This window comes from Lycium ferocissimum, unplaced genomic scaffold (assembly GCF_029784015.1).
Source record: "Lycium ferocissimum isolate CSIRO_LF1 unplaced genomic scaffold, AGI_CSIRO_Lferr_CH_V1 ctg789, whole genome shotgun sequence".
Taxonomy (NCBI): Eukaryota; Viridiplantae; Streptophyta; class Magnoliopsida; order Solanales; family Solanaceae; genus Lycium; species Lycium ferocissimum.
In genome coordinates this window covers 35,110-179,288 of record NW_026726994.1, presented here as the reverse complement: position 1 = coordinate 179,288, position 144,179 = coordinate 35,110, and the positions used below count along the sequence as shown (strand labels likewise).

At 35.8% G+C, this 144,179-nt stretch overlaps 9 protein-coding genes across 11 annotated transcripts; 3 read left to right on the top strand and 6 right to left on the bottom strand.

Annotated features, from left to right (window-relative positions):
- Positions 1-12,982: 12,982 nt before the first annotated feature.
- Positions 12,983-14,127, bottom strand: LOC132045779 (uncharacterized). The gene is made up of 2 exons (XM_059436360.1): positions 14,002-14,127; positions 12,983-13,869 (listed from the first exon to the last, which is right to left on the bottom strand). The coding sequence occupies exon 2, from the start codon at positions 13,541-13,543 to the stop codon at positions 13,106-13,108; it is 438 nt and encodes a 145-aa protein (XP_059292343.1). The 5' UTR covers positions 13,544-13,869; positions 14,002-14,127; the 3' UTR covers positions 12,983-13,105.
- A 35,462-nt stretch (positions 14,128-49,589) lies between these two features.
- Positions 49,590-52,182, top strand: LOC132045772 (uncharacterized). The gene is made up of 6 exons (XM_059436355.1): positions 49,590-50,072; positions 50,185-50,351; positions 50,445-50,525; positions 50,627-50,702; positions 50,778-50,870; positions 51,619-52,182. Exons 1-6 carry the CDS (start codon positions 49,646-49,648, stop codon positions 51,837-51,839), a joined length of 1,065 nt encoding a protein of 354 aa, XP_059292338.1. The 5' UTR covers positions 49,590-49,645; the 3' UTR covers positions 51,840-52,182.
- A 13,624-nt stretch (positions 52,183-65,806) lies between these two features.
- Positions 65,807-66,571, bottom strand: LOC132045775 (NAC domain-containing protein JA2-like). The gene has a single exon (XM_059436357.1). It carries the CDS (start codon positions 66,569-66,571, stop codon positions 65,807-65,809), a length of 765 nt encoding a protein of 254 aa, XP_059292340.1.
- Positions 66,572-74,136: 7,565 nt separating this feature from the next.
- On the top strand, positions 74,137-78,013 carry LOC132045778 (uncharacterized). The gene is made up of 7 exons (XM_059436359.1): positions 74,137-74,430; positions 75,948-76,007; positions 76,093-76,175; positions 76,920-76,984; positions 77,064-77,097; positions 77,254-77,324; positions 77,440-78,013. Exons 1-7 carry the CDS (start codon positions 74,154-74,156, stop codon positions 77,528-77,530), a joined length of 681 nt encoding a protein of 226 aa, XP_059292342.1. The 5' UTR covers positions 74,137-74,153; the 3' UTR covers positions 77,531-78,013.
- A 657-nt stretch (positions 78,014-78,670) lies between these two features.
- Positions 78,671-79,771, bottom strand: LOC132045771 (uncharacterized). The gene is made up of 2 exons (XM_059436354.1): positions 79,512-79,771; positions 78,671-79,411 (listed from the first exon to the last, which is right to left on the bottom strand). The coding sequence occupies exons 1-2, from the start codon at positions 79,569-79,571 to the stop codon at positions 78,821-78,823; spliced, it is 651 nt and encodes a 216-aa protein (XP_059292337.1). The 5' UTR covers positions 79,572-79,771; the 3' UTR covers positions 78,671-78,820.
- A 10,747-nt stretch (positions 79,772-90,518) lies between these two features.
- Positions 90,519-95,408, top strand: LOC132045781 (putative transferase At4g12130, mitochondrial). Its single transcript, XM_059436363.1, has 5 exons — positions 90,519-91,115; positions 93,640-93,887; positions 94,206-94,304; positions 94,639-94,797; positions 94,875-95,408. Exons 1-5 carry the CDS (start codon positions 90,667-90,669, stop codon positions 95,111-95,113), a joined length of 1,194 nt encoding a protein of 397 aa, XP_059292346.1. The 5' UTR covers positions 90,519-90,666; the 3' UTR covers positions 95,114-95,408.
- Positions 95,409-95,759: 351 nt separating this feature from the next.
- LOC132045780 (LRR receptor kinase BAK1) lies at positions 95,760-99,942 on the bottom strand. Its single transcript, XM_059436362.1, has 4 exons — positions 99,252-99,942; positions 98,261-98,521; positions 97,271-98,149; positions 95,760-96,574 (listed from the first exon to the last, which is right to left on the bottom strand). The coding sequence occupies exons 1-4, from the start codon at positions 99,682-99,684 to the stop codon at positions 96,096-96,098; spliced, it is 2,052 nt and encodes a 683-aa protein (XP_059292345.1). The 5' UTR covers positions 99,685-99,942; the 3' UTR covers positions 95,760-96,095.
- Positions 99,943-110,394: 10,452 nt separating this feature from the next.
- LOC132045777 (uncharacterized) lies at positions 110,395-124,057 on the bottom strand. The gene is made up of 8 exons (XM_059436358.1): positions 123,806-124,057; positions 122,694-122,819; positions 117,399-117,497; positions 116,955-117,097; positions 116,565-116,673; positions 112,230-112,337; positions 111,160-111,300; positions 110,395-110,988 (listed from the first exon to the last, which is right to left on the bottom strand). Exons 1-8 carry the CDS (start codon positions 123,878-123,880, stop codon positions 110,569-110,571), a joined length of 1,221 nt encoding a protein of 406 aa, XP_059292341.1. The 5' UTR covers positions 123,881-124,057; the 3' UTR covers positions 110,395-110,568.
- A 6,722-nt stretch (positions 124,058-130,779) lies between these two features.
- On the bottom strand, positions 130,780-133,618 carry LOC132045782 (UDP-glucuronate 4-epimerase 5-like). Of its 3 annotated transcripts, none has more exons than XM_059436364.1 (2): positions 132,048-133,618; positions 130,780-131,094 (listed from the first exon to the last, which is right to left on the bottom strand). In XM_059436364.1, exons 1-2 carry the CDS (start codon positions 133,379-133,381, stop codon positions 131,007-131,009), a joined length of 1,422 nt encoding a protein of 473 aa, XP_059292347.1. In that variant the 5' UTR covers positions 133,382-133,618; the 3' UTR covers positions 130,780-131,006. The 3 variants fall into 3 exon arrangements, with proteins under 3 accessions (XP_059292347.1, XP_059292349.1, XP_059292348.1); XM_059436366.1 differs by lacking the exon at positions 130,780-131,094 and adding an exon at positions 131,125-131,200; XM_059436365.1 differs by lacking the exon at positions 130,780-131,094 and adding an exon at positions 131,472-131,752.
- Positions 133,619-144,179: the final 10,561 nt, after the last annotated feature.

The window sequence follows — 144,179 nt, the reverse complement described above, 5'->3', positions numbered from 1 at the left end:
ATGTCGTATGTATGTATATATCATGTTTTGAGGTGCCTTGAGCCACGTGTCGATTTTGGTATTTCATTTACAATTTTTGAATTCTCGTTTTAAAAAAAAAAATTTGAGTCGACGTTTAAGGGTTCGCTCGACTCGAGTCGGGTGCCGTCACGCCTGCAGCCGAAGAGTTGGGGTGTGACAATGTATCTTAGAGAAGGCAAAAGTTCTGGTTTATATAGAAGTATAATTAGTCTGTTGCGTCAATCCTCTAATTGGAATAAGCATTTGCGGGCATTTGATTTAAATTGGATGAAGGTAGAGGAGGTTTTCATTTTTTTAAACCAAAAACAGTTACTGCATTATCATCAGCAAAACAAAAAGTGCTTATGCCGGAGGAGGCAAAAGTTCAATTTACAAAAGAGTATAGTATGCCGTTACCGGCAAAGTTCTGAACCAATTTCATAACAAGTATGCCTAAGAGAAGGCAAAAGTTCTGGTTTATATAGAAGTATAAATTAGTCCAGTGGGGATCCGGCATAAGTACTTTTTGTTTTGCTTATCATAATGCAGTAACTGTTTTTGGTTAAAAAAAAAATGAAAACCTCCTCTACCTTCATCCAATTTAAATCAAATGTACGCAAAAGTTATTCCATTAGAGGATTGACGCAAAAATCGGACGAATTTATACTTTTATATAAACCAGAACTTTTGCCTTCTCCGGCATACTTGTTATGAAATTGGTTGAACTTTGCCGGTAACGGCATACTATATGTCGGAGAAGGCAATACTTCTGAACAAGTATGCCGGAGAAGGCAATACTTCTGTTTAGAAGCCATTAAAGTAAAATTCTACAATCCTAAAGAAACTTAGACTTCATTAACATACATTTAAATATATATGTCCACAAAACATAAAATCCTAACTTCATAAGTACCAAACTACCATCATCAGTTCTAATTTCATGTCTACCAATTCCAAATTGCCCCGTCGTCAATTTGACCAGTGTGCTGGAATAACCTCTGCCTTACAAATCGTAATTCTCTTCATAGATCATCATTTTCTCTATTTAGAGCAAAGTAAAGAGCCCTCAGAAAATCTATGTCTCTTTTGATATCAGCAATTTCTTGAGTAATTTGCAAATTTGCAATATTAGGATGGATTTGGTTATGAAGATGGGCATGTTCATGTGCTTGCCCGTGGCCACCATTAACATGTACAATATGTTGATTTTGGTTCATTTTGTATCTGATTATATACGGTTTTCAAAGTAAAGTGTTTTTTTTTTTCCTTCTTCCAAAAGTTGTGTTGGTTTATATAGAAGTATAAATTAGTCCATTTTAAATTGGAATAACTGTTGCATGGATTTGATTTAAATTGGATAAAGACAGAGGAGGTTTTTTCTGTTTCATGAAAATAACTGTTGCAATTTCATTGGATTAACTATTGCAGAAACAGTTACTCCGTTTTTGAAGAATCTTTGGTAGGGGCGAACTTCTTTTACAAAATGGTAGAGTATGCAGTTTGCATACTTCATGACTTTACATACAAAGTCTGCGGGAAGGGCAGAACTTAAATTTTCAAAAATAAAAACTTAAATACATTTCATTTTGGTTTTTTCTCAAGTGAATCTCTCTTTATGCAGGAAGTTTAACAAAAAATGACACCAAGATGCATCTACATAGCCTTCAACGGCAAATGGGACGCCGCCTACAATTATGTTAATCATGAAACCAAACTAATACTTGTCAACGATGGTGTAAATTTTCAACAATTCACTCAACAGATATTTGCGGGGCATACACAAGATACTCAGCAAAAAGAGGCCAACATATGGTTTGACACCAGTGAGAAAACATCCAAAGGGATGCGTGTAACAAACGACATTGATCTTCACACTTGCTTGTACCTGCTCAACAACAATGACAACTTCAGAAATTCCCGTTTCGTATTAGAGTTCAATTCAACTGATGCGGAGAACAACCCATTGCAAGAACATCATAATGACTCTATCCTAATGACAGAAAGACAAACCATAGAGGAAATTGACAGACAACTTTGCATTGGTTATGAAGAAGACATGTCTGAAGTTGGATTGGATGACGAACAACACTTGACCAATATTGGATATAACCTTGGGATTCCACATGAAGAGCGAGCGAGATAGTAACTCCTAACCCGACACACGAGCCGGCTACAATGGCAACCGTCAAACATTGAGCAAGTTGTAAACAATGACCTTTCTCAGCATCCAACTTCAATGAATGTTGTATCACTTACTCCGAGCATGACAGTTAAAGAGACACAAACACAGCCATGCAACAAAAGAAAGACACTAAAGAGGAAGAGGATACAAAATGATATACAAATTTTGACACCTAGTGCATCGATTGATCAAATAGAAGTTGGCATTTTATTCAAAGACAAAGATACCGTGAAAAAGTGCATGAATAACATTGCAATTACTCTTCATCAACAGTACAAGGTAGAAAAGTCATGCACGCAATGATATTACATCAGATGTGTTGACCCAACCTGCATTTGGCGTTTCCACGGCTCAAGGTTCGTAGGATCGAACTTTTCAAAGTAGTTAACTTTGAAAAGAGACATAGTTGTTCAATAAATTTCATCACCTACGAGGAATGCAACTTCAAAAGTCATAGCGGAATACATTACGGACGTAGTACGCCATACACTACAAGAGATAACACCCAAATTTGTCAGTGAAGAAATGAGAAGTAGATATGGCTTGCACATTGGTGCGCTCCCTCCAACACGCTTATAATGTCATAAGAGGAAGCCCAGAAAATAACTACACACTTCTACCGCAATATCTTCACATGATAAAATTAAGAAATCCTGGAAGAGTTGCTAACATCAAATGGACCGCTAACAATAAGTTTAAGTATGCTTTTTTTGCTTATGGAGCATCGATTGAGGGTTGGAAACACTGCAGACCAGTAATGATGGTGGATGCAACCTTCTTGAAATCAAAATACCCCGGTGTGCTCATGATAGCAGTAGAAAAGGATGGAAACAACAACATATTTCCTCTCGCATTTGGTATTGCAGACTCTGAGAATAGTGAATCCTACGGTGGTTCTTCGGACACGTGAAAAGGTGTTTGGCACGCGCAAAACCTATTAATTCTTTTCGATCGCCACGCATCAATTGCAACTCAATCAAAGAGCGTATCCGGATACCCGGCATGGAATATGCATCTACCACGGGAGAAGAACTTGCGAGAATATTTCCCATCCGAAGCGATCCTATCAGCACTGTTTCTACAATAGCGACTACCTACAAACGGGCGAGTTTCGTACCTATATGTCACAGATACAAAAAATCAACCCAAAAACTGCAGAATATATAGAAGAAGAACCACCAAAAAGATGGGCACGTTCATTCCACACCAACAGGCGTTACAACATGCTCACAACAAACAATGTCGAGACAATGAATTCCGTATTGAGGAAGCAAGGGAGTTTCCAATAATGGCATGTATTGATTACATCCCGAACAAAAATTTGCAAAATTAGTTTTACCGAGAGAAAATTGGATGCAACAGGACCGTCCCATGACACGACATGTTGGGAAAAGATTACGCTTTCGAAAAGATAAGTAGAGGCTTCACAACTGAAAAGTAAGTACATTTTACCAACACACACTTCAATATTAGTTTGGTGAGCAATGATAGTTTAATTTTAACCAAACATAAAAGTTATGCTGGATAAAGGAAGAACTATGACCCTATTTTTATACTTCGTTCTGCCGGAAGGGGCAGACATGGAATTATGCCGGTAAGGGCATAACTATGACATTGTTTTTATGCTCACAATAAAAGTAAGTAGATTTTACCAACACACACTTCAATCTTAGTTTTATGAGCAATGTATAGTTTAAATTTAACCAAACACAAAAGTTATGCTGGACAAAGGAATAACTATGACCTTATTTTATACTTAGTTCTGCCGGAAGGGGCAGACTCTTATTTTCACTATACGAGAGAGAGTATGCCGGAAAGGGCATAACTCTCACATAATCGAAAATTGCCACAAAAATATCACTCATTTATATTGTCAATTTTCACGGTAGAAAACATAACTCCTTCAAATTTGTTGTGAAAGATGAAGGATATCGATACAATGTAGACACGAAGAATATGACTTGTGACTGCTTGGAATTCCAAACTGATGAGTTACCATGCACACATGCCATGGCAGTTATAGACAAGAGAAGTTTACCAAAATCTACATACTTGTGCGGACTAGTTCAAGAAACAAGCACAAAGAGACATACAAAGGTGAAATACTATCAGTTGGGAATCAAGACTCATGGATTATTCCACAAAACATTATGGATATTAAAATAACGCCAGCTGATGTTAAAATAAGACCTGGAAGAAAACAAACAAAAAGATATCGCCCAAGAAGAGAATTGACAAAGTACACATACAGATGTGGTAGATGCAAGTTCTTTGGACACACTAGGGCAACCTGTGACCACAATCCAACTCTCAATCCATATTCAAGAAGATACAGGAAGAGAAAATTGTCATCCTAACATCACACTCTTATACATGGTTTATATGAATTTATCTTATGATTCTTGACGCATAATGCACACTCTACCTGAAAGAAATGGCAAAACTTTGGTATTACTAAGACTGAGACTACAAGTATCTTATCACACATTTATTCTTCTGTCCATTCTTTCTTTTATTATTTTCTTTTACTAAGTTGTTATCTTCTTGTTGCTGATAATAAAAGACCATTTAATAGGAAGAGATATATGTCCCTACATGAAATCTACAATTCTCTACCATAAAACATTGAGGAAAAAGAAAAAAAATCATCAACTTTAATTATCCAGTTTTATAATTTATGCCTCCTGTGGCAGGTATAATAGTTTTTGTCGGGAAAATAAAATTGGTATCTCAAAGACTACATCCTGGTAAGTTTAATATATGTATGCCTTGGGACATAACAATAGTGTTTCTCTATGTTGTTTTCATGTTTTACATTTATGCTTAACCGGCAGTCTTAAAACTTACAAAATAAATAAGTATGCCGTTAGGGGCATACTTATGTGCTTTGTTGTTTATAAAATATTTTAAAATGCTGAAAAATTGGATAAAACATTCAGCACAATACAATTAACACTAAGTAAAATATTTCATTCATTCATAGCAAAATTTCATTCATACAAATATTGGAGAGGAAAAAAAAATAACAACATAGACTAAAAATAAAAATTCATTCATACTAAAATAACAATTATGGCGTCTCAACTAATCCCAATAAAATGCGTTCTGACTGGTCAAAAAAGTTAAAAGGTTTTTTCTTTGTTGTTGGTTGTGGCAAGTTCTCTGAACTTAATTTCTGCCGGAAAAGGTGGAACTTCTGTTCATAAAATGACAAACTATGCCGACCCCGACAAACTCCTATTACATAACCACCATAAAGTTGTGATGCAAAAGGGCATAACTTTGGTTTTCAACAAAATAACAGCTTTCCGTCACAAATAATCCCCAATAAATGCATTTTGGCTGGTCAATAACTTCAAAGGTTTGTCTTTGTTGCTTTGGTTGTGGCAAGTTTTCGAACTTAAATTCTACCGGAATGGGAACTTCTATTTACATAATGAGAAACTATGCCGACCCCACAAACTTCTATTACATAACAACCCCGTGAAGTTGTGATGGAAAGGGCATAACTTGGATTTTCAACAAAATAACAAAGTTTATGAACAAGAGAAGTTGAGATTAAAAATGAACACCATCAAATTACAAAGGGGCTTAAAGTTGAAATTTATAACACAAACAAACTATACAGTCTTATAACACTTACAAAAAACACAAGGGCACACGAAAAAAAAATTACATAGTGCAAAAATAACTAAAATAAACTATTTTTTTGTTTTCTTCACAGATCTTGTTGTCTTTTTCATCTCATACTCACACTCCATATCGTTATGCTCATGATAATCACTTCCAGCTGTATCTGGTGGCATGTCATAACCCTTTTTCAGCTTATCTTTCCCATGACAAACCAAATTGATTGACCACTCTTTCATGTAGTTCATCAAACTAGAACCATCCCAATCAGCAGGATTTTGACCACTAATCAGCATATCAGCAAACTTGATCAAAAAACGACCACAATTATAATATCTGAAAGTCATAAAAGAGAGATGTTTTAGAACAACAGAAAAGCAAAAGCAATAAAAAAAAAATCAACAAAAAACAAAGAAAAAAGCTAAAAAAAATATAAGAATGAAACGTACGATCCTTGCTTTGGACGGGCGAAAATATGTCGGATTGCGAAGTTATTGTATGATGGCCTGAATAATTGAAAATCATTGATCATCAACAATTTAGGGATCATACCACAGTAGGCCTCGACAATGCGAACCAAATGATCATCATTATGATTGAGTGAGTTATAAACTACCAATTTACGCTCATCGATGATGAAAACAGCAAGTACATAGTGAGAAATTGCTTTAGGATCATCATATCCTGGGCGAATAGGAATTAATACCATGTCGACATTCTCCCATGATATACCACATTTTCCTCTTCTCCCATACACAATATTACTAAGTAAAAATGCATCATCACTGCCGCCACCAAACCAAAGGGTAATTAACTCTTTATAGTATCTATTGATGTCAAATTGCACAAGGTGATCAAACATCATATCTACGGTTGTGTATTAACAACATTACAAATGGAGGATGATACATCATTTTCTTCCTCAAATAATATAGCATCACATCAATATTCTGTGTTAAGGAAAAAAAATAGTGATTCAGCGATAAAGAAAAAAAAAAGCAATAACTAATAGAAAAATAAGAAAAAAAAAGTAAAAGACAATCACAAACCTCATCATTAAGCGCATAGACATCATAGTACGGCTCTCTTTTTCATCCTATATTTTGCCTCAAAATCACCCAACTTATAAACTTCATGAGTTGGTTCAACTTTCCAGATACATTACCTCATCTTAACCCTGATTAAAGAAAAGGGAACAAAAATTACAAAAATACAGGCAGAAGTTTGGTTCACAGAAAGGGAAATTTATGAACAAGTTTTGAACAATATGCCGGAAGGGGCAAACCTTATGCTTGAAAAATGGAAAAGTATGCCGGAAGGGGCAAGATTTAAGTTTCAAAAAGTAAAAGTATGCGGAGTGAGCGAAAAATAACTTTCAAAAGAGATGAGTATGCTTGGAGGAGGCGAACATGAGTTTGCAATAAAATGTGAAAGTATGCCGGAAGGGGCAAGAGCTAAGTTTCAAAAGTAAAAGTATATCGGTTTAGGCGAAATATAACTTTGCGAAAAAAGTTAGTATGCCGAGTAGATGAGAACATGAGTTTGCAATAAAAGGGGGGATTATGCCGGGGGGGGCAAAATATAGAGATTGTACTTAAAAAATCTGAAAAAGAAAAAAACATAAACCCAAATAAGGAAGAAAATGCAAGAAAGCACACACATAACTAAAAACTTACCCATGGTCGAAAGTTACTTGGTGGAAGATTTCGAGGATTGATAAATTTTTCCAAAGTTCACGCTTTGCTTTTGATGTAATGGAATGGGCACATCCTTGTACTATTCATTCCGGTTTCGTCACCTAAAACGAAGATCATTATGTCGAATATAGCATCCATCCCCATCACCCAGCTTTCCTTTTCCTCTGGCGCCTTGTCTTCAAGAAAGATAGCACTTCCGCTACTTCAACAACAGGTTATTCTTCAACAAGAGGATGGGTTTGAATAACAGTACTCTCTTTGACAGCGGAAGAAGCGATATTTACAGTATCTTCAAAGGACACCTATCGAAAATTGTCCTCCATTCCTTGAGAGTTATCACCCTTTCCATCAACAACAATTAACGGACTCCCTTGGAGTGGTGACTTGAACCGGGTCTCACGTTTGGCAAATAATTCGGTCCTCAATAGCTCAACCGTTTTAATAGGCTCGGGCATAACACTAATATGAGGAACAACAGCGCGTTCATCACCCTCTTTAGAAACTTGAGCTTCAGGTGTTTCACGTCTTATAGGCTCAAGATTTTCAACTGTTGTTTGCTCAAGATTTTCAGGCATATCTCCTTTTGGTGGAGATACGTTGGATTCTTCGTGATTGGCGTCACGAAGCTGTTCACCGCCCAATTGTTCCTCCACAACAACCTACATAAAGTAACAAATTAAGAAACACAACATCCATCATCGAAGTTAAAAAAAGTGGTAAAAGATTGAAAATTATGTCAAAACAGGTAGAAGTTAGGTTCACAAAAAGGAAAATTTATCAACAAATTCTGAAAAATATGCCGGAAGGGGCAAACCTTATGCTTGAAAAAGGGAAAAGTATGCCGAAAGGAGCAAGATTTAAGTTTCAAAAAGTAAAAGTATGTCGGAGTGGGCAGAAAATAACTTTCCAAAAGAGATGAGTATGCGATGCGGAGGAGGAAACATGAGTTTGCAAAATAAAATGTGAAAGTATGCCGGAAGGGGCAAGAGCTAAGTCGCAAAAAGTAAAAGTATACCGGTGTAGGCGTAAATATAACTTTGCGAAAAAGATAGTATGCGGAGTAGGCGAGAACATGAGTTTGCAATAAAAGAGGGATTATGCCAGGAGGGGCAAAACTATCATTTGCATAAGCAAAAAAAAAAAGAGCACACAAAGTGTCAACTACAAGAAAAGTGTGCCAGGCAACTTAGGTTTAGAAAACAACAAAGTATAAATGTAAATTTATCGAAGGCAATTCAGCCTCAACGTTTTCAGTTGGATTTCCTTCAGCTTGAGATACAATGGATTCATCATGATGAGGCAACACCAACGTATCACCCTCTTCTGTCCTATCATCTCTGGCAGGAGATAAATCTCGTTCGAGATGATCAGAAATCACCGCAGAGTCATCTTGAGTTTGCTCAATATTTTCAAGCGTATGTCCTTTGGGTGGAGATACGTTGGATTCTTCGTGATTGGTGTCACGAAACTATTCACCGCCCAATTGTTCCTCCAAAACAACCTACATAAAGTAACAAATTAAGAAACACAACATCCATCATCGAAGCAAAAATATTAAAATAAAAAATTAACAAATTACGCAAGTGGTAAAAGATTGAAAATTATGTCAAAACAGAAGAAGTTAGGTTCACAAAAAGGAAAATTTATCAACAAGTTTTGAAAACTATGCCGGAAGGGCAAACCTTATGCTTGAAAAAGGGAAAAGTATGCGGAAGGGGCAAGATTTAAGTTTCAAAAAGTAAAAGTATGCGGAGTGGGCGTAAAATAACTTTCCAAAAGAGATGAGTATGCTTTGGAGGAGGCGAAAACATGAGTTTGCAAAATAAAATGTGAAAGTATGCCGGAAGGGGCAAAAGCTAAGTTTCAAAAAGTAAAAGTATGCCGGTGTAGGCGAAAAATATAACTTTGCAAAAAAGGTAGTATGCCTTGGAGTAGGCGTAACATGAGTTTGCAATAAAAGGGGGATTATGCCAGGAGGGGCAAAACTATCATTTGCATAAGCAAAACAAAAAAGAGCACACAAAGTGTTAACTACAAGAAAAGTGTGCCAGGCAACTTAGGTTTAGAAAACAACAAAGTATAAATGTAAATTTACCGAAGGCAATTCAGCCTCAACGTTTTCAGTTGCATTTAGAGATTGAACTTGTTCAACATCTGTCTCCATAGACGTGTCACATTTGCTTGGCCTTCTCCAAAAACATGTTCAAATGCATTGTCCCTATCAGCTGCCACATTTGTAGATTGAGGACCATCCGGAAGCCATGGATTAGGAGAAGCATCTGCATCTTGTAATGTCTTGCGTAATTTTCTTCTCTTGTAAAATCGGATTTTACCTCCCAACTCTGTCTCATCAACGGTTCTTTCACTAGAAACGGCTTGCACATCTTCCATCTGAATTTCTTGATTACTTTCGGCCTCAACATTAGACAAATCAACACCAAACGAGTTGCCCCTCGTCTCCGGTGGCGGCATTTCGGATCCCAAAATGCCCGTTCAATATCAACAATATCTTCACCAACATGAGATCGCACCGATTCTTCGTTGGCCAACGGAAGATTGCTCAACATTTTTACGAGACCTGGCTTGTTTAGTTTTCCTTTTAGCAACAACACTTTTACGAATAGATCTTGTACTGTTGCGTCTACCCTTTTCAACATGACAAGGAGAATCAACATGTCGACGAACATTTTCGGCATCGGGAGCGCGATTTGGGATTCAAAATTTAATCCTCGCTTTTTGCGCGAGCGAAAATCGGTGATCCATCCGGACCTTCTCCTTGTTGATTATTCAAAATCCTATCCAATTTAACATCACAAACATTTTCCAGGAACTGTGAAAATAAACAAATACAGCAAAGTGTTAAACTCAAGAAAAAAAAAGAACAAAACTTTTAGAGGAAAAACAGACAGGAACGATGAGAAATACCTCAATGCGACGCTCTAGAGAAGAGCTTTCAGTGGTTTTGCCAAAGAATATTGGCATCTTCGATTCACTTCCATCACCACTTGAATTGTCCGAGATTCATCAACCACCCCTTTACCTCGCTATTGAAATAAAATCCATACAACAATAAATAATAATTACATCAAAACAGAAAAAGAAAACCACATTAAAAGTTGACACGAAAAGTAAAGGGCAATAAACACCATTACCTTTCTCGTGTACTCTTCGGATACAAGCAATTTCTTGACATCATTGAAATGTGGAGATTTATTACTGACATACGACAACATCAGAGGTTCACGACAATCGCCAACAATTTCAACATATTGTCTGCGATAGTCATTGAACCTAGACCAAACCCAAACGATAAAGCCATAAACAAAACCAACAACACCATAATCAATGGTATGTCTGTTTATCCCTTGCTTATATATTGATTTGAAACACCTCAGGAGTTCAGCAAAACACAAAGACCCCCAATTAAACTGCTCAAACAATTCACTGTCCTCTATGTATACAATATGCTGCCACAATACCTTCTTATCAATCCTACCGCCCAATAAGACACGACCAAGAATGTATACCTCTGCTAGCATCACCGCATCAAGGTCATCTTCAAAATCTACATTTTCAGCACTCATCACATTCTTCAAATCCCTCATTTCCAAATTCCTTTTACCATCTTCAACACCAAAATATCTTCTCAAAAGACGACTGCCATTGGTTTTGTTATATTTAGCATAGAAAGATCTAGGAGGTTCAGTAATTGATAACCCAGTGACTCTCTTAAATGATTGGTCTGTAAATGTCACAAGTTTATCTTGTATATTAAAATGCATTTCATTGGTTTCAGAACACTGAACTTCCGACAACAACATAAAATTCACCAAGATACCCGACATTTTTATATTATGTAATTCCATAAATTTCCCAAAAGGACGATTCTTCAAAATTACCAACTGTTCTTTTGTAAGAAATTTCTCAACAAATTTAACAAACTTTTCATCCCCTCGCCATACAGCACTGATGCGTGTGTCTGTCCACTCTTCCGGAGGAATATAATAGTCAGCAACTTGTCCAAATTGACGTCTCATGATTTAGCACACTGACATGAACAAAACATAAAATTCAATCAGGAAAAAAAAAGGAAAAAAAAACACATAAAAAACATTACCAACAAAAATACATTAACACAATGCATTACGAAAAAGATAAAAGAAGAAAAAAAACAAAAAACCCTATTCAAATAAAATACAGACACAAACAATTGAAGGAAATAACTTATCAACAAGTAATAAAATAGTAACTAATAACTTACAGATGAAATTGAAACCCCACTAAGAGAAATCAATCAAAAAACTGATAAAGATGATATAGGAAACGTGACAAAGCAATTGCCTTCTTCAGCTTTAAAATGAACAAATGAAAATAAAAAGTAAATTACAGGAAGAGCGGGCAAATATATATTGAACAAAAAAAAATTTTAAAACTGCACACGTGCTAACCACGTGACAAAACTTATGCCGAAAGAGGCATAATGTAAGTGTGCTAAGAATAAAAGTTTGTCGTTGTGGGCATAACTGTGTGGCTTTATATAGAAGTTCAAATTAGTCGATTTTAAATTGGAATAACTGTTGAAACGATTGGATTTCAATTGAATGAGGATACAGGGAGTTTTGCAGTTTTTTCTAAAAAAAAAAAAAACCAAAACAGTTAGTGAAATTTGAATTGAAGTAACTGTTGCAATTATTGACAAAAATACAAAGAGTGTTTTTTTTTTTTTTTTTTTTTTAAAAAAAAAAATTAATACATTTTCAATTGGAAGTAAATGTAGCAATACCTATTAGAGATATTGGGAATAAGAGTCACTTTTTCATTATCTTTTTTTATTTCTAGCGAAAAAAAAAAAACTATTACTACGAATTTAGAAGTATGCGGAAGGGCGAAAACTTCCCCAACAACGGGCAAACTTATGCCGGGCGGCAAGCTTATTTGGCTTGACTTTTGCATATTAAGCTCTTTGGATTTCAATTGGATGAGGATACAACAAGTTTTGCGAAAAAACCAAAAACGATTCAAATTTAAATTGGAGTAAGGTCGCAACTATTGACAAAAATTCAAAGAATTTTTCAGCTTTTTTTATTTTTTTAAAAAACAAAACAATTTACATTTTTGGATTTCAATTGGATGAGGATACAAAGTTTTGCGCTTTTTTTTTTTTTTTTTGCAAAAAAAAAATCAATTACTCAAATTTAAATTGGAGTAAGTAAACTATTGACAAAAATACAAAGAATTTTTCAGTTTTTCTTTCCATTTTTATTTTTTTAAAACAAAACAATTAATACATTAATTGGAAGTAACTGTAGCACTTATTCGAGATGTTTTGGAACAAGAGTCACTTTTTAATTATCTTTTTTATTTTTAGGAAAAACAGTTACTTCCATCTTAGAAGTATGCCGGAAGGGGCAGAACATCTGTTCACAAAAATGGCAAAAGTATGCCGGTTAAGGCAGACTACAATAGAGCACAGTTTGAAAAAGTGAAACTTCATTATATGTACAGAAATGAAAAACCAATTTACATATACATCATTCGAAAAAGGGGGAAACATAATAACATAACACTTGCCGTAAATAACAACAAAAAAATCAATTCACTTTCCTAACTCTTCTGCAGTACAGTATATATCTTCAACAACAGAACTCAACCGTTTCTCAACTGGAGTACTGCTTGGTGTAAGCAAATACCAATTAGGATAACCATCATCTTCTTTGTTTCCATCTTCGCATCTCGGACGTTTTCTACTATCTTCAACAGCAGCTGCTACTTCATTTACATTTTGTGATGCTTCATTAGAAGAAAACACATAATCTCCGCATTGAAAAGCATCATTAATTGCAACAATTTCTTTAAGTGATTCCTTTTTTGCGCGGTCTTCATTTTCTTTCACAAATTCCTTTTCAAACTGAGAAAGAGTTTGAGTTTTATCAGACAGTTGAATTGATAAAGAAACAACAACATCACAGAGCATATCGAGCATGGGAGAGGTCTCATTTTTTGTAGACCTTGCTTTACAAAGCATATTCTCCATACATTCCTGCAAATCTTTTCCAAGATGTGCATCTAACTTCACCTCATCATTCACTGAATAACCCAAATCGGTTGTCTTTTACCAGATGCACAAGCTTTACAAGATTTGTTTTCACTATGCAGTCGAACTAAACTTTCAACACAATGCATCACATAATCAAATTTACTTTCCAAACTGTCAAGTCTACTTTCTAAACAAGTTCTTTTAGCACTTTCAGAAGCTGCTACACATGACTTTGTTTCATCATGTACACGAACTAAGCTATCCACAGCATTAATCGCACCAACAAAATTTTTATCCAATTCTTCGAAACGGCTATCCAAAGACTACAAAACAACGAAAAAAAAAAATAAACAAAGAAGAAAAGAAAATGAGAATAAACAAAAACAACGAATGCAACATGCAAAGTATACATATCATATTAACAAACTCAAAAATAAAAAAATAAAAAGCCATACCTTTACTTGATTGACAATTGTAGATCGTTCATCATCAAGTTGCTTCTTCACACTAGACAAAACACCCCGTATAACGGATCAATAAAACAACACATTACTTTTGATGCCATTAAATTAATGTTGAACAAGTATCTTTGGACCCGGAATCGAAGTCCGAAAATGAAAACGATTTGCCGGGGGGAATTCAAATATGAAAGGAGAAATGTATGCCGGAAGGGGCAGATTTTAAGTTTGCAAAACCAAAAAATATGCCTCAAGGGGCATAAACTTTCATTTCCAAAACCAAAACAGAGAAGACTGCAAAATGTGTTACCTACTAAAATAAGTCTCAAAATGAGAACAGTATGCCGGTAGGGGCAGAACTGAAATATGAAAGGAGAAATGTATGCCGGAAGGGGCAGATTCTACGTTTGCAAAACCAAAAAGTATGCCTCAAGGGGCATAAACTTTCATTTCCATAACCAAAACAGAAAAGACTACAAAAATGTCTCCTACTAAAATACTCTACCACAAGGCCTCTAACTCAGAATTCAGTTAAACAACCAAAAACACAAAAGGCAAAGTACAACTTACATCAACTATCTGAGAAGTAACTTGAGATGGCAAAACCGCACGGAAGAACAAGGGCCTGAATCATCAGGAAATTTAAGTGCAACTGGATAATCCAGCATCTCTTGTTCCGTACCAACAACAACAACATGGACAATAAATTTCTTGAATCTCTATAACACAATATAAACACATCAATTAGACAAAAACACAAAAAATAACAAGAGGGAAAAAGAACCAAGAAAAAGAAGCATCAACAAAAAGGAAACACATACTTTTTCAGCATGGAAGAAATTATCAGTAATAACTTTATAATCAACTTGCTTTGAAGGACCCCAAGACAACATACGAGGAGACTTCAGACCATGAAAACTTGAAAACCCTCGAAAGATAGGAAAACCTCCAACAACCACACATTTAAAGCGTAAGGAAACCACTAATCATATAACGTGTAGATGGCATGCTCTTGAAAGTCTTCACACAACCACGAATCGACCGTACCAACCAATTAAAACTAAGAGAACCCCAAGGATAAGACACTCGAAGACTGTCATCATCAATTATCTTCATTAGATGACCTTTAACAACACATTTCTCATTACGACCCAACAAAACCCTCTCCATTATATAGACCTCAGCAAGTCTAACAGGATCACTAGATCTTTCCCAAAAACCACCAGTACGATTACTTGACTTGATCTGTAAGAAACTCTTGAGATCACACAACCTTATTCTATCCTGATTTGGAAAATAAAGTCTCAACAATCTATTTGGTCTGCTAGACACAACACTAAAATCGCCAACACAAGAATCCAAACCAGTAATAAGACGGAAAGACTCGGAATCAAATACACACACGCGATCAAATATCTTAAACTTTAACGCACTATCATTACTAGATGAAAGTTGCGATAAGATCAAGCAATGGAAAATACTATCACTCAGGTGGACATCAACCAAATCCATAAACTATCCAAAAACACCCTTTTTCAACAAGTCCAATTGAGAGACACTCAAAAAGGACAAAATCAAACTCCGAAAATAAAAATCACCACTCCACATGCCACCTCCTTCAACCCAAAGGTTCAAACTTAACCAAGGGATGTTCCTCCTATAAAAGAAAAATTAATGTCAACAGAAACCAAGAATTTACATAAGAATAAACCAAAAATGAGAATGAAAATAATTAACATATACCATAATAAAAAATCAGCCCCTAGACTGGTACACAAATACCTGCATAATAGAAGAAAGAACCAAAACACATAAGATTGCATAAAAAGCCAACATTATTAACAAAACAACACCAAAAACACATAAGATTGCATAAAAACCAAAATTATTAACAAGACAACACCAAAAAACCAAGACACACATAAATTAACTTAATTCATGAAGTTATGCCGGAACAAAAACATAACTTTATGCTTAACATAACTTCAGCTTTCAAAAACCAAGAACTCTCTGGACCGGCATATGTTGCCTCGTACAAACACGATCTTCATGAAAACACAGTTACTAAACAAAAGACAACACCAAAAATCTTAAACTAATGTTCACGAAAAAATAAACATATTCAACACATTGAAAACCAAAAAACATACAAAATAACTTCATTCATACAAAATATTACCACCAAACTTCAAAAAATGCCAATTTTTTTTTCCTATAATCAGGAAAACATATAAACTTTCATAAAAACCAACATTATTAACAAAAAAAAAAAAACACCAAAAAATCAAAACACATACAAACTAACTTAAATCACGAAATTATGCTTTAATAGGCATAAATTCAGTTTCAAAAAACAAAAATTCTGCTGGAACAGGCATATGCCGCCTCACACAAACACATTCTTCACAAAAACCAGATTATTAAACAAAAACAACACCAACAACATAAAACAGTTGTTCACAGGCAAAACTTCAAAGATTCAACAAAGAGAAAACCAAAACGCATATCAAAATCAACTAAAACATATTACGACATTCAAAAAACCAAAATATAACATGGGGAACGAAACTAAAGTTCAAAAAATCATACAGACACTTTAACAAAACACTATAATTTTAAATAAAAAAGGATCAATTAAATATAAAAAACGACGAAGACAAAGATATCAATTCAACAAACAACAATTTAACATAAAAACAAATATTGAAACAAGCAAAAGATCCAAATTCGTACCTAAATTTTGGAACAGATAAGACAACACAAAAACGAGAGGAGGAACGAAGAAGCAAAAAAAGAAAAGAAAAGGGCAAATAACGAAATAGAAAGGGTTTTAATGGGGTAAGGGTAATTTCGTCAAAAAACTTTCATTAAACAGGCGGCAGGGACAAAAATTAAAGAAGGCATAAATGAGGGGCAAAATATAAAGACCAGCCCAAAAGAAGGGCACTCCGCGCAAAATTACCTTTGATTGAACTTCAACATCAATTCTCCTTTGATTGTTGAAGTTTTGAAGAACCACCGTTAAATATTAATTTGAAGATTCAATTCGAAATCTGAATTTTTTTCATAGTAGTTGTTTTTAGTAAGTGTGGTTGGAATTCGTTGTGAAAACCTGCACGGAGTGAGTAAGAGCTAATGTGATTTGGACTGATTTGGAGTCACAATTCAGAGACAAAATCGAGCTACAAAATTAACACTGCTGCATTGTATATCACGTGTATATTACATACAAATATAAAGATTTACACAGATATACATGAGAATATACATAAAAAAAAAAAAAAATCTCTTGGACTATCTTAAAAGGTCTAAATATACCCTTCATCCACTTATTTTGCTAAAAATAAATTTGTGCTTACCTTTTCCAATCACTTTGGCCTTAAACTCTCATACCCCTTATTTCTTTATTTTAAATTATTTTTGGATTATTTTAAAATTTATTTTTTGTTTTCCCCCCTCTTTTTCTGTTTAAGGTGACAATTGAGGCTCAAATCTATCTTATGCTCAAGTATAAAAAAAATTATTTATTACGTGTCAATTTCTATTAGACGAAATTAAAACTCAACATACCCAACTTTGTCATAAAACATTCCAATTGTTTTGATTGTTCATAACATAAAATTTTATTGCTTCACCACAAAAACAACAAAAAATAAAGTTATTATTTCGTTTGTTCACCCAACTTTATCATAAAACATACAAATTATTTTATTGGGAAAACGACAGTTTTCGTCCCTGTGTTATTACCTAATAGCGGTTTTGGTCCCTCTGATAATTGATTGTGCATATATAACCTTTAATTTACAAAACTAGGCTATTTTAATCTAATTACTTACGGATCCTAACATGTAAACAAATGGTTTCTAACCGTGAAGGGAAATTCCCGCATTACAATATTACTTTTAGCTTAGCGTGTTTAATTTCCCGATTTTGTTGTAAATTACACTTTATTTATTGTACAAAATAACTGTTGTTCATTAATTATCATAGATTCACGTGCTAGCAACCTAAAGGTGTCAGAATTTATTAGAGATTCACATGGCAAACTTTACTTTTCTACTCTAATTAAGTGTGCTCCCTTCTCTCTCCTTCTTTTTATCCCTTTCTCTCTCTTAGAATCAAATGTAGAGCTTAGATAAAATTGATGAAATTCTAAGAGAAAATTCATGATGGAGCTCATATTGCAGTAGTTTTTGCTTCGATTGTATCAAAATTTGAGTTGTCTTCTCAATTCTCCTCCAGTTCGACGTAGAAGTCAAGGTTTTTCGATCTTTCTTTACCGCTTCAGTCATGCTAACTTGATTCTTGAACTCTATATTTTCACTGGCTTTTTCGATTAAGATTGAGGTAATATACTTGCATAGTTGAAGCTTTTTATTTCTTTCTAAGTACAAATGGTGTGTGCATGACAGCTCTAGCTAGTTTAATGGGTGTGATGGGTCTGGCTGTAATGAATGTGTTTAGGGAGCCACTCTTTGTTTTGCCTAAGTATATATATGTATCCCGTTCAAAATTGCAGTGACTTTCCCTCCGATGCTCTTTCCACGTCTTTCTAGACATGTAGAAGCTAATAGGCTACAACATTCTGGATTAGTACAGTTTCAGAGAGTAGAGGAAATTTTGATCTTTGGAATTTCAAGTTGTAGTTCAATTTTCTGTCATTTCTAAACTAGGTAAATCTCATTCATCCGTAGATCAAACCATTGCATTCAAATGGAAGAAGAGAGAAGACTGTGATAAGGTTGCGAAGGCAAGAATGTGATGGATATACTTCTAAATTTTTGTATAATTAGTTTTTTTTAAGTATTTTTGTTGTAATACCAGAACTGCCATTCGCTGTATTCCAATGACAGTTTTCGTCCCTATGTTATTACCTAATAGCGGTTTTGGTCCCTGTGATATTTGATTATGCAAATATAACCTTTAATTTATAAGAGTGGGCCATTTTAATTACTAACGGATGCTAACATGTAAACAGTCTGTCTCTAACCGTGAAGGGCAATTCAGGCATTACAATGTTACTTTTAGTTTAGCGTGTTTGGCTCTGGGGACAGAAACGGATGAGGAGTCTCACTTTTGGATTTCCCAAAAGCTTTTGGATTGGTGGTAGCCAACTTGAGCTTCCCGAAGAAGGAAGAGCACTTGGTAACCTTTCGTAACTCGGTGGCTGCGACGCAGATAGACGTTTTTCTCCTTAGAAAAGATGATAAAGGTATTTGTAAAGACTGCAAGATCATTCTGAGTGAGAACCTTACGACGCATTATAAGCTCTTGGTGATGGATTTGGAGAGAAAAAGAAGAGGGTCGTGGTTGAACGATTGAGGATTAGGTCGGGGAGTTTGACTTTGTCTAGTGCCTAGGAGATGGGGAAGAAGTTGATGGCTATGGGGGCTTGGGAGAGTAAGGGGGATGCGAGTAGTAAGTGGGATAGGACGGCTAGTTGCATTAGGGAAGAAACTAGAGAGGTACGGGGGTTTTCGAGAGGTCGCTGTGGTGGGCACCGAGGGGACTGGTGGTGGAATAGAGAAGTCCAAAGGAAGGTAGAAGCAAAGAAGGTGGTGTATGTGAAGTTGGTAGATAGAAAGGACCATGAGGAGAAGCGGACGAATAGGGAAAGGTATAAGATGATGAGAAAAGAGGTGAAGTTGGCGGTTTCGGCGGCAAAAGCGACAGCTTTTGAACACCTATATGTAGAACTAGAGGACAAAGGCGGGGACAAGAAGTTGTTCAGGCTGGCCAAGGAGAGGGAGGGAGGGCACGTGATCTAGATCAAATGAAATGTATTGTCACGCCCCAAAACCCACCCTGGATGTAACAGGCATAGGATGCTATGAACAACACCGGAAGCACCTTATAAATTAATAACAAGAAGTCCCCCTTTTTTATAATCTTTCATTAACCAATTAAAAGATGTTATAAAGTGACTAGACAAGAACATGTTCATAATTTAAGAAATAAAATCAGCGGAAGTCTGTAATAACTAAATTGTCAAAGCATAGATATACCCATGCGAGTCGAACAACGTCTTAACCAATACCCACAAAACAACATCTATCTATGGAGCCTCTAAGATAATGAATAAACGTCTAACTCATCAGGACGTGGCCCGAAAACGAAAAGCAATAAGGAAAATTGAGGGTGTCCCACAAATGAAGGTGTGGGCTTACCAAAAGTCTGGAAAGCAGCAAGTACTCCTAATCCATAAGATCTGTCTGTACCTGCTCTTCTTCATTACCTAACATACCATCAAAAACAATAATGGTATGCCTGAGTACTGGGTACTCAGTGAGTGTCTCGGGGACAATAAGTAATATAATAAAATAATGATTAGTAAAAATAGTTCCAATAGTATAATTTGAAATTAAAGACAAGATCAATCGTACAACTCAAAATCATCAATAGAAAACTATCAAGACAAGTATATATCTTTTCCGATTACAGTATACCATTTATTACCATTTGAGTCTTTTCCATGCGAGACCAATATCATTAACAAGCCACTCATAGGAAAACAAGTTCATTATCATCAATAAGCCACTCACAAGCAACAAAGATACGAAATAAGCCCCTCATATGCAACTAAGATACGAATCAAGCCACATGCAGATCAAACAATCGATACTCTAGGCTAGGAAACCACGGAAGCTAATCATCCTCTGGACTAGCACAACAATAGGTGCACTGAGCTATACTCCTCAGAATCTGACACAGCAATAGATGCACGGGACTATACGCCTCAGAGGTCAATCATCCTCTGGACTGACACAACAATACTCGTATCAATACGTTAGGATCCATAACGGCTAATCATCCTTTGGACTAGCACAACTTGCCCATACAGGCCCAAACACAAACAAGATACCAATCATAACATATTAGCTGAATCACCCATCATGGCATAGAAGCCGAATCCCAAATCATGGCATGGAAGCCGAATCACAAGTCATATCATAATAGTCAAATTACTCATTATGGATTATGTTCATCATCCCATTATAGGGGTACATCGAATCATTTCAGCTAGAAAATCGGGTTCATTTCTTTAAACAAGTTTCATGTGCAAGACAATCCATTATAGAGCATTCGCATGAGATAGTCAAGCTCTTAAATTATCAAGTTTAAACATCCCTTATGGGGTAATTCAAGTTCGAATGCCATAGCTTTATATCTCAAACTTTCAATCATCCTTTAGAGAGGGAAACAATCATGAATACGCATATATAATATAGTACAAACAAGGTTTAATGTGGACTTGTGCCTCACGCACACAAACCACAACCAAAGTCACACAAATCATTTCAAAAGAGTATGTTCAAAAAGAGATATACAAATCACCTTCATAGTCAAAAAGGATTTTTAAAAGAGACATACATCAAAGAAGGTTTTCAAAAGAGACATACCTCAAATCCCGCTAAAAGCTAGAAAAACAGAATTCCCAAGGTTCAACAATCAATCGACAATAGATTTAGATGAGAAATATTAAAGCTTTATTTCTATGAACTTTCTTTACATTTCAAAAACTAGGGCGTTTCGAAAACTAGGGCTTTCTAAGCCTACAAACGTGTTCTTGAACCTCATGTGAATCATTAGTGGATTCCAATTGCGTAGTACAATCTATACTAGCCTAAAATTCATTAATTAAATCAGAAAAATTGAAGTTCATACCTTTTAGACGAAGTTCTACACGCCCATTCTTCTCCTCTCTTGAGTTTTCAAGAATCTAGGGTTTGGAGAGATGAACTAAGGTTAATTTGATATTAGATTGATGAAGTAATGATGGGAATTGATTAATAACTTACCTTATATATTTTGGAAAAACCCTAGGATTGTTTTCTCTCCAAAAGTTGGCCAAAACAAAGTGGAAAAAAGTTTTACGAAGTTAGGCTTTTATAAAATTCGAAAAAAATCACTTCAGGCATAAAATGGCCTGGTGCGTCGCCCAGGGTGACATGTACGGTATATCTATTTTGAAGGTGTTAAAATTTTGATTTTCTTGGAAACTTAGCCTAGGGGGCCACCCAAGGAAACGCCAGGGCGCCACGCACGCCTAATTTTTTACACTGCACTAATAATGTTCAGTAAAATGGGAATAACTCCTAGCACAGAGCTCCGTTGGAGCTGGACGACATATCGTTGGAAAGGTATTTCAATGGCCTACAACTTTTATGGAGGAAGTTTTCCCAAATCCCAACAAATTTTTATGAAACTTTCTTAGAAGTCAAACCAACCGCAATTTAGACGAGTTTGAGAACTCTTACGAAGTTCACTATTTGGTATGACTTCAAAACGACTGCTTATCACCCAAATTCATCCTGAATGGATTCATATAGCTAAAATATCATCTTAATACTAGTTTTAAAAATTCACCGCTAACCCAGATTTACGGGGTGTTACATGTATCAAGGATGAGGATGGCAAAGTATTGGTGGAGGAAGCTCTCATTAGACGGAGATGGCAGTCATACTTTTGTAAACTCTTGAACGAATAAGGGGACAGAGACATTGTGTGAGGATATTTGGAGTACTTTGAGACGCGTCACGATTTTGGGTATTGTAAGAGTATAATGGTTAAGGAGGTTAAGGGTGTTATTCGTAGGATGCGCAGGGGATGAGCTAACGGGCCAGATGAGATTCCGGGGAAATTTTGGAAGAGTACAGGCAAAGAACGTTTGGAGTGGCTGACTGAGTTGTTTAATGTTATTTTTAAGATAGCAGAGATGCCCCAAGAATGCAGGTTGACTACAAAGATTCCTTTGTACAAGAACAACGGTGACACTCAAAGTTCCAACAACTATAGAGGTATTAAGCTGCTAAGCCACACTATGAAAGTGTGGAAAAGGGTGGTGGAGATGAGGGTGAGGAGAAGGATGTCTATTTCAGAGAATCAGGTTGGATTCGGGCCGGGGCTGTCCACTACAAAAGCCATGCATCTTGTAAGGAGACCGGTGGAGCAAAGATAGGAAAAGGTAGAGGGATTTTCATATAGTTTTCATCGATCTAGAAAAGACCTACGACAAAGTGCCAAGGGAGGTTCTATGGAGATGTTTGGAGGCTAGAAAGGTACTTGTGGCGTACATTAGGGTGATCAAGGACATGCATGATGGAACCAAGACATGAGTAAGAATAGTTGGAGGAGATTCGGAGCAATTCCCATTTATGATGGGGTTGAGAACAGTTGGAGGAGATTCAGAGCAATTCCCATTTATGATGGGGTTGCACCAGGGATCAACTCTTAGCCTATTTTTATTCGCCTTGGTAATAGATAGATTGACGCAGCATATTCAAGGTAAGGTGGAATGGTGTATGTTATTCGCGGATAACATAGTCTTGATTGATGAGACTCGCAGCAGATTTAAAGTTAAGCTAGAGGGTTGGAGACAAACTCTATAATCTAAAAGGTTCAAATTGACTCGGACCAAGTCTGAGTACTTAGAGTGCAAGTTCAGTGACGTACCGCATGAGGCTGATGCAGAAGTGAGGCTTGGTACCCAGGCCATCCAAAAGAAAGGAAGTTTCAAGTATCTTGGGTCTATTATACAAGGAAATGGGGATATTGATGATGATGTCATACATTGTATTGGTGTAGGGTGGATGAAATGGAGGCTCGCTTCTGGAGTGCTGTATGCTAAGAAGGTGCCACCAAAACTTAAAGGCAAGTTCTATAAAGTGGTGGTTAGATTGACTTTGTTGTATGGGGTGGAGTGTTGGCTAGTCAAGAACCCTCACATTCAGAAGATGAAAGTTGCAAAAATGAGAATGCTACGGTGGATGTGCGGGCACACTAGGAGAGATAGGATTAGGAATGACAATATCTGAGATAAGGTGGGAGTGGCCTCGGTGGAGGACAAGATGCGGGAGGTGAGGCTGAGATGGTTTGGACATGTGAAGAGGAGAGACACCGATGCTCCAGTGCGGAGTTATGAGAGGTTGGCTATGGACGGTTTAGAGAGAGATAGTGGTAGGTCGAAGAAATATTGGGGAGAGGTGATTAGACAAGACATGACGAAGTTCCAGCTTACCGAGGACATAACCTTAGTTATGGAGGACTCATATTAGGGTAGAAGGTTAGTAGGTATTACTGCTTACCCTTTTGTACTAGTAGTCGCAGTTTTGCTCTTCGCATTTCTTGTCCTCTGATTTGTGCTGCTATTTGTTATTTCCTGTAATTCATTTATCTTATTTATATGTGGTAGCTATTGCTCCTTGTTTTGGACAGCTTTATCATGGCCTTTTCGCTTTCGTTATTTTTATTTTCATACTTCTTTGAATTGCTTGTGCTTGTCCTTATCTGACCTTTTTTTACCATGTTTTTTCTTAAGCCAAGTGTCTTTCAGAAATAGTCTCCCTACCTTCTAAGGTAGGGGTAAGGCTTGCGTACACTTTACCCTCCCTAGACCCCATATTGTGAGATTTCACTAGGTATGTTGTTGTTGTGTCTAATTTCCCCGATTTGGTTATAAATTATACTTTTTTATTGTACAAAATAACTCTTGGTCATTAATTATCATAGTTTCACGTGCTAGCAACCTAAAGGTGTCAGAATTTATTAGAGATTCACGCTGTAAACTTTACTTTTCTACTCTGATTAAGTGTGCTCCCTTCTCTCTCCCTCTCTTTATCCCTTTCTCTCTGTTAGAATCAAATGTAGAGCTTAGATAAAATTGATGAAATTCTAAGAGAAAGTTCACGGTGGAACTCATATGCAGTGGTTTTTTCTTCGATTGTATAAAATTTTGAGTTATCTTCTCAATTCTCCTCCAGCTCAACATAGAAGTCAAGGTTTTTTTTTATCTTTTTTTACAGCTTCAGTCAAGCTGATTTGATTCTTGAACTCTATATTTTCACTGGCTTTTTCGATTAAGATTGAGGTAATATACTTGCATATCTGAAGCTTATTATTTCTTTCTAAGTACAAATGGTGTGTTCATGACGACTCTAGCTAGTTTAGTGGGTGTGATGGGTGTGGTTGTGATGAATGTGTTTGGGGAGCCACTCTTTGTTTTGCCTAAGTATATATATGTATCTCGTTCAAAATTGCAATGACTCTCTCTCCGATGCTCTTTCCATGTCTTTCTGGACATGTAGAAGTTAATAGGCTACAACATTCTGGATAAGTACAGTTTCAGAGAGTATAGGAAATTTTGATCTTTGAAATTTCAAGTTGTAGTTCAATTTTTTGCCATTTCTGAACTAGATAAATCTTATTCATCCGTAGATCAAACCATTAATTTGCAATCAAATGGAAGAAGAGAGAAGATTGTCATAGGGTTGCAAAGGCAAGGATGTGATGAATATACTTCTAAATTTTGTATAATTAGTTTTTTTTTTTTTTTAAGTATTTCTGTTGTAATGCCAAAACTGCCCTTCGCAGTGAGAGACTATCTGTTTACATGTTAGCATACGTCAGTAATTAGATTAAAAGAGCCCACTCTTGTAAATTAAAGGTTACATACGCACAGTCAAATATCACAGGGACCAAAACAACTATTAGGTAATAACACAGCGACGAAAACTGCCATTTTCCCTATTTTATTTGTTCGCCACAAAAACAACAAAAATTAAAATTTATTTGTTATGAACAACAACAACAACAAAAAATAAAATAAATGATTCTGGTTGGCTCATGAAATTAATGTTTTGAAACAAAAACGTCAAAACATATGAACAAATAAAATAATATTTTTTGATTGTTTTTTGGTGAACAAATAAAATATTTTGTATGTTTTATGACAAAGTTGAGTATGTTGTGTATGGTGAGTTTAATTAATGGGAATATGTTTTAATTTTTCCAATAGGAATATGATACGTAATAAACAATAATTAAAAAAATTATACCTGAGCTTTAAACAATTGTCATTTAAAAAAAAAAAATACGAGGTCTGTTAGTTTTAAGGGCAAAAGTGACCCAAAAAGGTGAGCATAGGGGTATTTTTAGCAAAATAGTTGAATGAAGAGTATATTTAGACTATTTGAGATAATCTACGAGCACTTTTGGCTTTACACGTATTAACGCTATTTCTAACTTTTATGAAAATTCACTTTTTGTTTCCCATCCTCATTCTGGAAATAGAAAAATCACTTCCTTCTATATTTTCTAAGTCATGGAGATTCATTGAACACTTTCTTCGACCAGCCACGCCGAGAAAATTGTAACAACCCGTTTGGTCGTTATAGTCATTCTAGCATTTTTTCCTTTCCCGAGTATTGATTAGCTCACTTTTTACCCGAGAGAACCGTTGATACACTCCCTAAGGTGTCTGGATCGGATTCGGGCAACTTTGTGTGAAATATAGGCTTAAAGTGAAAAATAGTTGACCCAAAGTTGACTTTTGGGTAAATGGGCCTTTTTTGGAAATCCGTCAATTTCGAGAGGTCCGGATGGTTGTTTATGACTTGTGGGTATATCTGGTTCAGTTCCCTATGCACTCAGATGCATTTTGGGACTTGGGTTGGGAAATGGAAATGAGGTATCGGGGGTTAACTCGGTCAACGAGACCTCCGTTGGGAATTCTGAGGCCATGAGCTCGTTTGTAGCGTATTTTTGTATGGGTCTGTGTATGTGCTTTGTGAGAAGATGGCCTCCGGGATGTTTCGGGATTTCGTTTGGGACTTAGAAAAATCTAGTCATTTCTAGTATCTGGAGCCCGCATTGGCGGCACCAGTTTCGTCCCAGCGGCGCCGCTATGGCGGCATGTTGGCCACTAGGGCGGCCATGTGTATCTTGGCCCAGACCGCTGGGACAGCCTAAGGGGCGCTGTTGCAGCGCCGTTGTTGCTGTCCCGTTACCGTTGTGGTGGTAACAGGCCTGTTATTTCATTAAGTGTGTTTTAAATAAGCCCTTAGTCTATCATTTATTGCCATTTCGAAATTAGAGCTTTGGAGACTGTTCTTGGAGAAATTTTGAGAAAATTCTTGGAGGTAAATCTTGCTAATCCCTTTACTATTCCATTAATCCTAATCATCATAGATACCCCCTTTCCTTTAATAATCCCTTGGTAATGGAAGATGGAAGTGGGTTTTGATGAACTTTTTATCTAGGCTTATTAATGATGAAATTGATGGGGTTTAGGCTAGATTTTGATGAATCTAAGTTTGTTAATCATATATCTTCCATTATTAGAGTTGAATTCTTGAATCAAAGAGTTAGGGTTTATACCCAATTTTGGGGGGTTTTGCTTGACATCAGAAATTAGGCCTATCCTTGAGTTAAATAAGCGATTAGTGGTTGGGTTATGATCGCCTAGTGCTTAATTTGATATTTTACTTCTCAATTTCCCGTGTTGCCCTTGTGAGCCCCGTTTTCCCAATTTCTAGGGTTATAATTGACCTAAATTGAATAGTAGCAATATTAGTATCATTCTTCATGATTTCTAATCTAGATTTCAAATATGCCTAGACTACTTTGGTTCTGAGGCTCAGCAGAAAGGCAAGGCAAAGCAGTGAGTTGGTGGTGTTTACGGTTCGATCATCCAGGTAGGTTATGGCTTACCCTTGGTGAGACTTCGTATAGCGAAGCACATATTTAGATTATATTGTCTGAGACAGCATGTAAACCTTCGAGTATGAAGTTGGGTTAGATGTTGCCTTAGGTTGGGCCCTGTTGTGTGTTTGGGACTAGACACCCCGTTATGTTGTGATTTGATTGTCCTATTGTGTTGGCTTGATTCCATGAGTTGCTGAAAGATATTGAATTCTATTTTATCATCTTGATTACAATGTTGTTGGGGTACCCACTGTTGGTACTTGTGATTCGGATATATTGTTGGCGTATCTACTGTTGGTACTTGTAATTCAAATATATTGTTGGCGTACCCATTGTTGGTACTTGTGATATTAAACATGATTATTGATGATAATACATGTATTGCACGTACTCTCATTTTTCATAATACACTATTGAGATACTGATGATATTTGATGAAACACTTTGATGAGCTGGGCTGGGTTTTACTTGAGTGACATGAGAGGACGATATCCGATATTAGTTCTGAAATCGTTGATTGAGTAAGTGCATGGACTCTGTGGTCCCCCAGAGTGGTGCCAGTGAGAACCCCCCATGTGCAAAGATCCGGGTCCCGTCTATCTGTTGGGCAAAGATTCGGGATGGGTGGCACTTAGACTTCACGAGTCATACTGAGTTGTGCTACTGAGATGTCGATATTTCCGTCCGGAGTACATGTGTACACAACATTTGCATGGCATTGCATTGCACCATGGCTTATTTTGAGATGTTTTGGTATTGTACTTGTGATGTTGGATTCAGACTTAATATATTCAGACTTGGCACATTTGGGATTAGATGCTCTACTTAGGCGATGACGTGTACTTGGATTTGATTACATTTGATTTATACTTGTTGGTTTGTCTACCTATCTGCTTTATTATCTGAATTGTGTTAGCTATGCTTAGTCGGCCGATGATGCCTACCAGTACTGTTGCTTTGTACTGACCTGCACTTGCTGCATTCCTTTATGAATGCAGAGTATTAGGTTGGATCTGCTTCCGTTACACGTGGCTGATAGGCGCGTCAGCATTATCTTCGAGTTTCCAGGGTGAGCATGGTCGTTCGCTGCCTTGATGACTTCTCTATAATTATGTCTTATTCCTATTCAGAAATATAGATTCTTTTATGTATTATTATCCCAGACATGTATTTATTCCCTTACATGCTCTTGTATTGCTCAGACTAGACCGTGGGGGTATTATTATTATTCCGCACTTTTCTACTATATATATATATATATTATCGTGAGACTTACGTATTTATTCTATTCCGTTGGTCGATTTAATTATTTATGTATTTATTTATCATTGGGTTAAGAGTTCGCTTATCGAGGTGGGAATGGTAAGTGCCCGCACGGCTTATGTCAAAATGGGTCGTGACAAGTTGGTATCAGAGCCTTAAGTTACCCGGTCTATAATACAAGAGCATGTCTAGCAGAGCCTCGTGGACTGGTACGATGAACTCTATACTTATCTGCGAGAGGCTATAGGACATTTAGGAAATCTCACCTTCTTTCATTCTTTCATGCTACTTTATTCCAATTGTCATCTGACTTTTATATCTTCTCTCATAGATGGTGCCAGAGCCCGCAGCTACAGCTAGCACCCGAGGGCGAGCGACAGCCACAGGGCGCGGCAGAGCGAGAGGCCGCGGGGCTACCCCAGCCAGGGATAGGGCAGCGGCAAGAGAGGTCTTCGTCTCCTGAGCCCGAGTATCAGCCAGATCGAGGATAGGCCGTGGAGGATGGTGTGGCCCCAACACGGACACAGCCTGAGGTCAATTCTGATCAGGCCATTCATGACACTATGGCTAGAGTATTACTTCATCTTGGCACCAGCACGGACGCGGCACAGCGGAAGGCGGTGTTACTACTCCGCGAGGGGTTCACCACTACCGAGTGGGGGCACGGGACGCGAGCGGGGACCTACGCGAGTAGCACATCCCGCCGCAGCTATGGCTCCTGGCATTGATGCGATACCCGCTTCTGGTGATGATATTGGGCCCATGGAGGGTGCTGTTATGACTACGTCTAATCAGGATCTTGTTGGGAGATTCAGAAAGTTAGAGCCGCCGAGGTTTTCTGGTACTTCGTCTGAGGATGCTTATGAGTTTATTCTTGATATGCACGAGTCGTTGCACCGGATGGGGATCGTTGAGACCCATGAGGTTGATTATGTGTCCTACCAGTTTCGCGGCGACGCGAAGACGTGGTGGAGGTATTTCGTGGCTTGCAGACTAGAGAGTTCCCCTTCTTTGACTTGGACTCAGTTTTACCGGGCCTTTCTCGAGAAGTATGTGCCCCGGTCTATCACGACCCAATCTACGGATCGTGCAGGCACCTATCTTATTAGCACTAGTAAGCGAACCCTTACCCGTTAACCTATTAATCACTAGCCAATTTTAACTTCTTTAATCATTTATACTTAAGCAATCAATCATCATGTGAATGAATAAATAAATAAAACAAGTCATAATTAACAGATAATATAAGTGCGGAAGTCTTAACTATTACACCCCCAAGATCTGAAAGTCATCGTACAAGGACTCTAACTAACAATATCTAAAGCATGAAGTATATCTCGAATATAATAACAAATAATGTCTGGAATGAAAGTAGACCTCTGGAAAGAGAGATCTTCAGGTGGCATGGCATGGATAGAAGCTCACCCTCGGATCCGATCAAGCTAACTAGCTTCAAGCTAGAGGTGTAGTCTGGATGAAGTCTCTGAAATACAATCTGCACTAAAAAAGGGTGCAATAAGGTAGTATCAGTACAAACGCCATGTACCGGTAAGCATTATAGGCCGACTAAGATTAGTTCACTTATATAAGCATAAAAATCAACAAGATAAACTGATAGGCACTTAATACTCAAATCCTAATGCGAATATCCCATAAACAGAATCACAAAAATAAGATGAAGCTTCTAAACCACAAGTCTGTCAAGTTTTAATAATTTCACCTGATAATCACGAGTTCAAGTTCCGTCCCTGGATAGAATCAATTCACAATTTAACTCAATCAATGGTCATATTTATATCCCAAAGCCATTCAACAAACCTTAGCAAAATCAGAACTAAACGAGTTTCACGAACCTAGGCTCTGATACCAACTGTCACGACCCTAATTACCGATCGTGCGGGCACCTACCTTATTATCACTAGTAGGAGAACCCTTACCAGTTAACCCATTAGTTATTAGCCACTTTTAACTTCTTTAATCATTTATACTTAAACAATCAATGAACAAGTAAATGAATAGATAGTCTGACCAAGTCATAAATAATAATTAATATAAGTGTGGAAGTCTTAACTATTACACCCCGAAAATCTAAAAGTCATCGTACAAGGACTCTAACTAACAATATCTAAAGAATGAAGTATATCTCAAATATAATAACAAATAATGTCTGGAATGAAAGTAGACATCTGAAAAGAGAGATCTTCAGGTAGCATGGATGGATAGAAGCTCACCCTCAGATCTGATCGAGCAAACTAGCTTCAAGCTAGAGATGTAGTCTGGATGAAATCTCTGAAACACAATCTGCACTCAAAAGGGGTGCAGCAAGGTAGTAAAAGTACAAACACTATATACCAGTAAGCATCATAGGCCGACTAAGATTAGTTCACGTATATAAGTATAAATTCAACAAGATAAACAGATAGGCACTTAATACTAAAATCCAAGTCACAGAATATCCCATAACAGATTCACGCCTAAGATGGAGCTTCTAAACCCCAAGTCTGTCAAGTCTCAATAATCTCACCTGATAATCACAAGTCCAAGTTCCGAACCTAGGTAGAATCACTAACCCACAATTTCACTCAGTCAATGATCATATCTATATCATAATAGCCATTCAACAAACCATACCAAAATCAGAACTAAAACGAGCATATAATAATGAAGAACAAAATGTAATGATGTGTAATGCAAAATATGATGAAGTGCATGCAATGCACTGGCCAAATACACACTGTACACACATGCTAACGGATGTCATTGCTCAGTAGTCATGACCTACAGGGGACCCATGGTGTCCATGTACCACTCGTTTCGAATGCGTATCGGATTTGAGCCATAAATGCTCCGCTCCGGAAAGAATCTCAGACGCGGATCCACATCATGTACCACTTGTTTTCGGAATGAACCTTGGACCACGAGCTCACAACTCAAGGCCACATCGTCACCCCCTGTCAAATGGGCCTTTTCATTTGTATAGTAACACTGTCACATCACTCTCAATGATCAATTTATCAAGTACTATGCATCAAATAGTATCACAAGTTCAATAAGAAGATTATATTAACTTCTTCACTAATTTCACATCACAATGTACGTCTCAACGTATTCCAGTTCATTAGTATGTATAGACTATGAACAACAGCAATATCAATGTCAAACACAAGGCTTCATGAAACATGTCTTTCATGAATCGTTACCAAACCATTTCCATCATGTATGTGTGTATGAATGCATAAATGAGTGTAAACATAGTAAATCAATGCCAATAAACTAACGACGAAGGTACAAGTCACAAAGTCACAAGTCATATCAAGACTTAGATCAACTCAACCATGAAATGGATCATACAAACCGTCTCACCCAACATAAGAGTCTGTGTCCCTCTTTACTTCCACATATAGCAATGTACGCCTCACAACTAAGTCTTGTATCATCAAGATGCTCCATTTTTCTATATATTATTATCAACAGTAAATCATACATCAAGTGTTCATCTACGTGCTATCATAAATATATAAATCATGATTCAGGTCTAAACTCAGTATCCTTCCTTTCTCCGATGATATGTGTCACAATAAGAGAGAATTGAGTACAATATGACAATTTAGGTTATAAGTCTAATCACAATAACAGGGAAACGAGCCACCATCAACAACAATCAACCTAATAGAAATCCACCCCGAATCGCCACAGTATGAATACAACTACACCTCATATTTCAGTACATAAAGTAATAGCGACGAGCCCACAAAATTAGAAGTCATACCAACCAAGCTAATATCCAACAAAAACACCATGTCTGAAGACCTAATCATGCTTTCTCCCCTCGATTCTACACAATACATATGTTTCGCTAATCAAAGTCTAACTAAAGTAAGCCATAACCTACCTCGAATGCAAAACAGGAGCCATGAACTACCCCACACGAGTCTTCTATCTCCGAAGCACCTCATAATGGTCAAAGTCTAACAATATGATACCAAGTAAGCAACAAACCATGTATTTAAACAAGAACAACAATGTGGGGGAAAAGACCCACTTACTTCTACCCTTTTCAATGGATGAAACCATCCTTTAATGGTGAATTTATCATAATTTCTATCTCTGCAATTATTAACCTTCAATTCATGGGTTTCTAATCAATTTTCCCTTTCAAACAGATTTTAGAACAAAATTTCCATTTTTATTAGAACCCTAAGTCTCAACATGCAATTTCAACCATAAGAAATCAAATTTCCTTCCTAGAAAGTGATAATCTATACTCTTAGATGATTAATCAACAACAAAATCAACAACCCACCAATTATTTAAGGTTTTACTAATTCTAGGGTTCTAGGATTTTCACCCACCATTGATGGAACTTAAAATAAGCATGGAACTTGAAGAAGAAAGGAAAATGAACAAATAAAGGTGGGGACTTACCCTCCAAAATGCTTTCACCAATGAATGAAATGAAGTTTTCCTCTTTCTCTCTTAAAAACTGACTTTGGGGTCTTGTGGGTAATGGTTCGGAGTTGAGGTATAAAAGTAGGGCTTTCTGCACCCCTTTGGTCACTGCGGCCGTCAGTGGGTCACTGCAGCGAAACGCGACGATTCTTTTTGCTATAGCTTTTTAATTATGATACAGATCTAATAGTTCAAACCTCACACAAAACAAAGGTCGTTTGATCAAATTGGACCCCTTTCAATCCACATACCTACGGCGAAAACATCGAATACGAGCGCGATAAAACTCAAACCCATCTGAAACTCTTCGGAACCTCACCAAAACTTATGGACAAGTTCAAAATCATCATACTAACTTATTAGAACTTTTAAAACATTTATACGGGGTCATCTTAACCTGGTATTGACCGTGGTCTACTCTAACTCGTTAACTTAACTAGCTCCTCCATCAATGACTCAATTTACACTCGAACCTTGCGGGAACCAATACAGTGACTTCACTAAGTCATAGATTACACTAACAGGACTCAGGGGAAGGTTCAACAAGGTTAAATGGGTTAAAACACTATAACAACCAAACAGTTTGTTACACGGTCTTTGCGAGAGGTGCGTAGGGAGGAGCTTTTACATCTTGAGCAGAGGGGCATGTCTTTGGAGTCCTACGTGACCCGCTTTCTATATTTGGCCAACTATTCTACTTCTTTGATCCCTACTAAAGCCGATAGGATCAGGTGTTTTGTTGGGGGACTAGTGGGCTCTCTACATATTTTTTGTCTTCAGATGGAGTCCATGGGGGCTTCCTTCCAGTCTATTATCGAGCATGCTTCTATGGATGAGGGCGCTAAGGCCTGTGCTTTTGGTGGTGGTGACAAGAGACCACGTCAGACTGGGAGTTATGGTGGTCCTAGTTCGAGGGGCGCGGGATAATTTTTGAGGCCGCATCAGCCATATTCGGGTCGTCCTCTGCATTCAGCATTACAGGCTTCCCCTAGTGAGCTACCCAGGCAGAGAGCTCCTGAGAGTTTATTCTCCAGACCAATGGACAGGGCTGTTTCATCCGGGTCTTCATCTTCTGTGTATCAGCATTCATCTCCTATTACCTTTTTTTTTTGTGGAGAGGTTAGGCATGTCGCTAGGAGATGTCCCCCACCCAGGTGAGATTATCAGCCACCGAGGACTCCGACATCATCTGGTGGTTGAGGTGGGGCTTCTCAGAGGGGCGGCGCTCAGTCAAGCCGCGGTGCTTCCCATGGTTCTAGATGTGGTTCCCAGCCAGAGGTGGTTCTTAGAGTGTGAGAGGGAGATCTCAGGGGGGCATGGTGGAGCCCATTTTTACTCATTTCCTGGTAGGCCTGAGGTAGAGGCCTCCGATGCTGTGATTTCGGGTACCATTTCTGTCCGTCATAGAGCAGCATTTGTGTTATTTGATCCTGGATCCACCTATTCATATGTATCTTCATTTCATACCTTTGGTTGAGATTTTCCTTGTGATAGCATAGATATACCTGTTCATGTGTATACTCCGGTCAGAGATTCTGTGATTGTTAATCAAGTCTACGGTCATGTTTAGTTACCTTTATGGGACACTTGGGTAGATTTGATGATTCTCGACATGGTGGACTTTGATGTTATATTGGGTATGTCTTGGATTTCTCCTTATCACGCGATCCTGGCCAGTCACGCTAAGACAATCACCTTAGCCATGCCGGACCTAGGCTCGAGTGAAGGGGAACTCCTAGTCCCGCTCCGAAGAAGATCATTTCCTTCCTTCGGGCGAAGAAGTTAGTAAGTAAGGGGTGTCTAGCTTATTTTGCTCATGTTCGTGATACGATTGTTGAATCTCCACACCTTGAGTCTATTCCAATTGTGAGCAAGTTCGCGAAGGTATTGCCGTCGGATCTGTCGGGTATGCCACTCAATCGCAACATTGATTTCTATATTGACTTGGATACATGCACTCATCCTATTTCTATTCTACCATATCGGATGGCACCTTCCGAGTTGAGGGGGTTTAAGGAGCAGTTACAGGATTTATTGAGCAAAGGGTTCATTCGACCGAGTGTCTCCCTTTGGGATGCTCATGTGTTATTAGTGAAGGTACTGAATGAAGCTTATGTTCCAGCTGAGACCTTTAGCGTGAAATTTTCAGCCATGGTTGGAGAAATTCTCGAAGCCCACAAAGTCTCTTTTCATGACGACGAGTTGCCACCTGAAGGTTTGGGGGACAAAGAAGGCATTAAATATCACAGTTAAATGCAGAGATAAATTCATTTCTAAGGTGTTGATTGACGGGGGTTCAGGTGTTAACATATGTCCTATCATTACTCTCTGAGCTTTAGGAATTGACGTCGGGAAACTTCGTGATAGTCACGTGAGAGTCAAAGGTTTTGATGGAGCTCAAAGGGGTGTCGTAGGGGAAATTGACTTGATATTGGAGATTGGACCCGTGGAGTTTACGGTCAAATTCCAGGTGATGGACATATCCGCTAGCTACAACTTGCTGATAGGAAGGCCTTGGATCCATATGGCTGGTGCAGTCCCTTCTATCTTTTACCAAAATTTGAAATTTGTCTGGAATCATCAAGAAGTTATGATCCATGGAGAGGGTAACAATTCGATTTATCCCGAAAATTCAATTCCTGTTATTGAAAGTGTAGAAAGGCTAGATGGATCTGTTTTCCATATTAAGGAAACCATGTGTACTACTCGAGCTGAAAGGGTAAAGTTGCCACGTGTGCTTATGATGGTGGCTTGGGAAATGTTGAAGAATGGTTTTAAGCCTGGTCGGGGTCTTGGAGTGAACTTGGATGGAATAGTAGAACCAATTCAATTACCCGGCCAGAAGGATACTTTTGGTCTTGGATACGAGCCCACTCTTGAAGAAATTTCACTGGCTAGTCTCCGAAGGAAAGGTGATATTCCCTTGTCAAAGCCTATCCCGCTCCTGAATCAGTCATTTTTCAAGGCGTCTGTCACCCAAGTACCAGAGGAAGCTGCTGAAGATAACCTCGTGGAAGGTCTCAAGAATCTATTCATTGCCGAGGAAGAAGCTGAATGCAATGTGATTCTGGACGATTGCCCAGAAACTCCAACTATCTGGGATGCTGAGCCTGGAGATGCTTTAAACAATTGGACTTATACCCTGCCCCCGGTTCTCCGGGAGTCTTGGTAGATGATTTTTATTAGTATTTGATGAAAACAACGCGATTCAAATTTTAGGCCTGAATCGTGTTTGTGTTTTTGTTATGTTTTGCCTCCACCTTTTGAAAGCTTAAATGCCAAATCCAAACTATAATTTTCTATTTTAATTTCGTCTTTATTTAATTAATTTCTCTATTCTTTTCAGCAATCAAACTAGTAAATCTGCCGATCTTTGTGAATATGACACGTAATGAAACAAGCGAACCAATCCTAAATGCCGAACAAGATTAAAAGAATATGAAGAGGACATGCAACCTGAAGAGTTAACTAAAGATTTTGAACATTTTGAGAATAAGCCAAAATCGAATTTGGATGAAACAGAGACCATAAATTTGGGAGATTCAGAAACCGTGAGGGAAACAAGAATTAGCGTCCATTTAACTCCGTCACAAAGGGAAGAATTGATCAACCTTTTGAGACAATATATAGACGTGTTCGCTTGGTCTTATGATGATATGCCGGGTCTAAGCACGGACATCGTTTCACATAAGTTGCCTATTGATCCATCTTGTCCTCCGGTGAAACAAAAGAAAAGAAATATTAAACCGGATCTGAGTTTAAAAGTCAAGGAAGAAGTCTCCAAGCAATTTGATGCAAGGTATCCCACTTGGCTAGCCAATATCGTGCCTGTACCAAAGAAGGATGGCAAAGTTAGGGTATGCGTGGATTATCGGGATCTCAACAAGGCTAGTCCGAAAGATGACTTTCCCCTCCCAAATATTCACATACTTATTGATAACTGTGCGAAGCATGAGCTGCAGTCATTCGTTGATTGCTTCGCAGGATACCACCAAATTCTGATGGATGAAGAAGATGCTGAGAAAACGGCATTCATCACACCTTGGGAGTATACTATTATCGAGTGATGCCTTTTGGACTCAAGAATGCAGGTGCCACCTATATGAGAGCCATGACTACTATTTTTCATGACATGATCCACAAGGAGATTGAAGTCTATGTGGATGATATCATCATCAAGTCACGAAAGAGTTCAGATCACTTGACGGATTTGAAGAAGTTCTTTGATAGGTTGAGGCGATACAATCTAAAGCTAAATCCTGCAAAGTGTGCATTTGGTGTTCTGTTGGGAAGGCGTTAGGTTTTATTGTGAGCGGGAGGGGCATAGAATTGGATCCTTCAAAGATAAAGGCTATTCAAGAGTTGCACCGCCTTGAAGAGTCGAAAGGACGTGATGAGTTTCCTCGGTCGACTCAACTACATTAGCCGGTTCATAGCACAATCGACAGTAATATGTGAGCCAATAATCAAGCTATTGAAGAAAGATGCTGCTACCAAATGGACGGAAGATTGCCAACGAGCTTTTGATAAAATCAAGGAGTATTTGTCTAATCCGCTTTGTTTGGTGCCTCCGAGCGGAAGACCTTTGTTATTATATTTGTCTGTGTCGGCAAATGCATTTGGATGCGTCTTTGGGACAACATGATGAAACGGGAAAGAAGGAGCAAGCAATATACTATTTGAGCAAGAAGTTCACGCCTTATGAGGCCCGTTATACTTTGTTGGAACGCACCTGCTGTTCTTTGACTTGGGTTGCACAAAAGTTGAGACATTACCTGTCTGCATATACTACTTATCTCATCTCAAGGATGGATCCACTCAAGTATATCTTTCAGAAGCCCATGCCCTCGGGAAGTTAGCCAAATGGCAAATTTTGCTAAGTGAGTTCGATATTGTATATGTTACCCAAAAGGCTATCAAAGGGCGGGCGATAGCGGATCATCTTCTTCCGAACATCCCGTAGATGAAGAATACATGCCTCTTAAAACTTATTTCCCCGATGAAGAGGTGTTGTTTGTCGGAGAAGATATCTCAGAAGAATATCCAGGGTGGAGAATGTTCTTTGATGGGGCTGCAAACTCCAAAGGAGTTGGCATTGGAGCAGTTTTAGTTTCGGAGTCAGGCCAGCATTATCCAATTTCAGCAAAGCTCAGGTTTCCGTGCACCAATAATATGGCAGAGTATGAGGCTTGTATTCTTGGACTCAGAATGGCCGTTGATATGAACATACAAGAATTATTGGTTATAGGTGATTCTGACTTATTGGTTCATCAAGTACAAGGCGAGTGGACCACTAAGAACGTGAAGATACTTCCGTACCTGCATTGTGTGAAAGATTTGTGTAAGAGATTTATCAAGGTGGAATTCAAACATGTCCCAAGGGCTCAAAATGAGTTCGCTGATGCTTTGGCAACCTTGTCCTCTATGATTCAGCACCCGGACAAGAATTACATAGATCCTATCAAGGTGAATGTGCAAGATCAGCAAGCCTATTGTTTCCATGTAGATGAAGAACCTGATGGAGAACCTTGGTACTATGACATTAAGAAGTATCTCAAGGCGAGGAGACTATCCAGAAGGCATAACCGGTGTTCAGAAGAGAACACTTCGAAGATTAGCAAACCACTTTTTCCTAAATGGAGAAATCCTTTATAGGAGGACTCCAGATTTAGGATTGCTAAGGTGTGTTGATGCCAAAGAAGCGGTCAAGTTGATTGAAGAAGTGCATGGCGGTACATGTGGGCCTCATATGAATGGTTTTACTCTGGCTAAGAAAATTCTACGAGCTGGCTATTTTTGGATGACTATGGAAACAGACTGCATTCGTTTTGTGCAAAAATGTCACCAATGTCAGATTCATGGTGATTTGATTCGCGTCCCACCAAATGAGTTAAATGTGACGAGTTCTCCTTGGCCATTTGCAGCTTGGGGCATGGATGTTATTGGTCCTATCGAGCCGGCCGCGTCAAATGGACATAGGTTCATTTTGGTAGCCATCGACTATTTCACAAAATGGGTAGAAGCATCTTCGTACAAGTCAGTGACGAAGAAGGTAGTGGTAGACTTTGTTCGCAATAACATCATTTGTCGATTCGGAATCCCTGAGTCAATTATAACGATAATGGAGCTAATCTTAATAGTGGTCGATGCGGGAGATTTGCGAAACATTTAAGATTACTCACCGCAATTCCACCCCTTATCGACCTCGGATGAATGGAGCGGTTGAAGCGACCAACAAAAACATCAAGAGAATATTGCGGAAGATGATTGATAATTACAGACATTGGCACGAAAAATTGCCATTGGCCCTTCTCGGTTATCGCACCACTATTAGGACTTCAACTGGGGCAACACCTTATCTTTTGGTCTATGGAACAGAGGCTGTGTTACCTGCAGAGGTAGAGATACCATCCTTGAGGATTATCCAAGAAGCTGAGTTAAGTGATGCCAAGTGGATACAAAATCGATATGAACAATTGATGCTCATTGACGAAAAGAGGATGAATGCAGTTTGTCATGGACAACTTTATCAGAACAGAATGGCCAAAGCTTTCAACAAGAAGGTAAGACCGAGACAATTCAAACCGGGCAATTGGTGTTGAAGCGTATATTCCCACACCAAAATGAAGCTAAGGGAAAATTTGCACCTAACTGGCAAGGGCCTTACATGGTTCATCGAGTATTAACGCGGAGGAGCACTAATTTTAGCGAGAAATGGATGGTGAAGTGTGGCCAAAAGCTATCAATGCGGATGCCGTCAAGAGATACTACGTCTAGGAGCTTTTCATTTATTTTATATGTAATGTTTTGTAATGTCTTTCTATGTAATGAAACTACATTTCCTCGGCGGGATATGTAGGAAACCCATATCGGGTTTGGTCTCTTTAAGATAGAAATTTCTAAAATTCCATTTGCTTGTACTATGAACTACGCCTGACTCGATTCCGTGGGGGATACGTAGGCGACCTACATAGGTGGGAAAATTTTAATTTTATTGTCGTATGTTTATGAACTACGCGGATTCCTACATAGGCGGGCTTCGGTCACATTATTAGAAAATTTTAATTTTATTTTCCTTGTATGTCTTGAACTACGCTTGACCTGATTCCCTTGGTGGGATACGTAGGCAGCCTATATAAGGCTCGGTCTCGTCGTGTTAAAAGTTCAATATCCTCCTATGCCAGAAACTGGGACAATTTTTAAGGGCATCATTGCGAGATGACATTGAGAGACAAGGTCAGCTGAGTCGTCAGACAAAGGAAAGACTTTGGAGAAAGGACGTTCGCTTTGTTTCGCAACGTGTCATGATTCAAAGTTCGGCAGAAATTATTTATCACTATATACATATTTACCATAAATTTATGCATATTTCCTTTTATAATAATATGATTTTCTTTATCAAATGGTTTTATTAGTTGGCCAAGACTTAGAAATAGGCGGAGGTTACAAGTCCAAACAAAGCTGGAAGCACGAAGCATCAAGAACTGGATCTTCAAAGTCAACACGAGTCAACCTCCCCCCCAAAACTTACAAATTTTCTTTGAGCGCAGGTTCTCAAAATTGCGGAAGTTGGAAATCTATAATGTTTACAGCCTTGCAAGGACTATGCATCGAACGGTTTGAGTTTTCTTATAACATTTAGGAGGAATTATGCCCCTCAACTGCTAACAACTCTCGAATTTTACGATAAATTAATGCTTAAGTTTTACAAAGATTTTCAAATGTATCGATGCACAAATATTTTCTATTGCTTTCAAATGCTTCGCACAAAATGCTTTCAAATGCATGACATGCATGCACTACTTGCTTTCGAATCTCGCATAAATGCTTTCAAACGCACGCATGAATCGCACTGCTTTCAAATTACCGCACTTCACTGCAATGCTTTCAAATTGCTCATATGCTTTCAAATACACGCACATGCGCACCGCACAATGCTTTCATTTTGCTCCGCACAAATGCTTTTAAATGCACCGCATGCACATTGCACACGCTTTCATTTGCACATAATGCTTTCATTTGCTCCGCACAAATGCTTTCATAAATACATGCGCACATGCACACTGCACACGCACTGCACCAATGCTTTCATTTTGCTCCGCATAAATACTTTCAAATGCACTGCACATGCACACTGCACACGCACTGCACAAATGCTTTCATCTGCTCCGCACAAATGCTCTCAAATGCACTACTTGCTTTCAAATGCTTTGCATGCCTGCTTTAAGAAACACTGCACACGCACTACATAAATGCTTTAAATTGCTTCGCGCAAATGCTTTCAAACGCACATGCACCGCACAAATGCTTTAAAATTCACTGCATAAATGCTTTACACCATGAGTTATGCTGGTTTGAAAACCTCATTTTCATCAATCATTGGGTTTTAAAGAAAACCTCATTATGCTTTACACCATGAGTCATGCTTTGAAAAGCCTCATTTTCATAAATCATTTGGCTTAAATAGCCTCATCTCTTCATATCTGGTTTAGGGCCTCATTTTCATTAATCATCGCCAAAGGCATCATTCTCATGAATCATCGGCCTAAGACCTCATTTGCATTTAGCCTTAGCTAAGGCTATTTTACGTCGCTTTATTTTCGATATTTATTTACTAACTATTTTATCTAGTTTAAGTTTCGCAGGAGCTTTAGCGCAACGTGGAACTATTTCTTCGACGATGAATCCGGGCAATTTGTTGGGAGGGGTAATCAGACCTCCCGACAAAGGTCAAGGGTCTACCTCGAACGCTCGTCTCTACCCCCCAAAATATTCCGTTCCCATCCATAACCCGATCATCGAATTCGCACGGGATCATAGTCATAATACCCAGTGTCACCATAATTCGACACTGGGACAATATTTTTTAAGATTCGTGCCAATCGTGACCTGTTATTCATAGGTGTCGTAGTCATCCTAGAACTACACACGGCCTGATTCTCGTGCAACCCGAGATATGTAGGCAACTCGGAGACCGGAGTTCGGCCGCAATTTTTTCAAATTTTCTTTATCCTTATAGTTTCCCGAATTCTTTTAGTCGGGACAAAATAGGCTACTAAGTCAACGTCTTTGCCCGAAAATTCTTTCATCATTACCGGTCAAAGAGGGACAAGTTGTTGACACCCGATTTTGTCCCGCCCTCTTTTCCAAAATATTATTTACGAATAATTTTGTATACTTTACCACAATTATTTGCCTTCTATTAATATAGTCGTTTATTATTATTATTATTATTATTATTATTATTATTATTATTATTATTATTATTCATATTATTATTCTAATTATTTTTATTATTATTAGTATTATATTTATTATCATAAGTTATTATTAGTATTATTATGCTGCGAACACTTAATATTATAATTATTAATATTATCATAATCGCCGTCTTAATATCATTATTACTATTATTATTATTATTATTACTATTATCATTATTATTACTATTATCTTTTATCATACTGCGAGCACCTAATATTATAAGCACGATAGTCGTTTTTAACATTTTTCACCGTCTTACGCAAAACGCATCGCATTTATTGTATACAATTAAACAATAGCACTTATTTACTTTTAAACTTTTAAATATCATCGCACAACTATTATGATATCGTATATTTTTTACTGTCGTGTAACTACTAGTAATTATATTTTGCATTGCAATATTTATTTACTTAAGCACTTGTTAGTACATAATTTATTAAGGGATGCTTAAATCATTATTTGAAGCCCACGAAATTAAAGGGTACCAGCTTTTTTTTAGGCCCAATCGAAGACTTCATCCGCCCACATTTTTGTGTTCCAGCCGAGCCCATTTACCCAGCAACCGACCCATCATCAGCCCAGCACATTCGGCCCTTTTCCACTCCTTCTAACACAAAACACAAAACCTAATTCCTAATCCTCTTCAGCCGACAACACCCTCATCTTCTCCCCTTTCCATTTCCACTTTGAGCAAAGATTCAACCTTCCTTTCCATACCCACAGAGTTGTTCCTCCTTTCTCGTGTATGTTTTTGCTTTAAACAGAGGCCTCTGTCACGAACGCAAAGAAACAAAAAAAAATTGCTAAGTCGCCAGCTTGATCGGTCATGACAGAGATATTTTTTCCATTTTTGAGCAAGAATCAAGGCCGTGATACCCTTCATTAATTGAGTCGACACAAAAAGCCAAATTTTCTTTCCAGATCTCTGAGGAAAATCAACCTTCAGAGATCACTTTTGACTTTGAACAGCTTTTGGGTTTTGTTTGGAGCCACAAATTCTGAAGTCCGAAACCCTAATTTGGGACTATAAATACGAAGTCTGAGACCATTTTTGGGAGATCGAAACGGCGAGGAAATAGAGATAAAAAAAAAAAGACTGGAAAAAAAAGAGGAAGGAGCGATAGCCTTATAAAAGAGAGAAAGCAAAAATAGTTCAAAATTACTCTATTTTTCGGGTTTGAGATTTGTTCAAGCGGATTCGAGTTCGTCGCGTTCGAGCGTGGATCCGTGGCTTAAATTCTCAGTTCACTGCACCCGAAGCAGGTAATCTTCCCTCTCATCTTAGTATTTTAGTTCTGGGTATTTTGGTTTCGTGTAAATCAACTTAGTTCTCAGTTCGTTTTAAGTTAAGAGTTTGTATTCCTGCTTATCGTTTCATTTCGCTTGCCGTGGTATTCATATATTAATCAGGGTATTAATCTGGTTCGACTAGAGTATTATTTCCTTTCAAAGTTTCTTATATGATTAAGATGTTAGGATATTTATTTACTTTGAATGCTATTTAATTTTTTTTTAGCAGTATCTTTTGGCTTTGTTTTTCTTTTGAGTCGGCTACTGAAGGATGTTTGAATTCGAGTCCAACGTTAATATAATAACTCGTTTATGAGAATATGTAGAATAGATTCATTTTTTAAGTTTGCTTTGTACTTAAGACTCTGATTAGTTGGTTGGAATTGGCTTTAAATGGAGTTAATGTGAACATGTGGTCTGCTCCAGTTAAGACCCCGGGAGATATCAATAGGCTAAGAGGACAGGTTGTTATTCACCTAGGAATGTCTTGAAGTTCCCATATTTTTCCAAGTTGTTAAATTGACGAATGCTTTAGTACTATATGATTAGAGTTTCTGGGTTCTGTTAAGCGTCAGTAAGTAGTAGGCATGAAGTTGTTTCGAACCCTTTCGATGTTAATTTTTGCATAAGTATGATGGATCGTGTTTAGGCTGCTTCGGTTAGGCTGGTCTAAACTGTGTAGTTTCGGAATTTTAAAGGTTATGTCTGATTTTTGGGTCTAACTTTTAGCCAATCTAACTAAGCATTAGTGTAAAGGTTCAACTTATATATTGGCAAGTCTTTTAACCCATGCGTGGTTCTGTTCGGAATAGCTTTTATGTTGGATCCAGATTGGTTTAATGAAGAGTTGGTTTGTTTGTTCAAAATTCTTTGAGAAGTAGTTTAATTCAAGTTAGGATCCTGATGAAGCTGTTGTCCAATATGTTTGTATGATCCAAATTTGCTGTGTTGAAACTTTTCTAAATCAGCTCCTTTTGGAAGATAGTTGCAGTCTTCTTTAAACATCAATATTGCTAACCTAGTTGGTACTTGAGTCATTGCCAGCTCCATTCTATATGTGTGGGATTCAAATGTTGATATAGGTTTAGACATGTTGTTCCTTATTAATTCCTTTGGGCCGTTAGATTGAGTATTTAGTATGTATGTTCGTGTTAGCTTTTCCCACATTAGTTCTTGAATGATCTAGATGTTCAAATTCTTAGTTTATGAGTATAAAATATAAATCAATACACTATCTCGAATCTGTACAATTCATAATGTGGATGGCTTAGTATAATTTGAGTTATTCATTCTATATTTTGGCTTCAGAAAATGTTGGGAAAGAACATATATATGCTGAAATGATACATTCACCCTTTTCCATTTAGTGACCTTTCACTGCTTTGACTATGTGTTAAGTTCCAAATATGAGCTTCTATAGTTGCTAAAATATATTACTCACAAGCTCCGGTCAAAACCTGAAAAGAGTTTGATTAGTTGATTTTATTTTGTTCGAATGAACTAATTGTTGTTCTACCCCAGCCTCCAGTTTAAACCTTTACCGTTTTGTAGTTCAAGAATAAACTAGGCTGACACCTTAAGCATTTTTTTTTCACTTGAGATATTTAATTCAAAAACAGTTTGTTTCTCTGGCTATATGTTTAAGCATTTCCTAGTTTGCTCGTGTTGATAAAATCCTCAAGTCAAATATGCATTATCCCTAAATCTCCTGCCTACTTCCATATGTTTTAAGCTATTTTTCTTTTAGAAAACACCCCCCCCCCCCCCCCAAAAAAAAAGTTTAGGAGTAAACATACTTGAACCAATTAAGTTTAAGAATTTAAATAGGATAGTTGTTGTTTTCTGTGAAAGAAACCAGTTGCGTAAAAAATTTGGTCTGAAGAATTATTCTATCCAGTGTTATCGGGTCCTTAAAATGATTGCATAGCTTTTCTTTCCCCCTGTCTCTATTTCATTTTTTTTTTCAAATATACATGGTATATACACAACCTATTGATCTACTTTGAGTTTATATTTTGTATGTTTGACCTTATTCCTTGATTATATACTAATCCTTTTCCTTTTCATTTTTATGTATGACCACCGCGTGCGAGTCCGAGGGACTCGTCTCCTCCCGCATTCAACGTTGGGCTAAAGCCCAACGAAACACTTTTATCGAGTCAGCCCCATCAACTACAAAAAAAATCTGGGCCAAGGCCCATAACAAAGAAGAAGATCCGCGCAAAGATATTGGGCCAAAGCCCAACAGCAGCCCCATTGCAGCAGATTCTTTTAAAATGGGGCTGAGCCCATTTATATTTTCTACTCCTCATTTATTTTGTGTATTTAATTATGCAACTAACTCTTTGTTTGTTTTGTTTTTCTTAGTTTAGATGAACCTTAAATGAATTAGTAGGTTTAATTTCAATAGTGGGTAGTTAGGATAAGGAAGACTAAAAATTTTAATTCCTTAAGTTTTATTCTCTTCTTTTCATGTGAAAACTATTTGTAATATCTAATATTTATTTTATTTGGAATAATTGATTTGCAAAATAGCATGACTATATATTTTAAGTAAAGGGAATCATATTTTATTCTTACTATCATATACATTTCAAAACGTCACTAATACGCAAATATAAACTTAAGTATATTTTATAAACATTGTTTTCAAGATTCATCCAATTATACATATTTTAGCCGAGCATAGTTAAATAAACTAGTAAAAAAAAAAAAGGAAAAAGAAAACTCATCATCTTTTGCATTCTATTTATAAAATAAGTCTAGATTTTCTACACCACTATACTCATATAATGTAATTTTATCCTAAAGTTAAATTGGCTAGATCTTCTCTTAAAAGCTTCTATTTATATACGAATCATTTATTTTGCAAGTCTCATTTTCAAAATAACATTATTATTTAAAGTTTAGCAATATTTATAGTTTACTTTAAATAACATTTTAAAATCCTTTTTTTTGTGCAAGTCTTGTTTTAAAATGGCATTTTTATTTAAAGCCTTAGCATATTTTAAATCTTATTTTAAACAACGTTATTATATTTTCTTTAAAACCTTAGTAATATTATAAGCCATTTTCTTAAAATTTAGGCACCTTATTTAACCTTAATTAATTAACCTAAGTTTGGCCGGTAAACCGTAGTTAACGGATCCTAGAGGATGCCTAACCCCTTCCCTTTAGGATAATTAGAACCCTTACCTAGAGTTGAAAATTAAGCAGACCATTAACGGAGGATTAGATACCATTAACGGAGGTTTAGTTAGCTTTACCTTAGTTAATAATTAGGTGCCCTAATTCACCTTAAAATCAGATGAATCGGTTTATGCTCGGAAATGATAAATTTACTATCTTTCATTTTTGTTTTGTATGTTTACTTATATTTCACGATTTCTTGTTATTCTTAATTTTTTTAATTGTTTATTTATTGGGTAGGGTTTGTTAATTAATAATCTCTGTTAGCAGGAAGGAAATAACCACTTTCTTTTTGGTGGTGGTTGGGGGTGGGGGTTGGGAGGGGTTGTTTGTTTTTGATAAGGTAGGGTTTGTCGTTCGATGATCGGTACGTAAAAGTTGTATGAAAAAGAGAGAATTTTGGTATACGCTGTATTGGCGGTTAGCGCTTTCGTTCTCTAGTTCAATGTTTCGGTGTTTATTTGTTGTTAGCAATCTGCTAGAGCATTTGCTGAAGGTAGGGAGGCTAGTGTTCTCTCCTTACTAGTAGTATTAGTTAGTAATCGCGTAGTTTCTTTTCTTCAATGTGTATTACTGTCTGTTGCTTCATTTGCTTCGTATCTTGCTATTTTGCCGTCATATTTTACTTGATACCATGCTTCAAGTTCTTTTCTTTTCTTTCGAGCCGAGGGTTTATTGGAAACGACCTCTCACAAAGGTAGGGGTAAGGTCTGTGTACATCTTACCTTCCCCAGACCCCACTTGTGGTATTACACTGGGTATGTTGTTGTTGTGTTTATACTGGGACAGGTGATATTTTGTTAATTGGTGAGACCAAATATGAAGTTGAAAAAAAGTTAGAAATATGGGTAAGTACTGGAGAAAGTAAGGGTTTAACATAACTAGAAATAAGAAAGGTTACATGTATTGGAAGTTTAGTTCCCGATGGGATGTCTAGCTTCTGGTAGGAAGAAAGAAATTATTGTGGTGCTAATGCTAATTCATATATCTAGGGTTTGTCTTTTTTTAATCTTTCTGTTGATTAGAAGCAACACAAAATTATTGTGGTGCTAATGCTAATTCATATATCTAGGGTTTGTCTTTTTTTTTTTTTTTTTTTTTAATCTTTCTGTGATTAGAAGCAACACAAATTGAAATAGGAATGTTGGAGTTTGGAGCGATACAGAAATGATGTACTTTAAGTTCAACACATCAACAAGATGAATTTCTTTAGAACAATATGCTAAGATGAATATACAGTCATATAAATATTGGACAGGATTAGAGGAGATCAAATCAGAAAGAGGGCGAAATTAGCAAATAAATTGAGAAAGACTCTTCTACAATTAAATGAGATCAAAAGTATCAAGAGGACAAGGTAAACCTGCATCTCTAGGAATGAAAACAGGTTTAGTGAGAGTAGAATACGATGGAAACAAAGGATCCGTATAAAAAATTTCAACTAGTTGAATTTGGGGTTTAGTTGTTGCACTTATATTAGGTCCGAAAGGGGATGCCTGTGAAATCTAGAGAACCTCTGGTTCTTGAGAACCCCAAATGTGCCTAACAAGAGAACTACTCAGCAGTACCGATATAAAAAAAAGTCTGAATATATAGAGTGTATTTATATCGTTGACCACAATTGTGAGATTGAGGCGCAGTTGATTTGTTGATCAACTAATTGAGGAAGGTGTTCATCGTGCTAGCTCGTGTCATAGTATCTATACTTCTAAGAAAGGATTAATACCTTATTATGGTCCCTTCACATCACTGTACTCCTTGACTTTAGCCAAATGTCTAATATCTTTTGTTTTTTCATCTGTACTTCTGAGAAAGGATTAACAACTTATAACGGTCCCTTCACATCACTATACTCCTTGACTTTAGCTGAATGTCTAATATTTTTTGTTTTGAAAAGAAGGATATCAGTTGGAAGATTGTTTCCCCTTGGATTTGAGAATCTACTATCGGGGTGACAGAAATGAAACACTAGTTGAAAAATTTGCTGCATAGTGTAATAAATAGAATGCAGTTTACATGCAAGTATATCTGCTTATATTTAGCAGCAGATACTCTGTTACAACAGTCAAAAGGTTGACTTATGTTTGAGCTTCAATGTATAAAGTAACAAGAATAAACGATATGGAGGGGAAGACACTAAACTCTTGGCAAATTAGAGTGTGCCTTTTGCTCTTTTTTCTTTTTGAACCTGGATTTAGTGTTATGGTAATTGTTTTCCTTGCTTTTATACTTTATCCCAGCATGTCATTGGTTGGAATTTTGTTTCATTGATAAATATTGCATAGTGCTTTTAATTCTAGTGTCCCCTATTTTAGTTTCGTAGATACTTCGAGTGGAGGTTGATTCCTAGAGTAGTGAATTTGAATTGTTCATAATGACTTTTCCTGCATATTCTGTTGACTCTATGTCTTACTCTCATTTTCCAAACTTGCCTCTGGTCACGATTCCAAGTAAATTTGGTTCTAAGAGAAGAAAGACTTATATAACTTTCACTTTCTTATAATTTCTTAGTGGAGTACAGTACTGGCTTTCTTGCTTCCATACACTCCAAATGCTTTCTTGACTTGTTTGGTTTCAAGGTTATATGTCCCGACTTATTTCACCTTGTTTGTTTCCACCACTATGCATGAAGATATTGTTGCTTATAGTACATTTACTGGTTGAAACTAGCTTTGGTTAATTTTCAGGCCAAAAGTTGAAAATGCAGGGAGGCAGAGACCCTTTTTCCAATTTTGGTAATCCTTTTGGTAGTTTCAGTGGTTCTGGTGGATTCGGAGGTCAGAGGAGTTTATTATCAGGCTTTTTTGGAGGCAGAGACCCATTTGATGATCCTTTCTTCACACGCCCCTTTGGAGGCATGTTTGGATCGACCCCTTTTGGTCCTAGCGGAGGCCCGTTCATGGACTCGCACATGGCTGGATTTCTGGAACAGCAGCCTTCTGTCCCCTTCCAACAGCCTTCTGTCCCCTTCCAGCAGCCTAGGTCTAGGGGTCCTGTTATTGAGGAGTTGGACTCTGATGATGAGAAAGAGGAAAAGGATATTTCGGAAGAGAAGAAACAGAACATGAGAAAGCATGCTAGGCCAAGTACTGATCCTTTTGTTGAATATCCAGATGATGAAGCAGGAGGTGAAAATAGTTCCGTTATAATTAAGCGCCTATTGTTCATTTTCATTTCCAAGTTTGTAAGGTCTTTTGCTTGTATAGATATTGATTGATGAATGATACATTGCTTTTGCAGAGAGAAAGCGTAAGCAAGTGGTAGCCCAGAATGATTTCCGGAGAGCAAATAATGAACAGCAGCCACAAGTTCGTAGCTTTAGCTTTCAGAGTTCTACCATGTCTTATGGTGGTGCAAATGGCACCTATTATAGTTCTTCCAAAACCAGGAGGACAGGAAGTGATGGAGTAAGTGATTATTGACTAAAGCACTTATAGGACTATAGAGCTCGGGTTTGCTATGGCCTTGCCTTATCTGTCATTGTTTGTTTGGATTTGCAGCTGACGTTTGAGGAAAGTAAAGAAGCCAATTCAGCTACTGGGCAAGCAAGTCACAGGGTTTCAAGAGGAATACATAATAAGGTATGTTGTTTTCCTTGACAGTAAAGATAGAATTAACTATTTTCTTGAGACCTTATATTATTTTTATGCTTAAATAACTTGATGGAATTTTGTTAATATAGGGTCATTCTTTGTCGCGGAAACTCGATTCAGATGGTAGGGTGGACACCATGCAGACATTGCACAATCTTAATGAAAGTAAGTGATTGCTAAACGAGAATCCCCATTTGTTGGTTCCCGTGAACTGCTTCTGAATAAAAGTGTCTTTGGTAGATGAACTTGATGGATTTGAAGAAACCTGGAAAGGAAAAGCTGGAAATCAGCTGCCTGGCCTGTATGGGGGTTTTAATTTACAAGGTGATACTGGTAAGTATACTAGGATATGCAAGTATATCTTTCTGTTTGCTCTCCTAACTTTTTAAACTCTCGACTGTCGTCGCTATGCAAGTACATCTTATACCATTCCATTTGTGTGAAATTTCTTTAATGCAGTGATGTGTTTGTGTTTTGGGGTTGTGGGTTTTGGGGGGGGGGGGGGGGGGGGGGGGGGTGGGGATAAAGTTTTTAGGTTTGGTGTTATGTTCCCCTACTTATTTAATTTCTCCATAGAGATAATTGAATATCATCTACTAGTTGAGAACAAGCTTTAGACTTGTTAGAGAACTTATTTTCACTTCCATAATTTTTTGTAGTATTATGATGATATATAATGCTGTTGTTATGTTGTTGTATGATATAAAATGTGCTTAAATGGAGAAGTGGGATTCATATCCGACCCCGACTTGGTTGGTATATCCGACCTCGACTTGTTTGGGACTGAGGCTTACTTGTTGAAAAATAATTGACTAAGCAACTAGATCTTCTTTTTCTTTTATTCTTTTATTCACATTTTGGTTGGAATTGCATGATATGGTGAGTTTGATATTTTTAGTTTTGGATGACGAGAGTCCTTTTCATTTCCCTGAGGGTAATTGAATATTTGGCGGAAACAGACGTGATATATGCAAAACCTGTAACCGCCAGATGGTTGAAGTTCTTTACAATTTGTGTTATAATAGTCCCTCCGCACATTGGCGCTTTCAATTTGTCTAATGTGACTACTTCTTTGTTCTAGGGTCTGGGAGCAGTGTCCAGAATGGTGCAAATAGGGGTGGATGGGCACTTCCTTCCACGGAGAGAGCACATCATTCAGGGAATCTCAGGCCGGGGGTAGGGAATGCAGCTGGTCCTTCCCATCCAATGCCTTCGCGGAGGGCAAAAACAGATGCTGGGAATGTGATTGGTTCTTCTAGGGCCACTAATGCTAGTAATATGGAGAAAGCTAAGAAACGCTGAATCATCTGCCGCAATTTCTTTTTGATGATGTTTCCACAATGTGTAGTCATGTATAGCTGCTCTAGTCATGCATTTTGCTATTCTGCTTTCTTTTTAAGAAAGCAGGTGCATGTATGCACACCCTTATCCTTCCCGCATGCTAGCTACCATTGAGTACTCGTGCTAGCAGTTTAGTAACGAATCTTCTAGTAGTTGTAATGTGGCCGCACCTATACTGGATGTGGTATGAGAGATTGGTCAGAAATATGGAACATAATTACCTAATATCAGTAGCTTGTGATTTGGTCGATGACGCCCAGTTTAATATGTTTTGCAGCTTAATACACGTAGTTATTTTGCTTCTTCCATGTTTGATTATAGAATTGTGAGGCATCTGTAACCCACCAAGGACGAGTGGACGTGAAACGCGAGCAGGCATCAATGTGGCAAAATAAAGTTTTGCCTCATTGTGATATACATCATGAAACGCAAGTAGGCATCAATGTGGCAAAATAAAGTTTCGCCTCATTGGGATATGCATCAATTTTCGTTATCGAATTGTGGCTTCTATCGTTGTCTACAAGAGGATATCAAAGGCTTATGGTTAGTACATTTTATTAGTCTCTTTTAACAGTATCAGTTATAATCTTGAGTATGATTGGTTACATCTTTCTTCAAAATTGCGATTTGCTAATAGGGGCGTTGCCTCAACGTTGCATTAGCAAGAGACTTATAGAATCTCATCCATCTATGGAAGGAAGGAATAATCATTGGGTACCCTGAACGGGTGAGAGATCCTGGAAAAGGGAGTCTTCTGGTTGCGGGATCTCCGGCATAAGCTTTCTTCCCTTGTCGGCCCTCTAATTTTCATGCCCGATAGTCAAAGTAAAGCACGCACTTCAAGTGGCGCGATTTATGTCGTTGCGCAGGGATGCTCTTCCCGTAGTGCTCCCTTCTTCCTCCTTGTCTCTTTCTCTGCGGCCTCTTCCCGTAGTGCCCCCTTCTTCCTCCTTGTCTCTTTCTCTGCGGCCTGCGTGGGACTGATCCGGACTGATAACCCGAACCCTTCGTAGACGCTGAATTTTAAATAGTGACCCTTTTATTATAAAAGTGAATAAGTAAATATTGCTAAAACCGAAAGACAACACCATGGACATGATAAACTAAGCCCGTCAACCGGGCCGGTTTCACCGGTTCAAACCGGTAACCAGACCGGTTGAGCCGGTTAACCGTGTTTTTTTTACCGGTTCGGTTTCGATTTTTTTGAAACCGGAACCGGACCGGTTAAATCGGTGAAATTAATTTTTTTTTAATTTTTTTTTTATAGCCGTTGGGCTGGTCTGCCTGGTCATCAGTGGACCGTTGGCAACGGTCCATTTGCAAAAATGGCCGTTGCCAAATGGCCATTTACTCTCTTTTTGCCCCCCTCAACCCCAAACTTTTTTTTTTAACACTTTAATCCATCCCCCACCCCTATATAAACCCTTCTTCATTACCAATTCACTCTTCTCTTTCTCTCAAATCTCAATATCTCAATTATAGTTACTTTGTAATAATTAGCCACTTTAAATTTCTCTCAAATAAATATTATAAAGTCTTATTATAGTTTCAATTATTAATTTTGCAATTATAATATTGTTGGTGGAGTTAGTGATTTTGCAACAATCCGAAGTACATTTGGTGGATTTGCAATTCTAGCCGTCTTCACTTTGTTGGAAATTAATCCGGCAATTTGGTACCTTCGTTCCAACTTTATCTTTATTTTTCACAATTTAATTCTAGCAATTTAATTTGTTGCAATTTATTTTCTTGTGATTTATTTGAGTGTTATTTAAATTAATTCTATTTAATAATGGCAAAGAGATTTAGACGTGGTACCGGTAGTAGTAGTGGTATTGTTAGGGGTGGGCTTAACGAGGAAACATTTGTGGAAGAAACGCCTAATTTAGGTATTGATGTTGGTCGAAATAATCCACTTTTAGGTCATGAGGCAATGCAACAATATTTTACCGACACTTTTAATGAAATTGATGATGATGAAACACAAGCTCCCGAAATTCCCATAGAAGATACATGTCCTGCACAATCACATACACAAGACAAACCGCCTAGAACTCGAAAGTCAAGCGCTAAAATTTGGAAATTTATGACTAAGAATAGGGAAAGCCAAACAGCTAAATGTAGCCTATGTGGACAAGTATTTGCTTTTAGGCAAGAAACTAGTAAAGATGGTGGAACGGGTACACTAAATAATCATATGAGACTTAAACATATGGATGTTTGGGGAGAGCAAACGGGTTCAAATGTGGGGGGGGGGGGGGTATTCAAATGACGATAGACCCACGAACCGGTAGAAATTTTAAGTATGACAAGAAAAAAGAGCGTGTAGAAATAGCTAAAATGGCAGCTTATGATTGTTTACCATTTTTCTTTTCTTCGGGTTTGGGGTTTGTTACTTACATTCAACGTTGTTATAATCCGTTATTTGAGGGTATTCCTAGAAGTACTTGTAGAGCGGATGTTATAGATTTGTACAAAAAATATAGATTTTATTTGCGTCATGTATTTAATTCTTTAAATTGTAATGTTTCTCTTCTTACCGATTTAGGTCTTAGTCTTAACAAATTAGATTTTTTTGCTATTACATGTCATTGGGTTGATGACAATTGGATTATGAAAAAAAGAATTATAGCTTTTTTATATGATGAAGGAAAAGGTCGTCACGATGGAAAAATTTTAGCGGATTCAATGTCTACTATTATGAGATTTTTTAATATTTATAGAAAAACACTTTGTATTGCTTTAGATAATGCTTCTAATAATACAAAGGCGATTGGTCTTTTAAAAAGAGAATTAAACCCTCCGCTAAAAAATATTTTTCATGCGAGATGTAGTTGTCACATTTTAAATTTAATTGTTAAAGATGGTCTTGACTGTTTTGACGATTCTATTCAAAAAGTTAGAGATGTGGTTGCGTTTCTTTTTTGTAATGCTAATAGGGGAAGGCTTAGAGATTTTAAGAATGCTTGTGTGGAAAATAACCTTAGACCTAGGAAAATTCAAGTAGAAATTGAGACTAGGTGGAACTACACTTACATTATGCTACAACAAGCATATGAGTATAGGACTCATACAACAAGTTCACAACAAATATAATATTAATAGTGATGATTGGTTAAATTTTACGCATTGGGAAGATGTTAAAGAATGTATTGAACTCTTAGAAATTTTTTATAATGCAACTCTTGCTTTTTCTAGACAATTCTATCCCACGGTAACCGGAATTTTAGCCTACTTAGTGGAAATAGCTAGAGTTTTACAAGAGTATAAATATAAACCCGGTTATCAAGCGGCTATTTTTGAAATGATAATCAAATTTAAGAAGTATTTTTTCCCATCGCAACTTTATTTATATTGGGTTCTCTGTTAAATCCTTATTTAAAAGTGTCTTATACTAAAGCATTGGTTGGTCAAATTTATACATTTTTAGAAATTGAAGCGGGAGTTCAACCATCTTTAGTTGAAGCCGAACTCGCTATTGATGAGGGAAAAGTATTCAAAACACACTCAAACTATGGCCAAATTTGCCATAACACACCTCAACTTTGCGGGGGTCCTATGACCCCCCTGGACTTATTTTTTGTGTATTATTTTCGCTTTCAACCGGTGACCTGGACTAGCAAGTGTAGCTACTCTCCTTCAAATACAAGAGATGATAAAAACTATATGGACCGTGTATATTTGCCACATGGCCGTCCAAATAACGTTTTTAATTCCCCAAATCCAATCTTAAATCCCCACAAACGGCTACATCTTCTTCTCTTCTTCACATTGAGTTCTTCCCCAAATTTTTTGGTAAATTTCTTCTCTTCATGTTTCAATTCTTACCCAAGATTGGATTCTTACAATTTCTTTCCCCAAATTTCGATTAAAATTCGGGTTAGCTATGGAAGAAACAAGATTGATTTGAATAAGCTTTGTATGGACAATGAAGATCCAATGTTGAATGAGGAGGTGCGATGCGGTCATGGTGTGTTGCTCCCATTGAAGACTTCCCGTCCGACAACAATCCCGGAAGAAGATATTGGTCTTGCCCCTACTATGGTTCGAAGAAGTGTAAATTTTTTCGATGGAGGGATCTTTCCAAAGTTGATGAAAGATCGAAATACATTATTCCAAAGTTGGTGAACAAAATGAAGGAGATGCATGGAGAATTAGCTTCAAAAGAGAAGAAAATTAAGGAGATGGAAGAAGGATGTGGAAGTTCCGAAATTGCCGAGATGTTGAAAGAGATTGAAATGGAAGAACAATCTGTCTCAAGTGATATGAAAATGAAGGAGATGGAAGAACAATCAAGTGTGATTAATCAAGCGAAATTGAAAATGCAAAAGAGATAAAATCGAAAAAGAAGGGATCAACAACTTTAGCCCTAATTTGATTTTCACATTTTGTATCTTGTTTTGTTTTGGTATTTGGATCAGTTGGTTAATGCGAGGAAATTCTTCAACTTGTCATGACCAATTGCCTTAGTGTTTCTTGTATTTTTGAAGTTGAATGGTTTAGTTTTGTGCTTGACGTTAGGTAGGCAGTGCTTGGAAAAATGTCTTTTGTGTTGTGGTTAATGTTAGGTAAGAACTACTTTTCCATTTTATTTTGTCTTGTGGTTAATGTATGTTAGGAATCCTTTCTAGTTTTCTTTTGTTTTGTGTTTAATGTAAGTTTGAAATTGATGAATGAAATCCCTTTAATTTAGAAATCAAAGGTGTTACATGTGCTCCAACATAAACCTTGCTTAAATTGAAAACACGGAGACCTTAATCTATTTCTATGATCTCTCGTTTTTTTTCAACAAGGAAGTGTATCCGGTCTCTAGCAGACTACACAGGCCTTGAAACACAATATATCCCATGTAACTTTGGTTTATATGCTTGAAAAAATACATATATATGCTTCAAGGCAAAGTTTGCCCATAAGGCATAAGTATGCCCCCATCGGCATAAGTTTGGTAAATCCTTAACAAGTTTATGCGATGGGGGCATACTTTTAAAGAAACTTTTATGCCGGATCCGGCATAAACTTGTGAAGGAATTTGCAAAGTTATGCCGGATCCGCATAACTAAATGTCTGCCCTCAAGACAAAGTGTTTCACTCCTCCCGAGGTGACTTTAGTTAAACATAACTAAAAGTCTCATTTAGGGGGGTATAAAATTTAAACTTTGCCTTATAAGGCAAACTTTTTTTTTTTTTGGTTGAAAGTCTATTTTATTCCATCCAAAAAACTTTTACAAGATAATACTTTTCCATGTAACTTTGGTTTATATGCTTGAAAAAATACATATATATGCTTCAAGGCAAAGTTTGCCCATAAGGCATAAGTATGCCCCCATCGGCATAAGTTTGGTAAATCCTTAACAAGTTTATGCCGATGGGGGCATACTTTTAAAGGGCAAACTTTTATGCCGGATCCGCATAAACTTGTGAAGGAATTTGCAAAGTTATGCCGGATCCGCATAAACTTGTGTAAGTGAAAGCCTATATTTATAATGTCTTTTGCAATAAATTCCCCACTACTTAACCCCCAACCACCTTAGCTGTTTTTGACCACCTTTAAATCCGGTCAAAAGCTTGACCACATTTGGTTTGCAACATTAAACATGTGCAATCAGATGTTCTTTCTTTTGAAAGAGACAGACTTAATAATAGAAACAGACCGCTATATATAAACACTTGCACCAATATAAGTTTGTACAAAAGTAGTGCATCACATTCATGATGATGCAACATTCAAGTGCAGAGCATAATGTCACAAAACAAGCATCTAAGCCACAAACTACTTTAGTTTGTTTATGAACCGCAAAACTAACAACTACATTAACTTGTTCTACCAACTACCAACATATTAACACTACTTTCATGGATCCTTTGTCTGCGAGTTAAGGTTGTTGTCACTTTTTTCCTTTTATTTACCCTCATCTCTTCAAGTCCGGCTTGATGTCATTCTTCTTTTGCCCTTCCACCTCACTCCAAATCTTGCTTTGTGACCAAGGTCCCCAAGAACATCACCGACCTTATATGCTTTCTTGGAGCAAAGATCAATTATCCTACTACTTGGCAAGCCATCTTGTAGACAAAGCAAAACAATTGTTTATAGTTAGTAAACTCACTTGCAACAAATATACCCAATCCAACAAATATTTCAGCTCTTTACATTGTATGTTGTAAATCCATTTTCTGCATAAAATATACCCATTCCAACAGTCCTAGGCCTTTTGTAAGGGGTAGTTCTTCCTCTTTCATTATCAACAACAAGTACACTAGAAGCTTGAGAGGTTTTTCTTGGTCTTCCCCTCCTCACATTAGACTGAGAAGCAGCAGGTTGATCAGGTGCATTGGCTGCAACAGGTGCAGCACTAGAAGCTTCAGAGGTTTTTCTTGGTCTTCCCCTCCTCACGTTAGACTGAGAAGCAGCAGGTTGATCAGGTGCATAACTTGTTGCATTTTCAAACCATTTAGCACTAATGGTTGTCCTCCTTGTTCCCATACCTCTTGTTGGTGCTTGAGAAGTACTCTTTGGCCTTGCACCTGCTGGTGGTGGTGCTTGAGAAGTACTCCTTGGCCTTGCACTTGCTCTTGCTGGTGCATCAGAAGTTAATGGATTTTTCCTTGGCCTTCCCCTAGCTTTTGCTGGTGCTTCAGAAGTTGGAGTTGTCTTTCTTGGCCTTCCCTAGCTCTTGTGTAGCACTTGATTCGTAAAGCTTGGTGAGATGCCGCAAAGAACATCTCGGTCCATGACCATAGCTTGTTCTACCGTAATCCTACCAAAAACAGTAGTGTCAAATCAAAACCATTAATCTATTTCTAGTTTTCTTTTGTTTTGTGTTTAATGTAAGTTTGAAATTGATGAATGAAATCCCTTTAATTTAGAAATCAAAGGTGTTACATGTGCTCCCATCGGCATAAGTTTGGTAAATCCTTAACAAGTTTATGCCGATGGGGGCATACTTTTAAAGGGCAAACTTTTATGCCGGATCCGGCATAAACTTGTGAAGGAATTTGCAAAGTTATGCGATCCGGCATAACTAAATGTCTGCCCTCAAGACAAAGTCGCCTCCTCACGGACTTTTAGTTAAACATAACTAAAAGTCTCATTTAGGGGGCATACAAAATTTACTTTACTCCAAAGAGTATAAAAACAAGAGTTTACTTTAAAAGCTCATACCTTCAAAGGACAAATTCTTTTGTTATGGTTTTTACCATGACAAATGCCGCAAGTCATGTCAACTCCTTTTCTTGACAACTTACCATATCTTTTTGACTCGTTGGCTTCTCTTCTCCCCCTTCTTTGTTGGTCTTCCGGCATAGGCTTTACAACCGGTGGTGCAACATAGGGGTTATTGGACTCGGGCCACATTTTCATATTGGTGAAGTTGAAGAAAATGACAATAAGTCCTCAAGTAGGTCTCCTTCGTAGCAGCCTATCAACAAACTCAATGGGTTCATACTTCTTATATAATATGGCAAAGAAGGGCATGTTGACATGGTATTCCCTTGAGCATCCAGCCCTACAACCGCAAGTTCTATTTCTCAAATCAACAAGATGTTGATATGGCCCATCACTAATTTCAAACCTCTCTCACCATTGAAATCAATATTACATTCCATTGACTTCTTTATGTTGATTTCTAGTACCCTCAGTGCCATTGGAGATATATTAGTTAACCATGTTTTTGGAAATTGACTCAACTGACCTATTCTAGTCATTACCTTAACTCTAATCTCTTCAAGCATAGTGATAATGGTTTTATGCCTTGGTCCTAAAATCCAGGCATTGAAGCTCGGACATATTATTGTCCACACTATCACACTTAATGTCGGTTCTAAATACAGCTTTACACCAAGTTTCGGAAGTGGTAGTACAAGAATCGCAACAATATCCTTACCATCCTTGCGTACCAAGCCGTTTCATTTTGTCCGATTTATCTTCATCTCTCCTTCAAAGGTGCTTTTTGCACACTTCCGAATTGGTTCCTTCTTTGAAGACCTCTCCATTCTTTTGACCGATTGGCTAGGATATGTCTTGCACACATCCCGTGCTCCACCGGTGGTAACAATTCTTTCATAGCCGATTGAAGCCCCACAATTTTGAGAAACAATTATATATGAATGGACAAAACTAAATGAAGAAAAAAAAAGTGATTGTCATACCTTTTGCATGTCGATATCACAAAGTTAGTTGTCGCCATCCATCTCCATTCCCAAATCGCCTATCAACAATTTCAAAACCATGTCCAAGTGTTCTTATTCTCATATTCCACTATAGCCCAAGCAATAGGCAACATTTGATTATTAGCATCTTTAGCAACAAAGAAATAATAGTCATCCTTTGGTTATTCCTTTAAGAAACAACCATCCAAACCAATACATTTCCTACACCACCTAAAAAGCATTTTTTCAAAGCATCAAAGCAAATATAAAAACTTTCAAACACCAACCTACCACTTTCACCGAGTCATCAACCTTAACAACACAAGTACTCCCAGGAGTAGTCCTCAACATTTCATCCCTATAGTCAAATATTCTTCCAAACTCTAACACATGATCACCCATGATTTCTTGGAGTACTTTAGCTCTAGCTCTCCTGGCAGTGGTTTTTCCAACATGTATATTAAGTTCTTCCCTAATCAACTCACCGAAACTTGAAAATCCTAATGTTTGTCGTTCAGTAATTCTATTCTTGTAATGTTTAGACAAGAACTTAGCATTGCACATGTAATTTCTAGTAGTCTTGACACACCTATGTTTAGGATTGTAGGTTTTGATCATGAAATCATTAGTCTTCTTGTCAAGACTTGCATATAGCGACCATGGGCAAACCATCCCTACACCTCACCCTAACCTTTTTGGGCTCATTGACAAATTTCTCTAATCGCACACCCTTTGAAGTGCATATTTTGTAATAAAGATCCCTAAACTCATTCACATCCTCAAAACCATCCCCAACTCCCACATCACTTTTTCAACGGTTTTGTCAAAAATTATCCTTCTCCTAGCCCTCCTAGACCCCGACTCATCATCCGTATCCGATTCAACACTATATGCATCGAATCGACATACACCGCTCATCCCCGGCAAAGAACCTTACCTTTCAAGCTTGTATCGCAGTAGTGCAGCTTCATCAAAGCCCAGATCCGGACCAACTTCACCAACAGAATTTCTCCAGGGTCATTTGGTATCCTTTCTCTTCTCCTCCTCCTCGATACGATGACCTCCTTTCACCCTCAAATTTATGCACTCTTCATGAACATCATCACTTTCATGTTCAAGATCATGTTCATTAAAGAGTTCGGCTTGGTCGACTCGAGAACTATCATCAAAGGATCGGTCCGATTCAAGAATAGGAAATTCACTACTTAATGGGTCTTCGAAGCAACGACTTCACCGACTCTCGGGTTCAAGTTCTTCCCGCAGCTTTCGATGCCGGTTCTTTATTAAAGCAAACCCATCCCCTTCTTGGATACCCATCCCTTTCTTTATTAAAAGCAACCAAAGATTCCTCATCGGGGCTAGTGTATTCCAACAAAGCAATGGGACCATCTACATTATCTAAATTATCAACCATGTGACAGACATAGATTTCAATAGTATCCCCATTTTCAAAACTTTGTGAAATTTCGAAAATGTCCCTATCGGTTTGATTTCTACAACACTATCACTATTAGGTATCCTAACACAAAATGAACAACTTGTAGTATACCCTAGTTCTTTAATATAATCCCTTAGTTCAAAAAAGGACAACCTATCCACATCAATATCCAAAAACTCATTATTTGTCCACCCTCATACTTTGGTTGGCCACTACTAACATCCAAAACCCCACCATGATACCATCTCAATGTTACTAATACAAACCCACTCATACCCGAAATTACAATTCGAATAGTACAAAACAATCGACCACACATATACAATAACAATAGATGGTCAACAACAATCACAACCCCACACACATCAAATAACAACAATTAAATTCGGACACTTACGACAATACAAGGCCAAACAAAGGTATAAAAATCACATTTTGGGGTGAAAATAAATTGGACGCAATTACAACAAGAATACTACACGACATAAGATTACACATCTCTTAACCCCAAATAACCCCAATTTAAACTAGGAAAAACCAATAATTTTTTAACAAACCCTAGAAATTCATACGACAATTTCATAAATCCTATATAATATGGAAAAAAATAAACTTTATGCGTACAAATACTGACAAAGAACAAGACTAACTGGTATTTTTCAGTTCACTAAAAGCTTGAAGATCAATCGACGATTTCGTCAAAATCCACCGCGATGTTACCACCTAAAGTTAGTTTAACTATGATTCACACGATTTGCGCTTAAAATGGTATTTGAGTGATTAATATGGTAAATCGAGTGGAAGGTGAGAGAGAATTTTGGATTTCAAATTTTGGAAACCAAAATAATGAAAATGACCCGTCTGATTTTAATTTTATGAGCGCGTGCATACACTCAAACTCGTTTGAGTGACTTTGTCCGGTTGAAAGCGAAAATAATACACAAAAAATAAGTCCAGGGGGGTCATAGGACCCCCGCAAAGTTGAGGTGTGTTATGGCAAATTTGGCCATAGTTTGAGTGTGTTTTGAATACTTTTCCCTTTTTAGAAATTGAAGCGGGAGTTCAACCATCTTTAGTTGAAGCCGAACTCGCTATTGATGATGAGTTTAGAAAAGTTTTTACTCATTATTCTAATTTGGAAGAACGTGCTACATCCGTTGCTCCATGCCCTACTACTTCTCAAAGTAGCAAAAAGGGCTTGTCGGGTTTATCGCATTTAAAAGTTTTACATTCACAAAAACTCCTTCTTCTAGTGCAAACTTTGATGAATATAACTTTTATTTGATGCAGCCAAATGTGGATATCAAGGAACTGGATGAATTGGACGTCTTAGCATGGTGGAAGAAGTACAAGGCAAGTCATCCGATACTCTTAAGAGTGGCTCGAGATATCCTTACGGTTCAAGTATCAACCGTGGCTTCGGAGAGCGCATTTAGCCAAGGAAGACAGCAAATTGGAGACCATAGACACTCATTATCCGGCTTTAGCTTGCAAGTACTAGTGTGCATTCGCGATTGGATTAGATCGGAGCGACGCAACCAAAACTTAGAAGCGGAGGAAGGCGAAGAGGAAGAAATTGAAGATTTGATAGCAAGTGGACCGGACCAAATGGAAGACTTTGAAGATATCTCCATGGCCGAATATGATATGGGGGAAATTAACGAAATGATTCACAATTGGTGATTTTATTATTCTACTATTTCTTTACAACTCATGTATTATTTGCAAGTTAAAAAAAAAACAACTTGCAAATAAATGTTATCCAAGAATGAATAAAATATATGGCTCATTGAGCTTTCTTCTATTTACTTGTGTTCATATTTTTACTTATATTAAGTTAGGAATATACCTAAAATATACTAAGAATATACTTATAATATATATCTACTTAAATTAAAAACTAGAAAGTTATATACTTAAAAAATAACTAAAATATACTAAGAATATACTTATAATATATATATATATATATATATATATATATATATATATTTAAGTTATACATTATATTATATATTATAAATTTATAAGTATATACATATATATGTATATGTATATATATATATATACATATATACGAATTTATAAACTTAGAAAAAAATTAAGCTATAAATATAAGTTATAAGTATACTATATATATATATATAACTTATAATCTTATATATTATAACTTATATTTATAGCTTAATTTAAACTTAGAAAAAAATTAAGCTATAAATATAAGTTATAATATATAAGATTATAAGTTATAAGTATATATAGTATACTTAAACAATATATATAGATATATGTTTAAGTTATATGTATACTTATAAGTTATAACTTATATTATATATCTATATATATATATATATATAAGTTATATAACCTAAGTATAATATATATAATAAGTATATTCTTACTATATTTTAGGTATATGTAGTATAACTTAAGGCTTAAGCATATAACTAATATATATATATATATATATATATATATATATATATATATATATATATATATATATATATATATATAGTATATCTTTGTATTATTTCTTTCTTTAAATTAGTCGATAAATATTTAAACTTTACTTATAAACTTATATAACATATGTAAATATACCTACAATACACTAATAAATACTATAATATATATATATACTAAAAAAAAAAAAAGGTTTTAGACTGTTTGAACTGACCGTTCCCGTTTTGGGTTTGAAACCGTAAACCGAACAGTTAAACCGGAACCAAGTGGCGGTTCCGGTTTTTTAACCGGAAACCGGCCGGTTCCGTAACCGGTTACCGGTCCGGTTCCGGTTTAACCGGTTGACGGGCTTATGATAAACTCACCAACTTCTGAGCAAAATGCACACGGTTAAAAATCATCGACATGTCGAGATCCAAATACGAGATATAAAACGAGATATTAAGCGGGACGAAATGACGGTGAGGGAAAGGCAAGTGCAGGTAGCATAGGAAACATCTCTAGAATCTAGATACCCCCACCTCCAGTTCTCATAGCTCATGCTTCACTCGCAGTGTTGTTGGCTTCAGTACCAAAAGAAAGAGAATAGGCAGCAACCAATCTCCTTTGATCATCTCTAATGATACCCCCACCTCCAGTTGGACCTGTATTACCCTTAGAATATATATCCGTCCGAAATTAATTTCAACCACTTCTTAGGAAAGGACCATTTCACAGCAACCGTATGGAAAATTGGTTGAACGTTATATCAAGCAGTTCCCTAATAAGATGAAGCCAATTCATAAATGGTGGAACGAGAGGGAACCGTTTATGAATTATAATGTGTTGAGCAATTTGTTTAGAATATCCTATTAGAGGACATTCTAATATCTTCAAGTCTGCTATATTTGCCACACAACAATAGCGCGCAGGTAGGACTTGTAGAGCCATTTTTCGCAACATATTCTGGCCTTGCTCCATCCACCATGTAATAACCATTTGTCTGACTCTACCTCCGTCTCAATTTATATGACATAGTTCGGATTTCGAGAGTTAAACTTTTTTATTTTGACCGTGAATTCGGACATACAATCGTTGACTTTTTGAAAAATAATTTACATAGTTAGAAACTACCTAAAAAGTAATATAAGTCACAATAATCAATAATTTAAAATATTTAAATATTTCAAGGGCATACGAACTAATTGCGGTTTGACTCTAGAAAAGCGAGATGTGTCATATAAATTGGGACAGAGGGAGTATTATTTTGGATTCCCCTGATCCCAAAGATCTGTTTGAAGAAAAGCCAAACTGATCTGGCAATCATGCTCTTAATAAAAAGATGGTCTTCATTTTCCATACTAGCAGCAACACAACATGAGCTAAGTAAGGGAAGCTTTGGGTCTCTGTCTCAGATTAATCCAGGCTGATTTACAGCTAAATATACCATCTGTTGTCATGTACAGTCCAGATTGGAACTAGAATTTACTTGTATTTATATATAGTTACCAAATTTAAAAGGAACTATAGTAATAATTAGATGACACTAGCATCAGAAGGTGAAATCGATTCCATATACGCACACACTCTGCTCTTCTCAAGCGGCTAAAACTAATACTCCCTATATAGCTTAGCTGCAATGGCCTCCATTGCAGGACACAAATAAACAAGTAATATATCTCAGAGAGGAAAAACAGGAATAACGAAAAAATATGAGAAACTACTGCAATTAACAACGGCAAGTACACCAGTTACAAATTTAAGTTAAAAAAACGTAAGAACTAAAAGTTCAGAATATATTGATAGTCGTAAATTGAGATACATTTTACAAGCTTCTGACTTTATCAAATTAATATCTAGGGATCAAACTTATAATAAAACTACGTAGCAAAACATAGATCTACACAAAGTCGAGAGCCTCCAGATCAATATCGTCTAACAGAGCAAGTACATGGACTTCAACTTGGTCTCCCTCTAGGTATTCGATATTGTTCTCCTGATAATCATCTTGTGCAGCTAGTCCTATATCATCATTCGATGTTCTTGCATTAATGTCTTCTTCAACTTCTTCTTGCAGAACGGAATCGATGTATTCTTCAACATCTTTCATATTTTCATCGTTACTATTGTTTCCTTTTTTCTTATCACCGGTTTTTTCCTTCTTCTTGATCTTACAAATTACGTAACCCTTTTTCTTACTTTCCTTAGCATCCAGATATCCATTATACAGAGAGTACTCAGTCATCAACCACTCGCCGTTAGCGTTGTTCGACAATTTGTTAGCCCGCGGGATGTACTTCAAACTCTTGACATATCCCATGAGTCTCCCTTTATTATCAAACACTTCTTTCCCTTTGCCTTGTGGCTTCCATGTTCCCTTCCCCACTGTTCTTGAAAATCTTTTCCACTCAGGTTTCTCTTTCTTCTGTGGAGTGATGAAGTAACGAGTGTTGTTGTTGGTGTCCTCATCAAAAATCTGCCATGGCTCCTTGTCGGCGTAAAGATCAACCTGCTGCATGAGTTGATACTGCTCGGGAAGTGGCTCGTCTCTTACAAACCCTAACAGATACTTCAGTAGTTCTTTGTTAGTAGGGTGAAAACGATAGCCCATCGGACGTCGAGAAGAAGGTCCCTTAGCTTGATGATCACATGAGTATACTGCCATTGTTTTACTGCTGCGAATTGAATGGAGGCAAAAGATTAATGTAGTTCCTTAAACCCTAGCTAGTTAGGTTGTAAGACTCTTGATGGTGAAGAACGTAACTTACTTTGTGAATGGTAGAATGGTTCTTAGAGTAACTATTTATATAACTTTCTTACTTGGAGCTAAAGCATTTTGTTTCCTAAATCTAGTAGAAAAGGTTTCAGTTTTTAGGTTTTGTAGCGTATTTATCATGCATGATTTGCTTCCTAATTTCCATTATAGAGATGGGAAGTGATACGTGGAGAAGGATCACGATGCATGAGTATTTTCTGGAATGTTTATCAGGGTTTCTTTTGAGCCAATTAGATGGAGGGATTTTCTAATTGGCGGCTAGCCTATGATGATTATACTTTCTATATCAAAATTTCTATCATTAATGACTAATGAGGATCTGTAATTCAAAAATGATTGTAAAGAGCGGCAACCGCTTTCAATAATTCCGGAGGTATATTGGTTCATTTTTAATTCATAAATAAATCTTGTTGGGTCCATCCCTTATTTTAGGGAAGAAAACACTTCCCTTGTTTTGAGGAAGAAAACACTTCCCTTGTTTTAAGGAAGAAAACATCTTCCTTGTATTTGGCAAATTGTCAAGTGCTTGCTTGAGTCACCAATGACATCAATAGGTTCATCTCACACCTATAAATAGGGAAGCTTTCTCATTTGCTAAACACACCAAATTGAAGAAGACAACACATCCCAAAGAGAGAAAATCTAAGAGAAATACTCTTAGTGAAAGGCCTAAGAAGAGAAGGTCTTTGAGAGAATTTTGTGTGGTAAAAAATTCTTGAGTGTCATTGGGATTGGGGTTGTGAGGTTGAGTGTTGTAAACACTTGTAATATTTCTTCTTTAATAAGATGCGCAAAGAAGAACGTGGACGTAGCTCTCACATTGAGGGTGAACCACTATAAATAGTGTGTTATTTATTCTTCGCTACATCACGACGTAAGTAGGTTGTCTAAGGAGATTGGTATTTAAGTGGTCCGAATTTGTGACCTCCAATCTTTCCTGGGAATCTGCTTAAAAAGTCGGATTTGGGATTTTAAATCCTAACAACCTGCATCGAGCAACAGGTTGTGTTGTGATTTTAGAAACGATGGGAGGCGAAGATGGTACGACGCACGGCATCGGTAAATTCGATGGTACAGATTTTGCATTCTGGAGAATGCAAATTGAAGATTATTTGTATGGCAGAAAACTTCATGAACCTCTGAGTCCGAAACCAGAGGAGATGAAGCAAGCAGATTGGGATCTCCTCGACAGACAAGTTCTAGGAGTCATTCGGCTGACGCTGTCGAAGAACGTTGCTCACAACGTGGCAAAGGAGAAGACCACCGCAGATATGATGAAGGTATTGTCTGATATGTATGAGAAACCTTCGAAATAATAAGGTATTTCTCATGAAGAAACTATTTCATCTAAAGATGATGGAAAATGCTCATGTTGACACGTAAATGAATTCAATACCATCGTAAATCAATTGTCATCGGTAAAAATTGATTTTGATGATGAAGTGCAAGCTTAATTTTGTTGGCATCCCTACCAAATAGTGAGAGCAGCGGTTAGTAATTCACGGTAACAAACTAAAGTTCAACGATGTTAGGGATCGTATCCTTGCCGAGGAGGTGCGCGGACGGTCAGAGGCATCGACGAGTTCTCGCTTTTAATGTTGAAAACGTACAGAAATTTTGACGAAACTACAACCGAAATGGGGGCGGATCGAAGTCAAGGAATGGCGGGTCAATCCGGACCGGACGAACACATGAGTGTTGGAACCGTGGAAAACCGGAGTCAAAGAAAAACTCAGGGCGCCAAAGAAGAGAGGACAGCAAGGGGGGCCGGAATCAACGCTCGCTACGGAAGACATTGGCGATGCGTTGTTGCTATCGGATGATTCTGGGTGCTTGACTCAGAGCGTCCTTTCATACCACCCCACATCATGATATAATGACAAACTACGTGGTGGGGAATCTCGGCAAAGTTTATTTAGCCGATGGAGAGCCGCTAGACGTTGTTGGCACGGGAGACATTAATTTGAAGATGTCAAATGGATCCTCGTGGAAGATTACAAAAAGTTAGACATGTTCCAAAGATGCGAAACAATCTCGGTAGGTCAATGAATATGATCTCAATTTGGTAATGGGTCTTGGAAGGTCGGCGAAAAGGTGCTATGGTGTCGTCTGTCTCTACATGACGACTAGTTGTCGTGATACTTTTGTGGTTGACAACACAAACAAGACTGCATTTGTGGCATTGTCGGTACCGGGACATATCAGCCGTAAGGATGAAGTGACAAATGGCTTAATTCCGGAGCTGAAGACGGTGGACCTTCATACGTGTGAGAGCTGCATTCTCGAAACAAAAGCGAGTAAGCTTCTCAAATGCAGCGGGAGTTGAAGGTCGAAAAGAATTGGTGCACACAGACGTGTGGGGACCTACCACCGTTCCCTCTCTGAGGATCACACTACTACGTGACCTTCATTGATGATTCAACCCCCGGAAGGTGTGGGTTTATTTTATGAAAAATAAATCCGATGTGTTTAGTGTATTCAAAAGATGGAAAGCCATGGTCGAGAATGAAACAAACCTCAAGTTGAAGTGTTTGAGGTCCGACAACGGCGGAGAATACATTGATGGTGATTTCAAACGGTATTGTGCCGATAATGGAATCAAGATGATGAAGACTATTCCTGGAACGCCGCAACAAAATGGAGTAGCCGAAAGAATGAACCGAACGTTGAACGAGCGTGCTCGGTAAGAATACACTCGGATCGCCCAAGACATTCGGGGATGCGATCAATACCGCGGCCTTCTTAATTAACCGAGGACCAAGTCGGTTCCTTGGATTTCGGAATTCCCGAAAAGTGGCAAGAATTAAATCTTTCATTTCGAAAGTGTTACCGCTTATCATATGTTCATAATGATGATACGGCTAGAAGCAAGCTTGATCCAAAATCAAAGAAGTGTTACTTTATTGGCTATGGTGACACCGAGCTTGGTTATCGATTTTGGGATGAACAAAATCGGAAGATCATCCGAACGGAATGTTGTCTTCAATGAAGAGGGTACCGTACAAAGACAAGTTGCAAAAAAAATTCAGAATGTCGGGGACAAGGAATCGGAAATAGTCGATTTGAGGACTTTCCGACACGAGCGCGGCCAGGTACGAAAGGCAGGAACAAAATCCGAGAAGGTGCGGTAAAAGTGCGGGTCTCAAAACAAATCAACGCCAATCACGGAAGCTGCGTAGATCATCCAGATCGAAGCCGATTCACGGTACTCTCCATCCCTCAACTACATTCTACTGTTTCGATAGGGTGAGCCGGAATGTTATGAAAGAATGCAAGTCGATGAATCGACTAAGTGGGCCGGCAATGAAAGATGATATGGACTCCCTATCGGCAAATCATACATGGGAATTAGCCGAATTGCCAAAGGATAAGAGGGCATTGCAAAACAAATGGGTTTATCGGATAAAGGAAGAACCCAATGGAAGAAGGCATTATAAAGCAAGGAGTTTGGTTGCAAAGGGATTTCAACGAAAGAGGGCATCAAACGCTCACAAGAAGAATATGTGAGGAAAGTTATCAAAAAGTTCAACATGCATGATGCCAAGCCGAGAGAGACTTTCGGTTGTCAAAATCGGTCGTCGACAACCGAGGATGAGAAGAAGCAGATGGACAAGATACCGGACATTGCACATGATTGTCAATTTATGAGCAATCATCTGTGAAGTGGATATTCGGATATCGAAGGTAGCTCGAGTTCGGCTCTGATTTTCGAAAATCGAAACGGATTGCGAGGTTATGTTAATGCGACAACGGTGGTGATGTTGACAACAATTAACTAAATATGAAACTAGGAAAGAGCTGTTGCAAGATCGATCAAAGTGTGAAGACAAATTAAAATTAGTCTTCAAGTGGGAGATTTGTTGGGTCCATCCCTTATTTTAGGGAAGAAAACACTTCCTTTTGTTTTGAGGAAGAAAACACTTCCCTTGTTTTAAGGAAGAAAACATCTTCCTTGTATTTGGCAAATTGTCAAGTGCTTGCTTGAGTCACAATGACATCAATAGGTTCATCTCACACCTATAAATAGTGCTTTCTCATTTGCTAGACACACCAAAAATTGAAGAAGACAACACATCCCAAAGAGAGAAAAATCTAAGAGAAATACTCTTAGTGAAAGGCCTAAGTAAGAGAAGGTCTTTGAGAGAATTTTCTGTGGTAAAAATTCTTGAGTGTAATTGGGATTGGGGTTGTGAGGTTGAGTGTTGTAAACACTTGTAATATTTCTTCTTTAATAAGATCTGCAGCAGCAACGTGGACGTAGCTCTCACATTGAGGGTGAACCATATAAATACCGTGTGTGTTATTTATTCTTCGCTTACGTCACGACGTAAGTAGGTTGTAGAGATTGGTATTTAAGGTCCAAATTCGTACCTCCAATCTTTCACTCCGAATTACAAAAGTCGGATTTGGGATTTTAAATCCTAACAAATCTTACATAGGACTTAATTAGAAACTTATACTACTCTCAGTTTAATTTTATTGCTAAAATAGATTTTTCTTTTTACTTGTCCATTTTAACAAATCAAGAGAGTTTTATTACTTTTTTCTCATGCTACCCTTAGTATTAAATACCTACATAAAATATTAATAGTCAAATTTAGAATTTTAAAACATCATTAATAAGATTAGTTTAGTAAAATACATCCTTAATAAAAGCTTTCTTAAAAAGTGTGCAAAGTCAACATCGGCCGATGAGTAAAATGAAACGGCGGGAGTAAATAGGAAGGTTTAGAGCTTTTCACTTATTTCCCCTAACTAGTTTCCTTGGTTGCACGTATATTCTGATTCATTCAGTATAATTTTCTATTGGAGTACAAATTCTTGTAAACAATAAAAATTGATCATTAGGTCAGTGATTTGATAATTTAAGCTCAATCTAATTGGATATTGCTGAATCTGAATGTGCAAAGATAAACAATCAAATAATCCGTTAACATTGTCTGTAATTGCGTAACTTTTGATTTATGAGGTACTAATATATAATCTAGTGCATGCTCTTAAATAAACAGGAGAAAATTTAACATCTACAGCTCACAATAACTATTATTTCCTCCACTTTCATTTTCTTTGTTTTAGTTTGACTTGGCGTAGATTTTAAGAAAATAAATAAGACTTTTGAATATTATGTTTTTAAAATTAATAATGTGTAATGTATTAAATTGTTCTTTTAAATTTTGTGGTCTTAAATATGACATGTAGGATGTTTGGGGGTAAAGAATTACTAAATATAGAAAGTGATATTAATTTTTGAAACAGACTAAAAATGAAAGCATGACAAATAAATTGAGACGGATGAGTATATTATGCTTAACTTAAGCCAAAGAGTCACTCCGTTACCCAGTAAAACCTCCCATAAACATGATGTTGACTAGAGAACCCAAAAATATTTAAAAGAAATGATGTCAAACACATCACGACAAAGCGATTCATCATTCATGCACTCACCACTAAACAATTAAATGTTCTACGTACTTGTCATTTTTGTATATATTTTTTCCCTTACGTGTCGTTCTTCACTCGTCATCATTTGTTCTGGATGCGATAAGGTAATTTGGAAGGATAAATCTGCGTTTCTTCTTGTTAGTATTCAATCATGTACTACCTTTTACATGTAATCTAATTTGTAGAATGCCTAACATATTCGTCGAATTAGTTGTTATGCATTACTTTACACAAAAAGTAAATATGTAGATGTTTAAATTAAATTTTGGTTCTTCATTTTTATAGGTTGAGACGATATGTTAACATCTTAATACCGACAAGCAAATTACCATTATATGATAAATATGTGAGACTTGTATATTATTTTTCATGGATAATTATTTGGTCAGTACGTTATTTTAATAATATTTATACTTTTTTTGAAAAATGTGTACTATACAACTCGACGTGCACATGCTAATACATGTGTCGAAAAACTAGTATTTGACCTCTTTGTTTAATTTTGAGCTATCTTCGTCTTAAGAAATAGCTTTTGAAAGTTGACTTCGGCCAATTAATATTCTTATTTCATATCATGATATAAGAGGCAGTGAACCTCTCCTATCAATACCTCTTTCTCCTTGTATATTGATTATCTTTCTATAAACTATATATTTCTGGAAGAAAATCGTATTCATAGTTTTGCATAGTTTGTCTCCAAGTGGATTCCTGTCTTTTCACAGAATTGAAAACAAATTAGAAGTGAATGTTTTGCTCAAAACTGGGCCACAAAAATTATTATTAGGAAATCACATATTGAAACCCAAAAAATGTGAAGAAGCTCGTCAAACTAGAAAATGAACAAATAGATCGTGGCCTTCTAAGAAATAATTGCAAGGTTTTCCCTTCAAATGAACCGGTATTTAAATTTTTACTCTTTAAAATCAAACTTATACCTAGCTGGCTTTTAAGTGCGTTGACACAACTTGTGAACTTGTGTCTTTTAGAAATAAATTTGATTTTGGAGGACAAAATTAAAGACCGGCACAAAATAGGGCCAAAAGTGCAAATGACTTCTTCAAACTTTTTTTGCGCGGATTGTCCTTCTTTGGGGCTAGACTTTAATTTTTGTCCTTCAAATTAGTGGTCTTTAATTTTTGTCTTTCGCCTAATACCCTAAGGTTCTGAGCTAGAATCCCAGCTCAGTAAAAAAAAGAAGGAATTTTGCAAGGCAGATGCTTGGATTCGTAAGGTAGAGTTTTGAAAGCTTTGCCTTCAAAACTCTGCCTTAAGACAGAATTATGACCTGGAGGTAAAGTTCTGTCTTAAAGCAGAATTTTGAAGGAAGTAATGTCTTCTCCAAGCGGAAGTAGGAACTAATCTTCGGCAACAGAGGTTTAATTTAATTCCAACCTAGACTTAATTCACTCCAGAAAAATCAACACACACCCAAGTAGGAACTAATCTTCGGCAACAGAGGTTTAATTTAATTCCAACCTAGACTTAATTCACTCCAGAAAAATCAACACACCCCCATTTTGAAGGAAGTAATATCTTCTCCAAGCGGAAGTAGGAACTAATCTTCGGCAACAGAGGTTTAATTTAATTCCAACCTAGACTTAATTTAACTCCAGAAAAATCAACATACACCCACACTGTCATGCACAGGGATACCATGGTAGTTGCTTTTCATCCCACCCAGGTTCTGTGGACATATTAAGAGTTAAAACGACATATTTTCTCATGGCAATAAACTTCAAACAAAAGCCAACAGTACACCACACCCCACCCACCTCTAAGGCAGAGTTTTGAAGGCCAAATTATGCCTTGCGAATCTAAACTCAATTTTGCTATTTTTTTTTTAATTTTTAAATGAGTGGGGGTTCGAATCCGAAACCAAAAAACTTTTAGCTAGCGACAAAAGTTAAAGATTTTAAATTTGAGGGCCAAAAATTAAAGACCACCCCAAAATAAGGACATTCGTGCGAATTGTCCTCCTTCAAGTATAACCATTATCAGGGGCTGGGCCTCAAATAATCGCACCGGAAAAATGGCATCATTGAGAACCTTTCTGGTACGTGAAATATTCCGTCCATCAATACATTTCCCAACTGTTCGTATCTCACCGTTAGGCGTTGTTGTGAGTGATAATCGTGTTTTATCACAACGGAGTCTGTCTTTTAGTTCCGTTAGATGTGCAGCGGCGTCATCCGACGGTGACGGAAAGAAGTCGCCGGCGAGACTTGCACAGGTTCAACAACTGTTATATGATGCCAAAGAGAGAGCTCAAGCTGCTGGAAATTATCCTATTCCTAACATTACTCTTGGTATTACCAATTCCCTCTTTTTTCAATCTCATACAAATTATTCAATTTTTCACTTTATTTGAGAATCATTTTATTACTTGCACTGATAATGCCTGAGGGTTATATTTTGCGGTTTCCTTTTTTTGTTTTCTTATTAATTGAAAACTGTACTTAGTCAGGACATAGATTAGCAATGTATAAAACACCTTATCGCGTTTTTGCAAATTTTAGTGTTTGTTTTTGTCTCTCACAGAATTAAGGTCCATTTCTAAATGAAGTATCTCTAGTATAAGAAGTATAGCATTGAAGCAGATTTGGTACTTAAAATTAGTTGGTGTATTATCTCACTTTGAGATTGTCCCAGTGGCCTGGCCAATCCAACTAGTTGTGATTGAGACATAGTTGATTGATTGATATCCTTTCACTTCCATTTCCATGTGGGGACTGGCGATACTTGATAAATTTATAGGGTTAAGCAAAAGTAATGTTTTTGCACTGACTGATGAAAGGCCATTCTAGAAATCAATTATGTAAATATAATACCTTACAAGTGATGTCCACATGGCTAAGCTATAGTGGCGGAGCCAGTATTTTCACCTAGGGGGTTCAAAATACACAAAGAAGCCAAGGGGGTTCAACATCTACTATATACACAAAAAAATAATTTTAACCTTGTATATACAATGTAATTTTTCATCGAGGGGGTTCGGATGAACCTCCTGGAGCCTACCTAGCTCCACCCCTGGTGGCGCGGCGTGGGAGTTGGATTGTCAGATAAGGCAATCAGTGAGTTCTGTGTTATGCTGAGTGTGTTACTTCTTCAGTGGCTTTTTTGTTTTGTTTTGTTTGTTTTTGGTTGGGGTCTGAAGTTTTTGCTTACTTGGTCTCAGAATTATCCAGGATTTTCACCAGAGTAACTTTAGGAATTTATATGTGAAGTATAGAGCGGTGGGTAGTGGGGAACTACCTTCATTAAGATAAAGAAAAGATTCTGTATTGCATAATATCAATGTCAGACTATGGGGATACTAATCAAATTTGGACCACAGGTAGAGTAGGACTATAAAGACTATTGCCCAGTTAAGATTATTCTGGAGTTCCTTTTTAACTTCTTAGGACAGAGGCAGTTGTAACAGCTACTTTGCGAAGTTGCTTAATATGGCTCTTCTGCTCAGTTAAAAGGCGAAAACCACTTGCACTAGCTAATATTCATCAAAAGCTTTCTTTCTCATTCATATTTTCTCAAAGCAAGGCCAAGTTTCTACCTATAAATGATCTTTGTAACTTACTCTTATGAAAGATGGATAGAAGAGGGGGAGTGGGTAGAAAAATGAAAATGGTTGATCTCTTGGTCATTACATATTCTTGTTTTCAATATTCAATTGGATTTAGTTTTTCACATGGAAGAAGTGTTGCTTCTGATTAATTATTCAACTTAACGTGATCAGGATGTCTTGTATTTGTTGATATCAGTGAACAAAATGGAAAAACTAATTATCTTTGGTGGTGCTCTTCTTTGTTCTATCTTTTTGGTCCAGATCATGTTACTGTTAATTTTGCAAGAAGTGGAGGTCCTGGAGGTCAAAATGTCAATAAAGGTATGGTGCAGCTTGTTTCAGAAGATATGATTACCTTCTAAGTTTTCATTTCCATCTTTTATTCAAGAAGCTTCTATCTTTACAGTAAATACCAAGGTGGATATGCGGTTCAATGTTAAAAATGCTTATTGGTTAAGTGACAGAGTCAGAGAGAAGATTTTGCAAATGGTGAGCTAACACCATTCTTTCATTGTTTATGTTCTCTCTATAAATATAACTTGGTGGTCTTGATCAGGTAGCAGTTTTTATTTCATCCAACTAGCTATTATTTTAATTGGTACTAGAATGTTAAAGTCCGATTGTTGGCTCCCTACTTTACATCGCTTGCAAGAAGGTTTGTGATATGTAGAAAGAAAGAGACAAGAAGTCATCCCTTAGTTATTTACCATCACTAACGCTTATGGGGTCTTATGAAGCAAATAGGCTCTCTATCACGATTGCATGATGTTTTGAAGGGACACTTAGCCACTGTTTATTTTTATAGCAATATATGGTTTCGATAGGCTATGGACTGGTTGCAGTAATTCTTTACCAGATTCTGATAACTTCATAACTTTCCTGCATGCATCTAGATTAATAATTAGGTGATAGAAGTATACTGATTAGCATGCGAGTCCAATTACTGGACTTGCTATATGCTAAGCATTATTTTACTGTTCTATATCATGTACAGTAGCAAACCTTTATGGGATAAAAAAAAGGGGCAGCCCGGTGCACTAAGCTCCCGCTATGTGCGGGGTCCTGGGAAGGGCCGGACTATGGGATATATTTCATTGGTTCCATGGGGAAAACTATCTAGTGAAAAGCTCATTATGCCTCTTGTTGTGAGTGATTGTTGCTGTTCACATATATTTATTATGATCTAATTTATTGCACCTTACACTATAGCTAAATTTTTAATATCCTAAACAGGAAAAGAATCGGATAAACAAGGATGGAGAGCTTGTGATCTCTTCAACAAAGACGAGAACTCAGAAGTTAGCCTCTTCACCCATATTCTTATCTGTTTGCTTAGTCAAGGCCGCAGAGCTGATTGAGTGCTACTATTCTTTTCAGGGGTAACATCGAAGATGCTTTGAGTAAATTACAGGTACTCATAAGGAATATTCCTTATATGACTGTTCCCGCTTTCTACCAATTGGATGTTAGAAGTCCATCCTTGGGTGTCGGATGATGTTTCAGTGAGTAGATTTGTTCCTCAATATATAGGTGTACTATGATTTGCTCATTAATCTCAATATTGCAGGCTATAATTGAAGCTGCTTCTTATGTACCACCACCTCCATCCGAAGAGCAAGTGAAAAAAATAAATAAGATGTAAGCCTCTCAAACCAATTGCCTGTACGTTTTGCACTTGTTGCAGACCAAATACGTGTATCTTATGCAAACTTTAGTTTTCTGGAATGACCAATCTCCTTTCTCTATACAAAAGGGCTGCTATTGGGGAGCGCAAAAGGCTCGACAATAAGAAGGCCCAGTCACAAAAGAAGGCTATGCGAAGAAGCAGAGATAGTTATGACTGATTCCAAGAGCTCGAGGTTGGCATGCCAGATTTCTTGTCCAACATAGGCACTCCGCTGTCAAATTCTCCCAGCTCCTTGATCATTTCCTTTGTCCTACTTCTGAATGATACGAAAATGGTTTGAGGAATTAATATGAATCTCTGTAGGTCCTTCAGATGATGGTTTCTTGATACGAGTTAACACACCACATTAGCTAAAAGAATCTAGACACAGCCTAAGCTTTAGCTGAGAGCATTACTGAAAGCAAAAGATCTTGCTCTTTCTTTTCTTTAGAAGATGTTGATATTGGATAGGTAAGCTCAGGTCTGGGTGAGAACCCCTATAGTTACAAAAGAAGAATAACGCGGCCACCTGTCTTTTTTATGTATTGGGGCTCGTATGTTGACAGACGCGGATCCAGGATTCGATCGTTACTCATTGTACTGTTATAATTATTGATTCAGATCTAATACTTGATGAAATTTTTGTGGATTTCACATAAAATACTGCACGTCGAAAATACTGGTTTCGGATGACTCGGTGCGGGGATAGTTGCTTATGAGACACTCATAGTAGGACAGAAAGTTTCACGTTTTAATATATGTATAATTGTCTATTGTTTTTCCTTTAATTATTGTTCTAAAATGCGTTGGAATGCCATAGCATTTTCTTTTGCTAGAAGAAGATATTTCAGAAACAACAAAATTATACATGAAGAGTATCGAACTCCTCTACGCCTTACCAAACACTATCGATGTTATAAAAGCATTTAATGCTTATTGCTTTTCTCGAAGATCAGGAGAAGTAACGGAAATGAGGTGAGAATTTATGATATCTGTTCAATTTTGTCTATTTGTGTAACAACTATGAAAGCAAAGTACTACTTTAGCTATTAATTTCCACCTTTGCCTTACACAATAAATGTGGAGAGAAATTATGTGGTAAAAAAGTTAGTAGCATTAAATTAAGATTAAAGAATAAATAAAAAAATTTAATCAAATTATCCTTTTAGTTTAAGAGGCCTGCAAAAAAAAACATAACAAGTAAAATGACTGGACGCAGTACTATTTCATCCAAAAGTTTCTTACATATATACAACTTTCTTCACCAAGATAAGCACTAGCATATATCAAAATTGAAGAGAGAAAAAAGAAAAAGACCTGATTAGTTTGTATAATCTATATACAGAACGTCAGAAACCGAAAGAAAAGAAAGAAAATATTAAACAAGAGGTGAAGAAAAAGACAAAAGAAAAAAAAAAGTAGTAATAATAAAAGAATTTTCCATCTTCTTGAAAATGGACCAACGTAATCACTTACGTATCACAAATTCCTCTCCTGTATCTCTATCAAAATGTCTAATCCATCTATTTGCTGTCTTCCCACCCTTTCCTCCACCACTTACGGTGGCTCCAACATGTGCTATATCCAAACCTTTACCAACCGGCAAAAAAACAGACCTCACAATTCTTGATTTTCCGTCAAGTACACTCCTCCATCTAAAATCAGACTCAACTCTTGAACTTGCATTCTTACATATCAAAACTGCACCTCTGTGTCCTAATTTAGCAACCCCCAAGATCCTACCAAAATCATTTCTTCTACAATCAACAACCAAGAAATCAATACCTATTAACCCTTCCATTGCTTCTTCAGGTTCTCCAACCACAACTTCAGGTGACATTCCAGCATGTTCCATAGCTGATATATATTCTGTTCTTGAAATTTCGTCTGGTACTACACAAATATGTCTACCACCTGTAACATGATTTGCAACTGCTAATCCAATACTTGTTGTCATAACACCACCTTTTGACCATGTTTCTACAATCATTTTTGCGTCCCATCCTGCTGCCATGGCTGATATCATCTCTGCTACACTAGATTCTCTAAATATCTTACACTGTATAAACATTGAAAAAACCAACAAAAATCAACAAAAGTATTCTTGGAGAAAAAGGGGAAAAACAGATGATGGGAATTTCTTGAAATTGTATACTTACGGATTTAATAGTATCAAGATAAGCTTTAGAGGCTTGTTCTGGAGACCAAACCAACTTCATTTTTCTCTATTCTGAAATTTGTTTCTTGGTGTAAATGGGGTTTTGTATAGTTGGTAAATTCTTGGTGATCAAGTTTGTGTTTTTCTTTGCGGCAAAGTCTTGAAAAGGGAAAGTTAATTTATGCTGGGGCAATGAGAATGGGGGTTTTTATTTATATGAGGGAGTGCGGGGACAGAGAGAGAGAGAGAGAGAGAAAAAGGACGGAAGAGAAGCGACCCTCTAGAAAGCAAAGAATAATAAGGGAAGAGGTCAATTTGAAGAGAGTTGACATTCGGTTTCCATGCAATACCAACGTGGTGGTTTTAGCTTTCTGTGGATTTTGCCTTGTTTAGTTTTTGCCCTTTCTCTTGTTAGTTTTTGCCTTTGCGACTACCCACCCCCCTCCCCCTTCCCCCTTCCCCCACGTCCCCCCGCCAAATAAAATACTAATCTCCTCTCTTCCTTCCACCAAGTTATCGTCTCAATTTAAGGCCTCATTTGTTTACACTTAATGGAGGTCTGAATCTGAATGACTCAGACCTTAAATCATTAAGTGCGTTGTTTACATTAAGATCTAAGACTTATTTGGTTCGAATGTGTCTTAATCATTAAGATCTTAAACGAAGTCTTAACATCATTAAGAGATATTTTGTATGGATAATTTTTATCACCAGCTCCATCTCCCCCCACCACCCCACCTACCCACCCACCACCACCCACCCCAACCCTCCACCACCCACACTCCAACCCTACCCCCACTTACCACCAACACCACCCCAACCTTCACCCCACTCCACAAACTCACCCACCACATTCACCACCCACGTACCTTACCCCCAACCATCCCCTCACCACCACCCACCCTACCCCTAGACCCACCCCACCACCACCACCGCACCTACAAACCCCTCCTCTGCCCCTCCCCCAAAAACCCCACCCACCATCACTACAAACATCTCCATCTCCATCATTACTAGCAAACATAAATATTTCATATTTTTATCAAATAATATTTTTATTTTATTAAATTTATATTTATTTTCTAGTTTTCAGCTTCGATTTTATTTGAATTTTATATTTATTGTGTTTAAATAAATACATCATGCACATTCAGATGTTGAGAAAACAAACAGTCTAAATCATTCAGTGTTCAGGTCGAGAGACAACATCTTAATTATTCAGATGTGTATTCAGATTCAGACGTCTTAATCTTAATGAAAACAAATGAGGCCTAAGTATCTTACTTAAAAAAGTATCTATTTTTATATTTAGTAAGTTCACAATTCAAATATCATATCATAAGATTCAAAGGACATTTAGTACATTACACACATGTTTAATTCAGAATCACAAGATTCAAAGAATCACAAGATTCAAAGTCTTCTTTTACTCCTTAAATTTTGTGCCAAGTTAAATGAAACCACTTAAAATGAGACCGAGGGAGTACTTTTTTTCTTTTTAATCTATTTTAAAAGAAAGTTTTTTCTTTTAATTTCTGTGATGTATTTTAATTGGACATAAAATTTAAAAATAAAAAATTTCTGGCCTAAAATATATAGATATTTGTATGACCAACGAGGATTGAGGTTGAAGTGGTAAGCACTCCTTCATTCTTAACTAAAAAAATTGTGTTAGAAATAGCTTTTGTTGAGAAGCATTTTACCCCCCAATGTGGACTTCTCGACATGAATTCGAATTTAGTGGGATCCTAATGAGATATCCTACACCAAGTGGGGAACCAAAAAAAAGATATTTTGTGTAGCTAAATCATCTCATCAAGGTAAAATAATAAGTTAAAAGTTTAATTTTTTTAAATATAATTTTTTTTTTTAAAATACAGTGAAAAAGAAAGTGCATCACATGAATCAGACAGATCGTAGAGTAACCCACAAATGTCATGGCATCTTTAAGAATACAGTTCCAAAAGTCATATAGTGACAAAATGATATGTCTTGTTTAAGAACCATAATGTTTCAAAAATCATCATTTTTTTCTTAATCGATGTTGCTTCAATCTATATATGTCATATAATATGGAGTGAAGACAGTATACTGTTCTAAAGAGAATAGTATCCGGAGGCGAATTAAAATTTGAACATTTAATTACCTCGTCGAGCAATTGTATCCGCTAAAATTTAGATAAATAAAAATGATACCGTACATTTTAATTTTTAAATTTAATTTGAACTGTTTAAATTCACGATTATAAGTAGATGCATTAAACCAAATTGTACAAATTCTCTTTGGTTTAATGCATATTTTTAAAAAATTAGTGTTAGTTGTGTGAGACGCATAATACCAATATTTAAAATAGGGATTTGTTATTGTATACATATTTTAGGTGTTCAGTAACCAAATACTCACGTAATTATCAGTTTCTACTGTTATTGATAAAACCATCTCAATCGATATTTGTCCTTTTACTTCACCTCTGTCATCACTTACGCGGTCGAATCCCATTTCAAAAAGTAATTATTAGCAAATGATATACACACAACTTGTTACCCACATTTTCTTTTTGTTCACACAAGAAGGAAAGAGAATGTTCGAGGAGATCAGGAAAAAAGAAACAATAATTTGTTTGGTTAAGTTTTTAGAAAGTTAAAAATACTTATTTTTAATTATTTATTTTAAAGACTTGAGATACTTAATCTAGCTTTTAGAATACAAATAGGTAATTTTGAGTAATACAATAAGCTGTCTTTCTAGCCGTTGGAAAAATCTGGAGAATAGCTTCTCTCGCGTAGTAATTTTTGAAACATTGTGAAGCACAAATGTGTGCTAATATTGACAAAAATATTTTTAAAAACTACTCCACTGAACATTGACCGCTACTCATTGAAAATATATTTTTTTAAGAAATGCTTCTTACAAAAAATACTTTTCTAAAAATACTTCTCACAATTTTTTTCTATGTAAATAAATCTTAAAATTAACCAAATGAACTTTCAGTCTCTATACCAATAATAATAATAATAATACTATTCCTTATCCCTAAAATAATATTTTTTTAATTCTAATTCATTTTAAATCCACTCAAAATAAATTTTTTTAAAAATATGATTTGTTTGTTTTTTATTTAAATATGCTATATATAATGTCATTTTTTCCTCCTTCCTTAAAGGGCTTACGGGTGCTTGGTTCTGCTAATAATAATAATAATAATTTTTTTTAAAAAAAAAGGTTATTTGGGGGGAGTGCCAAGTTGTAGAAGCAAAAGATGATAGAAACAACAAAGATCTTTATGTCTACTTCCTATTAATACTCGGCAGACGTAATAAAAGATGGCACGATATTTAGTAATGACAGCCCAATTTGCTTCTCCCCATTTTCTGTTTTCCCCGTCCCTAATTAAATGCTTTCTCCCTGCAACCAACAGAGAAGATGATTCTACTAATTACTACGCTCTACGTCTCAAAAGAATTATCTTAATTTAATTTAGCATGAAATTTAAAAACTAAAGAAATATTTTTAAAATTATGACCCAAAATATGCCTTAAATATTTATGTAATTGTGAATTATCTCATAAAATTAAATTATTTTTAAATATAGAAATGTATTAATATTTTTAAGACAAACTAATAAAAAAAAGTAAGATAATCTGTTTGGGACCGATGAGTACTACCATGTTAGTACACTAGTACTTTCTCCTTTTTATTTTAAGTGATGATGTTATTCGAGTGAGAAAGAAATTTAAAAAGAAAAACAGACCTTTAGAGTTTATAATTTAACATAAATTATAAATATATATGTGATTATAAATTATTTATTAAAAACAATAACAACAACAACAACAATAATGATTTATTATTTCTAATATGTGAAATAATTTTGTTAATGTCAATCCGGTATGTACCCTAAGCATGTGTTCGTCTAAAAGAAAATGTTTTCTACAGAAAATATACATATATTTTTTTTGAAAAATAAGTGATTTTCTTATTTATTTTATTGTGTTCCAAACAGAAAATTTCAAAAGCATTTATATATAACTTAGACAATTTTATAATGATAGAGATGTGGTGGGTTTGAGGGCGGGGGAACAATCAACATGAAATGTCAGTTATGAAACTTATTTTTCATACTTTCATTATGAAAGTCATTTTTCTGATTTTTAAGCAACTTTTGTTTTAGAAAACCAATCAAACATGAAAAAGTTAAATCGAAATTGTGTGGTTCACATATGAACTATATAAGTTCACATTACAATGTAAAAAATATTATGTAATGAATAATAATATATGAATTACTATTAATGACTCATTGATTATCAAGAGTATTTTTGTCTTTAGATAATTGATGCATACTAACCACAAATTTTCTACTTTAAGCTTAGTTTTTCATTAAATTTTTCTTATACAAATGGTAGTATTAGCAATTCATAGTTTAATTTAGCATACCAAACGCTGCAATCAGAAATTTATACCCAAATACCAAACATTACAGTACTATATTATACAAAAAAAAAAATGAATAATCTCGAATTTTATTAGGAACCAAACACGGTATCCTTTTTTTTTAATTAATTAGAGTGCGGGTTGGGCTAGACTAATAAGAAGAAAAAAATTAGTAATAGTACCGCGTATATAGGATCAAAATTCTCAACTAGGTATATGGCTGTTATTATTCTGTTCTTTGCTCTCCTTTTTTTTTTAATCAACGGCTATTATTATGTTTAGTCTATTCAAAATATTCAAAAAAATGTGACTCTATTTTAGCAGACAATTAAGTTGACTTCAAAGATTATATATTTCTTCCTCAATGGTTGGCTATATCGCCACGTCATTGTGCTTTCTCTTTCCCCATTGACCATTTGCCGTACTTTTTTTTTCTGGGTCTTATCGTACGCGTACTTCAAAATCAACATGTATAACGAACAATATAAAAATGTTTATAAAAATAGAATGCATATGTAGACATTACGAATGTTTAATTTAAAGATATCAAACTGAATATTGGCTGTAAAAATTATCTGATTATCACGTTAAAATATGTGTCTTTCTGTTTCGGATGGAATGACTATACATTGAATTAATCTCCTTGACTTTTAAATTTATTAAAAATATGCTAGTTGTTGAATTAGAGATGTTTTTCCCTTGTTGAAACTACGTAATATGATTGAGGATGACTTTATCTTATTTCAAAATATGATTTAACGCCTTTTCAATTCATCATTCTAGTTTCTAACATTTCAAACAACGTATATATTTTAGATAATTTCCCTGCCAACGTGAAATTAGTAAATTATTCAAATATTTGTTTTATATTTATGACAGAGTGTTTACTCGCACAAAGTCAGCTTTTCCGAGAGCGAGAGATTTCAAGACAGTTTATCTATTAGGTTGTTAATTATAGCTAAGGTTTTATAATGATTATTTCAGTGCTTGTACGGAAAACAATTTAGTAGCTAAAGCTTATCTTGCAAAGTTAGAGTCACGATTTCAACTTTGTGAGTTATGAATTATAGAACAATGACTTCAAGTGTTAATAACGGATTTAAAATTTAATATGTGTACATATTTAATAATTTTCTTAAACACAAATACACTGTTTGAAAAAAAAAATTACTGAATTCGACTAAATTCTACCTCCGCTCCTGCTTATTCGCGATATGCTAATTTAGCAGATAATCACAATTATATGGTATGCGAGTTTACACTCTACACTCAACATATATACTACATAGTCAAAGATATTATCCATTTTTTTTAAAGGACATTTATAATTTTGTGTAGAAGTCCAATCTCTGTGTACGTAAGCGATTATATATGTACAAGCACATTTACGTTGTACTAGAGACAAATATGTCATGGCTGATGGATCTCCCATTACTTTACTATTTATCATGATAAGTAATCGTGAATTTGTTAAATATCTATCAGTTTTTGACAAGTTGCATATATGATACGTTTTCCCCCAAATTAAAGTGATACTCTCTCCGGATAAAAAAAAAAAATCACTTAGCCATTTGTCCACCCCTTAAGAAAATACTAACTCCTAAGGTACTTAAGGGAATAATTTCCTTAAAGACACACTGTGAATTCAGTGGGCTCGAATTTATTTTCCCTTCTTTCCAGATTCTATTTTAGATTATTTTTTGAATACAGATTTAACAACATAAATATGAAAAAAGCGTTAATTCTTTCTTGATTTGCTAAGTGAACTCTTTTTTTGATCTAAGAAAAAAGGCTAAATGAATTCTTTTTTTGATCCGGAGGGAGAATTGTTCTTTTTCTCCCCGTTCTTACATAGGTACTTTCCAGTACTAGTAAAGTCATATATAGAAATCCAGGCTGAACTAGTGCGTCCGTATATCCACTATCCAGTTGCTAATGTAACTTTTCTGCTGTCGTAGCACATACGATCACTACTTTTAGGTTTGAAATATATTTAGGTAAATTTTTATGTCTACTGTTATATAAACATATGGATTTATTGCTCAATAGTTACTGAACCATTGAAAATTATATAAAGTTATTTATCCTTATTTCGTCACAAAAAATTACTGTTCTATAGCGCCATTAAATCCATTCTAACCGGTTTTGTGAATTTTCCTTTTTCCAGCATCCAATTTCTGATTTGGCGCCATTTACTCTTGTCGAGTTTTTTTTTTTTTTTTTTTGGATTATTTAGGTCCACTTAGACAACTGTTATAACTGGCAAATAAGGGTTGGGTAATCGGAAAATTTACAAAACGGCCTAAAGTGGAAAGAAAAAGATCCCACTTTCACAAACTATGCTTGATCATATGAGACCTTGACTTAGTATACATGACCCCTTAGACTACATACAATTAAACCCGTGTAGTACACAAAGATCGTTGGGTCCAAAATTTAATTGGTATAGAGAATATTGCTGTTACACATCTATAATAATATTTGACATTTAAATAATAGTTGACTGCTATAAGGAAAAAAGATGCATAAAATCAGGTTTTTATTTTTTAATGTTATAAAAAAATAACAAATTATTTAAATTTTAAATCTTAATGATGTGCATACTTCACTACCAAAAAACTAAGAAAGTTAATACAAGTTCAATAAATTCATAACTGAATATATAAAGTTTAAGCTCTAAGGCACACATTTAAATTTACTTGAAAATTAAATTCTTTCAAGATTAATAGAAGAAATTTATAATTCTAGTTTGTTTCATAGATTCCGTTTTGAAAAGATTAGCAGAATCAAATAATTGTCCTTTTGCTTGCTCTAAAGAATAGGATCGGTAATCTTTATTCACCGTACTGTTTCCCTTTTAAAAAACTATTTATAAATAAAAATAGAAGACAATGATATTTTAGATTACAAATATGTATTCATATGTAATATTTTGCCATACATAAAATATCAATATGAAATATTTGGTCAAAATTTTTATACTTGTTATCGGTAATCATAGATTATTCTATTTTTATAAAGATGGTAAATTATTATATTACCAAAAAAGAAGATAGCTATTATATGGGAAGTAATTTTACAAAGAGCATACTGTTCTAAATTTGGTTGTTGATGTTATGTTGTTATAGAGAAGTAAAATATAATATAAAAGATCGAATTTGAAAAACTTAGTTGTTATAGAGAGGTGTTGTTATATGCGGATGCTGTTATAGAGAAGCCTGATTGTATTAATATTAAACCAAAGTTGTTGTCACTAAACCTTCATAGTCGCATGGGAAAAGATCTGGTCAAATGGCAAGGCAAGGCCATATATCGGTTTGGCTCCTCGTGAAGTATAGCTCATATCCAAATATCTGATTGGAGAATGGGGCATCAATTCCCCAATCTTAACGAAGTAGTTCATCCGGAATCCAATGAACAATAACGATTATTTAGGATCAACTTGCGAATTTGTGGCACCATAGTAGAATCACTTTTTATGAAGTCGTGTCAGGAGCTAGTGCTTGCTATCTAAGAATTCCTCCATGGATCTCATTGGAAATGTTTGATACTTCTTGGAGCTTCTTTGGCGACCGTAAAGTCAACAGACGAATTACCGAGTAAATAGATAAGGCCCGGACACGGCTGATACTCCGGGGCGACACGACCAAAATAATTTTTAGTGTGAAATGGTTATAGAAAAGTGATTTTTTGTGACGAGATAAAGAGAAATAACTTAAATACATGCTAGTTTTTAATAGTTGAGATCATTTGCGGGGAAGTCACTTTATCATTGACACACTATACTTATGATGGAATCCATCCATATTAATCTTAGCACTAATTAATCCCACTGGATCGTGTCAATATAGGTTTGCAATTTGCTTCAACGCCCTTCAACTATGCAAGATTAATCATGAAAAATTGGAAATTCTTCTTGGCACACATTTAATTCGTTGATATAATTCTTCATATACTTTTTAGGTGCGGGTGGGTTGGAGGGTATATATGGTGACGGTGACGCCCCACCAGTTTGATTAAGAAATAAAAAAAAGAAAATATAATCAACATAAACATACCATGATCATAATTGCTGGCTAGAGTTTCTTAAGCAGCCCGCAAGAAGCTGATGTAATGATTGGAATTTAAAAGTTAATTAGAATACTGGATATCTGAAATGGACCTTATCTCACAATAATATAATCACACTAGGTGTAATACTTAAATTATTTAATCGGATATGCACAAGCAAATGAAAACACTAACAAACATGATGTAACAGGAAGTTAGAGCCAAGTTTACCATGGTTTCACTAAATTTAAAATACTGAATTTAGTTAGTTATTGTAATTGTTATACTCTAAACCGTAGTTGAAAAAAGTTACGTAGTTGACTCGGAAAACTTCCGGTTTTTTTTGAGTACACGGATTTGTTTAGCTTGGAAAATAATGGCAAATGCTAATTAAATAATTAACCTTGCTTTAGAAATTTAATTGGTTCTTTGCAAGCGTGGAATTTTGCTAGGGACCCAGCTGTAGTTTCTAGCAGGCTGGTCATGTTGCCCGACTTGAGGGTTTTTCGTTTTCTTTCCTTCTTTATTGAGAGATTAAAAATCTACAAGACCTCTACTAAATATATTTAGGAAGAGACAAATCAATGTGTTGACTTTCTAGCAAATAAAGAGCACACACAAGCGCATGATGAACATTTGATAACATGGAGAAATGTGCATAAGAATATGAAGTTTCTTGTCCTCTCCTGACTGCAAATATAAATTATACTCCTATTACTTTGAAAGATTACAAGCTCCCTTTTTAATCTTTTCCAATCTACCAAAAGCAAAAAAGTGGAGAAATTTAGTAGGCATTTGGCCATAGAAACCCCCCCAAAAGAAAAAAAAATCATTTTTTTTGGAATTAGAATTAGAGTTGTGTTTGGGCATAGTTTTTGAAATAATGTTCTTTTTGTTGAAATGTACTTGTTTTCGTTGTGAAAAAAGCGAAAAACTTGAAAAATAAATTTTTCTTGCTTTTCAAATTTCAAATATAACTTCAAATTGTATTTGAAATTTCATGACCAAACACTAATTTATAAAAAAAATAAAATTAAAAAAATTAAAAAAGTGAATAATTCTTATGGCGAAACGGGTCCATGAAGGGAGGGAGAGAGAGAATCAAACCAATATTTATCGATAGATAGAGTACTGTAAGCTCTGTGGTGCATAACTTGAGCTTATCTTGTCAAATCTGTTTAAGGTTTTCACGTTGTCTAATAATACTGACTAGACAAAGTCATGAAATAAAAAGAAAATATGTTTCATTCTACAACAATGATGAGACTTTATGAGCGCAAAATGAAATAAAATTAAATAGTATCTACGTACGTAGCGGAAATCTTGATTCGGAAAATAAGATAATATTCTTTACGTCCCGCCTTATGTGACAATACATTGGTTGTTTGTTTATTTAGATGTAAGAAATAGTATAATGTAAGAGATTTATGATATTGCTTTCTATTTTGTTTTTCTTTATATAGAGACGGCAGTGAGAAAGATAAACAGTCCAATATAGCAGATTTTACAAAAAAACAATGAAAATTATATAATCGAAACGGGGATTCTTGTAGGATTAAATTGATAAATAAATTGGTGTACTGCGTGTCTGCGTCCATAGACACGTGTAGTACTTTTTCTATGCCTCTCTACTCATCTCCCATAAAACTTCTCTAGGGACCCAACATGGCAACACGGATACCACTAGAAAAAACATAATAAAGGTTTTGGTCGGAGAAATGGTCTTTAACCCTTTACAATATTTTTTTTAAAAAAAATTTGTGACATTTTCACAAGAGATCTTTTAATTTTTACGTATAAGAGATCTGAAAAAATTTATAAAAAATTTAAAAAAATTATTCTATTAAAATTACAAGAGGACTCTCATTCCCTCTTTCCGTTTGCCTCTCCGCCCTTAAATTCACAGAGCTTCTCTAAAGTCTTGCCCGCAAGGTTTGTAGCATATCTGGCGTTAACAAATTGTGAACGAACATAGACAAGTATAAAATGAGTTGGCCCCTTTTTAGTCCGGCTCAATCCAACTTGTTTAGGAACCGCATGAAATATGAGCGGATTGAAAATTAACCTGTTTTTGTCTAATTCATTTTATCCCGCTAACTTTAAATTTACTCTCACTATCGGCTTGTTTGGCGAAACTTTTTTTCTTTTCAAAAGTGCTTATTTTTAAAAAATGAGGTGTTTGATCAAACTTTTGATAGATAATAAGTGTTTCTGAAGAGTAGCAGAAGCTGTTTTTCAAAAATTAAAAAAATTAACTTTTTTTTAAAAATACTTTTGAGTTTTAAAAAGCTTGGTCAAATACTAATTACTATTTTTTTTTAGATTAATTGACTAAATTGCTTTTCAGTAAAAGAATTTTTTGAAAAATATTTTTTAAATTAATTAATTTTAAAAATTTGGCCAAATAGATTATAAATACGGTAGTAAATAGTCAAATCCATCCAAAGTTGACGACACAGTATAAAGTTAAGAACCCTCCTGACCCCTGAGTAGTGGGGACATTCAGTACTATCGTAAATTACTTTTTTCTTTGGGGAATTTCATCGAACACGTAATACTCAACTTCCTTTCTTTGTCACCACGTAGCACCGTCTAATTCCACGTGTCTCGAACCCAAATTTCCATATACCCGCCATCTTCACACCTCCACAACCTCAACCCGCTTTCAAACTATGTACCGTTTCAAAAAACAATCTCTTCACTTCCTTAAATCCAATTACAAATTCTTCTCTAATCAAACCCATCTCCAAAATGCCGGGCCAATGGCAACCCATCTCAAGACCCGATCCGTTATCCGTTTCACCGGACCGGAAACCGTTAAATTCCTTCAAGGTCTTGTTACCAACGATGTGCGCAAGTTAGCCGACCCGCAACCCGAGGATAGGACAACCTTGGTAGCTACGAATGTGCCGTTTGTTTCGGTTCCTCCGGTTTATGCTGCTCTGTTGACTCCTCAAGGAAGGTTTTTGTATGATATGTTTTTGTACAGGCCGGGCCGGGCTGATGAGAAGCTTGATCGGACTGGGTCTGGGCCTGGCCCGAGCCCGGACACGGGGGAGGTTGAATTGTTTGCTGATGTTGATGGGTCTGAATTGGATGAGCTTTTGCAGACACTGAAAAAGTGAGTTTCAAATTTTGAGCTTTATGTCGTTTTGCTTATTTAATTCAATAGTTAATGGTCAAAACACACACCTAAATTATCACTATCTGTTGTCTATTGATTTCAAATGTTTGGCCAACTCAGTATCGAGGTGTGTTTTAAGACAAAGGAGGTGATAGTTTAGGCAGGTAAAGGGAACAATGGATAGTTGAGGAACGAAACTCGCGAAAAAGTGATAGTTTAGGTGTGTTTTTGACCGGTAACTCTAAATTCAAGTTAATTGTGATAAGAGCACTTGGATGAGCATATATGCAGAAGTAGCTGTGTATATCAGCATGAAATTGATTAAATAATTGTGCTCAAGGATAAACTAGATGGGGTTAGTTGTATGAATCATCTTGATCATTGAGTTTCACTACTGTAGTATTAGAAGCTATTAATATAAAGTATGAACACTATCATTTGGTACCAATCACAGGCACATGACTTACTTTTATAGGATTGTGCTTCAGTTTCAACTTTCAATACTTTGGTCAAATTATGTGGAAGTAGTTTTCAGGAAATAGCAAATGTGTATAGGGCGCATCCTCTTTAATCTAACGTTCGTTCTGGTCCAAGTGTTAAGGTATTGTCCCCTTTGGGCCTAGGCCCGCACGATGAATTTGTTTCTTGGATTCCAAAAGGCGTCTCTGCTTGCTGGCCCAAAATTATCCCTAGTAGTATAAGCTGCAGAGTTTGTTGGTGCACAGTTCATTGCAGTTGATGCCTGACTAGATCCTCTGTGATAGCGTGGACAATTTCTCTTCTAATGTCCCATCTGTCCGCATCGAAGGCACGCATCAATCTCTCTCCTGGCCTGAATGAGCCTTGTGACAACTACGGCAAGTAGCTGTAGTGTGGTTGGTCTGTCCAATCAATGGCGTTGACCTATATGACTCTGTCTTGAGGTGGAAGCACTATTAGATGAATGGGCAACAGATGCACCTCCCGCCTGTCCGGTCCGACCCTCGGATGGCTCTGAGATTTAGATCCTCGGCTTGTACCGATACCCCCTCTGAACGGTCCTGTGGCCTTTGTTGGCTATTTTGTGCTTTAGTTGCTCTTTCTTCTATCCATATAGCCTCTACCTCTCTTGCAATGTCCATTGCGTGTGAGTATGTTATGTCACCCTTTGTCAAATGTGACGCCAGTGGCTTGAACAATGGGTCCCTCAGAGACCTCGTATGATCCTCTTAGCCCACATAGAATTATCGTCCACCAGATATGGCGCATACTGGGACAAACGAGTGAAGAATGATATCATACTCATTCACTGACAACTTTGTGGGTTGCCTCAATCCCTCAAATTGCATCGCCAAAGCATCTCTTAGTCTCATGGGCAAGTTCCAATCAATAAATGCATCACAAAATTCCTTCCTGGTTAAGGGACGTTAGCCAATTTGTCGCCCTGTTTACCGATAGGCAGCTAACTCAACTGACCTCGCGTTGGAACATCCAAGCGCGTCCAATGCTTTCTGAATTCCATCTAAGAACTGTTGGGGGTTTTCAGTCTCATTAGCCCTTGTGTTTTCGTCTCATTATCCCTTGTGTTTTCGTCTCATTAGCCCCTGTAAACACAAGAGGTTTCAACTCCAGAAACTCTCGGACTGACCTGCCGAGTGGCTCCTCCTAGTTACGTCCGCTATTTCCTCCGGGCTTCATACCAACCCGAGGTTGCCAAGCTCTCTATCGCCTGGTGGAGCATCACAACTAAAAGGTTCTATGCGGGCTAAGAGGTTCATACAAGGTCTGAAGGCCCATTGTTCAAGCCATTGGCATCTCATTTGACAAAGGGCGACATAACTTACTCACACACAGTGTACGTTCCAAGAGAGGCAGAGGCTAGATGGATAGAAGAAAGAGCAGCTAAAGCACAAAATAAGAGAACGAGGACTACAAGATCGTTCGGAGGGGGTGTGGGTACATGCCGAGGCTCTAGATCCCAGAGCCATCCGAGGATCAGACCGACAGACTGGAGGTGCATCTGTTGTCCATTCATCTAACAGTTTTTCCACCCTGAAATTTTTAAATCTTTTTAAGTTCTTATCTAGTTGTTGCAGTTCGTAACAGTGCTCAACCTTGGTGTTCTTTTCATAAGAGTCTTACTGTGAGGAGATGTGGAAATGATCGATTGATATTGGCGACACTGATCTGTCCTCTATGGATGGAGGTGCCAGTTACGATGTAAAAGATCCGAGGATAAGCAGTTGTGAAAGCTGCAATTCCTCGTGCTTGGACTAATGGTGACTAATTGATTGAATCATATGCCGATGTATCAGTATTTCTTTGGATAAGCTGCCGGATGGTCAGTACCAGTTTCTCAAAAAAAAAAGCTGTCGGATGGTTCATCTAGAATGCATGCCTACGTTTCCCGGCTATTAGAAACTTGTTTGAGGGCTTGAAATGGCAAAGTCCAGAAAATTTGTCCTTTGGGATACAATTTCTTTGGCTGTCATTATTGTATATTGGTTTATTCTTGTTAAAGATGTATGTAATGTTTATGCAGGTATCGGTTGAGGTCTAAGGTTGATATAGAGAGCGTGGCTGATGATTTCTTTTGCTGGCAGAGGTTTGGCCAAGATTTAGGGCAGAATTCCTCTGTAGAGCCAGATGCTGCCTCCCTTGGATGGGGTGGTGGGTTTGATCGCGCTGGCCAGTCATCTTCACAAGGAAACAATTACGGTTGGCAATGGTATAGAGATCCCAGATTAGATTGCCTTGGATTTAGGGGCATTTTTCCATCCAACACAACTCGTAAGTCTTGGCTGCTTACCTTTCCAATGCTTCACCTCCTTCCTTTTTCTCATCTTGTCCACAAGAAGCTGGTGTAGCCCCATATCCTGTTGATCGGTTTTGACTTGTTATCTGCATCTTCATTGATGCACCTCTTTGATTCAGAAATTTGACTTCGAATAAATTTAGGTTATAGGTAGTATATAATGGACTCTCGGACATGTCATCTGATTACTCATATTTCTACATGATTAAGCAAGAATTCTTATGTCTTCTTAACATGCCATACTAGAAGTAGATCTTGTACATGCTGCTCATATATTCTCAAATTTGCTTCAGCACCTTTGGTTGAGGCAGACAAAGAAACAAATGAAGAGAATTATCTTCTGTGGAGGTTGGAGAAGGGAGTTGCAGAAGGCTCAGCTGAGATTCCTAAAGGTATAGAATCACTTTCTGCTCAACTTTTCAGCCTCTTTCTATGCGATTATTTTATGGGAAACGACAATTAGAGAGTCTGCAAGTGTCTGAAATACCAGATGTAGGGAAATGGGTCCTGAGAGAACTATAGAAATTTATCCCCTAAAACGGACTTCTTTCATTTAATCCTTTCGTGTATTTCTTTGATCTTCATTTGAACTCGATCTCTACCACTGTTAGTCATAAGTTGGAGTAGTAAAATACTATTATAGAATTGCTATCTTATACGAATTAGAGTTCTCTTTTGTTTGGGAAGTTTATGAATCACTATTCTTATCTATAACTTTGTTCGCAGGTGAAGCTGTGCCACTCGAGTACAATCTTGCTGGTTTAAATGGAATAAGCTTTGATAAAGGATGCTATGTGGGCCAAGAACTCATTGCTCGCACACATCATCGTGGGGTCATTCGGAAACGGTTGCTTCCCCTTAAGTTTTTGAATGAAAGTGGAAAAGGTAGCTTTTTTATTATTTTCTAAAGTAGTTCATACTATTTCAGAACCATTGACGAGTCCCCTTATCCTTCTAAACAGAGGTGGAACAAAAAGTTGCTCCAAAGTCAGAAGTAATTGATGCATCATCTGGAAAGAAAGCAGGAACTGTCACAACCGCCCTTGGAAGCTGTGGTTTGGGTCTTCTGCGCTTGGATGAAGCCTTTAAAGGCTCGTTAACAATTCGAGGTCTGGATAATGTCAAGGTCCAGGCAATTAAACCAGGGTGGTGGCCTGCTGAATGGGCATCAGATCACCAAGAACAGACTGCAGCTGTGTAGAGTGAGATCCTTGTTATTGACTGCTCAACATCCTGCCAGTGTTGGCAAATTACTCCTTTCGAGTTTCAGAGTTCCTTCCTTTTTTTGAAAATTATCGCTTCATAGATATGAAGAACAGAAAGGAATAAGACGGCTCATCAGACTAGAGAATTTTGTTATAGCAGCTCATGTTTGTTGTACCAATATATTCTGTTATTGACATAATAAACAAACATGTCGACCTTAGGACACTGTATACAGGTTTGGGATGAATTTTTTAACAGTTGTTGCGCCACTAATTATTATTTTGGTTCAAGGATGTGTGTATAGATGATTAGGATAACTTAGTTTATAATTGTGGTTGAACCACTCATTCACTCTGTAAATACTTTTAGCCGCCTGAATGGCTGATCTCACAGCTTCAGTGGAACTAGCTTTCACTTTGTTTGGTCCATCACATAACAATCACAAGCCTCGTGCATTTCAATCATACAATCTTTGCCATCTTAATACTATGCTTGACATATTCATCAATTATGTTTCTCCCCTAAAAACTAAGCTCTGGCATTTAGACACCACGATCCCATCTTTTTCTTACAATGGCTAAATTTGCAGTCATTCACGAGGGACAAGAATTCAAGATGGGAACCATCATAACACCACACCATGAAGAATTTTGACAAGTAAAGAGAATGCATTAATTAGGATATTGTCCCTGAAAAAGACATCAAAATACTGTAAAATTTTCAAATAACGGTAAAAGTTCGTTAGCTTCCTTTTCTCTCTTCTGAGCTACAATCAAAGATGCCAAGAGGCAACTCAATCTCACCTTCAAACCTACAAAGAATCTGTTCAATCTGTCTCTTTATTTACAAAAGATCAAGTGATGTTGCATAATACAGTAGATAGAAAAACTGCTGCTCTATCGCTATGGCACTTGTTCCCTATGGTTAATAATCAACAACAATTTTCAACGTCGGAAGAAGACTCGTTTTTTCCCTTTTCAACCGCAACTAGACCCGTTCAATTCTTCATTCACCGAAACCATACTTGGCCTGTTATCTGGATCCTCAAGGGTGCAATTTACTGCAAGTTTAGTTAGCATAGTTGCCTCACTTACAGAGAATGTTCCCTTGAGATTTGGGTCAATAAAATTCTCAAATTTGCAAGATTCAGCTGCAAGCCTCATTGAACAGTCAAGAAGTCCTTTACCAGAGAGTACTTGAAGTATAATTACTCCAAATGCATACACATCACTCTTCTCTGTGAATCGTCCAGTTGTAATGTATTCAGGAGCCATATATCCAAGTGCAGCACTGACTTTAAGTGCCGAATAAACAACATCATCAGCAAGTAGCTTTAGTAGACCACAGTCCAGTATTAGTGGAGTGAACTGTTGATCAAGGAGGACCTTTTCCACTGATATGTTGCGATGAACCATGGAAGGTTTGTCTGGTTCTGAGCTGTGCAGATATCCTAGTCCTGTTGGAAAATGCATAACGATATTAGTCAAAAGAAAATATGCAGGAATCATATGAGATAGAAAGAACGAAAAAAACATGCGCAAGCTGAACATTCACCACCATAAACTATATTAAAGGTTTTATTAATTAGAGCCCTAAGCTATAATAATACTTAGCTCAAATATCTGTTGCCTTTGTTTCTAGTATGGACAACTGGAGTTTAATGCAGTGATGGTGCAACTCTGCTATTTCATCTTGTCAGATCAAATACACTGGTTTTGAAACAGTAAACAAACGGCAACTATTAAATGCATATATTTAATCTGGTTCTTGAAACATGTCCTACTGCTCCCCTTGATGGCAAGGAAACTTATGTTTTCCAATTAAAGCAATAATTGGCTATCTTTTTCTGGTCTCCTTTGAAAACACAACTATTACTGCCCCACAACTAAATTTGTAGCTCACAATATTTTCAGTCTTTCTCTGTATTCATACTCATTTAATCATACACTACTTATGCCACTGGATCCACAGTCACATCCTGTAAAGTGCCTATGCAATGAAACTCCTAAGAGATTCCACATTCGGTTGAAGATGAGGAAATTTATACCACCATAATATTTCCAAACTTTAAATATACTGGGAAATTTGTTGAAGAATTGTTTATGAGTTCAGTAAAGATGTAAAATGATGAATAAAAGTAAAGAGAACCAACCTTTTGCAATTCCCTTGATGATTGAAACCCTTGTGGACCAGTCAAGAACATGCCTGCTATTTTCTTCAACATCAAGATACTGAGAGAGATTCCCTTTAGAAGCAAAATCATAGATTAAAAAGCATTCACCCCTTCCCTTTGAACAACAGAAACCTCTTAGCTTGATAAGGTTTTCATGTTTCAAGGAAGATAATAAGCTCAATCCTTCCATGAACTCAGTCTCCTCCGACTTACAACTCGTCACACTGATGCTTTTTACAGCTACCATAGATCCATCTTTTAAAGTTCCTTTGTACACAGCAGAGAAATTGCTCCGTCCCAATAGATTTAACTCTGTAAAATGCTGAGTTGCTGACTCAACCTCTTCCAAATTGAACTTGAATCCATTTAAGAACTCATTGTACATGCTATTGCAGCTCTTTTCAGGGGTCATAGGGTCCCATCGACTTGAGTACTCAACAGTAAGTAACGGAGAGGGGCTTCTCTTGTACATTTCCTTTGTCTGATCAGTGCTAAGCCTATCATCAGAAGCATCAGATGTATTCCCCACTTTTTGTTTAAGCCTTCTTCGTCTGAATATACCGAAAACTACAGCAACTACCAAAGTTACAGTGACTGTAATCACTGAAGCAACAATAAGTGCTTGAGGAAATTTTGATGATCTTGAACAATGAGTTTGATTACAATGCAACTGACTAATATTAGCAGCTCCTGGTACATCTTTAGGGACGCCGTTATTATTGGAATAAGGTACATCAGAATCAACATGATTCACATTGACATTATCCCAGGCAGTGCAAACTCTCAATGAAGTAAATCCAGTACCACATAAACCAGGATTGCTTTCATAATTGAATTTTCCATTCAATCTCCTCAGAACTTCAAATCAGTCCAGGAAAAAAGGAGAAAAAGGGGGGTTTAGAATCAGAACACATTCAAAAGATATAACTTCAAGAACTAGGCAAAGGGAGCTCAAAAAGGGCAACTAACCTGGAGGAACAACTCCAGAGAGGGTGTTATTTTGTACTTCTAGATTTTCCAACTGGGGAGCATTAGCTAATTTTGATGGAATTGGACCAGATAGCTGATTGAATCCCAAATATAGCTTTTTCAGCGTCCCCAGGATTCCTAAGTTTTCTGGAATTTCACCGGTCAACCTGTTATGTTGCAATTCAAGAACACTCAACTTCTTCAAGAATCCAATCTCTGTTGGTATTTTCCCTGTCAACCCGTTACTACTCAAGTCTAGCACTGTGGAACCACAAAATGCCCAAATCATCACACATATCATTGTAGGGAAGGAAAGAAAAAAGAAATGAAATCTTAAATTTCTCTTTTGAATCTCCAAATGTAGATATTAGTCACCTCATTTGGAAAAGAAGAAATCAGCAAGTTGTGCAACAGTGTAAGACCAAAGTAATTAGCAAGAAAGAGTAAAGACCAGGGAATTCAGAGCTTAAAGTTTTCCTTATGTCAGGGAATTCAACAATTTATATATATAACAAAAATATAATTTCTACCAAATTTGCACGGTATATTTTTTGAACGAAGGGTATTCAATTGCACTCCCTTCTGACAAAAATGAATAAGAAAGTCACCAATCCACTAGAAGTCTTACTTTAACACAACCAAAAAATCTGGATAGATCTCTAAAAAATTCTGCAACTTGTTTGCTATTTTACCTAATTCACTTAGAACTCAGTAATCAGTAGAACAAAACCAAGAAAAACAAAAAAGGAACAAATTCCTTCACGATTAATTCCCAGATATCCCAAGAATTTCAAGGGAATTAATTTGAAGATAAAAAGCAGGATTTAACAACGGAAAATTTTGATGCTAAACAGAAAAACCCATTGCTAATCCTATTTAGTGACGAATTATAAAAAAAATCTTTTAGCTACAATCAATTTAGCGATGGCTTAGCGACTTAGCTAATTCCAGTTTTTTTAAGTGAACAGAAGGATTTTTACTAGCTACAAACCTTGTAAACTTGCCATGTTTCCAAGTTCAGGTGGTATAATCCCAGTAAGATTGTTTTCATTGAGATACAAATCATTCAACTCAGTCAAACTCCCAAGTTCCTTTGGTATCTCCCCTGTTAAAGAATTATAATGCAAGTAAAGCCCTGATAGACACTTCAGCTCTGCAATTGCTGGTGACAACTTTCCAGTAAGTCCACTGTTTGTCAATGTAATATTTGCTACTTTATGATGTTCATTACAAATCACACCAAGAAAAGAACCACTACATGGATCACCATCACTTGTCCATGAAGAAAGTTTCTTGTTTTCTGGATCCAAAGAAGACTTTATCTCCATTAATGCTCTAACCTCAGCATTTCCAGAAACAGGTTTGATGCAAGAAAATGCAAAAACCAGAGGAAAGAAAGTTAAGAGAAAATAATTAGCACCCATGTTTGCTGAATTTTTGTGATCTTTCAGACTAAAGAGAAAAGTTGAGGTTTTTAAGAGGTTAAAGCAATGAGCTGTTGCATTGGGATTGGTGTGGAGTCTCTGTTAGGGGTAAAGTGAATGAGCTATTCAACGGTGCTTCACAGTGGTGAGAGAGAGACAGGAGTGTATATTGGTGTGAATTGTCAAAGGAGAAGAGGGTGTTAGTTAGAAATACAGTACTATGACTTTTCAGTTTAGTGTCTGACACATGCATGAACATTCATAGATATACCATGAGGTAATCTCTCGGATGCGGAGTTCGGCAGAATTTAGTAATTTTAGTGAAGATACTTATATTTATATTAAAACTATTTAAAATATATATATATATATATATATAAATAACTTATCAAGAACTCAATAGTTATCTCTTTTTTTTTAAGAATCTAGAACTTATAGATTCAAAATTCTAACTTGGCCTCTTCTTGCATCATTTTTAAAAATTAATTTCTGGTTTACTGTAAGTACATTTGAAGTTTAAGTCATACGCATTGATAACGGGTGTGTTTGGTAACAAGGAAAATGTTTTTCAATATTTTCTTGAAAAAAAAGTAATTTTCTTACTTATTTTTTATGTTTGATTAAAAAAAAGTATTAAGCCAAGAACATTTACATGTAATATTGGAGGACATTATCGGGTAAGTGTAAGGTTGGCGGCGAGGGTGGGGGTGGCCATGGATGGGGTGGTGGGTGGGAGTTGGGGGCATTGTGGTAAAGAGGAGATAATGAGTTTGAAATGTAATTTATTAAATTTTGTCTTTTTCTATTCCATTTAGGAAAATTGTTTCCTAATTTGTAATGAACTTGTTTTTTTAAGAAAAATATTTTTAAATCATTTTGACGAACAAAACATGAGAAAAAACATTTTCTCCATACCAAACACACCTAATGTGTAAAACATATTTACACAATCAAATCGAGTGTTAGTTGTTATTACAAGTTTGTTCAATCTGAATAATATTATATTGTTACTCAAGCTTAAATCTCTTTTCATTTTCAGTTCCCTGTTATTGCCTTTTCCCTTTTTCCCATTCAAACTTGCATTAAATGTGAACAAGTTATGCGTTTCCGGCCGAACACCCTACAAAGCATGATCCTGAATTCTTGTTGCAATATTTACACCATATAGTAAGAGTATTTAATTCCTGTAGAAATGAAAGCTGTTATAGCTAGCCAGAATAGTCTAGAGAATAAAAATATCCTCACGTATCATGGTCTCATCCCCAATGGAATTTAAATATACAAATGCATATCTTAAAGTATTTAAGAACATGCATGTGACTTTTCAGATTGAGATTGAGCTAAACACGGATTTATGATTGTAACTCCGTGCATGCTAATTCACTATGTTTTAGGTCGACATTCAGTATAATTTACAAATAATTACTTTTCACGCTTTTTAATTGAAAAATAGTCATGGTAATAGAGTTTCAAATTCCAGAATTAAAATTCCATGATAATATGTGCAAGAGTTTGACTTATGAAATTTTAAACTCTATCACAGTGACTATTTTTCAATTTCAAAGCCAAAAAATGACCGGTGAATGCTATTTCCGCCTCAAAAAGGGGAAGATCAGTTTGATGCATACATATGGCACTAGATAGCCGCTTTTAATGGGAAGTTTATAAAAATGACTTTAAAATTGAGTGGTCTTGAATTTTTTACCCTACTTATCCTATGCACAAAAATTTATGTTTAACAAGTTTTGCCCCGTGGAAATAGCTTATGACTTTTGACATTAAATGTTATATGACGCAAGCAGGGTTTAAAAGCTCAAGATCACCAACTTTCAAAATCATTAATTATAATATCTCTATTTAAAAAATACTTGAAAAAATGATCGAATAATGTTATACAAGTCTGAAGTTTTGAACTGCCAGAACCTATCTTCATACCCTGAAGGTCCATATGGGGACAGTGAGAAATGTAAATGCAGTGTGCTATATTTGGGGCCAATTATTGTTGAAGCATAGCCGAGAACTTAATGGCTTTGATGCTGAAATATCAGTCCTTTCCCACTACTATAATAATTCTAACGCTCCTTTTCATTTTTTCAGATTTAAGTTTCCTCTCTCACTCACCCATTTATTTTTCTTATTAATGTACCTGTTGTACATCCCATTCAATAATTCAAATTTTGAAAATTCTCAGAATTTTCAATCTTCCCCCCACACCTTCCCAAAAGAAAAAGGTACTACTTCAAAGGTAGTGGATTTCTTAATGATTAACTGCTGCTAATGTTTGAATGGAGTGTTTGAGAAAGGGATATTTGATGGCCCTGATCGTGGGCGGATCAAGTAGGATTGCAGGCTTCAAGGCAGGCAAATTTCTGAAGATGAGATACACATGACACTTTAGGTGAATCTCACATCAGAATGAGAGAGAAAGTATCGTTTGGTTGGGAAACAACTTATTCTGGGATAACTAATCCCGAGATTAGTTATTCCACCCTCAAGACGGGATAAAATAAGGCTACAATCCCGGGATAACTAATCTCAGGATTAGTTATACCGAATTTTTATTCTAACCAAACATGAGATAATATATATACTAAAATTTTATTATATATATATATATATTATATATTATCCTTCACACTCAAACGACTCTCTCTCTCTCTCTAAATATGCAATAAAATATAACTCAAATTCACATGTTACGCATGCTTTTGGGGCTCTATGTGGCTTGGTTCGAAAAACAAATTTGTGCAGGCGGCCTAGTCCCAAACATAATACGTGCCATGCACTTAAATCGTGACAATTATGGTATCATAATCCTAAGAGATTTTTACAAGATACAACAGCCCAGCAAAATCTACAAGAAAAATAACTCTAATCTTTATTGTTTAAAATAAATATTAGCCAATATGTAATGTATAATCAACGCATAATCATTCTACAATGTATTAGTATATAATTAATGTGTTACACACTTGTACAAACTATTACAGCAAAACCTATATAATTTTCTTTAGCCGACGGACTAATTCGGAAATTATCCTCTATGTGAGTCTAGGGTTGCTGAAATTGAGGGCATACTCAGCATTGAAGTACCTAATATTGACTTTAACAGTTTTGTCAACAAGTAGGGTTGACTCCTTGGGCCACTCTAACTTCTAGACAGACCTAATTTGAACGAGTAAATGTTTTAAAATTAAGGACCGGTGACACAAATCTTAAAATACATTCAATTAACAAACAACATGTTTTGGCGGTTTCTTACATTTACAATATTTTTTTTTTTGTCGGAATATTTGATTGATTCTTGCCAGACACATATTATTATTCTTTATCATTTTCCTAACTTTGGATACCCTATGATTTTATCCTTTTCTTTTCTTTTTGTTTTTTTTAAGACATATGTAATGACAGTTTAAAAATTCAGACGCTAATATTAAATTTTAAATTATAAACGTTTACGTTTTAGTTGATTTTTTTTGTCAAACTAGAAAAGTAATTAGAAGCTTTCATTGTCGCTCTTGTATTCAGGGGCTGAGCTATACCTCGTATAGGTAAGTGAAATTTTGATTTTATAGATATTTATACCAGTGTTGACACCTCTTAACACAAGCTGAAGACTTAGCGCAGCGGTTAAAGGGTTGCAAAAAGTCTCTAAGGTCACATGTTTGAACCAGACATGCGACATATCTATATTTTTCGATACCACTTAATATGAAACCTGGCTCCGCGCCACTGCTTGTATTGTTGCCAAAAATATGCTAACAAGGACAACAGTTGGCAATCACAAGAAAGCAGGGCTCGCTAAATAAATAAATAAACGTCACATTGAGCCACTGATTTTTGACATTTTGCATATGAAACCATTCAATTCATGAAGTTGTCATTTGCTTTTGATGGTTCTTGCATAAATTCTCAAAAGTAAAAGACATAATCCGTCGATAGTAATACTCGAGATTCAATATCAGATCAAGAAATTAGTCGTTACAACTCTGACTTATGAACTTAGTCACTCATTTATTAGTAGGTACACATTAATTTTAAATTTGTGTTGTCACGTATCTAAATTGTTTGACTCGCGACAAAAAAAAATCCAAAGTAGTAAATTAACTCTTCAATTTGCAACTACCAAATGAAATTTTCAATTATGTTTAACAATAGTTTCTTAATCTAAGGAAAAATAAGATATCAACATCGAACCATACAATTTGAATCTATAAAAGTTAAACTTGAGGACTAAAGGTTATATTCATAAAAAGAAAGAGGTAACAAAAAGGCTCTACTCTTTTTTTCTTTTTTAACCGAGTTATTATCATGTTTCGCTTTGCTCTACCATTTACCTTTCACTTTAAATGGAATAAAAAATTCTCAATGATGGAGATGTAGAAAGTAGATTACCAACTTGGTTCATAGTACACATATTTCAAGATTATCACTGTCAATTTGTCCAATAAAGGTTTCCATTACTACAACCACCTCCAGCAATAACATATCTTCCTACTCTAAAGTCGATTTTAGTCATAATCATCATGAATATTAAAAGATGATATGTAATAACATTATTAATTAATGTTTCTAATTCCCTCCACCATTCACGACTTGATTGAGTTAAAAAGATATAGAAAAAGAGGGGTAGGGGTGTTAATGAGGTCATAGAATTTGTTTTGAAAAATTGACTCCAAGTTAGAAAGTTCAATACTAGTTACGAAAGCAAAAGAGGCCCTACATGGACTAATGTATCCTCTTATTGCCTTCTGATAGGATATTTAAAGGTATTTATGACTTAAATGTTCAAGTATCAACCTCTATATGATTCTTTCTAATAAATGTTAATCTCCAATATTTTCTTAGTCTATATTGATTATATATTTTGAGGGATGGGGATCCTCTCCATTTCCGCTCTCTCCATTTTTCCCAAGTTCCTACTTGGATGAAAGACACATGTCATAGTTAATAATTAATGGCTGAGATCTAATTGCCCAAATCAAGGTCCTAATCATAGTTAGAATAACAAATATTTTCTTTATTTACTCTAAAAAACTTTGACAATTCCAAAATTCTAACTAAAACATTATCTCGCCTATAAATTAATTCTAATTTTTTTTTCTTTTCCTATTTATTACGTGCTCTTCCCTTTTTTTTTTTTTATAGTTCTTCTGAATTTTCCCCCCTACGTCCATCTAGATATGTTCCCATATTATTTTTTTTGTATACTTCGTGCTTTAATTTTAATTCAAGAAAAGAAAATTTATACGTCATTTACATGACACGTAATAAATAGGAAAGAAAGAAAATTTTAGGATTAATTTATAGGCGAGATAAAGTTTTAGCTAGAATTTTGGGATTGTCAAATCATTTTAGAGTAAATAAAGAAAATATTTGTTATTCTAACTATGGTTAGGACCTTAATTTGGGAAATTAGATCTCAACTATTAATTATTAACTATGACATGTGTCTTTCATCCAAATAGGAACTTGGGGAAAATGGAGAGAGTGGAAATGGAGAGGAGCCCCATCCTATTTTGAGAGAGAGCTTAGAACAACAGTAAAGTTATCTCCGTGTGATCTATATATTATAGGTTCGAACAGTGGAATCAACCATTAATGATTGTGTCAGAGTAGACTATCTACATTACATTCTCTTAGGTTGTTGTGGCCTTTTCCTGAACCCAGTGTAAATGTGGAATCAAGCGTGTAGCTACAAGTATGTCTACCGGTTCGACAGAACCCAATATCTTTGCCTCAGAGCCTGTATTTGTATTTAAAAATTCACTTAATATTGATAATTTGGCAAAACCCAATAACTTATCTTTTTTAAAATTCATAAATTTAAAATTCTAACTCCACCTTCGTACGAAATGATTCGTGTATTGAACTACCACTTCTATATTAATTCTATATTTTGATCCCAACTAGTTGTACTTGAATAGGTTTAGACATTTTTCCAAATATTTTGATCCCAACTAGTTGTACTTGAATAGGTTTAGACATTTTTCCAAAATGTTAGGTACACCGTACACAAGTGCTAGCAGTGGAGATTTCTGACTAAGTATTAATCGGTGTGACAGAACTTAGTCTTGAATTAGTGGAATAAGCAATGATGCAAAATATGGTTGCTTAAACTTCAGAATTATAATGTATTTGACCAAGCTTCTAGTAAGTCACAAGTGTTTTTTAATTTTAAAGAGTAAGATCAAGCTTTTAGGGCAAATTTAATTTTTAAATTGAAAAAAGTAATTTCTCACCAGAAATACTTTTTGAAATCTTGGTCAAACATAAATTGTTATTCTAATATTGATAAAAAAAATTAAATTAATTACCCAAAGACTAATTGTTATTCTCCAAACATACATTTTTGTTAAAATAAGCAAATTTTAAAAGTTCGGCTAAACATCTTATTAAGATTCTAGATCAAAGATTGAAGGTCTGTCTGGTTTGGATTTTAATTTTGGTGCTATTGGCATTTCACACTACACTAGACGTGGCTGGCAACTTTAGATTAACTTTTTAAAAGGCAAATAATCAGACTCTTCGTTTCATAAAAAGATTTTTCACCTTTCCTTCCAGATTTTTTTTTCAAAAGCAGAAATGCCTAAGCTATTGCTTTCAACTTGAATAGTAGTGCAAAGTTTGTGCTTTGTATCTTGCAAATGATTCAAAATTTAAAAGGTGAGGTTTCCTTTTGGAAGCATATTTATAACTGGGCAAAACACAAGGGTACAAACATACTATTCATGCCCACATTCTTCTGCCATACTAGAAGCTTAAGTAGGACAACTCAATTTGTCCTCACAAAGTTTTACTGTTCTGCTTTCTCATAGTAGGCCAGCCAAAACCATATATTATCTGTTTGGATAGGTCCGATTTACCCCTTCCTCAAAATGAAAAGGGAAAAGGGTCAAATTTACCCTCTAAGTATGGTTTATAGTTTAAATTTGCCCTTCGTCAAAGTTTGAGATCAAATTTGCCATCTCCATCAAAGTTTGGGATCAAATTTGTCCTCACCGTTAGGATACTTGATAAATTTGCCCTTATATGGATGAAAGTCTGACTTGGACTCTACAACACAAAAAAATTAGCCACGTCGGATCCACGTAGATTCTCAAACCCAATTCTCTTTTTAACCCGTTTCCCAGTCCCAATTCTTTTAACCCGTCTAGACTATTGCTGACACTAAGGCACCATGTAGTAATGTGAACAGCTGGAGTTTTAATCGCATCGAGGTACACACGTAATGCATGTAATAAAATAGGAGGCATGTAAGAAAATTTTTTGCAACAGCAACAACAACTGTTTAATACGACCAAGGATTCGCTGTTCTCTCCAGAAACATAGAATTTATCTGACTAGCAAAGCTTTCTAGAACATGACATCTATCTTAGGTAAACTTCGACGGAGCTAACTTAACTCATTGTTGTCGCCTCCTTGTCAGAACCTCTCAAAAACTATTCAAGAGACCTTAAAATGGATTTTCGTTAAAGAGAAATGAAAATGAATTTTCAGAGCTGAACTGCACAAATTTATTTTGTTGTCTTGTTATCACTTTTGCAGGATCATAGCTTTCCGATCTTACTTTCAGTATTCGTTTAGGAATGTATCTGAGAAAAAATATTTTTCTCTGTTCAGAAATGCTCTGAAGAGGTCATGAAGAAACCTTCACTATGACAAAACAAATGCTGCAGGGGCATTTTCAAAAGAGAATTAGGTTAGGAGAATTGGGATTGGGAGTCTACGTGGAGCCTATGTGGATCCGACGGGACTAATTTTTTTGTTGTTGTGGAGTCCAAGTCGGACTTCCATCCATATAAGGGCAAATTTATCAAGTATCCTAACGGGGAGGGTAAATTTGATCTCAAACTTTGACAGAGAAGGCAAATTTGATCCCAAATTTTGACGGAGGGCAAATTTAAACTATAAACTATACTTGGAGGGTAAATTTGACCCTTTTCCCAAATGAAAATGAGTGCAACTCCATTTCATTTTTTTTGCGGGTCATTTGCACGATTGTCCTTCAAAGGCACTGGTCTTTAATTTTGCCCCTCAAATTGGTGTCTTTAATTTTTGTCCTTGGCTAAAAATCTCTTGGTTTCGGGTTCGAACCCCCGCTCAGTCAAAAGATTAAAAAAAAAAATCGCAAGGTAGAGTTTAGATTCGCAAGGCAATGTTTCAAAACTCAATCTCAGGCAGAGTTTTAAACTCTACCTTAAACTAGGTAGAGGTTTACCTTCAGGCAATTTATTTATTTGTTTATTTATTTTTAACTTAGTTGAAATTATACAAACCTCTGCCTTAAGGCCTAACGTTTGCCTGAATAGGCCTAATTTTGGACAAAAGTTGGGCGTCAAGGCAGAGATTTGCCTTAAGGCCTAATTTTGGGTAAAAGTTTGCCTTAAGGTAAAACTCTGCCTTAAAGCCTAACTTTGGCCCGGATAGGCCTAACTTTGCTACAAAACTCTGTCTTGCGAAATTATTATTATTATTATTATTATTTTTTTTTTTACTGATCCGGAGTTCGAACCCCAAACCTCATGGTATTATGCGAAGGGCAACGATTAAAGACCACCAATTTGAGGGACGAAAATTAAAGACCAGTGCATTTGAAGAGTAAGCCGCGCAAAAAAAATGTTTTTTTTTGCGCGGATTGGCCTTCAAAGGCACTGGTCTTTAATTTTTGTCCCTCCAATTATTGGTCTTTAATTTTTGTCATTCGCTTAAAAAAGTGACTAAAAATACCTTGAGGTTCCGGGTTCGAACCTTGCTCAGTCAAAAATTAAAAAAAATCGCAAGACAGAGGTTGGATTCGCAAGGCAGAGTGTGCCTTATGCCTGAAGGTAGCAACTCTACCCTTAAGGCAGAGTTTGCATGAAACTCTCCCTTATAAGGCAGAGTTGCCCTCAGACATAAGGCAAACTTTGCCTTATAAGGTGGAACTCTACCTTATAAGGACAAACTGTGCCTTGCGAATTCAAATTTTACCTTGAGAATTTTTTTAAAATTTTTGACTGAGCGGGGCTTCAAACCCGAAATCCATGAATTTTTAGGCGAAGATCAAAAACTAAAAACCAAAGAATTTGAGGGTCGAAAATTAAAGACCAGCCTCGAATAAGGAAAATCGTGCAAATTGCCCACTCTATTTTGGCCTGGTCCAATGTCAAATGAACTTGTAAGCACGGAATCAACTCAATCATTATAGGGGAAGTTACATAAATACTATTAAATGAGTAACATATTTTATAATATACAACTATTAACTAAATTACATAATTTACAACATATACCCTATAAATGAGTAAAGAAAAAACCTCTTTGAATATGGCAGTTTTTCATACAAATAAGCAAACTAAATCCGTAGGTTATAGTTCTTCCTTCAAGAATAAATATGAAAAATATTCAATAAAATCAATTTCTTCCTACAAATTCTCCGTTGTAATACTACAAGTACCTATTAGGCTATTACTAAGGAAGCACTATCATCTCTGCCTCTCAGTTCCACTCTCTCTCTCTAGGGTTCTTTTATATGTCTCTCTGTTTCATCACACAATTTTTCCAACTATCTCATCTTATTCAATACGAGCATTTCGAACAAAGATCAGTTATATTCCGATCTCCCTACATCCCTCCCTGCCGCTGCCTACAAATATTTGACATATGATTGATATACTTATATATCATTAATATCATCTTGATATATTAATGGTATACAATATTTGAATACATACCATTAAATTAAGTATATTGCAATATTATATACATTATATAATACTAAGTATATTGTATACATTATGTAATACTAAGTATATTATATACAACATATAACATTGGTATATCAATAATTTTAAATGATATTTTAATAATATAAAATACATATATAAACACAAACTTACATACGTGAGTAAGAAATATGTACAATTTTAAAAGTTACAAGAAAAGTTTTCATACTGAAGCGTGAATAATAATTATTAATATGAATGTTCATGTAATTTTCTTAGTATTAATATAATCAAGATGGAGAAGAGATTGAAACGCAAAAGAAAAGTTAAAGAATTATAAGATTAAGATGAAGAAGAGAGATTCTGGGAGCTTTTTGGAAAAATTATATGATAGTTATCTTAGGTGAGAGAATATTTTCTTATTTATTGAATACTTAATTAGGAGAGATATTTTAGGAATGTAAAAAATTGCATTTATGTAATTAAAAAGTTAAAATTTTGAATAAGTTGTATTCATGTAATTTTTTTAAAGTAGTTGTACTGTTTTTAATTACCATTTTAAAAAGTTGTATTTGTGTGACTTTTCCATCATTATATTATAAGTTCACAATCCTACCTAATTGTCATTTTGTTCGGAACATATTTCTTTGATTTCAGTTAGCAAGAGAGATCTTGAACTAAGAAATAGACCTAGAAGCTAAAAAGAAAAAGTTATCGCTAGTAATTGCAATATCCGAGTTCATTGATATTTGTGATACAGTAAAAACTGTCATACATACAATAATACTCGATCCATGGAATTGTTTGATCTTAAATTGGATATTCTACAATTTCACAAACTCTAGCCAGACCTAAAATTTGAACTTGATGAGTTCAAACCCGAAATTCTACCATATCCTGTCTATCACACATATAATGATACTCAAACTATGTCATACACAGATCCAAACTTTCCTTGTAAGTGCAACTGATGTAAAGGGGGTGAATGTAAAGTACAACAATAGAAGCATAATGAGAAACTAACATTCCGGGACCCTGAAAGATTTGTACTGCAACATAACAAAGTCATCTCACCACAAATTTTCCAACACATACTTGAGTCTCTTTGAAATGACACTTTTCCAACCCATAATATACACAAAAAAACGAAGAATAAAAAATCTCTCCCATCAAGTGTCTACATTGCAGCTACATTTCCAGTTAATGTACAGTTCCCTAAGTAAACGGGCAGCAGATTAAGAACCAAAAACTCACATGTGATGTATAAAAGAGCTCTAGAGACTAGTAAGTTCTGCTTGTCGCGGAAAAATGCATTTGGTAACGGATGTGTGACAGATTCACCAGTGCCATAGGAGAGTTTGGCCATTTTAAGGAGTTGGTTGTCTAAATCATGAGAACCGGTAGCTTCTGGAGCCAAGGGGGTATCTGCACTTCCTGCAGTAGAAGGAGTTTCCGCGTCCCTTTTATCATTTTCTGATGAATCATCAGCATCTTCTCTTCCGTTGTTTGGCTCAGCGGAACTCCCACCGCTGCCATCCTTTGGAACGCTAGGGATCAAGTCAGGTCGAGGTTCAACACCAACACGTCTCAAGTGTAGCTGCTCAATTGAAATTACAACCAAGTGCTTAGTTGAAACATATTCTTCTTTTTTCATAAATTACTCATACTTGAAAACTCTTCACAGATTGATAGACCTAAATGCTAAAATGGAAAAAGAAAAGTTGATGACAATGATGTTCACATACAAGTGATGAGAAGAAGCTTGTACCTGAAGATGAAGATTCACTTCATCAGGCCGTGAAAGAAATGGAAAATCACCACCACTTTTCAAGTATGCCCGTCTCGCGCCAGGGTACCTTTCACAGACTTGATCTTTGAGCGATTGAGGGGTTGCACAATAGTCATTTGTCTTCACACAGCAGAAAATTACAATGCAACAGGAATCAGCCCATCAGATAGTTTCTACTTTAGTGACTTTAGTAAGAAAGAAAGTGGCGACATTACAAATGGACAATAATATCAACCAATCAATTAACTAAAACTCAATTCCAAATCACTTGGGCTTGGGTATTCGAATCCTCTATATCCATTCAGCTTTGTTCAGGTCCATTCCCCTTGGAGTTAAGAGTTTCTTTCTCTCATGAAATAACTAGCTTAATCCCTACACTATGTATATCTGAACTTACTTTTACATCCAAAAGAATTTTGACGACGATAATCAACTAGTTGATCCGAAGCAATAGTAAATCCTTTTTTTTTTTTTTTTTTGGGAAAGTATTGTAAATGCTGAAATTATGTGGTAAGAAGGTCTTCAAGCAAATATGCCTGTCCCACTAGGTGCGGAAGAAGTAAGTGGTCCTCTCCTATCCATAGAGAGAAATGTCAACTCGTGAGAAAAGACTACAAAGAATAGTGAATGGAGACTTCCTCGATGTCATGATTAGTAAAGAGGTGAAAGACCAAAATCTCTGGACCAAGAGCTACAGACTTCTCAAGGTCAAAGTTTATACTCACGCAGTCTGTTTCCAAGCAAGAAACGATCAACTTGGTTACCATGACTTTTGGAAAAAAGCACGTCTCAAGGAAAAATTTAAAAATACAAGCGGCGTCGCAAGAGCAACAGAATGCAGTGGTATCCAGTTAACTTGAATGATTAATGTCCTAATATTCCAGCAAGGAAAGATGTAAATAAACACATGGCGTACTACAGCATGATGTAGTTAAAATATCAGTGTCGCCTCATAGTCAATACTCTTATAAAACCGAAAAATGAAAAAGTTGGGGCATGTTGACTAACACATACTGAAATTCGAGGAACTTTGCAGATTAGACACATACATCGATTAAGGTGATGGAAGAATCTGGAAGAAGAAGGGGTCCAACTGATGCAGCATCAGCTGTCAATGTCAATCTGGAGGCCAAGTCTTCTCTCGAGAGTGTCTCAACCTGCATCCAAATCGATTTCACGAGTTATGCCAAAAAGTGAGTCAACTTTTTCTGCAAGCAAATAGTTGTGGTATCAAGAAAGAACAAAATTCATGGTGAATAAGCGATGGTCTAGTTTATTAGTTGAACTGCAAGAAAATGGAACAATTAGTGTTAACAAAATTAGAGGACCATCAAAAAGAAAAAAACTAAGACCAGTTATTTGAACAGGGTACAGCAATGAAACATAAACAAAGATATATGAGCAGCATATCAACATGTTGTCATAAAGTATCCAGGGCGCAGTAGCTTGATCCAAAAAAAAAAATCTCATGGTGCACAGTAGTAGTATATTAATACATAACACATTCTATATTCATTCTCAAAAGGAAAAAATAAGACATACTCCCTCTGCCCCATTTTACTTGTCATATATTTTTTTGCACGCTCCTTGAAAATATTTTAGAAGGGTAAACATACCATACAAGGTGGCATGTTTTGTTTGGTTGGTAGTAAAGAAGGCTTGTTTGACACAAGACAGACTGCAAAGAAGGGGAATACACCTTTGCTCTATCTGCCACTTATGTGGAATGTATGCAGAAACAAATAGTCACCTTTTTTTGCATTGTAAGGTGACTACCCAACTGTGGGACATATTTTTTGCTAAAATCGGTTTGAGCTGGGAAATGCCAATTCATACACTATATATGCTATCTAGTTGGAACAGAAGAGGAGGAACTAAAGCTCAAAGAAAGAGTTGGAGTATGCTTCCAGGCTGCATATGGTGGACTATCTGGAGGGAACGGAATTCAAGATGCTTTGAAAACAAAAGCAAACCTATCCAGAAGATAAAGCTTAATTGTATTCGAGTTTTGCAATTTTGGTATAAAGAAAAGTACATAGACAACACAGAGACACTCATACAATTCTTAAGAGTCTCTTTAGTTGTTAGTTAAGTATTTTTGCAGCCTTTATTTAGCATCTCTGTCATTATAGCCTTCACTGGCCCCTTTTGATTTTAATACAGCTTGTTATCATCTCAAAAAAAAAAAAAAAAAAAAAGAAAGAAAAACTAAAAGGGTTATTTGACTAAATTATCCTTATTTATTCTGTCATCTCAATTTAATATTACTCTCGTTTTCACCACATTAGTCTCTCTCCACATTTATTGAGTAAGGGTAAAGGTGGAAACAATAATTAATTATATCTTGGTTTTCTAAAATGACAACTATTTTGGACCATCTATTATTAGTAAGGATGACAAGTAAAATGGACCGGAGGGAATAAGACGTTCTAGATTTTAGGCAGGATTAAAGCTCAAAATCCAAATTCCGGAGAAACAAGGAAAGAACTCAAGAATAGTACATGAACCAGCTCAACTCAAAACGTAGCAAGAATGACACCATTTCTGGCAGTACGGAAAGGATAATCTGCATCCAATTTCATCCATTGACATTCTGGAATACAAAAAGAGGGACTGAAAAGATTTGGGGAAAAGTAAAGGTTAAACATGTTAGAGTTGTCTTAAAATGTTTAAAATCCCTCTAGAGCTTCTTCCGGTAATGTTTGACAGAGGAGAAACAGGTGAATACTATACAACTGCAATGAATGGCACATGCATGCAAGAAAAAAGGTATCTACACTATTTTCTGAAAATGGAATAGCATATAGGACATGGGAGAAGTTGATGGCTTTGGGGGCGTGGGAGAGTAGGGGAGATGTGAGCAGTATGTGAGATAGGACGGCCAGTTGCATTAGAGAAGCAGCTAGAGAGGTTCTGGGGGTCTCAAGAGGTCGTCGTGGTAGGCATCAAGGGGATTGGTTGTGGAATGGAGAAGTCCAAGGGAAGGTGGAAGCAAAGAAGCAGGCATACGCGAAGTTGGTAGGCAACAAAGATGATGAAGTGAAGCGGACGAATAGAGAAAAGTATAAGATGGCGAGAAAGGAAGCGAAGTTGGCAATTTCGGCAGCAAAAACGACAGCTTTGAACGCCTTTACGCAGAACTAGAGGACAGAGGCGGGGATAAGAAGTTGTTCAGGCTTGCCAAGGCGAAGAGAGAGAAAGGCACGCGATCTGGATCAAGTGAAGTGCATCAAGGACGAGGATGGCAAAGTGTTGCGCAGAGGAAGCTCTCATTAGACGGATATGGCAGTCATACTTCCATAAACTCTTGAACGAAGAAGGTGACAGAGACATTGTGTTGGGAGATTTGGAGTACTCTAAGGCATCGCGATTTTGGATATTGTAGGAGTATAAGGGTTGATGAGGTTAAGGGTGTTGTTCGTAGGATGCGCAGGGGAATAGCGACCGGACCTAACGAGATTCCTGGGAAATTTTGGAAGAGTGCAGGCAGGGCAGGCTTGGAGTGGTTGACTGGGTTGTTTAATGTTATTTTCAAGACCGCGAAGATGCCCGAAGAATGGAGGTGGAGTACAATGATTCCTTTGTACAAGAACAAAAGCGACATTCAAAGCTGCAACAACTATAGAGGTATCAAGCTATTAAGCCACACTATGAAAGTGTGGGAAAGGGTGGTAGAGATGAAGGTTAGGAAAGGCGTGTCTTTTTCAGAGAACCAGTTCGGATTCATGCCGGGGCGCTCTACTACTGAAGCCATTCGTATTTTTAGGAGATTGGTAAAACCAAACAAAAGATAGGGAGCGGAAGAGAGACTTGCACATGGTATTCATCGACCTAGAAAAAGCTTACGACAAAATGCCAAGAGAGGTTTTATGGAGATGCTTGGAGGCTAAAGGCGTACTTGTGGCATACATTAGAGCGATCAAGGACATGTATGATGGAGCCAAGACGAGGTAAGGAGCTGGCAGAAGGAGACTCGGAGCACTTCCCAGTTCTGATAGGTTTGCATCAGGGATCAGCTCTTAGCCCCTTTTTATTTGCCTTGGTGATTGATGGATTGACATGACAAATTCAAGGTGAGGTGCCATGGTGTATGTTGTACGTAGATGACATAGTCTGGATAGACGAGACTCGTAGCGGAGTTAACACTAAGCTAGAGGGTTAGAGACAGACGTTAGAGTCTAAAGGATTCAAGTTGAGTAGGACTAGAACAGAGTACTTGGAGTGCAGGTTCAATGGCGCACCTCATGAGGCTGACGTGGAAGTGAGACTTGGTACCCAGCTTATCCAAAAGAAAGGAATTTTCACGTATCTTGGATCTATTATACAAGGAAATGAAGATATCGACGACGATCACACATCGTATTAGTGCAAGGTTGATTAAATGGAGGTTCGCTTCCGGAGTGCTGTGTAACAAGAAAGTGCCACCAAAACTTAAGGGCAAGTTCTACAAAGTGGTGGTTAGACCGACTTTGTTGTACGAGGCAGAGTGTTTGCCAGTCAAGAACTCTCATGTGCAGAAGACGAAAGTCGCAGAAATGAGAATGTTGCGGTGGATGTGTGGGCACACTAAGAGAGATAGGATTAGGAATGAAAACATTCGGGACAAGGTGGGAGTGACATCAGTGGAGGAAAAGATGCGGGAAGCGAGGCTGAGATGGTTTGGGCATGGGAAGAAGAGAGACTCAGATGCCCCAGTGCGGAAGTGTGAGAGGTTGGCTATGGACGGTTTTAGGAGATGTAGAGGTAGGCCAAAGAAGTATTGGAGAGAGGTGATTAGACAGGACATGGTGCAGTTTCATCTTCCCGAGGACATGACCTTAGATAGGAGGTTGTGGAGGACTCAGATTAGGATAGAAGGCTAGTAGGTAGTCTCGCTTTTTCTTTCGCACTAGTAGTCGTAGTTTTGCTTTATCGTTTATTGCCCTTTGATTCCTGCTTATATTTGTTGGGTCTTGTCTTTCCAGGCTGTTTTATCACGACTTTTTCACTCTTGTTATTTCTCATTTTCGCATTGCTTTGATATGCTTGTCCTTATCTGACTCTTTTGCCTTGTTTTCCTTTTTTTTCCTCTGAGCAGAGGGTCTTTCGAAAACAATCTCCCTACCTTCCAAGGTGGGGGTAAGGTCTGCATATACTTTACCCTTCCCAGACCCCACATTGTGGGATCCCACTGGGTATGTTGTTGTTGTGGTGGTGTTGTGGAATAGCATATATGCATAAAACATCTATGGGGCCAACTATGAAGCAGCAAAAGAAGCATGGTGGAGCTAAGTTCAATAGACTGCCAATGGCTACTCTCTGAAAACAGGAATTTTTCAAGCAATTTGTGGTAAGAGTGACATGAAATGGATGTAATATAACTAAAATCTGAGCTTAAACATTACCTGAGAAACAACAAAATCTACAGAGTCTGCAATAAAGGGTTCCTGAGGACTATCACGAATTCCACTTAGCACATGCCGTTTCAGTATAAAAGAAGGAGCCCAACCAACACTGCAGTAGGAAACCAATAATAGAAGAAAAACACCTTTTAGAATATGAAGAACTATGCAGTTGAAATCATAAAATCAACGAATGCAATAGTTATGATGGTGGTACACATACACAAAGATACGAGAACTATAACAGCTGATCCCTCACACAAAAATACGAGAACTATAGTTATGATGATGGTACAGAAGTTATAAAGTACCGATGCTGATCACCCACATTTGAACTATAACAGCAATTTAGCAGCTCTTATGATATGCAAAAACAATAAAAAGAAAACTTACATAGGAGCCCATGGCATTGTAGCTGAGAAACTAGTGGTCTCCACAAATGTATTTGAAAGTACCAAGGACCTAACACGCCGGGGACGATGCTGAGCAAAAAGTTGTGCTAAGAAGCCTCCAAGGGCTGTTCCATAGAGATGAATCTGTCGTAGCAAAAGTTTAATACATCACTTATTCCCTTTATCATGAACAAACCTTATAATTCCAAACATTCAAAATGCTTCAACACTATAACCAAACAAATATCGAACAAGTGAGGTCAAAAAAAAAAAAATGTAGATGTATCTTTATATGCCTTTGTTTGCATATTCTGTCTAAATATATACACAAATCAACAGAGTCAATAAGGTGCATTCTACTAGTTGCTTATCTCCTAAAGACAGTCAGATTGCACGTGTTACATGCTCAGGAGTAAGCTGTAACCATAAAGTAAGAGGAACATACATGATGAACATCAATAGCATCTAAAAACTTCTCAAATGCTTGAATCCACTCGTGGTTGTTCCATGTGCATGGAATATCAACAGATATTACACGGTAGCCCTGAGAAAGTAAAACCAGAAAACATTAGCTTCCTTCAATTGAATTTAGGGGTCGTCTTGTAGAAAAACTAGCGGGGAGCTAGTGGAAAGGCATATCCACATAGATTGCAATATGCAAAAAGAACCTATTATATCCTACATATGCAAGTAGTCTTTAGTTTAAATCCTGAAAAATATGTTGCAAAAGATTCTAATCATTTAGAGAATGGGAAATTCTATTTCGCTTAATGAGGTTGTTAGTCATCACTTGACATGGTATTAGCCCATGTAGTAGAGAAGGCAAACCAGTGGGATGAGCATTATCTAATTTTCAAGATTCAGTGCATGAATGTGCTTTCTCAAAACTTAGTTTGACAAGGATATCATTAAAAGAAGTGCAATTTCTGTTGTCGTTTGTATATATCAGTATTTAGTATTTACCACTCCTTGATGCGTTACAGAGCGTTTATTGGAACATATTCCCTATTCTTATCAAACATAATTTATTAATGAGAACTATGTTGCTAGACTTTTTTTTGGGAATAAGATTTTTATATACCAAAGTAAGCAATATGTACAGTCTCAGTTATAGCTGGTGTGGACAGGCCCCAACACCAGCAAAGCAACTAAACCTCTAATTAAAAGAACTATGAGTAAGCATCACTAGCATCTTAAACAAGCTTCAGAAACACAAAAAGCCTATAGGCTAGCTTAGTTGAACAGGCAAAGTTGGAAGTTGAGCATTTCAATCTTTGTGCTAATCTGCCCCTTAGTTGTCCCCAATAGAACACCTCCTGAATAATTTGTCTTATAAGAGCTTGAGGTTCTCTTCTCCTTTGTTGAAATATCCTGTAATTCCTTTCAATCCAAATATGGTATACACTTGCTGCCATTACCATCCTATACACCTCAGATGCACTGTTTTTGCCCTTAGCATGTACTGTTGCCCATTGCGTGTCATCTGACCATACCATAGGAATTCTGCTGATGCCTTGCCAAGGTAAAAGAGCTCCCCACATGGTTGCTGAGTAGAGGCAATGGAAGAACAAATGATTTATGGTTTCCGGTCCACCTGAACAAAGTGAGCAGTCCTCTGTTATTGTTATCCCCCAACTAGCAAGTCTATCCCTTGTGTATAGTCTATCATGAGCAGCCAGCCTTAATATAAAAATCAATTTTGGAGATCCATAATTATCGCAGACCAGCCTTCTCCATGGCACTTTGAGGAAGTCACACCTCATCAGTAGGTATATCTTTTTGACCGAAAAGGTAGCCATTTGCGTAAGATCATTCTCCAGAAGTCCAATCTCAGCTACATGTTGCTTAACTTTGAGCATCTTTTGCACAATCCATGAAGCTTGCTTAGGAGTAGTATTCTACTATGTTGCTAGACTTTTAATATTGAAGAAAGAGGTTTTAGGAATCACCAAACTGCTTGTTACATTCCCTTTCATCTATCGACTAAAATCTGATAGCTAAGATAATTGGAAAAATTGCCATGTCAATACTAACCAGTCATTACATGTTCAATTTTATTTTGCACTTGCATTCTGTAAATTTCGTGGCACTTTTTTTAGCTGCAATTGGTTTCGGATAAGGAAATGGACCTTCGGCCTAACTCAACCCCAAAAGGTAGCTCTCCAAGACCATATAAGGACAGACCAGGAAATCCATATCCCTCCGATGTGGGACTCAACAATATCTAGATAAGATAGTCCATTATGACAGGTTCAAGAACTTTTTTTTTTGATAAGGTATGACAGGTTCAGAAACTCCTAAAAGTAATATCAAAGTGATCAATAATTCCAGATATGATATATTATGAAAGGTTAAGAAACTCCATAATCTAAAGTGATCAATGTTTACTCTCATCCATTTTATAGGTTTGAAACTCCAGTAATTTTAGGGAGAATAGTTGGCACATTTGCGTGATTCGTACTTAAATTTGCCACCTCAGTTTGACAAATTCATTCTTGAGTTTAAAGATTTTACCATCAAAGAGAAAAAATAAGATACCATTTGCAAACTTTCTTTCATTCTTCACCTGGCTTTCCTCAGTTTCTAACCTTTTGCTTAAAACTATCCTGTGTAGAGAGGAAATGCAATACACTTATTGCATTCAATAGCATTTTATGGTTTTGGGACACATAAACTCAATTATTCCAAGTCACTCAATTTGGCAGTTAATGAGTGAGCATTTAACAACCACCCTGTAGTAAAGCTTTGATGCCTGATCAAATAAAATCTTGCTTCATGGGTACAGTAGCAACATCTCAAGAACAATTACACATACATTATAAGAAAGAGGATGACAAACACCAAGCGATATGATCTACATAAAGAACAATTACATAAACTTAATTGTTCATGGGTTTAACTTCTGTGGTTAAGAAACGAAGTCCCAGCAAGCCAATGGTTTCCGTGTCATCAAAGCTATAGTATATACTCCCTCCGTCCCAAAAAGATTGGCACATTTCTATATTTAGAAACAATTTAACTTAATAAGATGATTTACAGCCACACAAATATGAAATATGTAAGGCTTGTTTTGGACCACACATTTCAGAAGTCTTCTTTTATTTCTTAAACTCCATGCCAAGTCAAACTAAGACAATCTTTTTGGGACGGAGGGAGTAGGAAGGATGTTCACAAGAAATGAAAGTTGATTTCACTTGTTCGCTTCCTGGTGAAGAGGAGGAAACATTAAATCATCTCTTTGATAGCTCTTAGCTATCTCATCTTGGTACGCGATGATTTGAATGAGAGATCATCTCTTTACAACCAATGGCCAAATCACAAATATACGTATAAGTAAGAGCGATGGAGGATTTAGGTATTAACCATGCCTTAGTCTTTTTAATTAAAGATCTATAGTAGAATCCATATCAATATTATAACAGAAGAAAATATAAGTAATTATCTGAAAAAATCTGAAGGAAATTAATCAAGTTGGCAAATTTCAAATTACTTAAAAATCAAACAAGACCAAGTGGTAATATTTCTTCTTATTAAAATAGAATTTTTCATTTGCTATAGAAAATTTTTATGTAAAAGCTCAGAGATCAATTAAATAATTGATATGTTCCCAGTCCCTCTGTTGTTAGATTCATTGTTATCAAAAGCGAAAACCGCAAAAAAGCTCTAAGGTTTGTTGGGGCTTTAAGCGCAAATAAAGTGTAGGCTTTAATGAGAAGGCGCAAATGGAGAAAAACTACAAACACACATATGTTTAGTCGAAGGCTAATAATTATTAGCATGAATAACAAATATATGGACAAAGATATTGAAAAAAAAAATTACGATAAAGTGAAATATCAATTGTTTAGTGTCGCCTCTTCAGAAGACGCTCATTGGCAAGGCAAGGTATGTCTTAGAGCCTTGATGACGACGTTGAAGCTCACATTAAGCGAGGTGAAGCGCTCAGCACGTTTTGAGCCTCGCTTCAGGGGTTAAGTGCGCTTTTGACAACACTGGTTAGATTTACATCCCAATTTGAAAACCCATATTTAAGTAAGATCTCAAATCAAATTTTTTTTGGCGGGGGGGCGGGGAGTGGAGTGGGAGGAGGAGACTCTCATGCTCAAGTCATATGCTTCTAGTCAGGGGCGGATCCACCCTTTAGATTGATAATTTTTTTATATATCTGTGTTGCAATTTGCTTAAACTACATTAAATATTCGATCCTGCCCACCCCAGTCCCAAATTAGACAAAAGTACCATGGCTAGTCGACCTTTTAGAAAGCTTTTCTCGTGTGTCAGACATAAGTTCGAATCTATTTGAACATTTTCCAACTCCCGTTTTTCTTTGTGCTTTTTAGTTCCTTTGTAGTTTGTACCGGCCGTTTCCCTTTTCGAATCTCCAAATTTTCTACTTATCTTTTTATTATTTATGTTGCCTTGCCTCTATTCTATCATTTATCTGTGATCTCTAGCGAGACCACACAAAATAGAAACTTCAAAATTCCTTAAATTAAGTATTTCTTTTAATCTCAAATCTGTGAGTATTTAAATCGAAAAACTTGGGTGTCAACGGGAATTTTGGATTGAGATCAAAATTCAATTTTTTTAATAATTTCTTTTGTTTATTACTCCCTCCGTCCATGTTTACTTGTCTATATTTGACTTGGGACACTCTTAATAAGCAATAAATAAAATGAGAAATGAATTGGAGTACTTAATAATAAGGGTAAAATAGGTATAAATGGTAAATTATATCTTGATTTTTCAAACTATACCACTTACATTTAAAAGTGGACATCTATTTTTAGTATAGTGGACAAATAAAATGGACGGAGGGAGCGTATTGTAAAAAATTATGCTATTCTATAATTGTTAAATTCAATTTAAATCACTTTAATATTTAAATTGTGATGGAAATTTCGTAAGCATTGATTAGGAAAAACATGAAATTTATGATTTATTTTTAAGAACTTGTAGATTATCTAATTCTACATTTACTATGGGGTGTAATTTACCTATTGAAGAGTTTCTATTATTTTTCTTATTTTGCTTGGTGTAATTCCCTTATTGAAGATGTTATTTTACTTGTGCAAGTTTATTTTTTAATATACATAAAAGATGTAAGTCCCTTGGTGAAAATGTTGATTTTACTTATGTTGTTACTGGGTGTGATTCCTTGTTTAAAATGCTAATTATATTCATTTCTTGATATTTGATATGTAATGTTCATATGTGCAAATAAAAAAAGGCCTATTAAGTTGACCCGAATAAACTCAAACGAGATGGACCCGACCCAAATACATGTTCATAACAAGATGTACATTGAATAAAATTGCGCCACCTTCAAATCCTAGATCCGCCTCTGCTTCTAGTGATAATCCTAATCACTAGATATCAATAGTATCTGCTTTCAATCTGTTTAATGATGGATTTTGAATAAGTTTTAGGTGCACTTTTTGGCATTAAATTAAATGCATTACCAAAGTGCATAGTTTATTCTACCACAGTTCTAATCATTTGGAACCCCTTATTTATACCTTTAACCAATCTTGGAAGTTACCATAGTAACACAGGGAAAACGTAATGTATGCAAGTTTAGGTGATTCCTAATATTCATACATAATTTTGAGTAGCTAAAGTGATTACAGTCACAAATATGACCCGTTCTTCACTGTCGTTATCACTCTCAAAGCAGATACACAAGCATTAGCAATAACTAGACAAAACATGCAAAAGAACCAGGAGTTTGCCTCACTACCTTCATAGATAAAGACATGATCTGTTTGTAATAGACATCAGCCGTTCCAGCTATGCCAGGAAGGCAAATCAGTGGTGGAACTACTTTCGGGCCAAAATCATAATATCGCCACTGCTTTGACCCAATCTGCACAACAGATTAGAGTATTAAGAATATTAGTACATTTAACAAGGAGGCAAAGGGTCCATTTATGCATCTCAATTACCTAACCAAAGAATATCAGCTTTATAAGAATTGCAAGAACTGAAAAATTCAAGAGCAAGATCAAAGTCAAGACGCATCATCAACTTAAAAAAAAAAAAAAAAAAAAGTAGCCATCTTCTTCATCTAAAAGAGAAGGTGGCCTCTCCAACTAGCGAAATTATCAATAAATAAGCAACAAGAGTAGAATGCAGATAAAGATCAAAGTTTAGAAAAAGAAAAAATGACCTTAGTATAAGCATAGATTTCCCCATTCTACTGTAATTAGTACAAGAAGTTCTTCGGCATTGATGGAAAACACATCCACTCTCCAATAATATTCACACACAAAACTAATCAGACCAACTACAAGATAGCACGATTTGCAAGAATTCCAGGATTGTACAAATTCTATTGGGAGGAACTAAAAGGGAAACTAAATTGATTCGCATAACATATTTGAAAAGGCAATTAAAGCTAGCACTACAATTACCACAATAATGATTCAGAGCAAAGTTGTTTTAGAGTTAAAAATGATAACTTTAAGCAAGTTTAAGGAACTCAAACAATTTTTTAGGAGCAGAAGCTCAGTCATTTTTCAGTCAGTACTCACAAAAAACACACTTCATATTTTCCTATAAAGAACAGATATTGGCCACCTTACAGATTCAAAGAAAAAGGAAAACCACACATAAAAGATCACAAACAAACTCAGAGGTCCCAAAAAATGTAACACAATAACTAAATCCAATTGGGTAAACCACTACGTCCAATATTCAGATTCATTAAAAATCCAAGAAACAAACAAAACACAATCAAAGTGAAGAAAAAATGCAGACCCAAGTTGAGAAACAAAACAGTTGAGCAAAATCAAAGATACCCAAATCATAAAAATCCAAAATTGATGCCAAAAAAAAAAAAAAAGAACTTACAGGGATCTTGTGAAGAGGGACTTGAGACTTGAAGTAGATGTAATCACCAGGCGCCGAAAAGACGCCTCCTCTCATAGCTTATATTATTCAAGTTTATTGGATATAATACCACCCATCAATCAAGCTATATAAAATCACAGTTCTTGAATTTGTTTTATTGAATAAGAAAACTCATCTTCCCCAAGCGTGGCAAATTTGGGTTTTTGGGTGTTATTGGATTTCTTCACAAAATGAGACAGAGGCGTGATGAGCTGTATTATGTTAACAACAATGACAGAGAAACACGTGGATGGGTCCCGCTTTCTCCATGTTTGCTTTTAGCCGTAATATTGGAGTCCTTTTTTATATGAAGTTATAAAATTCTCATGATGAGTCTTTTATTAATAAGATGAATTAATTTTAACAAATTATAAATAACGAATAAATGTTAAATATTAAAAAAGTATTGAAAATAATTTTATAAATAAATGCTTATGTATTTGAATGTGATCTCTTTTTTTTTTCACATTAGTAGGCGTTTGGACAAGGATTTCATGTCATGAGATGAAATCAGTGTTTGGACATGCGATTTGACGATTTCATTTCAAAGATGAAATCCCAAATCATCCAAAAAGGCATGATTTGGGATTTCAGATCATAATTTCAAAAATTGTAAATGTAAAACTTGACCTATAAGTTTATATTTTGTTAAAAAAAGACTCATAAGTTGGTAGATATTTTTAACAATTACTCTTACCAATAATTTACTAACCTCATTAACTTCTACCAACCTTTATTTGTGTTCTAACTTCTACAAAGTCATGGTTACATTACTATATAAAAAAAAAATATTGAACTAAAGTTTGATTAATTGATGTTATAGTTTTTAGAAAGATCTTCTAGTATCGTATTAATTTTGTTATGAACTATAACTTGCTCATTTGGTAAGATTGTATAAGAATTGAGAAAATTTTAATAGTTTTCACAACTTGTTAGGTTTTTTTATGTGTATAAGAAAAAATATAACTTAAGAAATACAAATTGCATGTCCAAACATAATTTCGTCTCATGATGTTGTAACACCCTACATCTTGAAACTAAGTTTAGACTCATAGCATAAGAGTTTTAGCGGAAAAACTGAAGGTTTGAACGTTTTGCGAAAATGGTTGATACGCCTACTTCGGGCGGTGATAACTCCTTGATCGGTTTGAAATTTGGGAAAGTACCCTTAATGAAAGTTATAGTATGTAGAAATACCTTTCTAACGATATAAGGACCAAGCCAATCGGAGAGATCGGATCAAGGAGATATGATCATCTCAATATGGCTAATAGTAAAACACTTGAAATCCTATAGAATCGGCTAAGTTTTCGATACGTCTGACTTCCAGTCAAATTTTGTGCAAATCCGTTGGGAATTTGAGGAACCTTCCTTCATGAAAGTTGTAGCCCTTTGAAATAGTTTTCCAACTGTATATTATGGGTCTTGAACAGAGTTATGTACGAGAAGTTATGCCCATTTTACCAAACACTGTGCAAAACCGACACCCATCGCTTCTCGGGGCGCGTGAGGGCGCGTGAGAGAGCGCGCGATGGCCCGGCTCGCGGAGAGATCGCGCAACTCGAGTTTTTAGCTTCGAAGGCGCGATGCGCGGCGGAACCATCGCGAAACGGGTCGGTTTCGGGTCAAAAGGTCGGGTTTACGCGTTTTAAGTTATATTTAAGGTTTGGGGTTTATTTCCCCGGCACCCCGTTCACGAAAAATTAACCTAAAGTCAAGAAGAACAAGTCCCAAGCCTCGAAGAACCCTACAAGGTAAGTTTTATCATGATTTTAGGTTGAATTCAAGTCCCTAATCTCTTTCTAACTTGAGTAAACCCATCTCAAGGTTCAAGAATTCAAGATTTTGGAAATCCTCTTCAAAGTTAGGGTCTTTAATTCAAGTTTGAGGCATTACCGAGGTATGTAGAGTTACTATCTACGTGTGGGAACATCATTGTTCTTCCCACGCCTCCTAATCCATAAAGTATGAAACTTTACAAAACTAGGGTTTCTATTCTATACTATGCTCATGATAACCCTAGGTCCGTGTCTATAATTATATTATGTTTGCATTGCTATTATTCTATCATTGTGTTCTTGATACTCATTATGATTATTGAGAATCTATCCGTAATCCATGAAAACCCGTATCTTGTATTCCATGGGTTCTGCGTAAATGTTTTTAAATAAAAATGCTTATTTTATGAATATCCTACATGTCTACAAGTTTTCATGCAATTGTATTTTATAACTATGTTCATACCATGACTCAAGATACGTACATCCTAAATACAAGTTATTTCATGAAACCATGTTTACAAGTTATTTCATGAAACCATGTTTACAAGTTATTTTCGTGAAATCATGATTACAAGACAAGTACAAGTTAATTCACGAAAATCATGGGCTTCTTAGCCAACTATATTATGTTCATGTTTTGGGAGTTGCACGAATTACGAGAAGGCTCGGATAGCTGAAACTACGTAGCCACCGTAGGACAAGGATCGCTCCGCCCGATTAGGACGATACCTTAATTTTACACCGAATGGATCCATCGGGCACGTTACCACCTTATACCCCGGCAAGGTATAGGGGCTACTGCCGGTCCGGCGAAGTACCGGACTCCACGTAACCACGTGGTGATATCACATAGTCGGTTTATGAAATGCTCTCCCTACTTATCACGTTTTTATGTATGCTATATATGTATACGTGTATTCATGCTCATGCTCGTATTCATGTCCGGGTTTTCGATTTCGGTTCTTATCATGTTATTCCTTGTCTCATGTTATTTCTTTCGGTTGCTTTACATACCGGTACATTCATGTCTTGACGTCCCTTTATTGCCGGGGGCTGCGTTTCACGATGCGGTGCAGTTCTGAGGACGACGCCTGCCTCGGTAGGATCGCACGTACCGGCTTATTGGTGAGCCCCATCTCATTCGGGGTTTAGACATTATCATTCTTTAGTTAGTTTGCACCTAAAGGTATCTTTGGGGGCCTTGTCCCGATAAGTATGTTTTTCGGTCGGGATTCACGATTAGAGGTTTCATAGACTATTCGATTAGTTATGTTAGACATACGAGGTGGTTAGCCATCTTTGGCTCAACTCATGTTATTTCCGCATTCATGATTTAAACAAGTATTTCATTAAATTATTATGACATCTCATGTTTTATAAAAGCTCATCACGTTCATGCTATATTTCCGCTCATGTATGCCTCATGATGATTCAGCAAGCCATGTGGTTCGCTCGGTCACACGCAGTATGGCACCGAGTGCCGTGTTTCGCCCAGGCCATGGTTCGGGGCGTGTCATCTCATAGTTTCAAATCATGATTTCAAATCATGTCCAAACGGCTCCTTATTATATTTAAATTTTCATTTAAGTTATGGAATGTGATCTCTTTTTTTTTTTCCTCTTGCTTTTTGGAAAAAGGGTTTGGTTTTTGGTTTCCAATGATTTTCTTTGTTTTTGTTATAGTTGATGTCCATCACTATCTTGTGCAATAATATTCGAGATTGAAATCTTCAACATTGCAATTTGTGGGCTCTTGAAATGGTACTTGAACCTCAAAATAGATACCGAATATTGAATGAAAAATCAAAATCAAAAGACCATTTTGAGCCTTTAAATATAACTAGATGACCTATGTCCGTGCTGCGCATGGGCCCAACACTTCGGATTATAGTGTATCTATATATATGTAGTTATGTTTAGATAGTGATAATATATATATATATATACACACTATGTTCAAAATACGATTAATATAACATTGTAGTTTGTGCTCCGTATCTAAAACTTTATTATATTCGTGTTTGCTACGAAAATTTATTAATACTTTTTAAAAGAGAAGACTTGTTTAAAAGAAAACTATTTTCCTCTCTTTGAGATAAAATAATAGCAATATTTAAGCATCGTTGATACTTTCAATTTTAATTCGATTAATTTAAAGGTGTAAAATACTTATTATTTTTTTATCAAATTTTGATTTGGATAATTCTAATTCAAATTATTAAATTAATTTTACATGTTTAAAACGAAACAAAGTAGAAATTGATTTTCTATTTAAACGAAGAAATGCTATTTTTTAATTTTCGGTAAATATTTTCGGTTTAGCTCATTTTACTTGTCATGTTGTCTTTTGCATGATTTTTTAAGGAAACGTGAATTAGAATTATAATTTGACTAATTTACCTTATTCATTATTTGATCTTCATTTGACATTAATCTCTTTTCACATTTATTAGAGTAAGAATAAAATAAAAAAGTAATTAAATTGTATCTTATTTTTTAAATATATATATTTTAAGCATATTTATTTTAGTAAACATAACAAATAAATGACATGGCGGAATAGCAAATACAACAATTAAATATTTTAAAGAAAAGTAATAATATGGGGTCCATATTTTTTTGTGCAATAATTTCATTTGCTTTCCCACTAATGGGTTAATATGCATGTGGCAATGAATCTACTATTATTGACTTGATGGGGATACTTTGGGAATTACATGAATATTGTTTGATTTTTTAATATATGGGGTGCACGTTTTTTTTTTTTAATATGGGGTCCACTTTTTTTTCATGAGTTTGGAGAGGGTGGGGTCCACTTTTTTTTTTTTTTTAATATTGCTTGGGGTTTTTAGTGTGGGGTCCACTTTTTTTTTTTTAAGAGTGACTGACGACGAAGTAAGGGTAAACCGATGCTTCTATATAGTAGAAAAATAGAAATATAATAAAGTATTTCTATCTACTTTTTAGAAGAGTTGGTAATATAAAGTATAAAACGTCATTTTTTTGCCCTTAAATAAAAAAGTGGGACCGAATACGAACGACGATCTTGCCTCTATAAACCGGCTCTTCTATATAGTAGTAATAGTAAAGTAATACATATAATTTTTTTTATCAAATTTTGATTTGGATAATTTTAATTCAAATTATTATATTAATTTTACATGTTTAAAATGAAACAAAGTAGAAATTTGATTTTCTATTTAAATGAAGAACTTCTATTTTTTAATTTTTAGTAAATATTTTTTGTTTAACTCATTTTACTTGTCAAGTAGAATTATAATTTCACTAATTTACCTTATTAATTATTTGATCTTCATTTAATATTATTTTTTCCTTTATGACATTAATCTCTTTTCACATTTATTAGAGTAAGGAAAAAATGAAAAAATAATTAAATTCTATCTTATTTTAATATATAAGTATTTTAAGTATGTTCTTTGTCTGATAATTTCATTTCTCCACTTAATGAGTTGATACGCATGTGTGATGAATCCATCATTATTGATTTAATTGTTTGATTTTTTAATATAGGATGCACTTTTTTTTTTTAATATTGTTTGTTTTTTTAATATGGGATTTACTTTTTTTTTTTTTTTATATTGCTTGATTTTATTAATATAGGGTCCACTTTTTTTTTCCCGTGAATTTAGAGGTGGTGAGTTTCACTTTTTTTTTTTTAATACTGGTTGGTGTTTAATATGGGGCCCACATTTTTTTTTAATATTAGTTGTTGTTTAATATATATGGGGCTCACAATTTTTTTTTTTAAAATTGGAACGGAAGACGAAAAAATTGAGCCAACCGGCTCTTCTATATAGTACAAATACAAATACAAATACAAATATCAACTCATCGGAAACTCCGACTTTTTGATAATCAAATGAGCCATAGATTATTTTAACTTATTACAGAAAAACTTCAGCATCACATAACGCTAGAAAGTTGACGTGTCGTGCCGTTGCCTATGAAAATTCTCAAGGAATTTAGTACACAGATAAGGAAAGAGGTCACCAGCACATAAAGCTAGATAACTCTAATGTCTCTGTCTTAAAATTGATCCAGAAGGAATTTCAAGACGGTAAAAACTTACTCATGGCGTATTGATACCATATTATTTTAATTTATGATAATTAAATTATAAACATAATATGTACTAATCAATCTGCTTAGTACTAATAAATGGATTATATGTTATGTATTTATAGAGTCGTAAACGTCGGAATAAATAATTTTTAACTCAACAAGCAAAGACCAGTACACTAACCATGATTGGTACGCGTAGACAAATCATTGCTACCCTTCCTCTCCACGAGACCAACAAAAGGTTCTAAAATCATATCAGGTCTTAACAGAGGATTAGAAACGACATTGAGTTGAAAAAAGAGAGAGAGATGCCAAATCAAAAGGTAATCGAGCTACTATTAATGTTATTATTACAGGTGGAAGCTTATTATATACTCTAAATTTCAAGGAAATCAAGATAATTGGTTTAGAATAGAGAGAGTAAAATATTCAAAATTTGCATATGGACTAAGCTTAACTAGGGGCCAAGATGTTTACGGCAATAACAAGGTTTCACCTCAGTTGACAAGTCCACATGGGCTGAAAATCTAAAGTAGGCAAAACTGACATTTACAATGAAAAATCTGGCGATTGGTTCAGAAACACGTGAATGCCAAACCTGATGATTGGTTCATGTTAAGAAAATGGATACTAAGCTTAAGTCAACTCCAAAAACCAGCTCATGAAATGAGAACTTCCCCGGAACCATACAGCAGGACAACAGCCCAGTCCGTCATCCTAATGTGAGACAATCTAACAGTTCATCATTTCCTCTAACAGTCCCTCCACTACTTAATGGGCAAACTATAATAGTCGATTATTTCCTCTCCTCCCACCATTACTCTTCTTGCATCAATCAACATAGAGCTAATCCAACTCATCTGCAAGTCCGCGACCATTATCTGAATAAAGGAGCAGAACAACCAGAAAATAGTGTCCTTAAGAAGAACCAAAATCATATATCATGACTTCAGGCCACTTCTTAATCATAATCTTCCCAAGCTAAAAACATAATCTTCCCAAGCTAAAAATAAACTATGTTATAGCAGAAAATGGTGTAATTAAAGGGTCTTCTAAGAAATCAAGCTAAACTACATACACTACTTTTCTTGATAGGTTCGTGTTACAATCATGATTTGAATATAGTACAATAACTAGACAACTTCTTACCAAGTTCTGCTCCTAATGACAAGGCAACCTACTGATAACAACTATCACCAGACTTGCAAATCTTCCGGCATACGCTATGAAACAAACAATTGCCTAATTCGTTAAGAAAACTAGAAAATTCCTTTAAACGCCAGCTCAAAACAAAATTCCCTAAGACGGATAGAGACCACAGCATCCTAAACAAGCACAAGAATCCTGAAATGTCCTTTCAAGAATTGGCATCGTGGCAGCCCTCATCCTGTTCCACCAAAAAGTTCTGTTCCTTAGAAACAAAATTCCAAGACTAGTGCCTGGCCCGGCACCTTCTTTGATGGTGACAAAACCAAATACACAATGGTCCATAGCTGTCAAGTCATGTAAACACATGAATGGGCCTAAAGACTATAACTTTTGTTACTTTCTATGAATGAGAACGGAAATTAGCAAACAAAACAAAAGAGCCTGATGCAACAATCTATACAGACAGCAACATGCAGATCCAGGCATAGAAAGTATACAATAGCAATGAGACCTCCAACTTTCAAGATACATACGATATTCTTTTTCATAGAAACACAGTCTTAACAAGCTTATGAATCCCAAAGATGGACGACAATGTACGGTGATACACAACTATTGAAGAGTTTAACAACGTTTACCATACGGAAAGCTAAATTCTCAAATTACAGACTTCATCTAAAGCAATGGACATTAAAAACCGAAACTACTTTCCTAGAGTCGAAGAGGAAGGTGCAACTACTAAAAAGCAAGGATGTATAATAAACATCAAGGCATCCTAGCAAGTAAATGGAGGTATCCCACAAGTCGATTCAACCGGCCTGATGAAAAGTTAAAATTTCATCAGAACCTGTTTGACAGCTAATTTTGCATCATTCTTGAAGTTGAATATTAATAACCTGATTTGAGAACAAATAAAACTGAACTTAGAAAGAAATAGATGTGTTTCTTTATAGGGTTCTGATAAATCGAATAAACCAGACCTTAATCATAAGTATGAGTATGGTGATTAATAACACACACATTAAACCACCATAGGAGAGTCGATAGATCAAACATGCTTTAGTAGTAGCAGTAGCAGAATGTACAATCGTCGCCTACAAATAGAATACTAAAACAATGTGGCAAATCAATGAAGAGGCATCATCAACGCATTAGAGAGAAACAAGGCAACACCAAGTTTAAGAAATTCACCATGAACTCTTCTTCTTTGAACCATAGTAGTTAACATACCACTTCACAAACTTCTTTAACCCTACTTCCAAGTCAGTAGTAGGCTTATACCCCAGCTCCTTATGTGCCAAACTAATATTAGCATGCGTAAATGGCACATCCCCATTCCTTGGCATTTGCAAAACCTTCTTCTTTGCCTTCACCTTCAACAACTTCTCCAATATACTAACAAGTCTCCCAACAGGCACCGGCTTCGTATTACCCAAATTATAAATCCTCAATTGGGCTGCACCCTTCTTCTTCCCACCACTCCCGGTGCTCTTTTTCGCGGTATCCAATGCTGCCAAACAACCCTTTACCACATCATCAACATAAGTAAAATCCCTAGCAACACTACCATGATCAGACGTCTCGAAAATCTTGATTTCCTTCCCTCTCAAAATATCCTTCGTAAAGAAAAAATAAGCCATATCGGGCCTACCCCAAGGCCCGTAAACCGTGAAAAACCGCAACCCGGTAATTGAAAGACCATATATATGGTTATATGTATGAGCAATCTCTTCACCAGCCTTTTTAGTGGCTGCATATAAACTTGCAGGCTGATCAGTTCTATCTTTTTCTGAAAAAGGTACTTTAGAATTCAATCCATAAACAGAACTTGATGAAGCCCAAACAATACTGGGTTGTGGATTTGCTATTTTACATGCTTCAAGTAAACTAACAAAACCAGCAATATTACTATGAACATAAGAACCTGGATTTTGCATTGCATATCTAACACCAGCTTGAGCTGCCATATGCATGACATGAGTAAAACCAACAACATCAAACAACTTTCTCAACAAAACAGCATCATTTATATCACCTTCAACAATCATAATACCTGAACGTTCAAGCAGGCCCGAACGGGATTTTTTAAGCCCGATATCATAATAACTGTTAAAATTATCCAGGCCCAAAACACCATCACCACGGCGTTTTAAAGCAAGTGATACATGGGACCCCACAAAACCAGCAGCACCAGTGACTAGAACAGTAAAGCCCGTTTTCGATCTGGGCCGGGCCGAGGCCCGAACCCGACGTTCCCAATTCGGGCCGAGTGATACAGGTGGCGAAACTTGGTTTTTTAGACTCCGGCGGTTGTTTCCGGTTGTGGGGTTGGTCGGAGATGAGAAAAAGAAGAATAAAACGATGAAAGAGATGAAGAGGAAGGACCAAAGTGTAAATCTTGGGAAAAGTGTGGGGTGAAAACGGAGACGGTAAAGGTTGTAGGGTGAAGATTTTTCAGACTTAAACTTTCCTGGGGTTGAAGGAATGGCGTCTATATGTGTTAGAATAGGCTTCAATTGAGTCATTTTTTTCTTCAGTATGATCAAAATTCAAACAGTCAAGAAAATAGAAAATCTTCTAGTGTTTACATAGATTCAAGATTTTTTTTTTTTTCAATTGATGGTTGGAATTTTTTTGAGTTTAGAGAAGAAAAAGAGTGTTGTGATGGGAAGAAGAGGTTTTGTGACAATGGTTTTCGGGCCGGGTAGGTGGTGTTTTATGGGGAAAGTGAAAAGGCAACATTATATTAGTAGTGGTAAAATATTACTACTACTATTACTTTATATTTTTTCCTTATAAAGATTCATAGAATGCGCGTACTTTAGTGGATTGCGTGCAAAAATTTTGGTTTGTTTAATGATCTTTTATGGTAAATACAATTAATGGGTTTCCCCTTTTTATTGACTTTTGATTTGCAAAAAAATAAAAATAAAAATAAAAACGCGTATTAATGTAACCTTATTTGTTGGTCAATTTGTTACCATTAGTTTAGGAAATAAAATTGCAAGCAATATCTTCAAAAAATTTCCAAAGTTTTTCAAAAAAATTATTGCACCGTTAGCCGTTCAAATGAGTTGGTCTTTAATTTTTATCTTTCAAAATCGAACTTTCAACGGGGCATAAGTCATAAGTTAGATTTTGAAAGATAAAAATTAAAACCATCACAAAATAGGAACAAAACTGTAAACACACTTAACTTGATTAAAAGAATTGAATAATTTTCCAAAAAAATCAATTGAGAAGTGTGTGTATCTCTAAACTTCAAAATTCAACCTAAAAAAAAAATTTTAAAAAAAAACTTCAAAAGAAATTTTCTTCTATAAAAGCATATGTGGGAATGTGAAGTTAGTGTGTGCTCAAATACACTGCACTCACCATCTCTGTGACAATAGATGCTCACTTACAATGAGTTAATACTCCTATGTTTTGTGTATTTAAACAAAAAGTTGAACTACAAATACGTATACAGACATAAGTACGGATATGTAATTTGAGATGAAAATAGTGATTACGTCAGCACCTGTATTTGTGAAGGTTCATCCGTCCCTAGTTAAACATCTTCTTTCTTCTGTATCCAAACAAAAGTAAAGGTAAGGTCTGCGTAAACTCACCCTAATCAGACCCCACTTGTAAAAATATATTGTCCATGTTACTGTATTTACATCAATTTTTCCAATTAACATTTTGTAAAATTGCTCAAAGTCATCAAATTCTTTGGTTTGAATTTTCTACCATCTTTTATTTGGTAAATTAGGCTACCTGCGGAGCTATCAAGGAAATAGAAATAAAAGAGGTTTCTATAATTATGAGCAATAAGTAGTTAATGATAATTATTGTGTGTGGTTGAGTTAGAAATCTTTTGAATTAAATGCTCAGTCATGTATAAAAGTGAATATATTTCATAGAATCATGGTTCTTATTAATCTATCAATCAACGACGTTTATTTCGTTAATGTGTAGTGTGTACAATATAATTGTGCGTTAAATGCACCATAAGAAACATATGATTCTTATTTCTAGTTACGCAACTGCTCTAAACCAAATTTGCTCCATAATAAACCATTCACTGTCATTGTTTGCAAAGAGAGCGTTTTTTTTTTACTAGCAATCTTAATAGAGGTTAATGTCTATTATTAAAAGCATAATTTTTTTAATGATGATGACTTTGTGAATACTGAAGGCGTTATTAGTTACTTAAGATGATCATGATACAAGCAGCCTCCATCCCTATCATTATGTTACTAATTACAAATAAAATCTTCATAACCTGGAAAAGATAAGTGGTAATTACACGATTAATGAAAGCTTTATTCCCATGCAAGCTTTAAGTCCAAAGAATTTAAAACTGTACTACTTTTCAAAGGAGAATATGAGTAAAAAGTGATCAATTTTGTTACAACACCGATAAATTGCCAATCTCTATACATATACTAATACTACATGGATTTTGCTTTACCAGTTCTCGAGTAACAAGCTAGAATTGGATTAATATCATGTGAAATTCATAATTAGGAATGAGATCAAAAGACCATTTTAAATTTAAATTTTATATAACTCCCTCAGAGAGAGTTACTTTTTAAAGTATTACCTAGAGTTTTTTTTTTTTTTTTTTAAAGATATTTTGGCTATTACATTATTTTCATTTATAATAAATTAAAAAGAAAGTGAATGGAGGGAGACGCTCTTTTTTTCCAATCAAGAATTCTTAAAAATCACGGAAACACTCTTTTGCAATTAAACGTTTACCTTTTGTATTAAGAAAACCACAATTCCCTAATAAAAGGGATTCTTTTTCCTTTAATGTGCAAAATAAAGGGGGGAAAAGTCAAATAAGCCAGTTTCGTTACTTCGTATGCAAGTCACCAATTCCCTTTTTCATTATTAAAAACAAAATAACAAATTCAATGAATATATTTAAAGAGAATTCTACAAAAACAGATTTTGTTTTCTTTTGGAACGTCAATCTTCTTTTCCCATGTTCATGCAATTGTTTGTGAAACTTCTACGTGATATTTTGTGTACTTTTTAGGTAATTTGAAAGGGAATTACACGCATCAAAAAAGTTAACGACCGATTATTATTATTGGAATATTACAAGCAAATTACATGAAATATATAGGTATAATAGAACGCAAACCTTATTGACAGATTTAAAACTGACAAAATTGCCTAGATGAGGTCGACAGATCGTTTTACTTTTCAAATTCGTAGAGCCAAGGAATGTTCTTTCATAAAATATTTTATTATGAAAAAGTTAATTTGAAAATTTGTTTTCTTATTACTTCTAGTAATTTGTTGGATCTAAAAGTTAGTGTTGTATGGTAATCATATACACAGTGCTGAATAAAGTGAATATAGTGTTCCAATGATATTATTAAATATCAAAATAAAAAAAGGAGTGTGATTGAAGTAAGTGGTAAAAAGTACTTAATACTGTAATTGTAATTTTCAAAGAAATATAACTTCGTTCCAAAAATGGAGTAAACCGTTTCTTTATTTGGTGGAGTAATGTTTTTAATGTAAAAATATTTCTACAGTTTTACAACAACAGAGTACTAAAAATATCTCTTTTCAAATAAAATAATTTTTAAAAAAATTGTTTTTCACGTACTCAACAAGTTCACTAAACCAAATTATGCCACCTGCTCCCTTGAGTAAAGTCTACCGAATACAGCATTGCTTATTTGACACGTTCTTAACTTGCAAGTTGCCATATTTGATCGACTTATGTCATATCCTACCTTTTTTTTTTTTTTTTTTTTTTGTAATTATTGAAATTCAAAGTTCTGATGATATCACATGCTTTAAATTAGAGTATTTAGCACTGGATAAGGGTCCTACATTCAATAAAATATTGGACTGCAATAACCTATTTTGATGCAGTCAATCAAACCATAGTTTACACATGTATAAGGTGAAAGGCGATTTAGAATTTAATTTGATAGATTTAATATTTTTAATTTCATCATCAAATTCGCTGCATTTTTAAAATTATAAGTTAAATTTTTTAATATTAGTTTAAATTTTACTAGTTTTTGACGTATATTTATATTCAAAGTCGAAATTACTAAGTAGTTGAACCATGTAAATAAGGCTGCATCCGTTGTTGTGTCTAATATCCATACTAATTGACGTATTATTTATATTGTTGGGGTATAGGTATTCATTGTTCGGTCTAAGTCGATTTTTCCTTAAAGAAAAATCAACTCAATTGAGCAGGTTTTTTAAATATTAGAACCAAACAAACCAATTAAGTTGGTTGTCTATCGGCTTAATTTTTTCGATTTTATATATATTCTTATAGACATATGAGTATATCACTACATGTTAAGAATTTCTTCAGACTGTTTTAGCCCAACAAATATTCTAGGGTTTATTTTGAGAGATCAAAAATACAAGAGTACAAAATTTGAAATTATTTCGTTTGGTTGTTATTATTTTCATTTATGATATCTTTCATGTGACTTTCATTTACCTTTGCAAAGCTTTTTTTATTGGGTTAAGCAGATCTTGTTAATTTGGTGTGATATTATTCAAACAAGCTTATACAATTTTTTCCAGAAGTCTCGTGCTATTACAAACAAACAACATATGTATCTTATTAACTACGAGTCCAAATGAATTCAATATTTTCGATACATAACATGAATACATGTAGAAAACACTAGGGATTTGGCCGTGTCTCCTTCTATTTTGATCTTCAACCTTGCGTCATTTTAACAGCCACACCATTCAACATTTTAGAAATGTGAGCAAACAAATTTTTTTCTGGCCATAATTTTTTTTTTCTCGGACTAAGTTTTTCAGCTTATTTGAAAATTAGTGTTTGACCATGAATATTGAACACTAGGGATTTGGCTGTTTCACCCTTCATATTGTTATCTTCAATTTTGTGTCATTTTAACAGCCACACCATTCAACATTTTAGGAACGTGAACAAAACAAATTTATTCTGGCCATAAAAATTATTCCTTTTTCTTCCTATCATTTTTCACTTTATTTGAAAATTAGTGTTTGACCATGAAAATTAAACACTAGGAATTGGCTGTTTCCCCTTCATATTGTTATCTTCAATTTTGCGTCATTTTAACAACCACACCATTCAACATTTTAGGAGCGTGAAAAAAACAAACTTATTTCTGGCCATAAAAATTATTCTTTTTTTTTTTCGGGGTAATTTTTCACTTTATTTGAAAATTAGTGTTTGACCATGAAAATTAAACACTAGGGATTTGGCCGTTTCCCCTCCATATTGTTATCTTCAATTTTAACAGCTACACAATTCAACATTTTAGGAGCGTGAACAAAACAAACTTATTTCTGGCAATAAAAGTTATTCTTTTTTTTTCGGATTATTTTTCACTTTATTTAAAAATTAGTGTTTGACTATGAAAATTTCAAATTCAACTAGAAGTTCAATTCCAAATTTTAAAAAACAACTTATAACTTGTTTTCAAACTCCATCTTCATAACTTCAAACAAAATATTCTCTTCTCTCCTTTATAAAAAGTATAACCAAACACAACGTCATTTTCAAAAATTACAAATAAAGTGAAAAAAATTGGTTTCTATGGCCAGACGCCTACCTAGAAACACCAACTTTCAAAGTCAAGGACAAGTTCGATAGCAGCCCATCACAACCTTTAAATCCACTTAACTATTCAAGAAATCAATATAGCCCAAAGCCCCAAACCATTATATCCTCTTATAAGGCCGCCTTTAATTCCTTCCCTTCTATTTGTTCTTTGTCACTAGATGAGCCTGAAAACTTTCAAGTCTTGAATTGGAATAGTGGTGACCCTCTTCCTCCTAGAAGAACATTTGTCATTGCATTGTCCAATGGACAACCTTGCTCATTGTTTACTTAAGCTTGGGCCAAGCCCATTAGTCATGCACAGAATCCAGGATTGGGCTTTTGAGCCCGAAGACGAAGGTAAAGGAATCATGAAAGTTCGATGTTATTCGAGCCAAGGTACTCCTAGTTTTTATAAAGGCCCATTGAAGGTCTCATAGTGAGTGGTGACATTGACAAAGGCGATGCAATCAGCATTTTGGATACAAAGTCCAAAAAATACCAAAGAGTGAGAACACATACTATAGAAACATGTCACAAGACAGGCCTCCAGAAATATTGGAAGTTGGAACCATTATATCCAATCTCCATGGGACAACCGAAAAGCCCAAGCCCAATACGGACACATTGTCAAATGGGCCAATTGGGATTTTGACCTGATGGCGGATCAACGAGCAAGAATGCTCAGTTCTAGAGCTAGAATTCGAGACTTTGGTATTAGTCAATCAAGAAGTGTAATGTACAAACGACTTGCTCCAGAATTACTAGTGCCATGTATACATGGACATTGATGAAAATAAGTACTTGCTTACTTAAAGCCTGTTTAGCCTAGCAGCTAAAAACAACTTATTTTGAAAAGTGCTTTTTTTAAAAGTGTTTTTCAAAAAAACACTTTTCGTGAGAAGCAGTTTGTGTTTGACTAATTCATTTGAAAAATACTTTTGACGGCTTTAAATAAGCAGATTGTGTTTGGCGAATCATCTGTAAAAAGTGCTTTTGAGTGTCAAATTACGAAAAAGGACAAGTATCAAATGAACGTTTACTATCAAGATTGTTTTACAGAGATTTTTTTTTAAAAAAATATCTATTATAATACATATTAAAATTTAAATATTATAATACATATTTGTTTAATTAAAATTTAATAATACATATTAAAATTTTCAATTAATATAATACATAGATAAATAAAAAATAAATATTAATAGTGATATAATATCAACACTATGGTTTAAATATACTAAAAACTACAACCAAAACAAAATTTAAAATCATTCCACAAATTAAAATTTAACACAGAATTATTGATTGGAAATTAGTGGATTAATGAGGGATATATTTGGTAAATGTATAATTATGGCAAGGATATTTTTGTCTTGAAAAAAAAAAAAAAATTTTTGTACTCGCTTCTTTTTTCAAGAAGCGAGGGGCATTTTTTTTTCTTCCCAACGGAGAAAAAACTGCTTCTGCTTCTAGTTAAAAGCAGTTTTACCAATTGGCCAAACACCTCAAATAATCAAAATAAGTGCTTTTTCTAGAAAAAAGCGCTTTTGGCCTCAAAACTGCTAGGCCAAACAGGCTCTTAACTAGATGCAAACTCGTGACACTGCAGTTTTAATCCTGACTTCTTGACTATAAAATTGGTTATTATCTTATTTAATACTAAATCTATATAAAATACTTATGGATATCGATGGCTCAACTAACTCCTTTGTCAAGGTTGATCTTGTGTGATAAAAGAAGAAAATCCATCACGAAAACACCCGGAAAAAAAAAAAAAACTACTGGAAAACCAAAAAGCAAGTAGTTGAGATTGAGAAAGAGAAAGATGCTCAGATTAAGCTGAAGCTCTATGAGCCATCTGAAGGGGTGCTGCTGTTAGTTTACTTGATCTTGATTATCTACCTCAAGTTAGAAGTGTTTTTATTAGGATCGAGCAGTTACCGTCATGCTAAAAGTTATATAGTTAATAACACGAGCATAACTTTATTTCTTAATCCAGATCATCATACAAGTACCATATTCGACTATGTCTCCGACTCAAACCATCCCGACCCAACACCTAAGCATGCCGGCTTGACCATTAGGCAATTGCCTAAGGCCCCTTAATTATGGGGGCCCATATTTTTCCATAAATAAATAAATATGTACCATTTTTTTTAATAATTAGTAGTTAAGAAAAAAATTGTACTAGTTTGTTAGTATAACAAAGGGAAGAGGTGACCGTTTGGGATTGGGAGAGAAGAAGAAGAGTTTAGTGAGAGAAAGATGGAAAGTACTGCTCCATAAAGACAATTTTTTAGGGACCACATGATTTCATGTCAAGAATAAAGCTCGTACATCTATAAATTATTGTAGATCAACAATGTATCAAGAAAGATTGAACAGATTAATTATATTGTTAATTGAAAAAGACTTATTAGAAGATATTGATTACAAAAATATATTATTAGTATTTTGCGTCTCAAAAAATTAGAAAAATAATTTTCAAATAAATAAACATATATATAATTTTTTTACAAGTTAAGGCCACTCATTAGAGTTTGGCTTTAGGCCCTCGATATAGTCAAGCCGCCCCTGCACCTAAGCCTTGCCATAATCTATTATCGACACTGGACACATATATCTATATCTATATATTTATATCTATATATATAAAATAGGAGAGGTAAAGACGATATGGTTAAAGCAAGTTTAATAACAAGCCACTTGGCAATTTTAAGACAAAGTTGATAAGAATTGTAATAACTAATAACTACTTATAATTTAAATTAACAACTTAATATTTAAAGTATTTTTTATAGATAAACCTAAATTTTCGTAGTTGATATATTATAGAACCCAACAATCTATAGAATTCTTCTCCACGTAATCTGATGTTAAATCTGAATTAGAATAGTTTCCAACTCTATTCAATTTTCAAAATACGGATGCTTATCACTTTTTTTTTTTTTTTTTTCATTTTCTTTATCTCAAATCATCTATTTAAGGCACTTGGCAATTTTAAGACAAAGTTAATAAACATTGTAATAAAAACATTTAAGTTGAGAAAATATATGATTTAAATTTAAATTTAGATTGAAAGATGATAGTAATATTTGAATTGAGATAAGAAAGTTTGAATTTGAATTGAAATATGTAAAACTTTGAATTGAGATAAAAAAAAAAAAAAATCGAATCTGGATTGAATTGAACTTCTTTTCAATTATCCTATTACACCTGGAAGGCTAGATAAAAACTGTAATCCCTAAGATTTCGTAGCATTTTTTTTCAAAAATATTGTGAGGTTTTTCTACAGTAATTATCATCTTAAAAGGAAATATATTAAATTGAAAAGAAAATGATATCTGTGCATGATATATCAATACCACGATTTACATTTCCTTTACCAACAAAAAAGGAACCACCATATATGATTTTTATTGTGTGGTATTATCCATTTTATAATATAATCATGTCATAATTCAAGTAATTTTCTCTATTCAAATTCAAATACTTAGGTCTTATCCTTCTATATTTTTACACAGATTTAGTTATTTTATTTTTTCCGGTTAGAATTTAAATAGTTGTTGGATGCTGAATTTTAGCCTATCATGTTAACAACCTAACAGGTGTTAACATTTGACTGCTATTCAAGAATTTATAAAGAAACCCATAATGAATATGTCATAGATGTTAGTTGTTACAAAATTTCACTCAGCTTGCTTCATTCCCAGTAACACTAACATTTTTTGTGTTTTTTTTCTTTGCAGAGGCTGCTTATCGCTTAGGCTATGATACATTGGATGCAGTTATCATAGAGAAATATGATTTTAGAGGTAAAATAAATCTTTTTATTTTATGATGATCTTTTGTTCATTACGAGTAGTGTTATGTTGAGATATGTATGTGTTGACACCCAATTTTGTCCCTCCTTTCTTCCAATTTATTTTTGCGGGCTTCTAAATTTATTGACGAGCTAAACACCTTATTTTCGCTATCATTTTCTTTATTGCTACTATTATTGATATCATTACTTTCATCAACATTATTAGCATCTCTTTATCACAATTTCTAAAAGGGTTCGTTGTCACTTTATTTTCGTTAAATTAATTATACTTTACCAAGTCTTTTGTTTTCTACACATTGATCATTAATTATCATAGTATATATATTATACCAGTTACTAAATTAGAAGCCCAAAAGTGATTTAATTGAAAGAGAAAAGGCCACAAAATTCCAGCCAAACAAATGGCCCAATTTTCGGCCAATTCACCAGCCCATTATCACTCACCCGTCACCAGCCCATTATCACTCACCCGATCCACACCTTATCACACCCGACCCGGCCCACTTGTCTTCTAAACTAATTCATCAGTTGAAGGAACAAAAAAACCTAGCCGCCTCTTTTTCTTTCTCTCACTTCTCTCGTTCTCTCCTCTCTCTGCTCTCTCCTCTTCCTCATCCTTTCCCTTTTCAACCAAAACCCAGACCCTCTTTCACCATGGCAGACCATTACCACGCCATTTTCGTGCAAAGACTATCTCTCTCTACCTTTGTCTGAGCACGGTCTAATGTCTTTTTCTCGCTTCGTGTTTGGACAGTACAGCGGATTTCGAAACTAGAGTCTCAATCTCACCATTTGAGTACAAATCTGACTAAATCACGTGAACGGGCTGCAAGTTCGTCCTCGCTTGCTGCTACATCTGCCGTGACCTGCTGCTTCTGCCGCAAAAAGCCAAGCGGCTATTTTGAACATCGATTCCTATTTTTTGAAACTCCATTTTTTCGATTTCCCGCTCGAAGAACCCTAATCTGTACCTATAAATACCAACGTTTTGGAACCCTAGTGGTTCAACTTTTTTAGCCGTCGACCAATTGAAAATACACCATCATCTTCCCCAAAGCTTGCTTCCTTTCGAACTTTAGCTGTTAAGAGTTCTTTCAGCCGCTTTAAATCCTTCTAAACACCTTTTTTTACAACTAAAAAAATACCGACTGTCTCTGCAAAAATTCGCGTTTGGATTCTGGTTCGTCTCGACCTGAGATTCGAATCGTTCGAGTGCAGATTCGAGACTCGAGGCCTTCAGTTCACTGCACACAAAAAAGGTAAACCTCGATCCACTCATGGCTTATTAGTCTCTAGCTCCTGTTTTAGTTAAACTTTCAGCTTATTCGGTTGTATTTCTTTAGCGATTATATAGTTCTTTGTCGTCGTGTTATTTATTTGATGTTTGGGAGCTGTTAGAATAGGATGATAACCGCTAAAAAATGATTTTGAAAGATGTAGACCGTAGTATGGATGCGCAGACTGAATTTCCAGGACTTAGAACCTAGTTAAAGTCGAATATACATAGGATATACAATAGGTTATCAAGATAAGAAGAAGATATACAATCGGTATACATATGACATGCATATCGTGGCGTATATCCTAGGTATATTGTGTATGTGATCAAAATAGGTCGGTACTTTCTTTCTTTTGTTCTATTCGTTCCAAGTAGTGTATATCGTGTTATGACTTTAATCTGCTTGGGTTTAGATATAACGAAATAATTATACAATATGTCTATGTTGGTTGTTGATTTTATTCAGTCTGAAGTCCATATCATGTATTTAGTTTTTCACTAACAATCATGTATTGGGACTTTATCTCATCTAAGTAGAACTTAGTCGAAAGCATAAACTTTTGCTTAGAGTTGAATGGAGATCTGTTTGGGTTCAGTTCTGCCTATCCTTGCTTCCCTTTTATGTATTTGGCATCTAGAGTT

Bases quoted from the DNA above. Each gene is read 5' to 3' on its own strand.
- LOC132045782 (XM_059436364.1), bottom strand. From the start codon at position 133,381: ATGACTCAATTGAAGCCTATTCTAACACATATAGACGCCATTCCTTCA. The intron at 131,095-132,047 runs GTGAATTTCTTA...TTGGTGGAACAG, and splicing joins TCAAAGAAGAAGAGTTCATG to GATGAGGGCTGCCACGATGC.
- LOC132045777 (XM_059436358.1), bottom strand. From the start codon at position 123,880: ATGAGAGGAGGCGTCTTTTCGGCGCCTGGTGATTACATCTACTTCAAG. The intron at 117,498-122,693 runs GTAGTGAGGCAA...TTACTTTCTCAG, and splicing joins TCATGTCTTTATCTATGAAG to GGCTACCGTGTAATATCTGT. The intron at 110,989-111,159 runs GTACAAGCTTCT...TCAATTGAGCAG, and splicing joins AAGTGAATCTTCATCTTCAG to CTACACTTGAGACGTGTTGG.
- LOC132045779 (XM_059436360.1), bottom strand. From the start codon at position 13,543: ATGGAGAATATGCTTTGTAAAGCAAGGTCTACAAAAAATGAGACCTCT.
- LOC132045772 (XM_059436355.1), top strand. From the start codon at position 49,646: ATGCAGGGAGGCAGAGACCCTTTTTCCAATTTTGGTAATCCTTTTGGT. The intron at 50,352-50,444 runs GTAAGTGATTAT...TTGGATTTGCAG, and splicing joins GGAGGACAGGAAGTGATGGA to CTGACGTTTGAGGAAAGTAA. The intron at 50,703-50,777 runs GTAAGTGATTGC...TGTCTTTGGTAG, and splicing joins ATTGCACAATCTTAATGAAA to ATGAACTTGATGGATTTGAA.
- LOC132045781 (XM_059436363.1), top strand. From the start codon at position 90,667: ATGTACCGTTTCAAAAAACAATCTCTTCACTTCCTTAAATCCAATTAC. The intron at 91,116-93,639 runs GTGAGTTTCAAA...ATGTTTATGCAG, and splicing joins CTTTTGCAGACACTGAAAAA to GTATCGGTTGAGGTCTAAGG. The intron at 94,798-94,874 runs GTAGCTTTTTTA...CCTTCTAAACAG, and splicing joins TTTGAATGAAAGTGGAAAAG to AGGTGGAACAAAAAGTTGCT.
- LOC132045771 (XM_059436354.1), bottom strand. From the start codon at position 79,571: ATGAAGTTGGTTTGGTCTCCAGAACAAGCCTCTAAAGCTTATCTTGAT. The intron at 79,412-79,511 runs GTAAGTATACAA...ATGTTTATACAG, and splicing joins ATCTTGATACTATTAAATCC to TGTAAGATATTTAGAGAATC.
- LOC132045778 (XM_059436359.1), top strand. From the start codon at position 74,154: ATGGCATCATTGAGAACCTTTCTGGTACGTGAAATATTCCGTCCATCA. The intron at 76,008-76,092 runs GTATGGTGCAGC...CTATCTTTACAG, and splicing joins AGGTCAAAATGTCAATAAAG to TAAATACCAAGGTGGATATG. The intron at 76,985-77,063 runs GTTAGCCTCTTC...TATTCTTTTCAG, and splicing joins ACAAAGACGAGAACTCAGAA to GGGTAACATCGAAGATGCTT.
- LOC132045775 (XM_059436357.1), bottom strand. From the start codon at position 66,571: ATGGCAGTATACTCATGTGATCATCAAGCTAAGGGACCTTCTTCTCGA.
- LOC132045780 (XM_059436362.1), bottom strand. From the start codon at position 99,684: ATGGGTGCTAATTATTTTCTCTTAACTTTCTTTCCTCTGGTTTTTGCA. The intron at 98,522-99,251 runs GTTTGTAGCTAG...GTGGTTCCACAG, and splicing joins AAACATGGCAAGTTTACAAG to TGCTAGACTTGAGTAGTAAC. The intron at 96,575-97,270 runs GTTGGTTCTCTT...ATTTTCCAACAG, and splicing joins CATCAAGGGAATTGCAAAAG to GACTAGGATATCTGCACAGC.